The sequence below is a fragment of the Oncorhynchus tshawytscha genome, linkage group LG07, assembly GCF_018296145.1.
Source record: "Oncorhynchus tshawytscha isolate Ot180627B linkage group LG07, Otsh_v2.0, whole genome shotgun sequence".
Classification (NCBI taxonomy): Eukaryota; Metazoa; Chordata; class Actinopteri; order Salmoniformes; family Salmonidae; genus Oncorhynchus; species Oncorhynchus tshawytscha.
Genome location: NC_056435.1, coordinates 66,247,710 through 66,391,888, shown reverse-complemented (window position 1 = coordinate 66,391,888; position 144,179 = coordinate 66,247,710). Strand labels below are relative to the sequence as shown.

The 144,179-nt window shown below is 42.4% G+C and overlaps 4 protein-coding genes and 1 long non-coding RNA gene across 15 annotated transcripts in view; all 5 read right to left on the bottom strand.

Moving 5' to 3' along the window:
- LOC112246308 (acid-sensing ion channel 1) overlaps nt 1-6,186 on the bottom strand; it is a 373,686-nt gene extending 367,500 nt beyond the window's left edge. Inside the window, exon 1 of the mRNA XM_042324848.1 lies at nt 4,821-6,186. Coding sequence (XP_042180782.1) covers nt 4,821-5,188 — 368 coding nt within the window. The 5' untranslated portion in view covers nt 5,189-6,186. The remainder of the gene's footprint in view (nt 1-4,820) is intronic.
- A 63,823-nt stretch (nt 6,187-70,009) lies between these two features.
- LOC112246286 (glutaminase kidney isoform, mitochondrial-like) lies at nt 70,010-107,875 on the bottom strand. 6 transcript variants are annotated; one of them, XM_042324841.1, is made up of 18 exons: nt 107,326-107,791; nt 106,986-107,082; nt 100,221-100,342; nt 93,038-93,167; nt 90,476-90,555; nt 89,767-89,930; nt 89,437-89,495; nt 87,354-87,386; nt 87,170-87,228; nt 87,002-87,068; nt 86,740-86,790; nt 86,232-86,408; nt 73,337-73,468; nt 73,004-73,096; nt 72,512-72,573; nt 71,633-71,709; nt 70,637-70,700; nt 70,010-70,410 (listed from the first exon to the last, which is right to left on the bottom strand). In XM_042324841.1, the coding sequence occupies exons 1-18, from the start codon at nt 107,541-107,543 to the stop codon at nt 70,248-70,250; spliced, it is 1,848 nt and encodes a 615-aa protein (XP_042180775.1). In that variant the 5' UTR covers nt 107,544-107,791; the 3' UTR covers nt 70,010-70,247. The 6 variants fall into 6 exon arrangements, 5 of the variants coding, with proteins under 5 accessions (XP_042180775.1, XP_042180776.1, XP_042180777.1 ...); XM_042324842.1 differs by having other exon boundaries at nt 106,982-107,082; nt 107,326-107,784; XM_042324843.1 differs by lacking the exons at nt 106,986-107,082; nt 107,326-107,791 and adding an exon at nt 105,841-105,886.
- A 2,329-nt stretch (nt 107,876-110,204) lies between these two features.
- Nucleotides 110,205-118,476, bottom strand: LOC112246300 (retinol dehydrogenase 7-like). 5 transcript variants are annotated; one of them, XM_024414594.2, is made up of 7 exons: nt 117,795-118,476; nt 114,007-114,085; nt 113,741-113,776; nt 113,219-113,544; nt 112,682-112,940; nt 112,239-112,402; nt 110,205-110,866 (listed from the first exon to the last, which is right to left on the bottom strand). In XM_024414594.2, the coding sequence occupies exons 2-7, from the start codon at nt 114,036-114,038 to the stop codon at nt 110,646-110,648; spliced, it is 1,038 nt and encodes a 345-aa protein (XP_024270362.1). In that variant the 5' UTR covers nt 114,039-114,085; nt 117,795-118,476; the 3' UTR covers nt 110,205-110,645. The 5 variants fall into 5 exon arrangements, with proteins under 5 accessions (XP_024270362.1, XP_024270363.1, XP_024270364.1 ...); XM_024414595.2 differs by lacking the exon at nt 113,741-113,776; XM_024414596.2 differs by lacking the exon at nt 113,741-113,776 and having other exon boundaries at nt 113,219-113,541.
- Nucleotides 118,477-122,540: 4,064 nt separating this feature from the next.
- LOC112246287 (biogenesis of lysosome-related organelles complex 1 subunit 1) lies at nt 122,541-131,586 on the bottom strand. 2 transcript variants are annotated; one of them, XM_042324838.1, is made up of 4 exons: nt 131,385-131,586; nt 129,793-129,865; nt 128,740-128,872; nt 122,541-122,999 (listed from the first exon to the last, which is right to left on the bottom strand). In XM_042324838.1, exons 1-4 carry the CDS (start codon nt 131,458-131,460, stop codon nt 122,889-122,891), a joined length of 393 nt encoding a protein of 130 aa, XP_042180772.1. In that variant the 5' UTR covers nt 131,461-131,586; the 3' UTR covers nt 122,541-122,888. The 2 variants fall into 2 exon arrangements, with proteins under 2 accessions (XP_042180772.1, XP_024270351.1); XM_024414583.1 differs by having other exon boundaries at nt 131,400-131,585.
- A 1,966-nt stretch (nt 131,587-133,552) lies between these two features.
- Nucleotides 133,553-140,427, bottom strand: LOC112246302. Its single transcript, XR_002952899.1, has 4 exons — nt 140,162-140,427; nt 134,760-134,905; nt 134,488-134,600; nt 133,553-134,330 (listed from the first exon to the last, which is right to left on the bottom strand). It is a non-coding gene; the product is annotated as an uncharacterized LOC112246302 (long non-coding RNA).
- Nucleotides 140,428-144,179: the final 3,752 nt, after the last annotated feature.

Genomic DNA, 144,179 nt, shown 5'->3' with positions numbered 1-144,179 from the left:
AGAACACAGTGGCCTCCATCATTATAAATGGAAGAAGTTAGCAACCACCAAAACTCTTCCTAGAGCTGGCAACCCCGCCAAACTGAGCAATTGGGGGAGAAGGGCCTTGGTCAGGGAGGTGACCAAGAACCCGATGGTCACTCTGACAGAACCCTAGAGGTTCTGTGGAGATGTGAGAAACTTCCAGAATGACAACCATCTCTGCAGCACTCCACCAATCAGGCCTCTATGGTTGTGGCCAGACGGAAGCCACTCCTCAGTAAAAGGCGCATGACAGCCCGCTTGGAGTTTGCCAAAAGGCACCTAAAGACATTCAGACCATGAGAAACAATATTATCTCCTGATGAAACCAAGATTGAACAATTTGGCCTGAATACCAAGTGTCACGTCTGGAGGACACCTGGCACCATCCCTACGGTGATGGCAGCATCATGCTGTGGGGATGTTTTTCAGCGGCAGGTACTGGGAGACTAGTCAGAAAGATTAACGGAGCAAAGTACAGAGAGATCCTTGATGAAAACCTGTTCCAGAGAGCTCAGGACCTCAGACTGGGGTGAAGGTTCACCTTCCAACAGGACAATTACCCTAAGCACACAGCCAAGACAATGCAGGAGTGGCTTCAGGACAAGTCTCTGAATGCCCTTGAGTGACCCAGCCAGAGCCCGGACTTGAACCCGGTCTGACATCTCTGGAGAGACCTGAACATAGTTGTGCAGCACCCCATCCAACCTGACAGAGGTTGAGAGGATCTGCAGCGAACAATGAGAGAAACTCCCCAAATACAGGTGTGCCAAGCTTGTAAAGTCTTACCCAGCAAGACTCAAGGCTGTAATCACTTCCAAAGGTGCTTCAACCAAGTACTGAGTAACAGGTTTGAATACTTATGTAAATGGAATATTTTTCTTTACATAAATGCACTGTAAATTAAGCTTTAAAACTGCAAAGTCTTCTCTCTGCCAAAATGTGCAGAAATGCAGGATATTAGCTTTAAAGCTACAACAACAAGAAATATCTATAGCCCCATGATGAAATGTGAAGAATTGCAGGGAAAACTGCTAAATGTTCTCTCCGATGCCAAGATGCCTTTAAAATGTTCCTGCAGGGAATTGGTTAATGCGGCCACGTATTGCCGAAGTCATATTAAAACTCCTTGTATTCTATTTCTTTTAATCTAACTCAAGTTGTGTTCTGATTATGAGAGGATCTGTTACGGTTTTCTTCTGGTGAAAGAGAGCAGGACCAAAATGCAGCGTGGTTATCTTTATACATCTTTAATGAAAGATGAAAAATGAACAATATACAAAAACAAGAACCGTGAAAAACCAAAACAGCCCTATCTGGTGCAACAAACACAGAGACAGGAACAATCACCCACGGAATACCCAAAGAATATGGCTGCCTAAATATGGTTCCCAATCAGAGACAACGATAAACACGTGCCTCTGATTGAGAACCACTCCAGACAGCCATAGACTTTCCTAGACAACTCTACTAAACACAACCCCATAAATCTAATAAACCCCTAGACAAGACAAGACACATAAATCACCCATGTCACACCCTGGCCTGACCAAAATAATAAAGAAAACACAAAATACTAAGGCCAGGGCGTGACAGGGTCCCTTATGAATTTTGAGAAAGTTTGAGAACCACTGGCCTAGACGACACCTGAATAAATGCTATCAACCTGCTATGACAAAGAGCATAGACAAAACGTACGCAGTCATCAAAACCTTGAGTCATTTTTACAATCATATAGGCCTAATCACATTTGCATAGAATTAGGAAGCAAATTAGGTGAGAAATGATTTGTGTCAGCAAAAGAATAGTCGATGACCCTAGCAGCACATGCCAGCTTCTATTATGGAAGCAGCTCTTTCTCCCATTAAATCATCCTCTAATTAGATTCACTATCAACTGGATTGAGTCCAATTGTTCTACACTGTGAAGCCTGACTTCAGACTTCCTCTTTTTGAGGAGAACATTGAGTATGCTTTTACTGTAGGTCCAGGATTTCGATGAATCTGTGTCCAGGAAACCAGCCCAAAGGGATTCGACAGAGGGGTAGAGAGTCTTCTACTGAGACAGTACTGAAGCTCATCGCCCCATGTTGCTGCCTCAGACAGGCATCTAGCCTTCCATGGAGGAGGAGGAGGAGGAGGAAGGTCACAGCTGTTAGTTGACTATTTGATAGACAAATATAGGAGCGACACAATTAACGTTTTGACACAGCTTTCCCACCAAACTGACAGTTCATTTCTTCTCGTCTTCTAAAGAGACCCCCTCACACACACACACTGACTCCCCCTCTCTCTCTCTCTCACACGCACGCACGCACACACACACACACACACACACACACACACACACACACACACACATTCCCCTCACACGCCCCCACTCAGACCTTAACAGAAGGACTTGATGCGTCCACAGCCAAACAGTCCAGGGAGTTCAGAGGGAAACTCAGAGGAAGGGAGGTGTAGCGAGTCTGTTTTATTCAGCACAACAACACTGTGGTCCCATTCCAAATGGCACCCTGTTTCCTATATAGTTCACTACTTTGGACCAAGGCCCATAGGGCTGCATCGGGCTCTGCACTATGTAGGGAATAGGGTGGCATTTGGTGAGTAGCCCGTTGTTTCACAAACACCACTAATTAAAGGTCTGGCATTGAGGCTTATTTATCACACAGCTTACCAGACATTGGTTAATTACTTCTGCTTGTCATCCCTCCCTCTCTTTGAGGTTGATGTGACTTTCTACACTCATCCCTCTGTTCTCTGTTCTCTCTCTCTCTCTCATCCCTCTTTTCTCTGGGCTCTCTCTCTCTCTCTCTCTGTGATTGTCTCTCTCTTTCTCTCTCTCTCTCTCTGTGTGATTGTCTCTCTCTTTCTCTCTCTCTCTCTCTCTCTCTCTCTCTCTCTCTCTCTCTCTCTCTCTCCAGCTTAGAGGGGCCACTGCTGCTGTTCTCCGCTTACCTTTCTCATTTTATACACAACCACTTGGTTTTCATGTTTGTGCAACAACGCTTGTTTTTCAGCAGGTAATGAACTGACAGACGGGACTGGGAGGAGCTCTGTAAAACTGATGCAGACAAACAGGAGATGAGTTTTCTAAAGCAAAGAGGTTTCCTTCCTTGCTTAGGCCTCCCTTGAAGGATTGTATTATAGCTGAGATGTACAAACATCTGCGACCAAGCAATATAATACATTCAACATTTCTCCCAGGCTAGCAGTAATGTGAACATCGAGAGGTCACAGAGACAGAGAGAGAGAGAGAGAGATCACAGGGAGAGAAAAGAGATCACAGCGAGAGAGAGAGAGATCACAGCGAGAGAGAGAGATCACAGCGAGAGAGAGAGATCACAGGGAGAGATAGAGAGATCACAGGGAGAGAGAGAGATCACAGGGAGAGATAGAGAGATCACAGGGAGAGAGAGAGATCACAGGGAGAGATAGAGAGATCACAGCAAGAGAGATAGAGAGATCGCAGCAAGAGAGAGAGAGATCACAGCGAGAGAGAGAGAGATCACAGCGAGAGAGAGATCACAGCGAGAGAGAGAAAGAAAGAGAGAGAGACAGACAGACAGACAGACAGACAGACAGACAGACAGACAGACAGACAGACAGACAGACAGACAGACAGACAGACAGACAGACAGACAGTTCTGTATGAATATTGAGATAGCATGTGTAAAATCCTTACATGAAGTCTGCTACCACAGAGGAATGTGTTCTAACAGGGCCTTAAGCAAAACAGCTGTGTGGATCAATACGCTAAAATACACATGAAGTGATTGACATACAGATCCAGCCGTATGGGACTACATCGCTGCTATACAGATTAATGGTTAAAACAGAGCCTGGCTCACATCACGTTTAGTAGCATAGAATGAGATTATTTCAGTATTTCTCCATCTGTATGTATCATGTCTAATCTGCACTGTATTATCCACACATGATATATAGGGTGGGTATCATATAATTCACAGAGCGTATATTTGGTCTAATAAGGGCTTCATTCAATCTTTATGCTCTCAATGTTTACAAATCATGTAATACTTACGTATAACCAGTTTATTCATGGTTTATTTATGAAATTTATCATAAAGAGTATAACCCTCTCTTTCCTCAAACCCTGCGTTGCCGACGTGAGCCATATCTGGGTTAGAAGTACAACAGGCTTTAAAATGTTTTTAAAGCTGGTCTCCACCATGTTGTTTGTGCACAGTAGCACGATAGTACCAGGCAGGTAAAGTTGATCAACATGTAATTCGTGTGCTCACTTCCAGATAACTTGACATTTCTACAAAGTAGCGTACATTAGTTCCATTACATGACCCTAAATATCAGTAGGGTTTCAACAGAAATCACTATGAAAACCGAATGGACATTACTAACTTGACAACTTTATAACTTTCTTTGCCACTCTTTTGAGCTATCTTGTGGGGGAAAAGGCTGAGGCTAGTATAAAACCTGAATATGTTTTGGATAAACACGAGAAGAACATGAACGGACAGTAAAGCGGCATATAGACACAGCTAATGTTGCACAATGTCTGTGCCCAGTAAACACCGGACAGACATCCATGTCTCAAACCATGTTATGTCACATGATGAAAGCAGATGGAGTAACTGCAGCTGCACAAGCTCTGGTGGGCGGGTGGAGCTTTATGCTAATGGGAATGAAAAGTTACGGGGAATTCGTCTACTGCCTTTACTATGGTAGAAACTCCTGATGCAAATGATTGTACCTATGCAATCTCATGTAGACAAACAGTCACACACAAACAAACAAAAAACACTTATCCCCACAAACCTTCCATTGAGTAGTGAAAGGAGCTCCCCTGCGTGGTACAGATCGTTGCGCGTCACCCTGCCGAAGCGAAAAGAGTTCAGGTTGCAGAAGGTGACAGCGGGGAATATCATCAGCGGGGTCACTATCTCGTCCAGCTTGGTAACGTGAGGGTACTGGAAGTAGAACTGAACCCGGTCCACACACACCAACACCAGGAACCCCAGAGATGCCAGGAAGAACAAGATCCACAGGCACCGCTTGATGCACATCCGTTCGTAGGTGAACAGGTGCGAGATGCCGTGCAGTGTGGACCTGCTGGCGAAAACTTCGATAGGCACCGGTGGCTTGAAGGAGTCCACCATCTCTTCTGACTCCGCGTTGAGATCCATGACGAGGCTATGTGGTATCAGTGTGAAGGGGAAGAATGGGAAAGTACTAGTAGCGAAGGGAACGCTATTAACACTAGAGAAGGAAGGAGGGTACCAACTGTGAGTATGTGAGTTCACGCCCTTCTACACATGGATTTATATGTTCCTCATCCAGGCCGTATGAAATGTTGCGTCACTGAATCCCCCCAAAAATAACACCATCTATCTAGGCTACCAGTACATTCTTCGGATTATTTGACAAGAAACTCTACTATTTCGTGCACAATTTCCATTCAGACGGTTAATGTAATAACTCAAACATATGTCCAATATAGTCCCATATTTACGCGCATAGATAGATGCCAATATATTCTCTCCCCATATACTTCAGGAGCGATTCCCGCAACACAAGTTGGTGTCTATTACAGGCATGCAAAAGAAAAACTCACAGCAAAACCACAGCAAGAACTGAATGTATTGGTGTCAAGAGATGGTTCAGGAGCGGCTCAACCATATGCAAATGGGATAAAACAAACGCTGTTTCTCTGGAGACGCTGCTAGTTATATGCCCATATAACACGCTGCGTTCCTTCCCGCCGGCTTCCACTTGTACAAACCTCAAAAAACCATTGCCAATGAAGCCTGCTCTGGCCGTTTTAGTACAGATCATGCAGTTGCATCCTGTCAAATAGCGGGAACTCTACGAGAGACTGTCTTGTTACATTCCCGGTGAGAAAACAGTGAGCGAGCGCTTCCGTCAGGCATCAACCGCATACACGCTGCCTTGCATCCTCTCTCAGGAACAGCACCTACTACAACAATGCAATCATCATAAACTCCCCTTTTAAGAGGAAACACGATTTAGGATGAAAAAGATCTGAATTAAATCATGCGTAGGCTAATAATCAGCTAAATGTGTAAATCCAACTCCAAGACATTAGGGGGTGAAACGCAGAGGGAACCTCGGAAGCTGTCGACCGAAAACAGCGTTTCCCTGATCGATTAACTTGGATGTCCGAATAGGAGGAGAGCATGGATAGGATGGCACGTGTTTTACATCGGGTGACGAAGTCGGTTGGAAAATACAGACATTTAAGACCCGCACGAGTCTCGGACTGATTCTTGCCTGTCCTTAAAAACCACGGCAGCCTGTATCAAATTCACCAAAATGTGTGTGTGTTGTTTGTAAGCAACATTCATCAGCGGTAGAAAACAGGGACAGTGTCGCTGAGGCAAGAAGGTAGTGATGGTTCGAACGAACGGTTCATTTTGAACAGTTATTTTTGGTGAACCTTCGGCAGCCGAATCGCATCGGTGAAAGAGCCGTCCATTTGGCCCCCTGATTTGCAGACTGCTACTACTATTTATTTTCAGCTCAAAACAACGTTTTTCTGCAGATAAATTACACAATAATTATCTAAAGAGGGTGAATCCTCACTGCAGAAACAATACACAGTGGGGAGAGCACGTTAATCTGGTTTACGCTCATTTTTACAGTGCAAAAAAAAACGTCGGTTTGTATTCCTCATTTGTCTTGGTAAAAATGTATATGTACACCCTGTATGTACACCCTGAACGATGGTCTGAACAGTCTCAGAAACGGATTGTTAGTGCTGATGTGAGCTAAACGAGGTGTCTGTCTGCGGACAAAACTGTTACACATGTCAAAATAATAGAATAGGCTACCCACCAGCCTCTATCGACAAAAGTGGTGTAAAGTACTTATGTAAAAATATTTCAAGTACGATTTAAGTCGTTTTTTGGGGGTATCTGTATTTTACTATTTATATTTTTGACAACTTTTACTTTTATTCCACTACATTCCTAAAGAAAAGAATGTACTTTCTACTCCATACATGTCCCCTGACACCCAAAAGTACTGAATTAATTAAATGAATACAATTTTATTTTCGTGTCAAATCGCCATTTGGCAACCCATCCCTTATGGATTAATTTACACATAAACAAACATTACAATGAGTCACTATGGTAATTAAATGATCATTCTTCTTCCGGTGTTCTCTGCATTGCGCATCGCATGAAGAGTGAAAAAACATCTATACATAATAATAAATAAGGTTATCCAAAAAATAATTACATCCCTAGAGCAGTAACACACACACACACACACACACACACACACACACACACACACACACACATACACACACACACACACACACACACACACACACACACACACACACACACACACACACACACACACATACACACACACACACAACACACACACACACACACACACACACACAACACACACACACACACACACACACACACACACACACACACACACACACACACACACACACACACACACACACACACACACACACACACACACACACACACACACACACACACACACACACACACACACACACACACACACACACACACACACACACATACACACACACACACACACACACACACACACACATACACATACACATACACACACACACACACACACACACACACACACACACACACACACACACACTTTTGGGGTGGCAGGGTAGCCTAGTGGTTAGAGCGTTGGAAGTTCAAATCCCCAAGCTGACAAGGTAAAAATCTGTCGTTCTGCCCCTGAACAGGCAGTTAACGCACTGTTCCTAGGCCTTCATTGAAAATAAGAGTTTGTTCTTAACTGACTTGACTAGTTAATTAAAGGTCTAAAAAATACATACCATATAAAGAAATTATAGAAACAGAAGTAAAAATATAGAAGTCCCTTGATCCCAGTCTGGCACAAAGAGCATATTCATATGGGAGACAAGCCAATACAAATGTACCATGTATATAGATGAATATTTTTACTATTTCATTATTTTATTTTATTTTATTCCAGGCTTTATTTAAATATTCCGCAAACAGAAAAACATTTAAATTTCTCCTCATCACTCAGCCACATAATGCCAGTACTAGTTACTTTATGAATGTTCAGCAGGACAGGAAAATGGTCTAATTCTGATCTGACAGACTCACTAAATACAAATGCTTTGTTTGTAAATGATGTCTTTGTTTGTAAATGAGTGTTGGAGTGTGCCCCTGTCTATCAATACATTTAAAAAACAAGACATTTGTGCTGTCTGGTCTGCTTAATATAATGAATTTGAAATGATTTATACTTTTACTTTTAATACTTAAGTATATTTTAGCAAATACTTTTTTTTTTTTAATTCTCAAGTAGGATTTTACTGGGTAACTTTCACTTTCACTTGAGTCATTTTCTATGAAAGGTATCTGTAACGGTTTTCTAGTGGTAATGAAGGAGAGTCGGACCAAACTGCAGCGTGTCGATTGCGATCCATATTTATTAAACAAAACGTAAACACGACTAAACACTAAACACGACTAAACACTAAACACTACAAAACAATAAACGTAATGAAAACCGAAAACAGCCTATCTAGTGCAAACTAACAGAGAGTACAAGTAAGACACTAAGGACAATCACCCACGACAAACTCAAAGAATATGGCTGCCTAAATATGGTTCCCAATCAGAGACAACGATAAGCACCTGCCTCTGATTGAGAACCACTCCAGACAGCCATAGACCTTGCTAGACAACCCACTAAGCTACAATCCCAATACCACCACCAAAACCCCAAGACAAACACACCACAATTACAAAAACCCCATGCCACACCCTGGCCTGACCAAATACATAAAGATAAACACAAAATACTTTGACCAGGGCGTGACAGTATCTTTACTTTTACTCAAGTATGACAATTGGGTACTGTTTCCACCACTGTTCGGCAACACCTAAGCCTAAGGAAACGGGACCCAAATAATATATCTCATCTGAAACATTATCAATACTTTTTGATTAGATTGGAATGTAGCCTAACATCCAAATATTGAAGGGAAAGATGCGAAGAGGAGACAGGCTACCCTATAGTGTTGCAGACTGTCAAAGCATTTAGAGAAACGTACTGCCATGAGCCAAGGGTGCTCACCCATGAAATTGCTGATAATGCTCTGTGATCCCCATTTGTTTTAGTATTGGCTGTGTGTGACTAGTATGTGTTGTAGTCATCTATTATCTATATCATTTATCATGTATTGAAAGGCTACTGTATGTTGGTAACTTGAGCAGTGTTTTCAATCCAGTACCATTATGAGAATTCTGTGTAGATGCAGCTATGTTGGAAATTAGTTCTGGAATTGTAGGATCCCAGAATGATGGTGTCTCTCAGTTCCAATAGGGAAATGCATTCTAGAATGTGTCGTTTCATTCATACAATCTGTTGGGAGAAACCATTTCTGTATTTAGTATATTCAAGATTATAGTCTACTCTGTGTGCATATTGCCTTTCGATAGAAAGACACACAAGTAATTCACAGGGAGCTGAAAAGTGTCATGGTTAGTTCTGGAGTATAGCTGTTACTGTTTATCCGTCTGTTGCTGATACCTGGCATGGCGAGCAGAACACTATTTAATATTTCATTGGGATGACAGTGTTAAGCCAGAGTGGCATGGCATGGGATGGCTTTTCAAATGTTGATGGGAGTTGAGCACAGGCATAGGATTGACTCAGGGAGTCATTTCTGCCAGGATATGCGTGCCGATTGGCCTCACCATCGGTCAGAAAGAGAAGAGAGAGAGAGAGAGTGGGTGTAGGAGAAAGAAAGTAGGGAGTGACAGAGAGAAAAAGAGAGAGAGGGCAGAGTAAAGAGAAAAGAGAGAGAGAGAGCGTGCAGAGAGAGAGAAAAAGAGGGCAGAAAAAGAGAGGAAGAGAGAGAGAGAAGAGAGAGAGAGAGGGCAGAGAGAGAGAGAAGAGAGAGAGAAAAATAGGGCAGAAAGAGAGAGAGGAGAGAGAGAGAATGAAGAGAGAGAGAGAGGGCAGAGAGAGAGAGAGAAGGCTATGGTGTGCCAACTCCCTGGGACCTGGCAGCCTTCCAGAGAGATGAATAGACAGACTCTAGGCCTTCTGTTAGTGCAGTTAGTCTTCAGACTCTAGGCCTTCTACTAGTCCAGTCTCTGTGTAGTCAGTTTTCAGACTCTAGCACCTCCCGTACCTCTCTCTACAGTCAGGTCGTACCTCTCGCTACAGCCATGTCGTACCTCTCTCTACAACCAGGTCGTACCTCTCGCTACAGCCATGTCGTACCTCTCTCTACAGCCAGGTCGTACCTCTCTCTACAGCCAGGTCGTACCTCTCTCTACAGCCAGGTCGTACCTCTCTCTACAGCCAGGTCGTACTCTCTACAGCCAGGTCGTACAGCCCTCTCTCTACAGCCAGGTCGTACCTCTCTCTACAGCCAGGTCGTACCTCTCTCTACAGCCAGGTCGTACCTCTCTCTACAGCCAGGTCGTACCTCTCTCTACAGCCAGGTCGTACCTCTCTCTACAGCCAGGTCGTACCTCTCTCTACAGCCAGGTCGTACCTCTCTACAGCCAGGTACCTCTCTCTACAGCCAGGTCGTACAGCCATCTCTCTACAGCCAGGTCGTACCTCTCTCTACAGCCAGGTCGTACCTCTCTCTACAGCCAGGTCGTACCTCTCTCTACAGCCAGGTCGTACCTCTCTCTACAGCCAGGTCGTACCTCTCTCTACAGCCAGGTCGTACCTCTCTCTACAGCCAGGTCGTACCTCTCTCTCTACCTCTCTCTACAGCCAGGTCGTACCTCTCTCTACAGCCAGGTCGTACCTCTCTCTACAGCCAGGTCGTACCTCTCTCTACAGCCAGGTCGTACCTCTCTCTACAGCCAGGTCGTACCTCTCTCTACAGCCAGGTCGTACCTCTCTCTACAGCCAGGTCGTACCTCTCTACAGCCAGGTCGTACCTCTCTCTACAGCCAGGTCGTACCTCTCTCTACAGCCACAGCCAGGTCGTACCTCTCTCTACAGCCAGGTCGTACCTCTCTCTACAGCCAGGTCGTACCTCTCTCTACAGCCAGGTCGTACCTCTCTCTACAGCCAGGTCGTACCTCTCTCTACAGCCAGGTCGTACCTCTCTCTACAGCCAGGTCGTACCTCTCTCTACAGCCAGGTCGTACCTCTTTACAGCCAGGTCGTGCCTTTTTTTTCTTTTTTTTTTTTTCAACTTCCGGTGCCGACAGAGATGGCCGCCTCGCTTCGCATTCCTAGGAAACTCTGCAGTGTTTAGTTTTTTTACTTGTTATTTCTTACATTAGTACCCCAGGTCATCTTAGGTTTCATTACATACAGTCGAGAAGAACTACTGAATATAAGATCAGCGTCAACTCACCATCAGTACGACCAAGAATATGTTTTTCGCGACGCGGATCCTGTGTTTTGCCTTTCAAACAGGACAACGGAATGGTTCCCATGCAGCGACCCAAAAAAACAACTCCGAAAAAGAGGGAAACGAGGCGGTCTTCTGGTCAGACTCCGGAGACGGGCACATCGTGCACCACTCCCTAGCATTCTTCTCGCCATTGTCCAGTCTCTTGACAACAAGGTTGATGAAATCCGAGCCAGGGTAGCATTCCAGAGGGACATCAGAGACTGTAACGTTCTTTGCTTCACGGAAACATGGCTCACTGGAGAGACGCTATCGGAGGCGGTGCAGCCAGCGGGTTTCTCCACGCATCGCGCCGACAGAAACAAACATCTTTCTGGTAAGAAGAGGGGCGGGGGCGTATGCCTTATGGCTAACGAGACATGGTGTGATGAAAGAAACATACAGGAACTCAAATCCTTCTGTTCACCTGATTTAGAATTCCCCACAATCAAATGTAGACCGCATTATCTACCAAGAGAATTCTCTTCGATTATCATCACAGCCGTATATATCCCCCCAAGCAGACACATCGATGGCTCTGAACAAACTTTATTTGACTCTTTGCAAACTGGAATCCATTTATCCAGAGGCTGCATTCATTGTAGCTGGGGATTTTAACAAGGCTAATCTGAAAACAAGACTCCCTAAATTTTATCAGCATATCGATTACGCAACCAGGGGTGGAAAACCTTGGATCATTGTTACTCTAACTTCCGCGACGCATATAAGGCCCTGCCCCGCCCTCCTTTCGGAAAAGCTGACCACGACTCCATTTTGTTGATCCCTGCCTACAGACAGAAACTAAAACAAGAGGCTCCCACGCTGAGGTCTGTCCAACGCTGGTCCGACCAAGCTGACTCCACACTACAAGACTGCTTCCATCACGTGGACTGGGATATGTTTCGTATTGCGTCAGATAACAATATTGACGAATACGCTGATTCGGTGTGCGAGTTCATTAGAACGTGCATTGAAGATGTCGTTCCCATAGCAACGATTAAAACATTCCCTAACCAGAAACCGTGAATTGATGGCAGCATTCGCATGAAACTGAAAGCGCGAACCACTGCTTTTAATCAGGGCAAGGTGACTGGTAACATGACCGAATACAAACAGTGCAGCTATTCCCTCCGCAAGGCTATCAAACAAGCTAAGCGTCAGTACAGAGACAAAGTAGAATCTGAATTCAACGGCTCAGACACAAGAGGCATGTGGCAGGGTCTACAGTCAATCACGGACTACAAGAAGAAATCCAGCCCAGTCACGGACCAGGATGTCTTGCTCCCAGGCAGACTAAATAACTTTTTGCCCGCTTTGAGGACAATACAGTGCCACTGACACGGCCTGCAACGAAAACATGCGGACTCTCCTTCACTGCAGCCGAGGTGAGTAAGACATTTAAACGTGTTAACCCTCGCAAGGCTGCAGGCCCAGACGGCACCCCCAGCCGCACCCTCAGAGCATGCGCAGACCAGCTGGCCGGTGTGTTTACGGACATATTCAATCAATCCCTATACCAGTCTGCTGTTCCCACATGCTTCAAGAGGGCCACCATTGTTCCTGTTCCCAAGAAAGCTAAGGTAACTGAGCTAAACTAGCACTCACTTCCATCATCATGAAGTGCTTTGAGAGACTAGTCAAGGACCATATCACCTCCACCCTACCTGACACCCTAGACCCACTCCAATTTGCTTACCTCCCAAATAGGTCCACAGACGATGCAATCTCAACCACACTGCACACTGCCCTAACCCATCTGGACAAGAGGAATACCTATGTGAGAATGCTGTTCATCGACTACAGCTCGGCATTCAACACCATAGTACCCTCCAAGCTCGTCATCAAGCTCGAGACCCTGGGTCTCGACCCCGCCCTGTGCAACTGGGTACTGGACTTCCTGACGGGCCGCCCCCAGGTGGTGAGGGTAGGCAACAACATCTCCACCCCGCTGATCCTCAACACTGGGGCCCCACAAGGGTGCGTTCTGAGCCCTCTCCTGTACTCCCTGTTCACCCACGACTGCGTGGCCACGCACGCCTCCAACTCAATCATCAAGTTTGCGGACGACACAACAGTGGTAGGCTTGATTACCAACAACGACGAGACGGCCTACAGGGAGGAGGTGAGGGCCCTCGGAGTGTGGTGTCAGGAAAATAACCTCACACTCAACGTCAACAAAACTAAGGAGATGATTGTGGACTTCAGGAAACACAGAGGGATCACCCCCCTATCCACATCGATGGAACAGTAGTGGAGAGGGTAGCAAGTTTTAAGTTCCTCAGCATACACATCACAGACAAACTGAATTGGTCCACTCACACAGACAGCATCGTGAAGAAGGCGCAGCAGCGCCTCTTCAACCTCAGGAGGCTGAAGAAATTCGGCTTGTCACCAAAAGCACTCACAAACTTCTACAGATGCACAATCGAGAGCATCCTGGCCGGCTGTATCACCGCCTGGTACGGCAACTGCTCCGCCCACAACCGTAAGGCTCTCCAGAGGGTAGTGAGGTCTGCACAACGCATCACCGGGGCAAACTACCTGCCCTCCAGGACACCTACACCACCCGATGTTACAGGAAGGCCATAAAGATCATCAAGGACATCAACCACCCGAGCCACTGCCTGTTCACCCCGCTATCATCCAGAAGGCGAGGTCAGTACAGGTGCATCAAAGCTGGGACCGAGAGACTGAAAAACAGCTTCTATCTCAAGGCCATCAGACTGTTAAACAGCCACCACTAACATTGAGTGGCTGCTGCCAACACACTGACTCAACTCCAGCCACTTTAATAATGGGAATTGATGGGAAATGATGTAAATATATCACTAGCCACTTTAAACAATGCTACCTTATATAATGTTACTTACCCTACATTATTCATCTCATATGCATACGTTGATACTGTACTCTATATCATCGACTGCATCCTTATGTAATACATGTATCACTAGCCACTTTAACTATGCCACTTTGTTTACATACTCATCTCATATGTATATACTGTACTCGATACCATCTACTGTATCTTGCCTATGCTGCTCTGTACCATCACTCATTCATATATCCTTATGTACATATTCTTTATCCCCTTACACTGTGTATAAGACAGTAGTTTTGGAATTGTTAGTTAGATTACTTGTTGGTTATTACTGCATTGTCGGAACTAGAAGCACAAGCATTTCACTACACTCGCATTAACATCTGCTAACCATGTGTATGTGACAAATAAAATTTGATTTGATTTGATTTGATACCTCTCTATATCAGTCAGGTCGTACCTCTCTCTATCAGCCAGGTCGTACCTCTCTCTACAGCCAGGTCATACCTCTCTCTACAGCCTGGTCGTACCTCTCTCTACAGCCAGGTCATACCTCTCTCTTCAGCCAGGTCATACCTCTCTCTACAGCCAGGTCGTACATCTCTCTACAGCCAGGTCGTACATCTCTCTACAGCCAGGTCGTACCTCTCTATATCAGTCAGGTCGTACCTCTCTCTATCAGCCAGGTCGTACCTCTCTCTCAGCCTGGTCGTGCCTCTCTCTATCAGCCAGGTCGTACCTCTCTCTATCAGCCAGGTCATACCTCTTTCTATCAGCCAGGTCATACCTCTCTCTACAGCCTCTTCGTACCTCTCTCTACAGCCTGGTCGTACCTCTTTCTATCAGCCAGGTCGTACCTCTATCTACAGCCAGGTCGTACCTCTCTCTACAGCCAGGTCGTACCTCTATCTACAGCCAGGTCGTACCTCTATCTACAGCCAGGTCGTACCTCTATCTACAGCCAGGTTGTACCTCTATCTACAGCCAGGTCGTACCTCACTCTACTGCCAGGTCGTACCTCTATCTACAGCCAGGTCGTACCTCTCTCTATTGCCAGGTCATACCTCTATCTACAGCCAGGTCGTACCTTTCTCTTCAGGCTTCAGGCACTCATTGACCTCATGTTGTTGCTAAGCTGTCACCACTAACCCTCCCATTGATTTAACTGTGGAGCCTACACCTGCTTCCAAACAATTGTTGTCTTCGCACACGGACACACACACACACTCACTCACTCACACACACACACACTCACTCACTCACACACACACACACACACACAAGATTGTCAGAGGGTTGGCTTGCCCCGTATACCTGGACAGATGGACTATTAGCTCTAATGCCCACCTAGGTTCCCTGTGGATATGCTGAAAGGAAAGATTGGAGGATGGAGGTAACATTGACATTCAAGGACATCCTTAGGCCCTGTCCAGAAATGACCCCTAGACCTAGACTCCAGTCCCTGTAGAGGAGTTAGGGGAGACCTGGGTTGGTTGTCACACGTTTGACTAATTAGTGTATTTCACAGCCCCAGTATTTCTTACAAGACTATTTTTCGATATTAGGAGAAAGACCAAGGACTTCAGTTGAAATAGGAACCTTTTATCCTCATATCTTATTCTAACATGGAGTTATAGATTGTCAAATACATTCTGTCCACTTGTGACAACCAGCCCCATAACGGTGTTTGTTGTAACACAATATGTGGTTGGTTGTCACAGTGTTTACCCTTTCATTTTTTTCAGCAATAAATGAACCAATGTACAATGTTTTAGAAAAAAGTAAAGCGCTGATTTGATCGAACAGTATTTATTTTCAAATTCAACATAGTATTTGCTTTGAGATTGTAGCCCTTACTCCACCCAAATCGTCATATCAATGGTTAATAAAACGAACAGCAGTAACCATCTACCTAAATGACTACCGACCCGTAGCACTCACATCTGTAGCCATGAAATGCTTTGAAAGGCAGGTCATGGCTCACATCAACACCATCCTCCCAGACACCCTGGACCCACACCAATTCACACACCGCCCCAACAGATACACAGATGACGCAATCTCTATTGCACTCCACAATGCCCTTTCCCACCTGGATAATAGGAACACCAATGTCAGAATGCTGTTCATTGACTACAACTCAGCGTTCAACACTATATTGGCCTCAAAGCACATCACTAAGCTAAGGACCCTGGGACTAAACACCTCCCTCTGCAACTGGATCCTGGACTTCCTGACGGGCCACCCCCAGGTGGTGAGGGTTGGTAGCAACACATCTGCCACGCTGATCCTCAACACTGGAGCTCCCCAGGGGTGCGTGCTCAGTCCCCTCCTGTACTCCATGCTCACTCATGACTGCAGGCCAGGCACGACTCCGACACCATCATTAACTTTGCTGACGACAGAACAGTGTCCTCACCGACGACGATGAGACAGCCTATAGGGAGGAGGTCAGAGACCTGGAAGTGTGGTGTCAGGACAACAACCTCTCCCTCAATTTCAGCAAGACAAAGGAGCTGACCATAAACAACAGGAAACGGAAGGCCGAACAGACCCCCATTCACGTCATACATCACCAAGCTTCCTTCCATCCAGGACCTCTATTCTAGGCGGTGTCAGAGGGAAGCCTAAAAAATGGTCAACCCAAGTCATAGACTGTTTTCTTTGCTACCGGTACCGGAGCGCCAAGTCTAGGTCCAAATGGCTCCATAACAGCTTCTATTAGCTAGCCATAAGACTGCTGAACAGTTAATCAAATGCTGCTACTCGCTGTTTATCGTCACTTTACCCCTACCTACATCTACATATTACCTCAATTACCTGGACTACCCTGTACCCCTGCACATTGACTCTGTACCGGTAACCCCTGTATATAGTCTCCACATTGACTCTGTACCGGTAACCCCTGTATATAGCCTCCACATTGACTCTGTACCGGTACCCCCTGTATATAGCCTCCACCCCAGCCTCCACATTGACTCTGTACCGGTACCCCCTGTATATAGCCTCCACATTGACTCTGTAGCCTCCACATTGACTCTGTACCCCCTGTATATAGTCTGACCACATTGACTCTGTACCATTGACTCTGTAACCCCTGTATGTAGCCTCCACATTGACTCTGTGACCGGTACCCCCTGTATATAGCCTCCACATTGACTCTGTACTGGTACCCCCTGTATATAGCCTCCACATTGACTCTGTACCGGTACCCCCTGTATATAGCCTCCACATTGACTCTGTACCGGTACCCCCTGAATTATTGTTATTTTATGGTGTTACTTTTTTTGTGGGTTTTGACTAGTTTATTTCGTAAATATTTTCTTAACTCCTATTTTCTAAAAACGGCATTGTTGGTTAAGGGCTTGTAAGTCAGCATTTCACGGTGTTGTCTAGACCTGTTGTATTCGGTGCATGTGACAAATACAATTTGATTTGATCTGATATTTGGAGTAAAATTACATATTTTGTGATAAAGTAAAGCTGTCAACATTTGTGCTAACTACATTTTTGGTAAAAATAAGGAATTGTTTTTTCAAACAGGAACAGGTGTGTGTGTGTGTGTGTGTGTGTGTGTGTGTGTGTACGTGTGTGTGTGTGTGTGTGTGTGTGTGTGTGTGTGTGTGTGTGTGTGTGTGTGTGTGTGTGTGTGTGTGTGTGTGTGTGTGTGTGTGCGTGTGTGTGTGTGTGTGTGTGTGTACGTGTGTGTGTGTGTGTGTGTACGTGTGTGTGTGTACGTGTGTGTGTGTGTGTGTGTGTGTGTGTGTGTGTGTGTGTGTGCGTGACGTGTGTGTGTGTGTGTGAACGTGTGTGTGGGAGTTACTTAAACGTGTGTGTGTGTGTGTGAACTGCGTGAGTGTGTGTGAAGGGAGTTCTTAAAGGTGAACTGCACTCACAGATTCAGTATGTGTTTCTTCTGGTGCTCATTGAGAAATGCAGGGCCATTACTGAAGGACAAACAAGAGTTGTCTTTGGGGTGTGGTTTAATGTGGGTGTTCCTTGTGTGTGTCTTTGCCATTCAATCACAACAAACACGCAAGGACAGCACTGGCAAAGCAGACACCCCTGCAGTCCCAGCAGGGCGAGGGGACCCAGAAGCTTTGGGGGCCCCCCAGTGGTTGATGGCATATGGACACATAATAAGCCATGAAACAAACATTTAGAATTACAGGAAGTTAACTTTAAAATTGTAACATTTTCTCTCAATGGCAAAATGTGAAGAAGAGCAGAAAATTAGCTCAGATTCTTGAAAGTCGGGACAATCATTGTCCAGCAGGGAAACTCAATTTTTATAGTAAAAAAAAAAAGAAATCAGGATTTGTTGCATTATTTGAGCTTAAAATATACATACAGTACAGGGGAATTTTATAAGGTAATATATACATTTTTTACATTTTCAAAGTAGTTTAAATATGAGTCATTTCCATGTCCGCTCTATGCCTGGAGACGCCCTTGCCCGGAGAAAAAGATCCCAATTTCAAACTTTTCAAAAAAGGGTTTAAAATTCTAAAAATGGACAATAATGGATTGTCCATTAAAGTTCCCGCACAGTCAATATGAATGACCAAAACATCACCTATAATAATTGTACACTGTTAAAATGCTCGGAATTGAAGAAATTGTCACTTTTCTCTCATCTCTAATTATCAGGAAGCCTGAAAGAACAGGCTGAGTGGGCGGGGATCTTATATTCATGAGTTTGCCTTGACAGACAGCGCTTTGAAACACCCTTGTGGTTGTTGCCGGGTAACAAGGTAAATAATAGACCACATGTCATTCCAAGCCTAAATAGGAATACCTTGTCAGTATGCCTCAACCCATTTTTCTCTGCAAGATGCTGTCATGGTCAACAGAGCTGGTCATGGACTGTTGGATATCAGACAAACAGCTGAAATACACAATTGTATTTCTATTCTTTTGTAACTAAATACAGAATACAGATCACTGATGCACTTCTTCACAACACATTAGTAAAGCCTGAGTCGTCTTACAAGCTTAGACATAAGGAAATGTACATGAACCTCACTCGAGAGGCCCCTGATCCATTGTTAATGATGGTACAGCATCTGTCTTCAAGACTAGTGTCCTGGCAAGACCCATGGAATGTTCTCCCCAATTGATAAAGCAACTTCACTCTAAATGTGCACTACACACGCGTGACATGACAGTCATTATCGGTGCAGCCTGTCCACCCCGGAATGAAAAGCAGTCACTGCTGTTGAATGTCTTCATTCTTCTGAAAATAGTGTAACATTAAATGAACACTATGTCATCCGGTCACAACACAGTGTGCTTTCTATGGATAAAAAGGGGTTAGTTACCAGTATTGTTCTGCCACGTTCTGTTTTAGAAACTGTATTTTACGGTTTATAAACAAAGCCGTATGATGTGCACATGTGATGACGGTTTTAAGACCGTACATATTTAAATGAGTTAAGATTATAAGACGCTACCAAAGAAGAAGATGCATAATGCATTTTTATTTAACCTTTATTTATCGAGACACGTCAATTAAGAACAAATTCCTATTTACAATGACGGCCTACTAAGAGGCAAAAGGCCTCCTGCGGGGACGGGGGCTGGGATAAAAAAATGTAAATGTTGGAAAAAACACACATCACGACAAGAAAGACACCACAACACTACATGAAGAGAGACCTAGCAATACAACATGACAACAACACGGTAGCAACACAACATGACAACACAGCATGGTAGCAATACAACATGACAACAACACGGTAGCAATACAACATGACAACAACACGGTAGCAACACAACATGACAACACAGCATGGTAGCAATACAACATGACAACACAGCATGGTAGCTATACAACATGACAACAACACGGTAGCAATACAACATGACAGCACAGCATGGTAGCTATACAACATGACAACAACACAGTAGCAACACATCATGACAACAACATGGTAGCAACACAACATGACAACAACACGGTAGCAATACAACATGACAACAACACGGTAGCAACACAACATGACAACAACACGGTAGCAATACAACATGACAACACAGCATGGTAGCAATACAACATGACAACACACATGACAACATGACAACAGCATGGTAGCAATACAACATGACAACACAGCATGGTAGCAATACAACATGACAACACAGCATGGTAGCAATACAACATGACACAACAGCATGGTAGCAACACAACATGACAACACAGCATGGTAGCAATACAACATGACAACAAAGCATGGTAGCAATACAACATGACAACAACACGGTAGCAATACAACATGACAACAACACGGTAGCAATACAACATGACAACACAGCATGGTAGCAATACAACATGACAGCACAGCATGGTAGCAATACAACATGACACCACAGCATGGTAGCAATACAACATGACAACACAGCATGGTAGCAATACAACATGACAACACAGCATGGTAGCAATACAACATGACAACAACACGGAAGCAATACAACATGACAACAACACGGTAGCAACACAACATGACAACAACACGGTAGCAACACAACATGACAACATGGTAGCAATACAACATGACAACAACACGGTAGCAACACAACATGACAACAACACGGTAGCAACACAACATGACAACAACACGGTAGCAACACAACATGACAACAACACAGTAGCAATACAACATGACAACAACACGGTAGCAATACAACATGACAACAACACGGTAGAAACACAACATGACAACAACACAGTAGCAACACAACATGACAACAACACGGTAGCAATACAACATGACAACACAGCATGGTAGCAATACAACATGACAACAACACGGTAGCAATACAACATGACAACACAGCATGGTAGCAATACAACATGACAACAACACGGTAGCAATACAACATGACAACAACACAGTAGCAACACAACATGACAACAACACGGTAGCAATACAACATGGCAGCAGCACAACATGGTAACAGCACAAACATGGTACGAACATTCTTGGGCACAGACAACAGCATGAAAGACAACAATACATCACACGAAGCAGCCACAACTGTCAGTAAGAGTGTCCACGAATGAGTCTTTGAATGAAGAGATGGAGATAAAACTGTCCAGTTTGAGTGTTTGTTGCAGCCCGTTCCAGTCGCTAGGTGCAGCGAACTGAAAAGAGGAGCGAACCAGGGACGTGTGTGCTTTGGGGACCTTTAATAGAATGTGACTGGCAGAACAAGTGTTGTATGAGGATGAGGGCTGTAGTAGGTATCTCAGATAGGGGGGAGTGAGGCCTAAGAGGGATTTATAAATAAGCATCAACCAGTGGGTCTTGCACCGGGTATACAGAGGAGTATAGAGTGCCGCTTTGTTTCCTATAAGAACATCAAATCAAATCAAATTTTATTTGTCACATACACATGGTTAGCAGATGTTAATGCGAGTGTAGCGAAATGCTTGTGCTTCTAGTTCCGACAATGCAGTAATAACGAACAAGTAATCTAACTAACAATTCCAAAAAACGACTGTCTTATACACAGTGTAAGGGGATAAAGAATATGTACATAAGGATATATGAATGAGTGATGGTACAGAGCAGCATAGGCAAGATACAGTAGATGATATCGAGTACAGTATATACATATGAGATGAGTATATAAACCAAGTGGCATAGTTAAAGTGGCTAGTGATACATGTATTACATAAGGATGCAGTCGATGATATAGAGTACAGTATCTACGTATGCATATGAGATGAATAATGTAGGGTAAGTAACATTATATAAGGTAGCATTGTTTAAAGTGGCTAGTGATATATTTACATCATTTCCCATCAATTCCCATTATTAAAGTGGCTGGAGTAGAGTCAGTGTCATTGGCAGTGTGTTGGCAGTAGCCACTCAATGTTAGTGGTGGCTGTTTAACAGTCTGATGGCCTTGAGATAGAAGCTGTTTTTCAGTCTCTCGGTCCCAGCTTTGATGCACCTGTACTGACCTCGCCTTCTGGATGACAGCGGGGTGAACAGGCAGTGGCTCGGGTGGTTGATGTCCTTGATGATCTTTATGGCCTTCCTGTAGCATCGGGTGGTGTAGGTGTCCTGGAGGGCAGGTAGTTTGCCCCCGGTGATGCGTTGAGGGATGCGTTGTGCAGACCTCACTACCCTCTGGAGAGCCTTACGGTTGAGGGCGGTGCAGTTGCCATACCAGGCGGTGATACAGCCCGCCAGGATGCTCTCGATTGTGCATCTGTAGAAGTTTGTGAGTGCTTTTGGTGACAAGCCGAATTTCTTCAGCCTCCTGAGGTTGAAGAGGCGCTGCTGCGCCTTCCTCACGATGCTGTCTGTGTGAGTGGACCAATTCAGTTTGTCTGTGATGTGTATGCCGAGGAACTTAAAACTTGCTACCCTCTCCACTACTGTTCCATCGATGTGGATAGGGGGGTGTTCCCTCTGCTGTTTCCTGAAGTCCACAATCATCTCCTTAGTTTTATTGATGTTGAGTGTGAGGTTATTTTCCTGACACCACACTCCGAGGGCCCTCACCTCCTCCCTGTAGGCCGTCTCGTCGTTGTTGGTAATCAAGCCTACCACTGTTGTGTCGTCCGCAAACTTGATGATTGAGTTGGAGGCGTGCGTGGCCACGCAGTCGTGGGTGAACAGGGAGTACAGGAGAGGGCTCAGAACGCACCCTTGTGGGGCCCCAGTGTTGAGGATCAGCGGGAGGAGATGTTGTTGCCTACCCTCACCACCTGGGGCGGCCCGTCAGGAAGTCCAGTACCCAGTTGCACAGGGCGGGGTCGAGACCCAGGGTCTCGAGCTTGATGACGAGCTTGGAGGGTACTATGGTGTTGAATGCCGAGCTGTAGTCGATGAACAGCATTCTCACATAGGTATTCCTCTTGTCCAGATGGGTTAGGGCAGTGTGCAGTGTGGTTGAGATTGCATTGTCTGTGGACCTATTTGGGCGGTAAGCAAATTGGAGTGGGTCTAGGGTGTCAGGTAGGGTGGAGGTGATATGGTTCTTGACTAGTCTCTCAAAGCACTTCATGATGACGGATGTGAGTGCTACGGGGCGGTAGTCGTTTAGCTCAGTTACCTTAGCTTTCTTGGGAACAGGAACAATGGTGGCCCTCTTGAAGCATGTGGGAACAGCAGACTGGTATAGGGATTGATTGAATATGTCCGTAAACACACCGGCCAGCTGGTCTGCGCATGCTCTGAGGGCGCGGCTGGGGATGCCGTCTGGGCCTGCAGCCTTGCGAGGGTTAACACGTTTAAATGTCTTACTCACTTCGGCTGCAGTGAAGGAGAGACCGCATGTTTTCGTTGCAGGCCGTGTCAGTGGCACTGTATTGTCCTCAAAGCGGGCAAAAAGTTATTTAGTCTGCCTGGGAGCAAGACATCCTGGTCCGTGACTGGGCTGGGTTTCTTCCTGTAGTCCGTGATTGACTGTAGACCCTGCCACATGCCTCTTGTGTCTGAGCCGTTGAATTGAGATTCTACTTTGTCTCTGTACTGGCGCTTAGCTTGTTTGATAGCCTTGCGGAGGGAATAGCTGCACTGTTTGTATTCAGTCATGTTACCAGACACCTTGCCCTGATTAAAAGCAGTGGTTTGCGCCTTCAGTTTCACACGAATGCTGCCATCAATCCACGGTTTCTGGTTAGGGAATGTTTTAATCGTTGCTATGGGAACGACATCTTCAACGCACGTTCTAATGAACTCGCACACCGAATCAGCGTATTCGTCAATATTGTTGTCTGACGCAATACGAAACATCTCCCAGTCCACGTGATGGAAGCAGTCTTGGAGTGTGGAGTCAGCTTGGTCAGACCAGCCAGCGTGGGAGCTTCTTGTTTTAGTTTCTGTCTGTAGGCAGGGATCAACAAAATGGAGTCGTGGTCAGCTTTTCCGAAAGGGGAATATAAGGCAGGGCCTTATATGCGTCGCGGAAGTTAGAGTAACAATGATCCAGGGTCTTTCCACCCCTGGTTGCGCAATCGATATGCTGATAAAATTTAGGGAGTCTTGTTTTCAGATTAGCCTTGTTAAAATCCCCAGCTACAATGAATGCAGCCTCCGGATAAATCGTTTCCAGTTTGCAGAGAGTTAAATAAAGTTCGTTCAGAGCCATCGATGTGTCTGCTTGGGGGGGATATATACGGCTGTGATTATAATCGAAGAGAATTCTCTTGGTAGATAATGCGGTCTACATTTGATTGTGAGGAATTCTAAATCAGGTGAACAGAAGGATTTGAGTTCCTGTATGTTTCTTTCATCACACCATGTCACGTTAGTCATAAGGCATACGCCCCGCCCCTCTTCTTACCAGAAAGATGTTTGTTTCTGTCGGCGCGATGCGTGGAGAAACCCGCTGGCTGCACCGCTTCGGATAGCGTCTCTCCAGTTAGCCATGTTTCCGTGAAGCAGAGAACGTTACAGTCTCTGATGTCCCTCTGGAATGCTACCCTTGCTCGGATTTCATCAACCTTGTTGTCAAGAGACTGGACATTGGCAAGAAGAATGCTAGGGAGTGGTGCACGGTGTGCCCGTCTCCGGAGTCTGACCAGAAGACCGCTTTGTTTCCCTCTTTTTCTGAGTCGTTTTTTTGGGTCGCTGCATGTAATCCACTCCGTTGCACTGGTTGTAAGGCAGAACACAGGATCCGCATCGCGAAAAACATATTCTTGGTCGTACTGATGGTGAGTTGACGCTGATCTTATATTCAGTAGTTCTTCTCGGCTGTATGTAATGAAACCTAAGATGACCTGGGGTACTAGTGTAAGAAATAACACGTAAAAAAACAAAAAACTGCATAGTTTCCTAGGAACGCGAAGCGAGGCGGCCATCTCTGTCAGCGCCTATATCTGTGATGATGGTGATATCATGATGTCTATATCTGTGATGATGGTGATATCATGATGTCTATATCTGTGATGATGGTGATATCATGATGTCTATCATGACATCTAGCCGCCCGAGAGCCCCCTGCCGATCTATAAACTACTCCATAGTCTAGCATGGTCATCTGAATCAGGGTTAGTTTGGCAGCTGGGGTGAAAGAGGAGCGATTACGATAGAGGAAACCAAGTCTAGATTCAACCTTAGCCTGCAGCTTTGATATGTGCTGAGAGAAGGACAGTGCACCGTCTAGCCATACTCCCAAGTACTTGTACGACGTGACTACCTCAAGCTCTAAACCCTCACAGGTAGTAATAACACCTGTAGTAAGAGGGGCATTCTTCTTACCAAACCACCTGACCTTTGTTTTGGAGATGTTCAGAATAATGTTAAGGGCAGAGAAAGCTTGTTGGACACTAAGAAAGCTTTGTTGTAGAGTGTTTAACACAGAATTCGGGAGGGGCCAGCTGAGTCGAAGACTATATATTCTGCATATAAATAGATGAGAGAGCTTCCTACTGCCTGAGCTATGTTGTTGATTTTGGATTTTGGATGGAGGAGCATCAGGGCTAGTCCCATTAGAAGGGGTGGGAGATGAGGAAGTGTTGGATGGGCAAAGAGGCATGGCGGAGTCAAATAGGATTCCTGGCTTAATGAAGTGGTGATTAAAGAGCTCAGCCATGTGCTTCTTGTCAGTAACAACCACATCATCAACATTAAGGGACATGGGATGCTGTGAGAAGGAGGGTTTATTCTGCAGGTCTTTAACCATTTCCAGAACTTCTTGAGGTTAGACCCACAGAGAGAGAACTGCTCCTAAAAGTAACTAACTTCTGGATAGCCTGAGTGCACTTATTTCTGATTTGCCTGAACGACAGCCAGACAGCCTGAGTATTGGTGTGCAGAGCCTTTCGCCAAATTGTGTTCTTGAGGTGGAGTAACTCTGGCAGATCACGGTCGAACCAGGGTTGAACTGTTTTTATTTCTCATTTTCTTTACGGGGGCGTGTTTGTTAACAATACCACTGAAAATATATCTTCGACAGAAAATAAATAGAAAAAAAGAAGGTCTAAGCGTCTTCGACAGAGGGGATCAAGCTGATTCTATACCATTTTACAGAGGCCAGGTCATAAAGGAAGGCTTGCTCATTAAAGTTTTTCAGCAAGCGTCTATGACAAATCAGGACAGGTCGTTTCACTGAGCAGCCGTTAGAACACAGACTGTAAAACAGTGATCACTAAGGTCATTACAGAAAACACCAGCCTACGCCTCCCGGGTGGCACAGTGGTTAAGGGCGCTGTACTGCAGCGCCAGCTGTGCCACCAGAGACTCTGGGTTCGCGCATCAAGGAGAGTAGTCTTTTCTGGGCGTTTGGGTTCATAGCTTGTGGGATTGGTAATGATCTGTGTCACGTCCTGATCTTAGTTCCTTTTGTATGTTTCTATTTTAGGTTGGTCAGGGCATTCAATGTTTTTGTTCTATGTTGGGTATTTCTATGTGTTTGGCCTGGTATGGTTCCCAATCAGAGGCAGCTGTCAATCGTTGTCTCTGATTGATGATTGAGAAACATACTTAGGTAGCCTGTTTTCCCACTCTTGTTTGTGGGTGGTTGTTTTCTGTTTAGTGTTTGTCACCTTACAGAACTGTTTTGTTTCTTCCATTTCACTTTGTTATTTTGTTTTTGTGTGTTCAGTCAATAAATTATGACGGAAACTTACCACGCTGCGTATTGGTCCGATCCTTCTTACTCTTCCTCAGACGAAGAGGAGATTCGTTACAATCTGAGAGAGATTTAGGGAGTCCCATTGTTTTAAGACTTGGTCAGGTAGTTTAAGCATGTCCCAGTTTAGGTCACCCCGCAGGACAAATTCAGACTTAGTGTAAGGGGCCAGGAGAGAGCTTAGGGCAGGTAGGGTACAGGCCAGTGCTGATGGTGGACGATAGCACCCAGCACCAGTCAACAAAGATCTATTTGAAAGCTTAGTACTTAAAACCAGCAAATCAAATTGTTTGGGGACAGACTTGGTGGAGACAACTGAGCACTGCAGGTGGCAGGTAGCCTAGCAGTTAAGAGTGTTGGACCAGTAACCTAATGGTTGCTGTTTTGACTCCCCGAGCTGACTAGTTGTAATATCTATCGCTGTGCCCTTGAGCAATAAATATTTCTCTCAAAACTTAAAAGATGTCTGGAGATTTGGTCAACTCTGTTTTGTCTAAAATAGTAAATGAATCAGGAATGAGCAGAGTCAGCTATACCCAGTGCTTCATTTGAGGTGGACCCTGCTGGAACATGCACCTCTCCTTTTTGGTACTGTTTCGTTCAGGGACCTATTTCGCCAGATCCGGTACCTCTCATGGCATGAACAATAAATTGTACATTTTTGCAATGTAAAATTTGAATAAAAGTGATCAAAGTTAATTAGAGTAGCCTCTTGCCGGGGTTTATGGTTTGTGCAACATTGTATGTTTGGGACCAACACGTGGTTGTGTGAGAAGCGCGTCTGTGTCTCTCGAACGAGATTTACATTCCATGATCTCTCCGCCTCTCTCTGCTCTGATAGACATGAATGACCCTGCAACTGTCATCTCCCCAGCGCTGCACTTCATAATTTACTTCCTTATAGAACCATAGCTGCACAAAGGGTTCTGGAGGAGCTGTAGCACCCCTGATACATTGAAATACAGTTGGAAAGAAAATGGCTCCTGCTGTAGGCTACCAAAATATTTGATCAACTTCCAAATAGGCCTATTTGAGAGGAGATTTTGGCACGAGCGCAATGGCCATCACCAGCAAGTGAGTTGTGCGTAATTGGGTGAGTCAGTGAAAGCATGGAAAAGCATTTTTAGGACTATAATTTCCTCCTCATATTATAGCCTACAATGTGTTTCCACACACCTAGGCCTGGGCTATTGATGGATTCAAGACAAGGACACTTTTATTGATCTCAGATTCTCAGCCTGTCATTTCCATCATTTATTATGGTGCTTTTATGACAACTGGGAACTTGAAAAAAAAAACTAGTTCTAATCATGACGTCAGTGATCTTCAGGTCGGAGCTCTGGAAAGAGGCCTGAGTATCCGACTTCGAATTCTGAGATGGATGACCGGATTTCCATGTTTTGAACGCGGCATTAAAAAAGATTATGCCAGTCTCCAGTCATGTAAAATGAGGTAGAATTGCATGAAATGCGTTTCTAAATGGCCAAATTCTTCCCTGACCCAAGGCCACTAAAAATGTTCTCCTTGTGTGCAACGTCTGTAAGTGCCGCTACTCTACTGCTCTATGCCATTACGCAAATGCGATGATATGCATACACTGCTTTATTATAAAGGTGATTTATTTTTCATGCGTTCCGGTACCTCAGGTCGCCCCCTCTTGAGCTCACTTTTTGCTTCTGCACCTCCCGATTTAGAAATTAAGCACAGGCTATACCATAAGGGCACCTTATTCATGTCCTCATTAGATGTACAGAGCCTTCAGAAAGTATTCAAACCCTCAACTTCTTCCACATTTTGTTGTGTTATAGCTTGAATTTAAAATAGATTAAATTGAGATTGTGTGTCGATGTCCTACACACAATACCCCATGATGTCAAAGTGGAATTGTGTTTTTATTTTATTTTATTTTTTACAAATTAATAAAAAATGACAAGTTGAAATGTGTTGAGTCAATAAGTATTCAACTCCTTCATTATGGCCTAAATAAGTTCAGGAGTAGAAATGTGCTTAACGAGTCACGCAATACCTTGCATGGACTAACTCCATGTGCAATAATAGTGTGAATTTCAAACACAGATTCAACCACAAAGACCAGGTAGGTTTTCCAATGTCTTGTAAAGAAGGGTTCACCTACTGGTACATGGGTAGAAAGACAAAAAAACAGACATTGAATATCCCTTTGAGCATGGTGAAGTTATTAATTACACTGTATCAATACACCCAGTCACTACAGAGGTACTGCCTGGCCGGTTCCCCTCTCTCTACTGGGAATCTCTGCCTCTAACCTTATTACGGGGGCTGAATCACTGGCTTACTGGTGCTCTTCCATGCGTCACTTGAGGGGGTTGAATCACTGACATGATCTTCCTGTCCGGGATGGAGCCTCCCTCGGGTTCGTGCCGTGGGGGAGATCTTCGTGGGCTATACTCGGCCTTGTCTCAGGGTAGTAGATTGATGGTTGAAAATATCCCTCTAGTGGTGTGAGGGCTGTGCTTTGGCAAAGTGGGTGGGGTTATATCCTGCCTGTTTGGCAGGCATAGTGTCTCCCACACCGCTCCTGTCTCAGCCTCCAGTATTAATGCTGCAATATTTTATGTGTCCGGGGGCCAGTCTATCTGGAGTATTTCTCCTGTCTCATCCGGTGTCCTGTGTGAATTTAAGTATGCTCTCTCTAATTCAAATATTCTCTCTCTCTCTCTCTCTCGACCTGAGCCCTAGGACCATGCCTCAAGACTACCTGGCCTGATGACACCTTGCTGTCCAGTCCACCTGGTCATGCTGCTGCTCCAGTTTCAACTGTTCTGCCTGCGGCTATGGAACCCTGACCTGTTCACTGGACGTGCTACCTTGTCCCAGACCTTCTGTTTTGGACTCTCTCTACCGCACCTGCTGTCTCTAACTCTGAATGATCGGCTATGAAAAGCCAACTGACATCTACTCCTGAGGTGCTGTCCTGTTGCACCCTCTACAACCACTGTGATTATTATTATATGACCCTTCTGGTCATCTATGAACATTTGAACATCTTGACCATGTTCTGTTATAATGAGGACTGGCCACCCCTCAGAGCCTGGTTCCTCTCTAGGTTTCTTCCTAGTTTCTGGCCTTTCTAAGGAGTTTTTCCTAGCCACCGTGCTTCTACACCTGCATGGCTTGCTGTTTGGGGTTTTAAACTGGGTTTCTGTACAGCACTTTGTGACATCGGCCAATGTCAAAAGGGCTTTATAAATAGATTTGATAGATATGATTGATACAGGCGACCTTCCTATCTTAGTTGCTGGAGAGGAAGGACACCATTCAGGGATTTCACCATGAGGCCAATGGTGACTTTAAGACAGTTAAGAGTTGAATGGCTGTTATAGGAGCAAACAGAGGATGGATCAACAACATTGTCATTACTCCACAATACTAACCTAAATGAGTGAAAATAAGGAAGCTTGTACAGAATAAAAATATTCCAGAACATGCATCCTGTTTGCAATAAGAAATTCCCTTTATGTTCTGAATACAAAGTGTAATGCTTGGGGCAAATCCAACACATGGTGGCTGCATCATGTTATGGGTATGCTTGTCAATATATGAGAAAATTATTTTATCACTGTTCTGCAACATATGTTTATCACTGTTCTGCCCCCGTCCCCACAGGAGGTCTTTTGCCTTTTGGTAGGCCGTCATTGTAAATATTTTTTTTCATATTTTTTTTTTAACTGACTTGCCTAGTTAAATAAAGGTTAAATACAATAAAGACTGCACTGACCTTGTGTTAAGCCAACGTGACAGCAGCTAGCTAGCATAGCTTGGGGATAGCTACAGATGGTTAGCCTATCTAGCTAGCTGATATTAGGCTGTCAAATCACAGTTATGCCAAATTGCCAAAAAGGCAAGAAGTACCAGTGTCTGGAATGTTTTTCATAAGACACATTCTACAACATGTTATCATGGAAACGATATCAACAACTGCGAGTTGAATGCCAGGTCTTCAGTTAGCTCAGCTGTCAACACAATATTATAGTCGCACAAGACTGGAGGTTCTGCCCAAGACTGGAGGCTCTGCCCAAGACAGGAAGCTCTGCTCTGCCTAAGACTGTAGGCTCTGCCTAAGATTGGAGGCTCTGCACTGCCTAAGACTGGAGGCTCTGCCCAAGACAGGAAGCTCTGCTCTGCCTCAGACTGGAGGCTCTGCCCACGACTGGAAGCTCAAACCAAATTGCATTTGTCACATGCTTTATAAACAACAGGTGTAGACTAACAGTGAAATGCTTACTCACTGGCTCTTCCCAACAATGCAGAGAGAAAGAAAATAGAGAAATAATAGAAAAATATTAACACAAGGAATAAATACACAATGAGTAACGATAACTTGGCTACATACTCGGGGTACCAGTACCGAGTTGATGTGCAGTACGAAGTAATTGAGGTAGATATGTACATATACAGTAGGGATAAAGTGATTATGCAACAGGATAGATAACAAACCATAACAGGAACATATGTGATGAGTCAAATTAGTTCAATGCAGCTACCCAGACTGTTTAACTAACTATTTTTCAGTCTTATGGCTTGGAGGTAGAAGCTGTTCCGGGTCCTGTTGGTTCCAGACTTTGTGCATCGGCACCACTTGCCGTGCAGTAGCAGAGAGTACAGTCTATGACTTGGGTGGCTGGAGTTAAGGCCTTCATCTGACAACACTTGATATAGAGTTCCTGTATGGTAGGGATCTCGGCCCCAGTTATGTCCTGGGCCATATGTACTATCCTCTGCAGTGCCTTGAGGTCAGATGCCAAGCAGTTGTCATACCAAGTGGTGACAAAGCCAATCAAGATGCTCTCAATGGTGCAGCTGTAGAACTTTTTTAGGATCTGAGGACCCATGCCCAATCGTTTCAGCCTCCTGAGGAGAGTGTTGGTGTGTTGGTGTGTGTGGATCTGTAAACAGGTTAACATTCACAAGGCCGCAGGGCCAGACGGATTACCAGGACGTATACTGGTAATCCGTGTTCAACCTCTCCCTGATCCAGTCTGTAATAACAACATGCTTCAAGCAGACCACCATAGTCCTCGAGCCCAAGAAAGGGAAAGTAACTGAACTGAATGACTACCGACCCGTAACACTCACCTCCGTCATCATGAAGCGAGTCGAGAAGCTAGTCAAAGACCACATCCCCTCCTCCCTCCCTCCTTCCTCTCCGACACACTCTGCCCTCTCCAATTTGCCTACCGCCCTAGTCTAGTTAGTATCTGTTTATAATTCCAGATTTGTCCATGTCATATGACTTTCAATTCTTAATTCTTTCATGTTTTCAGGTTGTCGACCCAATTGCCATTCCACTGCACACTGCCTCACCGACCTGGATAAAAGGAATGTATATGTGTTCATCATCAACTACAGCCCGGCCTTCAATAACACAGTGCCCTCTTAAGTTCACCACAAAGCTCACGGGCCACCCCCAGGGGGTGAAGGTAGGAAACACTACCTCCTTGACACTGATTCTCAACACGGGGGCCAAACAACATGCACACTGTGGTGAGGAAGGCATGACAGCGACTTTTCAACCTCAGGATGTGGAAGAAATTCGGCCTGATTCCGAGGGCCTCCCGAGGGCCCTCACAACACCATCGAGAGCATAATGTCGGGCTGAATATTTGTTTTATTATATTTTTATTGTTTTATTTCACTTTGCTCAGATTTCACACTACCCTGTAATGTCATCTGCCACCCTGTACATGTGACTATTCAACTCTCTGATCTCTATTCAACTCTCTAATCAACACTTTAATCTCTATTCAACTCTCTAATCTCTGTCCAACTCTCTAATCAACTCTTTAATCACTATTCAACTCTCTAATCAACTCTTTAATCTCTGTTCAACTCTCTATTCGACTCTCTAATCAGCTCTCTAATCTCTATTCAACTCTCTAATCTCTATTCAACTATCTAATCTCTATTCAACTCTCTAATCTCTATTCAACTATCTAATCTCTAGTCAACTCTATAATTTCTAATCGATCTCACTGGAGAAAGCGTCATAGCAAGTGAAATAGTGCCCCTCTGTCTTAGTAAGTGTAGGCCATGTATCTGATGCTGGTTATGTATAGGATTTACTATGACATGTTACTCTAGTCATTTTTTCCCGAGTGGCGCAACGGTCTAAGGCACTGTACCTCAGTGCAAGAGAAGTCAATCTCTGGTTCGATTCCAGACTGTATCACATCCGGCCGTGATTGGGAGTCCCATAGGGCGACGCACAATTGGCCCAGCGTCGTCCAGGTTTGGCCGACTGTGGTCTGACTCATCAAACCTTTAAGTACATGTCTAATGCCCAACCTGGAGAGTACTGGATTGGACAGAGAAGGGGGGGAGAGAGGGGGAGACAGAGAGATAAAGAGGGGGAGAGAGAGAGAGAGAGAGGGGAGACAGAGAGAGGGGGAGAGAAAGAGACAGAGGGGAGGGGGAGAGAGAGGGGGAGACAGAGAGAGAAAGAGGGGGGGAGAGAGAGAGAGAGAGAAAGAGGGGGAGAGAGAGCGAGAGAGGGGAGACAGAAAGAGAAAGAGGGGGAGAGAGAGAGGGGGGGGAGAGAGAAAGGAAAGGAAAGAGAGAGAGACATAGAAGCAGAGACAGAGAGGAACGGAGAGGGACTGAGAGACAGACGTTTTCGTCTTTTGAGCTTCTAGTCATGAAATCTATGCAGCCTACTCAATCACTTTTTATAGCTACTGTTTACAGGCCTTCTGGGCCATATACAGCGTTCCTCATTGAGTTCCGTGAATTCCTATCGGACCTTGTAGTCATAGCAGATAATATTCACATTTTTGGTGACTTTAATATTCACATGGAAAAGTCCACAGACCCACTCCAAAAGGCTTTCGGAGCCATCATCAACTCAATGGGTTTTGTCCAACTTGTCTCTGGACCTACTCACTGTCACAGTCATATTCTGGACCTAGTTTTGTCCCATGGAATAAATGTTGTGGATCTTAATGTTTTTCCTCATACTCCTGGACTATCGGACCACATTTTATTACATTTGCAATTGCAACAAATAATCTGCTCAGACCCCAACCAAGGAGCATCAAAAGTTGTGTTTTAAATTCACAGACAACACAAAGATTCCTTGATGCCCTTCCAGACTCCCTCTGCCTACCCAAGGACACCAGAGGACAAAAATCAGTTAACATCCTACCTGAGGAACTCAATGTAACCTTGCACAATACCCTAGATGCAGTTGCACCCCTAAAAACTAAAAACATTTCTCATACGAATCTAGCTCCTTGGTATACAGAAAATGCCCGAGCCCTGAAGCAAGCTTCCAGAAAATTGGAACGGAAATGGCGCCACACCAAACTGGAAGTCTTCCACCTAGCTTGGAAAGACGGTACAGTGCAGTATCGAAGAGCCCTTACTGCTGCTGGATCATCCTATTTTTCCAACTTAATTGAGGAAAATAAGAACAATCCGAAATTTATTTTTGATACTGTCGCAAAGCTAACTAAATACCAGCATTCCCCAAGTGAGGAGGTGGGAGCCAGAAATCTTGCTTGTTTGTAGGTGACCAAATACTTATTTTCCACCATAATTTGCAAATAAATTCATTAAAAATCCTACAATGTGATTTTCTGGATTTCTTTTCTCATTTTGTCTGTCATAGTTGAAGTGTACCTATGATGAAAATTACAGGCCTCTCTCATCTTTTTAAGTGGGAGAACTTGCACAATTGGTGGCTGACTAAATACTTTTTTGCCCCACTGTACATTTCAATGAAACATGGTGAAGCCCCAAAATTGCCCTCTCTAGAAGCCTGTGTTTCAGACATAAGGAAGTGGATGGCTGCAAACTTTCTACTTTTAAACTCGGACAAAACAGAGATGCTTGTTCTAGGTCCCAAGAAACAAAGAGATCTTCTGTTGAATCTGACAATTAATCATGATGGTTGCACAGTCGTCTCAAATAAAACTGTGACGGACCTCGGCATTACTCTGGACTCTGATCTCTCTTTTGACGAACATATCAAGACTGTTTCAAGGACAGCTTTTTTCCATCTACGTAACATTGCAAAAATCCGAAACTTTCTGTCCAAAAATTATGCAGAAAAATTAATCCATGCTTTTGTTACTTCTAGGTTAGACTACTGCAATGCTACCCGGATAAAGCACTAAATAAACTTCAGTTAGTGCTAAATACAGCTGCTTGAATCCTGACTAGAACCAAAAAAAATGATTATATTACTCCAGTGCTAGCCTCCCTACACTGGCTTCCTGTCAAGGCAAGGGCTGATTTCAAGGTTTTACTGCTAACCTGGTGGTTAGGTGAATTCCAGGACAGACAAGTGATAGTATCTTGACCTATGATCAGATCAAATGTGACGGAGAAGTGGGATGGCTTGACCAATAAGCTCTCCCTGTCCTCTTTTAAAATCAATTGTTTGTGTTCTCCCATCATACAACTATGTATTAAAGAAATAACAAGGATATTAATATTGACTTTCACCCATGAAAAACATCCCTCTCACTACAAAAGAAAAACCAGCCCCATTGTGGACCACGAGGTCTTGCACCCAGACAAACTAAACAACTTCTTTGCCTGCTTTGATGACAATACAGTGCCATTGACACGGCCCGCTACCAACACCTGTGGGCTCTCATAAAACATTTAAACGTGTTAACCCTCGCAAGGCTGCTGGCCCAGACGGCATCCCCAGCCACGTCCTCAGAGCATGCGCAGACCAGCTGGCTGGTGTGTTTACGGACATATTCAATCAATCCTTATCCCAGTCTGCTGTTCCCACATGCTTCAAGAGGGCCACCATTGTTCCTGTTCCCAAGAAAGCAAAGGTAACTGAGCTAAATGACTACCGCCCCATAGCATTCACTTCAATTGCTTTGAGAGACTAGTCAAGGACCATATCACCTCCCCCCTACCTGACACCCTAGACCCACTCCAATTTGCTTACCGCCCCAATAGATCCACAGACGACGCAATCGCAATCACACTGTACACTGCCCTAACCCATCTGGACAAGAGGAATAGCTATGTAAGAATGCTGTTCATCGACTACAGCTCAGCATTTAACACCATAGTACCCTCCAAACTCGTCATTAAGCTCGAGACCCTGGGTCTCGACCCCGCCCTGTGCAACTGGGTACTGGACTTCCTGACGGGCTGCCCCCAGGTGGTGAGGGTAGGTAACAACATCTCCACCCCGCTGATCCTCAACACAGGGGCCCCACAAGGGTGAGTTCTCAGCCCTCTCCTGTACTCCCTGTTCACCCATGACTGCGTGGCCATGCACGCCTCCAACTCAATCATCAAGTTTGCAGACGACACTACAGTGGTAGGCTTGATTACCAACAACGACGAGATGGCCTACAGGGAGGAGGTGAGGGCCCTTGTAGTGCGGTGTCAGGAAAATAACCTCACACTCAATGTCAACAAAACAAAGGAGATGATCGTGGACTTCAGGAAACAGCAGAGGGAGCAGCCCCCTATCCACATCTATTGGACAGCAGTGGAGAGGGTAGAACATTTTAAGTTCCTCGGCGTACACATCACGGACAAACTGAAATGGTCCACCCACACAGACAGCGTGGTGAAGAAGATGCAGCAGCGCCTCTTCAACCTCAGGAGGCTGAAGAAATTCGGCTTGTCACCAAAAACACTCACAAACCTTTACAGGTGCACAATCGAGAGCATCCTGTCGGCCTGTATCACCGCCTGGTACGGCAACTGCTCCTCCCACAACCGTAAGGCTCTCCAGAGGGTAGTGAGGTCTGCACAACGCATCACCGGGGGCAAACTACCTGCCCTCCAGGACACCTACACCACCCGATGTCACAGGAAGGCCAAAAAGATCATCAAGGACAACAGCCACCCGAGCCACTGCCGAGCCACCACCCGAGCCACTATCATCCAGAAGGCGAGGTCAGTACAGGTGCATCAAAGCGGGGACCGAGAGACTGAAAAACAGCTTCTATCTGAAGACCATCAGACATTTAAACAGCCATCACTAACATTGTGTGGCTACTGCCAACATACTGACTCAACTCTAGCCACTTTAAACAATGGCACTTAATATAATGTTTACATACCCTACATGACACATCTCATATGTAAATACTGTATTCTATACCATCTACTGCATCTTGCCTATGCCATTCGGCCATCACTCATTCATATATACTTGTTAGATATTACTGCATGGTCGGAACTAGAAGCACAAGCATTTTGCTACACTCGCATTAACATCTTCTAACCATGTGTATGTGACCAATACAATTTGATTTGATGGTTTGTGATCCTGACCTGAATTGACCACATGGAACACCCTCTCCTATAGAGGACACATATTTCCATCTTTAAATTATTACACAGACCCACTGGATTTTGATGACTAGGAACTGTGACAACCAACCCCCTTCTCAGATCTGAAAGAATTGACATTCAAAGACATTCGTAGGTTCTGTCCAGAAACAACTCGCAGGGCCTAGTCCCTATAAGCTGGACAGACACTTCAGTAGAGCTCAAATATTTGTCTGCTAGGCCCTAAGCAATATGGTAGTACCTTCTGCTTTCTGATAGTCTTGCTTTCAACTATCCAGTCTTCTCAGATCTATATACAAGTGCCTAAGGAATATAAGATAAGATAAGTCTGTCCAACAAAGCACAATTTGGCTTCTTTTATTTCTCCTCTTGTATAAAATACAATGTACTTTATTGCCATTAACTTACAGAGAATGGAAATGTGCCTTTATGCTCAGCACCCAACCCCCCGAGACAAGCATGCACACACACACACACACACACACACACACACACACACACACACACACACACACACACACACACACACACACACACACACACAGTCTTGTATACCTAACCTTGTGGGGTCACATTTCAGTCCCATTCAAAATCCTATTTTCCCTAACCTCTAAACCTAACCCATACCCTATCCCTAACCCAAAAATAACCTAACCCTAACCCCAAATCTAACCCTAGCTCCTAACCCTATACGTAATTCTAACCCTAACACTAATTCTAACCTTAACACTAATAAACCCCATAGAAATAGCATTTGACCAAACTTCCCAGTTGGTCAAATGTTTGTTTGTTTACTATTCTTGTGGGGACTTCTGGTCCCTATAAGTATAGTTAAATATGTCCACTGACATGTTTAACTATTCTTGTAGTATAGTTTAACTTGTAGTATAGTTTAACTATACTGGAAGCAATGGCTGAGGCGCAGCCCAGTGTCCCTGGATACATTTTAGGGAGTTAAGTGCCTTGTTCAGGGACACAATGGAATCTAGGATGATGCCATCAACCCTCCGGTTGCCGGCTCACTCCGCACCAAATGTTCCTGTCCAACCCTCTGGTTGCTGGCTCATGTTCTTGTCTGACCCTCTGGTTGCTGGCTCTTGTTCCTGTCTGACCCTCTGGTTGCTGGCTCTTGTTCCTGTCTGACCCTCTGGTTGCTGGCTCATGTTCCTGTCTGACCCTCTGGTTGCTGGCTCATTTTCCTGTCTGACCCTCTGGTTGCTGGCTCATGTTTCCTGTCTGACCCTCTGGTTGCTGGCTTTCTGTTCTCTGTCTGGCCCTCTGGTTGCTGGCTCTTGTTCCTGTCTGACCCTCTGGTTGCTGGCTCATGTTCCTGTCTGACCCTCTGGTTGCTGGCTCATTTTCCTGTCTGACCCTCTGGTTGCTGGCTCATTTTCCTGTCTAACCCTCTGGTTGCTGGCTCATGTTCCTGTCTGACCCTCCGGTTTGCTGGTCACCCTCTAATTGCTGGTCACCCTCTGGTTGCTGGTCACCCTCTAGTTGCTGGTCACCCTCTGGTTGCTGGTCCGTCTCTTTAACCGATAGGCTACCTGCCGCCCCCATTATCATGCCTCAATTCCTCTAAAAAAGTTTGACTAGTTAATATCTCCCTCTTTATGACCACATGACCTTTGTCACACAAAGAGGTGATCATGCAAATCACACTGCAAATACTCAGCAGCAATGTTTACTATGTCTTACAGCTAAATTTCATACAGGGAATTACAGCAGGGACCTGGTCATAAAGGGAACTTTTTGAGGGTCTGAGGGCCCATGCCAAATCTTTTCAGACTCCTGAGAGGGAAGAGACTCTGTCGTGCTCTCTTTACAACTGTGTGGGTGTTAATGGACCATGTTAATTCCTTAGTGATGTGGACACCGAGGAAGCTCTCGACCCAATCCACTACAGCCCCATTGATGTGGATGGGGGCGTACTCGCCCCTCCATTTCTTGTGGTCCACGATCAGCTCCTTTTGCTGGGATTTTTTTAATTATGTTACTTAGATTGATGCACAGGCGAGTCAATAGGTCTTAATCACATTGGCTTTGGAGAGTGTGATCACACAGCCACCTGGACCAACTGGTACTCTCATGGATGGTTCAGTGTTGCTTGCCTCAAAGCGAGCATAGAAGGCATTTAGCTCGTCTGGTAGGTTTGTGTCGATGGGCAGCTTGTGGGTGGGTTTCCCTTTGTATTCCGTGATAGTTTGCAAGTCCTGCCACATCCGTCGAGCGTCAGAGCCGGTGTAGTAGGATTTGGTCTTAGTCCTGTATTGACACTTTGCCTGTTTGATGGCTTGTCGGAGGTTGTAGCGGGATTTTTTTATAAGCGTCCGGATCAGTGACCTGCTCCTTGAAAGCTGCAGCTCTAGCCTTTAGCTCAGTGTGGATGTTGCCTGTAATCCATGGCTTCTGGTTGGGATATGTATGTACGCTCACTGTGGGGATGACCACATCGATACACTAATTGATGAAGCTGGTGACTGACGTGGTAAACTCCTCAATGTTATCGGATGAATCCCGGGACATTTTCCAGTCTGTGCTAGCAAAACAGTCTGTAATCATACTGTAGTCGTACTGTAATCATAATGTCTGTAATCATACCGTTGTCATACTGTAATCACAACACCTGTAATTATCCCGTTTGTAATCATACGGACTGTAATCCTACTGTAATCATACTGTCTGTAATCATACTGTAAACATACTTTCTGTAATCATACTGTCTGTAATCATACTGTAATCATACTCTCTGTAATCATACTGTCTGTAATCATACTGTAAACATACTTTCTGTAATCATACTGTCTGTAATCATACTGTCTGCAATCATCGTCTGGTCTTGCTGTGATGATGGAGGCTGAACATATGTGTATGTGTGCATGCGTGTGTGGGGTGTGTTTGTGTATGTGTGTACATGTGTAGGATGTGTGTCTGTCATGCCTGTGTATCAACCCGCCACCAACTGCTGTCTTGTCTTCCTACATTAGAGTGTTTAATCCCTTTGTCTCTCCCTTTCACATACATTCGAGCCATGTGCTGAATCCTCGATGCACCACTGCATATTCATAAAGTGTCTCAGGGTAGGAGTCCTGTTTGTAATCACACCGTCTGTAATCACACCGTCTGTAATCACACCGTAGTCCTGATCCTAGACCAGCACTCCCACTCTGAGACTCTTTGTGAATACGGGCCCAGGTTTACTGATCAAAAATGGTTTGTTAAGGTAACTCTTTAGAATGCATTGGAAACATAGGAATTCATGTTAAGGACAAGCTAGATATGATAAGTCTCTCTCTCTGTCTCTGTCTCTCTCTCTCTCTCTCTCTCTCTCCTTTCTTCTGACAATCAACAATATATGGTCTACTGATAGTATCTATATCAACATCTGCTTTCCTAGAAGCCAACACTGTGGGCATTGGTGTTGTATGCTGTTTTTTTGCTATATCCTCCCATTTTCTCTATTAGAATAGCCTTCTGTTTAGTGGTTCGTAAACTAAGTTCTGGGTATAGTCTGAGTTATATCGTAGTGCTCTTTACCTAATTATTACAGTATGTGGACCTAGAATCTACCAAAATGACGCGAGATTTGACTTGATTAACCTCAGGACTACACTTGTTCTCAGTACTCTTAAATTGAATTCGTGAAGCATTACTGAAGCTTCAGTACACAGAGCCAGAGAATGACGGTGTGGTAAATGTCAGAACTGTGGACAGAGTGCACAAACCTTTCTGGCCTAACGGCTGTTGATCATAGTTAAGGATATCCCTATAGCTACATCCTTGACTAAAAAGCTATATATTTGCAGATTGCCCTTTTACTTTGGGTCCAGGAAACAGGCTCTTAGAGTCTGACATTCAAGTAATGAGTTGCATTTAAAAAAAAATAATGGTTTGTGAATAATTGTGAATATTACTGCAGTCTTCAAAATCTCTTTCTCTTTCAGTTAAACAGCCCTGTCGTTTTGATCATATTCTCCCGTTTAACTTGCTATAGATGGTTAAAATAGCACTAACTGACTAAAATACTCTTTCTCCTAAGGGAGTTATTATCTCTTGACAACTCTTGACAGATAGAAATGTGCCACAAAGGGAGAACACTGCGTTAACAACAACAATATTAATTGCCGTATTGTTTGGCAGATGTTGAGTTATTATTAATGAAATATATTATTTTGACTATCAAGTGGAACATTGGTTAAAATGTAGATTTACTGCATGTTTACAATCTACGAGCACATGTCATGTTGAACACATTAGTTAATGTAGTTGATGTAAATTGTTACCTGCAAGCAAGAAGAAAAATATCATACATAATCGCTAAAGGAATGTTTTGGAGTTTTTTTTATTTTGTGTGTTGAAAAGTATATGGTTGCTAGTCCTCTACACCAGGGGTTCCTAATCTCAGTCCTGGGGCTTCCCCAGGTTGCACATTTAGCTTTTTGCACTAGCACTACACAGCTGATTCAATCTTGATGATGTGGTTATTTGAATCAGCTGTGTAGTCCACCCAGGGAAGGCCCCAGGACCGAATTTAGGAAACCCTGCTCTACTCTCCACTTGGAGTACCGCTATATCTTCTATATAGATCCTATGGCAAGATATACAATAGAACCGACGGTAACGGGGAATATCTTGAGGATGTGAACCCAGCAGCCCGTCCAGCTCTTTTTAAAATGATTTATTTCATCAACCGATGCGGGAATCGAACCGACCACCTTTCAGCTACAGGTCCAACTCCTTAGCCTCTGGGCTACCTACCACCCCAAGTATAGATGATTGATAACATCATGTATTCTTAAGGTTCACAAATCAAGCCAACCATTGACACCACAGCCTGACACCGATAAATCAAACTGGAGGACCAGTCTTAATTACCTCTCCTGTGTGTGTGTGTGTGTGTGTCACACCATCAGAGGAGAGGATCCCTCCACTGCAGCATAAGAGGCCCAGGGCAGCGCAATCTCTCACTCACACACACACACACACACACACACAAGCTGGGAGACGAAGATGAATCAACTTTCTCTTCCATACAGCCACACCAGATCAACAATCTGTTCTGTACAGCCACACCAGATCAACAATCTCTTCTGTACAGCCACACCAGATCAACAATCTCTTCTGTACAGCCACACCAGATCAACAATCTCTTCTGTACAGCCACACCAGATCAACAATCTCTTCCGTACAGCCATACCAGATCAACAATCTGTTCTGTACAGCCACACCAGATCAACAATCTGTTCTGTACAGCCACACCAGATCAACAATCTCTTCTGTACAGCCACACCAGATCGACTTTCTCTTCCCTACACGTCTTTAATCCCTCCTGCTGCTAACTACTCCCACACCGCCCTCCCCATCCCCTCCTCCTCTGAAAATGTGTGAGAGTAGCAGAGAGAGAGGAGAGGCAGAGAGAGAGAGAGAGGAGAGGCAGAGAGAGAGAGGAGAGACAGAGAGAGACAGAGAGAGAGGAGAGGCAGAGAGAGAATGAGAGAGAGAAAGAGGAGAGGCAGAGAGAGAGAGAGGAGAGGCAGAGAGAGAGAGAATGAGAGAGAGAAAGAGAGAGAGAGGAGAGAGAGAGAGAGAGAGAGAGAGAGAGAGAAGAAAGGCAGAGAGAGAGGAGAGGCATAGAGAGAGCGGAGAGAGAAAGATTAGGAGAGAGAGAGAGAGAGACAGTGGAGAGAGAGAGAAGAGGCAGTCTTTGAGGGAGGGTGGATATTGATTGTTTCCATTGTGGTATAATTGCAATTAAAGGTTGCAAATAGGCCTGCTGTGGATCAGTTACAAAGCTGTCACACTCCAGGAAGCATCGCAGTGTTGATGCCTCCCTCCCAGCACCTTCAGACCAAAACCGCTAATGATACCATGGAGAATCCCCATAGACATCACTATCATAGCGTGCAATATGTAAGCATTTAGCGCTTTGTAATACACAAATACAGTGAGATTCCCCATAGACAGGACATATCAGTGGAATATCAGTAGAATACAATCTTAGAAGAAATGGTTCTAAAAGTGTTCGTTGGGATAGGGTTCTACCAAGAACCGTTTTGATCTGAAGAACCCTTTTTGGAAGACAAGGGTTCTTTGTAAGGCAAGGCATTCTACCTAGAAAATGTACCATCCTAAGAAGCATTTTTTGAAGAAGGGGTTCTTTGACGATTCTTTGGAAGACAAGAAGGGTTCTTTGGAAGGCAAGAAGGGTTCTTTGGAAGACAAGAAGGGTTCTTTGGAAGGCAAGAAGGGTTCTTTGGAAGACAAGAAGGGTTCTTTGGAAGGCAAGAAGGGTTCTACATAAAACCATATTTCCCAGCATGCTCTGTGATTTTCAGATTTGTTTGTTTTAATATCTGTGTTTTTGCATGTACATAGATTGGTTGATTAAATTTATGCTACACGAAGATAAATAGAATACTTTCTTTTTTTTACTAATACAATCTGTTGTTGAACCTGTTACTGAGATGGTTGTTCCAGTTAATTAAGATGATTGAGGTAGTCTCAGTATTCAATCTTTCCTACCCTGGCAGTCATTCTGAATGCAGGTTGCGGGTGATAAAAAAAATCCACTTGTTAGATATCCTAACTCTGGCTGGATTCCAATAGGAATTAAACATCACATTGCAAGCCAGCATAATGTGACTTGCAGGCCTGATATGGCCTGTAAACCAGGAGTTTTCTAACACCACTGTGTTATGGTATAACTAGGGCCTCAAAGAAAGGCCTTATGATATATGTAATGTATTGTCATTAATAACCTCATTTTAAATGATAATAAGACTGGTGCAACTGGTCATAGTGGGTTCCAGAAAGAACCTTGAGATTATACAAATGTTCTTAGTAGAAGTTTACCGATCACTGTACCTGTACACAGCCAATCTGTAAATAGTACACCCAACTACCTCATCCCCATATTGTTACTTATCCTCTTGCTCCTTTGCACCCCAGTATCTCTACTTGCACATCATCATCTGCACGCACATCTATCACCCCAGTGTTTATGCTAAATTGTAATTATTTCACCTCAATGGCCTATTTATTGCCTTACCCTCCCTACTCTTCTACATTTACGCACACTGTACATAGATTGTTCTATTGTGTTATTGACTGTACTTTTGTTTATGTGTAACTCTGTGTTGTTGTTTTTGTCGTACTGCTTTGCTTCATCTTGGCCAGGTCGCAGTTGTAAATGAGAACTTCTTCTCAATTGGTCTACCTGGTGAAATAAAGGTACATTTAAACCAAAAATTCACATAGACATATTTAGCAGATGTTATAGCGGGTGTATTGAAATGCTTGTGTTCCTAGCTCCAACAGTGCAGTAGTATCTAACAATTCACAACAATACACACAAATCTAAAGTTAAAGAATGAAATTAAGAAATATATAAATATTAGATAGATATTTGATTGGCTAAATATGTGCATGTGAAGGGTTCTAGAACAAGTTTATAATCTAAAAGTTATTCTTAGAACCCTTTACGAAGGGTACTACCCTCTACGAAGGGTACTACCCTCTATGAAGGGTACTACCCTCTACGAAGGGTACTACCCTCTACGAAGGGTACTACCCTCTACGAAGGGTACTACCCTCTACGAAGGGTACTACCCTCTACGAAGGTTACTACCCTCTACGAAGGTTACTACCCTCTACGAAGGTTACTACCCTCTACGAAGGTTACTACCCTCTACGAAGGGTACTACCCTCTATGAAGGGTACTACCCTCTATGAAGGGTACTACCCTCTATGAAGAGTTCTACCCTCTATGAAGAGTACTACCCTCTATGAAGGGTACTACCCTCTATGAAGAGTACTAGCCTCTATGAAGGGTACTAGCCTCTATGAAGGGTACTAGCCTCTATGAAGAGTACTAGCCTCTATGAAGGGTACTAGCCTCTATGAAGGGTACTACCCTCTATGAAGAGTACTACCCTCTATGAAGGGTTCTACCCTCTATGAAGGGTTCTACCCTCTATGAAGAGTACTACCCCTATGAAGGGTACTAGCCTGAAGAAGTACTACCCTCTATGAAGGGTTCTACCCTCTATGAAGGGTACTAGCCTCTATGAAGGGTTCTACCCTCTATGAAGAGTACTAGCCTCTATGAAGGGTACTAGCCTCTATGAAGGGTACTAGCCTCTATGAAGGGTACTAGCCTCTATGAAGGGTACTAGCCTCTATGAAGGGTACTAGCCTCTATGAAGGGTACTAGCCTCTATGAAGGGTACCTAGCCTCAATGAACCCTTCACATACACATATTTAGCAGATGTTATTGCAGGTGTAGTGGAATATATAAATATTAGGATGAGCAATGTCAGAGTGGCATTTACTAAAATACAGTAGAATAGAATACAGTATATACATATAAGATGAGTAAAGGAAAAATATGTAAACATTATTAAAGTGACCAGTGATTCCATGTCTATGTATATGGGTCAGCAGCCTCTAAGGTGAGGGTTGCGTAACCGGGTGGAAGCAGGCTAGTGATGACTATTTAACAGTCTGATGGCCTTGAGATAGAAGCTGTTTTCCAGTCTCTCGGTCACAGCTTTGATGCACCTGTACAGACCTCGCCTTCTGGATGATAGCGGGGTGAAGTCAGTAGGTCACATGACCAAGGAGCTATTGAAATTTGAAAATGTGAAAAATGTATGTAAAAATGTGTGAGATGAAAAGTGACAAACTAAAGGATGTGCTATGTAGAAGAGTAGTCAGTGGACATTCTGAACCTTGTTTGAGGTCAGTAGGTCACATGACCAAGGAGCTATTGAAATTTGAAACATTGAAAAACATTGAAAATTCATATAAATTGAAAGCTGTTGAAATTCCAAAATGTAAATAAATAATTTAAAATAGTTGGATGTAAATTGACACAAAAAAGTGTGTTTAATGTGTGTCTATGCCATCGGGTTAGCTACAATCAGTTTTGAAAGTTTTAGGAGTAATGGTTAAAGAGCTATTGAAATTTGAAAAATGTGATTCGTCATGTTGACGGTCCTTAACTGCTGTTGGTGGACGTAAGGAAAACTGTCGAATATCCAACCTGAAACATTAAGGCTAATCTGGAGATGGTGCTGGCTAAGGCTAAAACTGGCAAGTGTAGAGAGCATAGGGATATTGTTATCCAAGTCGGCATCAATGAAGTTAGGATGAAACAGTCAGAGGTCACCAAGCGCAACATGGCTTCTGTGTGTAAATCAGTTAGAAAGATGTGTTGGCATCGAGAAAATTGTCTCTGGCCCCCTCCCAGTTAGGGAGAGTGATGAGCTCTACAGCAGAGTCTCACAAGTCAATCGCTGGTTGAAAACTGTTTTCTGCACCTCCCAAAAAATAGAATTTGTAGATTATTGGCCCTCTTTCTGTCTCACCCACAAACAGGACCAAGCCTGGCCTGTTGAGGAGTGACGGACTCCATCCTAGCTGGAGGGGTGCTCTCATTTTATCTACGAACATAGACAGGGCTGTAACTCCCCAAGTCTGCCACTTGCACAGTCAGTGTAGTCAGCTCAGCTATCCCCATTGAGACCGTGTCTGTGCCTCAATCTAGGTTGGACAAAACGAAACATGGCGGTGTTCGCCTTAGCAATCTCACTGGAATAAAGACCTCTTCCATTCCTGTCATTATTGAAAGAGATTGTGATACCTCACATCTCAAAATAGGGCTACTTAATGTTAGATCCCTCACTTCCAAGGTAGTTGTAGTCAATTCAAATCAAATCAAACTAATCACAGATGATGATAATCTTGAGTTGACAATGATTGCAAGTAATCTAACTAACAATTCCCAAAAAACCTGACAGTGTAAGGGGATAAAGAATATGAAGAATGAAGAGTGATACATAGGAAGATGTGGCAGTATATACATATGAGATAAGTATGTAAACCAAGTGGCATAGTTAAAGTGGCCTGTATTTAATGCCTGATATAGTACAGTATCAACGTATGCATATGAGATGAACAATGTAGGGGTAACATTTATGTAGCAATTAGCAATTAGGCAATTAACTAATCACTGATGATAATCTTGATGTGATTGGCCTGACTGAAGAATGTTGGTTGTGGATGTTTGTTTGTTACTCTGTTGGTTGTGGATGTGTTTGCGTGTTTGTTTTCTGCGGACTGTTTGGCGTGACCGTTTTGTGCCGGAGAATAAATATTACGCTTTACCGAACCCTCTGCGCCTGACTCCAACCCACAACTCCTAGTAAACTATGACACATGGCTTAAGCCTGATTTTTTAATTTTATTTGACCTTTATTTAACCAGGCAAGTCAGTTAAGAACAAATTCTTATTTACAATGACGGCCTAGGAACAGTGGGTTAACTGCCTTGTTCAGGGGCAGAACGACAGATTTGTACCTTGTCAGCTCGGGGGTTTGAACTTGCAACCTTCCAGTTACTAGTCCAACGCTCTAACCACTAGGCTACCCCGCCGCCCCTGATGAATTTACTGTGTTAAATGAGGCCTCACCTCCTGGTTACACTAGTGACCATATCCCCCGTGCATCCCGCAAAAGGCGGAGGTGTTGCTAACATTTACGATAGAAAATTTCAATTTACAAAAAAAAAAAAACGACTGGGTTTTCACCTTTTGAGTTTCTAGTCATGAAATCTATGCAGCCTACTCAATCACTTTTTATAGCTACTGTTTACAGGCCTCCTGTGCCATATACAACGTTCATTACTGAGTTCCCTGAATTCCTATTGGACCTTGTAGTCATGGCAGATAATATTCAAATTTTTGGGGACTTTAATATTCACATGGAAAAGTCCACAGACCCATTCCAAAAGGCTTTCGGAGCCATCATCGACTCAGTGGGTTTTGTCCAACATGTCTCTGGACCCACTCACTGTCACAGTCATATGCTGGACCTAGTTTTGTCCAGCGGAATAAATGTTGTGGATCTTTTTCCCTCAAAATCCTGGACTATCGGACCACCATTTGATTACATTTGCAATCGCAACAAATAATCTGCTCAGACCCCAACCAAGGATCATCAAAAGCCATGCTATAAATTCTCGGACAACCCAAAGATTCCTAGATGCCCTTCCAGACTCCCTCCACCTACCCAAGGACGTCAGAGTACAAAAATCAGTTAACCACCTAACTGAGGAACTCAATTTAACTTTGCGTAATACCCTAGATGCAGTCGCACCCTTAAAAACTAAAAACACTTGTCATAAGAAACTAGCTCCCTGGTATACAGAAAATACCCGAGCTCTGAAGCATTCTTCCAGGAAATTGTAACGGAAATGGCGCTACACCAAACTGGAAGTCTTCCGACTAGTTTGAGTTTGAGGTTATTTTATTTTTACAGGGACAGTGCACATTAATCAACGTTTCAGTAAAAGTGCTGGTTTTAGCCAATCGGCTAATTTTCAACCGCAGTCCCTGGGCAGGTTATTAAAAACAAATACAATATTGACAATCATTGAGCAGTGAGCACACGCAGAGCAACATAGGACAAGCAACACATAGCATGCAGACAGAGCAACATAGAACAAAAAGCAGCAAGACAAAATTCATAAAAGCAACAAAGTGTTTCCACATCTCACAAGCTACAGACAACAGACAACATGGAAAGTGGCAACACACAGCTAGGGATTATGATCACAAATCTGATTGACCTTTAGCCATGTCTTCATGCATTTTGTGAAAGTGTGATAGGTGGTGCAGTTATGTGTGTCTGATGGCAGTGTATTCCAGACATGGGAAGCTCTCACAGAGAAAGCAGATTGACTGAAGGTGCTTTTCCTTAAGGGAACTATACAGTCACCTCTCGTGACAGACCTTGTGGATCTGCTGCCATATGTTTGGGTTTTCTGTTTAACAAAAATACTGAGTGGAGGGGGAGCCAGGCCATTTAGGATCTCGAATACAAGACATGCGTCGGTGTATTGCACAAGATTTTCCCAACTCAGGAGCTCATGCTTTCTGAGAAATGTAACAGTGATGATGGCTATTGGGCTTCCTATCAAGCACTTTGAGAGCCTGTTTGTAGACAGACTGAATAGGTTTAAATGGAAAGACAGTACCGTGCAGTATTGAAAAGCCCTCACTGCTGCTCGATTATCCTATTTTTCCAACTTAATTGAGGAAAATAAGAACAATCCTAAATGTATGTTTGATACTGTTGCAAAGCTAACTAAAAAGCAGCATTCCCCAAGAGAGGATGGCTTTCACTTCAGCAGTGATAAATTCATGAACTTATTTGACAAAAAGATCATGATCATCAGAAAGCTAATGAAGGACTCCTCTTTAAATCTGCGTTTTCCTCCAAATCTCAATTGTCCTGAGTCTGCACAACCCTGCCAGGACCTAGGATCAACGGAGACACTCTTAGTACTATATCTCTTGACACATTGATGAAAATAATCATGGCCTCTAAACCACTAAATTCAGACACAAGGAAGTGGATGGCGGCAAATGTTTTACTTTTAAACTCGGCCAAAACAGAGATGGTTGTTCTAGGTCCCAAAAAACAAAGAGATCTTCTGTTGAATCTGACAATTAATCTTAATGGTTGTACAGTCGTCTCAAATAAAACTGTGAAGGACCTCAACGTTACTCTGGACCCTGATCTCTCTTTTGACGAACATATCAAGACCATTTCAAGGACAGTTTTTTACCATCCAAGTAACACTGCAAAAATCAGAAACTTTCTGTCCAAAAACGATGCAGAAAAATGTGTCCTTGCTTTTATCTCTTCTAGGTTAGACTATTGCCATGCTCTACTTTCCGGCTACCCGGATAAAGCACTAAATAATCTTCAGTTAGTGCTAAACACGGCTGCTAGAATCTTGACTAGAACCCAAATATTTGATCACCTTACTCCAGTGCTAGCCTCCCTACACTGGCTTCCTGTTAAAGCTAGGGATGATTTTAAGGTTTTACTGCTAACCTACAAAAGCATTACACAGGCTTGCTCCCACCTATCTTTCCGATTTGGTCTGTGAGGATGACAGACAGACATACTTCTGCTGGGCCTGTGAGGATGACAGACAGACAGACTCCTGCTGGGCCTGTGAGGATGACAGACAGACAGACTCCTGCTGGGCCTGTGAGGATGACAGACAGACAGACTCCTGCTGCCCCTGTGAGGATGACAGACAGACGGACTCCTGCTGGGCCTGTGAGGGTGACAGACAGACGGACTCCTGCTGGGCCTGTGAGGATGACAGACAGACGGACTCCTGCTGGGCCTGTGAGGATGACAGACAGACGGACTCCTGCTGGGCCTGTGAGGATGACAGACAGACGGACTCCTGCTGGGCCTGTGAGGATGACAGACAGACGGACTCCTGCTGGGCCTGTGAGGATGACAGACAGACGGACTCCTGCTGGGCCTGTGAGGATGACAGACAGACGGACTCCTGCTGGGCCTGTGAGGATGACAGACAGACAGACTCCTGCTGGGCCTGTGAGGATGACAGACAGACAGACTCCTGCTGGGCCTGTGAGGATGACAGACAGACAGACTCCTGCTGGGCCTGTGAGGATGACAGACAGACAGACTCCTGCTGGGCCTGTGAGGATGACAGACAGACAGACTCCTGCTGGGCCTGTGAGGATGACAGACAGACAGACTCCTGCTGGGCCTGTGAGGATGACAGACAGACAGACTCCTGCTGGGCCTGTGAGGATGACAGACAGACAGACTCCTGCTGGGCCTGTGAGGATGACAGACAGACAGACTCCTGCTGGGCCTGTGAGGATGACAGACAGACAGACTCCTGCTGGGCCTGTGAGGATGACAGACAGACAGACTCCTGCTGGGCCTGTGAGGATGACAGACAGACTCCTGCTGGGCCTGTGAGGGATGACAGACAGACTCCTACTGGGCCTGTGAGGATGACAGACAGACTCCTGCTGGGCCTGTGAGGATGACAGACAGACTCCTACTGGGCCTGTGAGGAGGATGACAGACAGACTCCTACTGGGCCTGTGAGGATGACAGACAGACTCCTACTGGGCCTGTGAGGATGACAGACAGACTCCTGCTGGGCCTGTGAGGATGACAGACAGACAGACTCCTGCTGGGCCTGTGAGGATGACAGACAGACTCCTACTGGGCCTGTGAGGATGACAGACAGACAGACTCCTGCTGGGCCTGTGAGGATGACATAGTGGGAGAGGAAGACGTAGTCAGACAGAGAAACATTCAACTGGGAAATTAAGCAGAACTACAATAATCCAGATGTGATGAGAATACAGCAATATGTTAAACACACTTTCTTCAACACGTATAACTGGGAGGCGATGGGGAAATATCCTCAAATCTATATCTACGGAAGCTAAAAATACACCTATTATCCAGAGGTGATGAAAAACATCACTCAAGAACACATTTAATACATTGAATTCCATTTCCACATGCGTACCTACTGGATAGTCTCCCCTCTGTCGTGAAAGACAGATGATTGTCAAATCTCATAGCTAGCTAGAGTAGCAGAGATTACACAGGACAGATGCATTTTAACGAGTATATTAAAGTCAAATAAACATTTTTTCCACAAGATGATACTATGCTTTGCTCATACACACACACACACACACACACACACACACACACACAACTACATGGACATCATAAGCAATGCACTAATGAATCCAAAAACCTACCCAGACTCACAACTTCTATCTACGAATCCCATTAGTTTTAGGATCTTTAATTTCCTGCCTCTGTGTCTGACATCTTTATGGGAACCGTCCTAATGAACGCTTCGCTAATCAGGACGGAGACGCTGGTTGTGTCTGAAACAGCACCCTACCTCCTACGTAGTACACTACTTTTGATTAGAGCTCTATGGTAATAGGGTGCCATTTTAGACACAGATCACTGTATCAAGAACAAACATCTTTAATTATAACAGCTCCTCTCTTTGATCTCTCTCTCTCTCTCCCCGTATTCAATGTATTCCCCTGGATGGGAGGACGGAGGGTAGAAAGGAATTGAGGAGAAGAGCGAGAGAAAGACGGTGGCGCAGGGGCACTGATTGCGTCCATGAGAAAATCAGAGTCCCATTATTGTCCTCCTTGAACATTACTTTACATTAAGGTTACGTCCCAGATGGCACCCTGTTTAGTGCACTACTTATGACCGGGGCCCATAGGGCTCTGTTCAAAAGAAAGGCACTTTTGTAAGGACTAGGGTAACAGTTGGGATGCATCCTTTAAACCCGTTTCCTGTTGTGACAGAGTGGGCTCGATTACTGTTTGGAATGGGTATCTTTAAAAAAAAAAAGAAACTGCAGATAAATTTATAATCCAAAATACATGCAGTCATTTTTAATGACTTCTAGTCCTAATTAACGATATGTATAAATGGACTGCTGTGTTGAGGACGTGCCTATTATCCCTGTGTTCCAACAGTGTATTATTGTAGCTATCGGGATTGAGGCTTGGCCTGAGAAGACCTGGTGAATGGATGTTGAAAAGAGTTTGAATGTTCTTTCAATAAATAAACTTTGGGTTGAGACTAAGCTAATCCCCTCAATGAGAGCCAATGTCGAAGAGTTCACTGTGGAACTCGGAACACAGAACAAAGAACATGGAATGCTTGATGAAGAGATCAACTTGAACTCAACGTTCCCACAGTGAGTTTGACTTTGTCGCTCATGACTCATGTGGACTTAACAGCTACTTATAGATACACTGTGGAAGTTCAATTGTTAATTATTTACCTCAGTGTTGACTGTTGGTCTATAGTTCACATATACATATTACATTCATTTACTTCTTATTTCATGAAACCATTATTCTACTGTTCTATCATATACAGTAACTGTTTAAGAGACACATTGACTGAAGAGACCAGCAGCAAGCAAAGAAAATCTCAGCATGAGCTGGGAATTAAATGCATTCATTTGCTCTTAAAGGGATATTTTGTGATTTTGACAATGATGCCCTTCATCTACTTCACCAGTTTCAAATGAACTTGTGAATACCATGTTTATGTGTCTTTGTCCAGTATGAAGGAAAACTAGAGAGAATACATCACCAGCCAATGCTAACTAGTGTTAACACAATGACTAGCCTCAATGCCAAAATCCTGAAGTATCTCTTCATGTCACGTTCTGACCTTAGTTTCTTTATTTTGTCTTTGTGTTAGTATGGTCAGGGCGTGAGTTGGGGTGGGCAGTCTATGTTCGTTTTTCTAGGTTGTGTTTATGTGTTTTGGCCTGGTATGGTTCTCAATCAGAGGCAGGTGGGGTGAATGTTTTCTGTTTAGTGTATTGTCACCTTTCAGAACTGTTTCGTTTCATTCTTCGCTGTTATTTTTGTTTAGTGTTCTGTTGAATAAATGAACATGGACACGTACCACGCTGCATGTTGGTCCGATCTCTCCTACTCCTCCTCAGACGAGGACGATGGATGTTACACTTCAAGCAAATCATTATGTCCCGCTAGGTCTGCCAAGAGACATGGTTGCAATACAAACAGTCAGAGCTAATATCACTTATTTGTTGTCTTTTATCCCAGTGAGGGGTTACAATATCTGTCTTTTACTTGGAGAGCACACAAATACATGTATGTACTACCACGCAGGTTTGGGGTCAATTCCATTTAAATTCCGATCAATTCAAGAAGTACAATGAACTTATAATTACAATTGCAATTCTCTTCCATGTTTTTCAATTAAGACAATGTGGAATTGGTTTACTTTCTAAATGGATTGGAATTGAAATAGAATTGACCCCAACCCTGCTGCCAATGGAAATCGACTCCAAACTGCACTTAAACATGAAACTTAATGGATGACCCCTTCTTTCTGATTGGCAAAATAGGGTGTAATGGAACTGCTGCAGATATTAATGACATAACATAAGCAAAATATATGTTTTCCATTAAGAGACCGCACACTGCTACCTATGCTCTCATGTAGTTTAACGACACTGTTTCAACCCATAGGAGACCAAGTGAAGCCCTAAAGGTTCGAAACATTGGCAAACTATAGAGAAGCATCGAATAGCAGTGTTTTTTTATTTAAACACTTTTTTTTGGAAAATGTTCTATGATCTCCATCACCTGCTTTAAACAGTCATATTTTCCAATAATGACAAAAGATAAGGAAATGCTCCTGGATGTAATACAGGTGGGTCAGCTAACTTCACACAGGTACGTGAGGTGAGGTGAGTTTAAGGCCTAGACCTTGGACAGAACACAGATGGCTACCTGTTCCCTGGTGTTGTACAAACACCTACATCACAGTCGGTCCAGACCAGACAGGAATCCCTGATGAATGACTCCCTGGTGGATAATTCCATCCTTGCTAATTCTTTCAAGATTCCAGGAATCTTCCAACTGGGATTTCTGGGAAACTATGGTATTTTGGAAAAAGTTACCAGAAATTTGCATTCCTAGATAGGTGGGGGGGGTCCTTCCAAGTCCTGAAGGTATAACACAGAGACAGGAATATTCCATCAGTATGGACTGACACTAACAGACTGAAAACATGCTGAGTCTCTCGCTCACTCACTCACTCACTCACTCACTCACTCACTCACTCACTCACTCACGTGATTTTCGGTGAGACGCCATGTCCCCAGTCTTTAAAGTAACTGTCCAGTGAAAATCACACTTTTAAAAGTTAATATTCTGATAACTCATACCCAAATAATGTTGTTGACTAGTCCTATACTTGTATCGTATAGGACTGTAACCTCACCTCAAACTTGCATCTCAAACAGTCGGTTTCAAAAATGTTAGTTATTTCCACACAGACCATGATGTCAGGTTGGCTTATTGGCTGAGCTGGCCAATCAGCGGTCTACTCGCATGAATAGCTTTAATGAGCGGTAAACATTAGCCTTCTCCTAGTGTCTCGTAGCCTAGTGGAAACAGCCTGATTGCTGCATTCACCATTCTGTGTACAGAATGGTGAATGTAGCGATAAGGCTGGTTCCACCGGGCTAAGTATCAGGAATCAAGGAAAGACCCAGAAGCAGACACGTCGAATTGACAATGGTTTAATATTCCAACAGGGGCAGGCAATAGACAGGTCAAGGCAGGCAGAGGTGGGGGAAAGGTACAGGACGGCAGGCAGGCTCAGGATCAAGGCAGGCAGAGGTCAACAATTCAGAGGTGGGGCAAAGGTACAGGTCGGCAGGCAGGCAGAGTGGTCAGGCAGGCAGAGTGGTCAGGCAGGCAGGCTCAGGGGCAGGACAGGCAAGGGTCAAAACCAGGAGGGCGAGAAAAAGGAGAGACTGGAAAAAGCAGGAGCTGAGAACAAAAACGCTGGTTAACTTGACAAACAAGACGAACTGACAACGGACAAACAGAGAACACAGGTATAAATACACAGGGGATAATGGGGAAGATGGGCGACACCTGGAGGGGGGTGGAGACAATTACAAGGACAGGTGAAACAGATCAGGGTGTGACGCTAAGTCTCCTGTGACAGCCTAGCGATCAGTCTGGTTCCACCAGGCTGTTACTTGAAGAGGGTGACATGCACCCCAATAAATCTGAGGCGGTACAGTATGTGAGGATGGCTGGGGGATGGTCCAGAGGGGGGCTATCCCCCCCATCCTGAAGTTGGAGAATTTAACATTTTTCTAACACCTGGAGCAGTTTTTCCTGCAATCTAAAGCCACAATCATTATGCTTAATTCTATGTAAATAAAATATAGATGTTTCTTTTTCTGCATATCTAAGCATAGGCTACCTTTTGAGCTGTCTGTACCCTCCTGAATGGCGGTTATTATTTTAAATAAACTAAATACGCTTCTCAAAACAAATCAAATTGTATTTGTCACATGCGCCGAATACAACAGGTGCAGGTAGACCTTACAGTGAAATGCTTACTGACACACCCCTTAACCAACAATGCAGTTTTAAGAAAGTACCTAAAACAGTAAGAAATAAAGTTAACACCTGCTAAAATCTGGGTAAAAGATTGACAGGAATGTGAGTCTTATTCAGTACATTTAGTAATTGCTTGCTTTTCTAAAGTCTACCAACCTTGCCAGCAGGCATGCCAGCTAAGATAGTTAGACAAGCTAGCTAGTCTAACTTCATTGATAGACTAAAATGGCTTCTTGGTAGCAAGTCACGAGTTTTGGAGATCGGGAACCTATCTGGAATAGCTAAAGCCAAATTCATAAAATTGATAGGTGTCTATTACTGATAATAAAATAATAATAGATCCACTTCCGTTCAAATGTTTGGTGTCACTTAAAAATGTCCTTGTTTTTGAAAGAAACACATTTTTTGTCCATTAAAATAACATCAAATTGATCAGAAATATGGTGTAGACATTGTTAATGTTGTAAATGACTGTTGTAGTTGGAAATGGCTATTTTTTTTATGGAATATCTACATAGGTGTACAGAGGCCCATTATCAGCAACCATCACTCCTGTATTCCAATGGCACATTGTGTTAGCTAATCCAAGTTTATCATTTTAAAACGCTAATTGATCATTAGAAAACCCTTTTGCAATTATGTTAGCAAAGCTGAAAACAGTTGTACTGATTAAAGAAGCAATAAAACTGGCCTTTAGACTAGTTGAGTATATGGAGCAGCATTTGTGGGTTTGATTACAAAATGGCCAGAAACAAAGACCTTTCTTCTGAAACCCATCAGTCTATTCTTGTTCTGAGAAATGAAGGCTATTCCATGCGAGAAATTGCCAAGAAACTGAAGATCTCGTACAACACTGTACTACTCCCTTCACAGAACAGAACAAACTGTATCTAACCAGAATAGAAAGAGGAGTGGGAGTCCCCCGGTGCACAACTGAGCAAGAGGACAAGTACATTAGAGTGTCTAGTTTGAGAAACAGATGCCTCACAAGTCCTCAACTGGCATCTTCATTAAATAGTACCCGCAAAACACCAGTCTCAACGTCAACAGTGAAGAGGCGACTCCGGGATGCTGGCCTTCTAGGCAGAGTTCCTCTGTCCAGTCTCAACGTCAACAGTGAAGAGGTGACTCCGGGATGCTGGCCTTCTAGGCAGAGTTCCTCTGTCCAGTCTCAACGTCAACAGTGAAGAGGTGACTCTGGGATGCTGACCTTCTAGGCAGAGTTCCTCTGTCCAGTCTCAACGTCAACAGTGAAGAGGTGACTCTGGGATGCTGGCCTTCTAGGCAGAGTTCCTCTGTCCAGTCTCAACGTCAACAGTGAAGAGGCGACTCCGGGATGCTGGCCTTCTAGGCAGAGTTCCTCTGTCCAGTCTCAACGTCAACAGTGAAGAGGCGACTCCGGGATGCTGGCCTTCTAGGCAGAGTTCCTCTGTCCAGTCTCAACGTCAACAGTGAAGAGGTGACTCCGGGATGCTGGCCTTCTAGGCAGAGTTCCTCTGTCCAGTGTCTGTCTTCTTTTGCCCATCTTAATCTTTTCTTTTTATTGGCCAGTCTGAGTGTTAGGTATGCGTAACTGGCTGTAAGGGAGTCAGGCGCAGGAGAGCAGAAGTTGGGTAGCCAAAGGAGCCTTTTATTTCGGGGGAAACAAAACACACGACACAAAGAACACTAAACACAATATGCGTTGACAAAACCCAGCGCAAACCAGTCTAGCGTGCACATACACGAAACAACAAACAATGCCACACACAGACATGGGGGGGGGGACAGAGGGTTACAAACACGTCTATTACTGAGGGAATTGAAACCAGGTGTGTCGGAAAACAAGACAAGACAAATGAAAAGTGGATCGGCGATGGCTAGAAAGCCGGTGACGTCGACCGCCGAACGCCGCCCCAACAAGGAGAGGAACCGGCTTCGGGGGAAGTCGTGACACTGAGATTTGGCAAGAGGCGTCACTACAGTCCCTGGGTCGAATCCAGACTGCATCACATCTGGCTGTGATTGGGAGTCTCAATAAATAAATAAATGTAATTGCTTAGAGATATAGAATAGAAAAACAAGTCATGTGTTGTAAGTAGCTTGCCCTGGTCAATGTCCTAATAGTCACAGTCCTAATGAAGGTCTCTCCTATCATTCTAGGCAGACTCTGGAGGCCCCCTGAACTGCCCAGGTCAACGGTCAGTGCCAAGTCCATGAAGTGACCAGCTTTGTGTCTGTTTCGGGTGCAACACCAACCGCAAGCCGACAATCTTCGCCCGCGTGTCTGCCTACATCAGCTGGATGAATGGAGTAAGTTTGTCTAGGGACAGGAATTCCTTTTTTGACATAGAGATGAATATGGGCAATTCCTACCACTTGAGCTATTGAATGATGTTGATGTAGATTTGTAATAGTGTGGGGCCTAGATTGGAACACTCCCTTTAGTGATAAGCAAAGACAGAGACTGTATGTAATCACTGAGCTTTGGGTTCTTGATGTTCAATTGAATGTCCCATTTTTATAAATTTTTAGAGGCAAAATATCTGATTCCCAGTTCTAATTGATAACCTTTCCTCTGCAGATCATGGGTGGAAAAGGAGCATGACCTTCGAGCAGACAGACAGTACCCAAGGGACTGTTCCGGAACCACCACCAACCCTGCTCAACCTCATCCACATGCTGCTGTAAAAGTTCAATGAACTTAAACTTTAGAGTTAAACCTTTCTCATGTCTATTTTGTTTTACTGTACTGTACACCCATATCATTGAGTAAATGAAATACAGTCCAGACTGATAACATGCACCTCATGGCCAAAAGTATGTGGACACCTTCTCATCGAACATCTCATTCCAAAATCATGGGCATTAATAAGGAGTTGGTTCCCCTTTACTGCTATAACAGCCTCCACTCTTCTTGGAAGGCTTTCCACTAGGTGTTGGAACATTGCTGTGTGGACTTGCTTCCATTCTGCCACAAGAGCATTAGTGAGGTCGGGCACTAATGTCAGGCGATAAGGCCTGGCTCGCAGTTGGCGTTCAAATTCATCCCAAAGTTGTTCGATGAGTTAGAGCTCAGGGCTCTCTAAAGGCCAGTAAAGTTCTTCCACACCGATGGACCTCACTTTGTGCACAGGGGCATTGTCATGCTGAAACAAGAAAGAGCTGCAGGGTGATTCACATCATTGAGAGAGCTGCAGGAGTGTGATTCACATCATTGAGAGACCTCACTACCCTCTGGAGAGCCTTACGGTTATGGGCGGAGCAGTTGCCGTACCAGGCGTTAAAACAGCCAGACAGGATGCTCTCGATTGTTAATCTGTAAAGTTTCTGAGTGTTTTAGGTAACAAGCCAAATTTCTTCAGCCTCCTGAGGTTGAAGAGGTGCTGTTGCACCTTCTTCACCACACTGTTTGTGTGGGTGGACCATTTCAGTTTGTCTGTGATGGGTACGCCGAGGAACTTATGTTGATATCCAGTTTATAAAAGCAATAAGGCACCTCTGGGGTTTGTGATATATCAAATCAAATGTATTCATATCAAATCAAATGTATTTATATAGCCCTTCTTACATCAACTGATATCTCAAATTGCTGTACAGAAACCCAGCCTAAAAGCCCAAACAGCAAGCAATGCAGGTGTAGAAGCACGGTGGCTATGAAAAACTCCCTAGAAAGGCCAAAACCTAGGAAGAAACCTAGAGAGGAACCAGGCTATGAGGGGTGGCCAGTCCTCTTCTGGCTGTGCCGGGTGGAGATTATAACAGAACATGGCCAACATGTTCAAATGTTCATAAATGACCAGCATGGTCGTATAATAATAATCACAGTAGTTGTAGAGGGTGCAACAAGTCAGCACCTCAGGAGTAAATGTCAGTTGGCTTTTCATAGCTGATCATTGAGAGTTTCTCTACCGCTCCTGCTGTCTCTAGAGAGGTGAAAACAGCAGGTCATGGTTCCATAGCCGCAGGCAGAACCGTTGAAACTGGAGCAGCAGCACGACCAGGTGGACTGGGGACAGCAAGGAGTCATCATGCCAGGTAGTCCTGGGGCATGGTCCTAGGGCTCAGGTCCTCAGAGAGAGAGAAAGAAAGAAAGAATTAGAGAGAGCATACTTAAATTCACACAGGACACCGGATAAGACAGGAGAAATACTCCAGATATAACAGACTGACCCTAGCCCCCCGACACATAAACTACTGCAGCATAAATACTGGAGGCTGAGACAGGAGGGGTCAGGAGACACTGTGGCCCCATCCGATGATACCCCCAGATTGGGCCAAACAGGCAGGATATAACCCCACCCACTTTGCCAAAGCACAGCCCCCACACCACTAGAGGGATATCTTCAACCACCAACTAACCATCCTGAGACAAGGCCGAGTATAGCCCACAAAGATCTCCGCCACGGCACAACCCAAGGGGGGCGCCAACCCAGACAGGAAGACCACGTCAGCGACTCAACCCACTCAAGTGACGCATATATGGCCAATATACCACGGCTAAGGCTGTATACAGGCAAAGAACAGCCCTTAGCCATGGTATATTGGCCAAATACCACACCCCCTCGGACAATAATTAAACATACTACGAGATATAAAATCTGGCTCAATGCAGATTCTGCTTTGAAAGTGCATTTTAGTCCAGGAATAGGCTTGATGTTTATAAAATAATTAAGCATTACGGTGTGAGGGCATTTTCTGTTAAACTTTACTAATTATTTTGTACTAAAATATCTGTCTTAAAGCCTAGGCATTGGGCTTGAGTTTGTCAAAGAAACTAACTCTTAAGTTAGAAAAGTATCCGTGCACATTAATAGAGGCCTGTTCTAACTGTTCTCTGTGTGTAGAAAGACCCCATGATGTCTGTGAGCTCAGCCAAGACCTGACAGAAACTGACTGGTTCATCTTAAGTTAACTGGAGACAGTAAAGGTTATATCCTTTACACACCAATAATAAAGCTATTGTTCTGTTTGGAGCCTGTTTCTGGGCCAAATATTCATGTTTTGTGTGTGTGTGTGTGACCAGTACGACCATACATCATCTGGGCTGACAGTCAAAGGCGCTTGCTTGCCCAACTTGGGGGAACCGTTGAGCTACTGTTAGAGGAAGTAGGTCTGGAGTGACTTCCTCTCATTCTGGCCCCTATTGTCCTCACTCAGTTTGCGACAGACTGTTAGACGGAGTGAAACCTGGGGAACCCAAGAGCAGACTCAGACGAGGAGACTGGGATGAAGTAACCAAGGTATTTATTGAAACAGAGGGGGGAGATGGAGTACAGGCCAGGGGAAGCTTGGGCAGGTTGCTGGAAACCAGGTGTGGAGGCTGAGGCTGAAGCGAGAGGGGTTGAGACGGGGTAAGCAGGTCCGGGCAGAACTGTAGCGGAGAGGAAAACGGCGTTAAGCAAGGAAAACCGGCATAACAGGATCTGAATAGTAACAAGCAGCTAGAAACGTAGACTGACTGAGCAAAGATTATAATCTGGCAGCGTGGAAGTGGCAGGGCTGAGTATTTGTAGAGGTCTTGATTATGGAACAGGTTGCAGCTGGTGGGGATCTGCTCTGACTCCAGCACACTTGTCTCCACCCACACAATCACACACAGAGAGAGTGAGGGAGAAAGTACCGGGGGAGTGGCGGCAGGTCAAAGAGACACAGGATGAGCAGTAGAGGGCGTTGCAGGAGCAGATGTGACACAGACTGAGGCAACCTTTTCACCCAGTTGTCTACCCTCACACACACACACACACATAGAGATAGGGTCACGTGTTTTGCAGATGCTTGCATGGGGTAGCATGACTATATAAGGCTTTGGGTTCTCTTTGTACAGGAGGCTCTCACTCTATTTCACCTCCGTCCCTAGGAGGGGTGCATCACTTGAGTGGGTTGAGTCACTGGCGTGATCTTCCTGTCTGGGTTGGCATCCCCCCCTTGGCTTGTGCCGTGGCGGAGATCTTTGTGGGCTATACTCGGCCTTGTCTCAGGATTGGTGGTTGAAGATATCCCTCTAGTGGTGTGGGGGCTGTGCCTTGGTAAAGTGGGTGGGGTTATATCCTGCCTGTTTGGCCCTGTCCGGGGGTATCGTTGGATGGGGTCACAGTGTCTCCCGACCCCTCCTGTCTCAGCCTCCAGTATTTATGCTGCAGTAGTTTATGCGTCTGGGGGCTAGGGTCAGTCTGTTATATGTGGAGTATTTCTCCTGTCTCATCCGGTGTCCTGTGTGAATTTCAGTATGCTCTCTCTAATTCTCTCTCTTTCTTTCTTTCTCTCAGAGGACCTGAGTCCTAGGACCATGCCTCAGGACTACCTGGCATGATGACTCCTTGCTGTCCCCAGTCCACCTGGTCGTGCTGCTGCTCCAGTTTCAACTGTTCTGCCTGCGGCTATGGAACCCTGACCGGTTCACCGGACGTGCTACCTTGTCCCGGAACTGCTGTTTTCAACTCTCTAGAGACAACAGGAGCGGTAGAGATACTCTGAATGATCGGCTATGAAAAGCCAACTGAAATGTACTCCTGAGGTGCTGACCTGTTGCACCCTCGACAACCACTGTGATTATTATTATTTGACTCTGCTGGTCATCTATGAACATTTTAACATCTTTGCCATGTTCTGCTATAATCTCCACCCGGCACAGCCAGAAGAGGACTGGCCACCCCTCATAGCCTGGCTCCTCTCTCGGTTTCTTCCTAGGTTCTGTCCTTTCTAGGGAGTTTTTCCTAGACACTGTGCTTCTACACCTGCATGGCTTGCTGTTTGGGCTTATAGGCTGGGTTTCTGTACAGCACTTTGAGATATCAGCTGATTTAAGAAGGGCTTTATAAATTAATTTGATTTACAAATATATTTTTAAACCACACCAGAAGGCCAGCATCCCAGAGTCACCTCTTCACTGTTGACGTTGATACTGGTGTTTGCAGATACTATTTAATGTAGTTGCCAGTTAAGGATTTGTGAGGGGTCACCTTCTCAAACTAGACACTAATGTACTTGTCCTCTTGCTCAGTTGTGCACTGGGGCCTCCCACTCCTCTTTCTATTCTAGCGCCAGTTTGCGCTGTTCTGTGAAGGGAGCAGTACACAGCGTTGTACAAGATCTTCAGTTTCTTTGCAATTTCTCGCATGGAATAGCCTTCATTTCTCAGAACAATTGACTGACAAGTTTCAGAAGAAAGGTCTTTGTTTCTACCCATTTTGAGCCTGTAATCAAACCCACAAATGCTGATGCTCCAGATACTCAATTAGTCTAAAGAAAGCCAGTTTTAAACTTTCTCCAGGTCAGAAACAGTCAAATTGTAAATAATGTCATGTGATCAAATTCTCAAGAGGGTAGGACATTTAAAGGGTACTGTATAGTGTATCACTCACTCACCACATTAGCGATGTCCTAGAGGCCTTACCTTTTGTCTGTTGTGTCTGTCTTGTGCTTGCAGAGGAGGAGCCCCAGCCCAGACACCTGGAAGATGGAGCTGAGGTGAGAGTCGTGGGTGGTGAAGTTGCCAGACCCATCTCCTGGCAGGTAATAACATGGGGATTGGAATGCTATTCATATTTTATTTTACATGAAGATAGTGGTAAATACCTACAAGACCCATTTCCCAAAAGGAATAAAATAAATAATAAATTAAATAAAAATGTGAGTCAGCATAGATATGCATATCTGGAGGAGATTTTTGGAATCTAATACTGTTATTCCTTGTGGAGCTGCTGGGAATATCAGCCTTGTCATTTAGTTACTCATAGAACTACTGCAAATAATATGTCAACCATTTACAGTAAACAGTGAGGTAATTGTGTGTGAGGGAATGATGTCATAGATGGCAGCTAAGTAAAGAAGGTCATGCTAAGAAGGTACAGTTAGCTCTCTCTTGTTTTGTAATTAAGTAGCCCTGGCTTGTGTGAGCCAATGACAGCTCATAGGTGCAGGAACCTATCTCATGTTTCTGTAGAGTGAGGCAGCTTGATGTGCAAGTACAGCCCTTGGACAGGACGCTACCCACTGGGCACACCGCGTCATTTCAACTTGGATAATATTTGGTTGAGCCGTTGATCAATGAGATTTCAACCTATATCCACCCACTCAAAAATACAGCCAAAAGTTAGTTGTATTGACAATGTGTTGTCACTTTGCTTTCAACCATCTAAAAGCACAACCAAATTCCAATGGAAAAACAACGTCATATTTTTTTGTTAGTTGTCACCCAAATGTCTGTCACTGGGCTTTCAACCATTTAAAAGCACAGCAAGGTTCAAATGGGAATACAATGTCAGATATTTTGTTTATTACTACAACAAATGAGTCACTGTGCTTCATCTAATAGCAGAACCAAATGACCTGGTTTGACATTGAGATTACTTAAAAAGTACATGGTGCAATTGATCAATGTAGTTTGAGATTCCGCACAGATTTTTTACACTATTTGTGAAAATATGAACAGATCTAATAGTTATTTATTGTATATATTTTTTTATATTGAATTGTGTTTGGTTGTCAACGCAACCAGATATCAACAATTGAAGGAGATGTATCTTCTGATTGGATAGTTCCATTTGAGCCACTGGCTTCATCTGTCTTTAATTCCAGTTTGTTTACAAATAAATCATTGATATGTTGGATTCACGTCTTCATCTCAACCAAAAAATAAAAGTTAAAGAATAAGACTAAATCAACTCAATCAATCGTATTTAGAAAGCCCTTTTTACATCAGCAGATGTCACAAAAAGTGCTTATAAAGAAACCCAGCCTAAAACCACAAACAGCAAGCAACGCAGATGTAGAAGCAACATTTTAAATGCACTTTAAATTAAGTTTGATTGGATTTAGTCCTATTCTTTCCCTTTGTTTAATGCTAACGTCCAGCTGGGTTCGCTTTCTCAAACCGGGGCCAGATCCTGCCCCAGGACGACCCCTGCAACATCACTGGACGGGGACGCACAGCTTGTGATCAAAGCAAATGTAACAGTAAGTGAACTGGTAAATAATGGACTTTTTGGCAGAGGTTCATTGAAACGGAGGGAGCATATGCCGCCCAGTGGTAACTGAGCAGTAGTTCATCTTCTGAATACCTACTGTATCTTACTGAATGCTTTCATTTTGACATCAGTAACTGCTCTTGTAATCGTAGTCAAATGCATGAGATCCTCTCGCTCTTCAATGTTTTGGGTGTGTGGCTCTTAGAATCGATGTTAATCATGTCCTTCCTGGCTGGAGGTAGCCTGTCCTCATGAAAGGGTAGACTGTACCTGGCCATGCTGGACTGGAGCACAAGACCTGCTCCCGTGGTAGCTGGTGGGGAGGTAAGGTCAAGACCACCATGGTCTGTGATGGTGGGTCTCTCTCTGGGTGCCTGGTGAACAGTCTTCCCAACACAGCATTGCTGTAACACCTCTGTTGTGGAAAGGTTTCCCGGACACAGACATAGCCTAGTCCTGAATTTTAAAGCCATTTCAATGGAAATTCTCCATCGAGCAAGTTCAGGACCAGGCTTAATTTGTGTCTGAGAATCTGCCCTCTAGAGTTTAAAGAGGGAGAGCGACAAGATATCTATGTAATGTAATCTTGCATTACTCATCTCGTCTGTATATACTGTATTTTATATAATATATTGCATCTTGCCTATGTCGCTCTGTCATTGCTCATCCATATATTTATATATACACTCCCGGTTAAAAGTTTTAGAACACCTACTCATTCAAGGGTTTGTCTTAATTTTTTACTATTTTCTACATTGTAGAATAATAGTGAAGACATCAAAACTATGAAATAACACATATGGAATCATGTAGTAATAATGGTTTGGGATGAGTCGGACTGCAGAAGGAAAAGCAGCCAAACAAGTGCTCAGCATATGTGGGAACTCCTTCAAGACTGTTGGAAAAGCATTCCAGGTGAAGCTGGTTGAGAGAATGTCAAGAGTGTGCAAAAAAAATATATATATTTGGATTTGTTTACCACTTTTTTGGTTACTACATGTTACATACTACATGATAGTACTGCTTGCATCAGTTACTTGAAGTGGAATCTGAGTTCGATTTAGTCATGGCTCTACGTAGTACTGTGTGCCTCCCTTCCCTTGTGAAGAGACCTCTGGTGGCATGTCTTGTGGGGTATGCATGGGTGTCCGAGCTGCGTGCAAGTATTTTAAGCCTTAGCCCCACCCATCTCTTTAAGATTCCCATGTGAGGTCATGTGCTAAACAACCAAAGATTTCAAGACTAAAGCTGGTTTATACGATGTCTATCGACAGTTGTCACGGTGACATCATGAACATTCTATTGTCATTCTATTGTCATCCGACATAAGTTAGCCCTAAATATTTACAAAACTTAAAGCATTGTATTTGAGACACCATTCACTAAACCTCAACTACATCTCATAATGAATAATAAAGCACTGATCTGCCTTAACAAGGAAAATTCGGCTCTTACGGCTGGCCCTTAAATGTACATGGAGAACTAACATTAATGATATGCATGTCAATCTCTCATGGCTCAAAGTCGAAGAGAGATTGACTTCAGCACTACTTGTTTTTGTAAGATGTGTTGACAAGCTGAATGTATCGAGCTGTCTGTTTTTAAGAGGGTGTGAACAATGCTGAATGGATGTTGACAAAGAAGAGCTCTCCTAGTAGGTGTACCAAAAACATTCAAGGGCCATTTTCTCAAAAGTGAGATTACAAGTTTATCAACTTTTAAAGCAGAATAACTTTCCCATAGTTCTTCAACTGTTGTGTATGATATACAAGTCCCTCCTTTTATCCAATGTAAAAACACAATTTCAAACTTTTCTACATAAGACTGAATCGAGCCGGTAGGTCACATGTATATAATTCCTGTAAGAATGTAGCACATGCCCTTTGAGTGTCTGTGTTCCAATGGGAATTTCCATGTTTAAAGTGCCACCATTAGGTAAAAGTTTTTTTTCTTTAATTTTGTAACAGTTATTAGTGACATATTCTGTATCATACCTTTCAAATCTCTTTATCCCAACATGGGGACAATTGGGGGGACCCCCAAATCAAGAATGTGTTTTGGTAAATTTCAGCGTTTTTGGGGTCTGCTGCATCTCGGGCTCTGTAGTAGTCACATTGTTTCTGACTCCTTTCTTAACTTTCTAACAGTACTAAGTATGAGTTTGTAGGACTTGTAGTTTTGAAAGCTAAATTTACTTTATGAGGGTAGTATACAATATTATGCATTGTTTAGAAAATGCCACTAGAGGGGGTCAGAGTTTAAATAGATCATCTCTTTCATAACTCAGACATGTAAATAATCATGACATAAAAATCCCACCAGTGAATTCAAGTGACGAAGAATATCTTCAACGAAAGAATCGGGCATTAGGAAATACACTTTCTTATTTACATGTAAGCAATACAGTATTTACACAAAGTCCAATTCAATGTTTGCACATGTGTTCGATTTCACATCAGAGGAATGCTGTACGTCACAGTTTTCCTCATATCTCAACGTTCCACATTGGTTAACTACATTTATTGGTACGTGTTACATCCACGGACGTAGATCTCCAATAACGTACATAAAAGGATAAAGTTATATAAAGTAAGGCACAGACTTGTAGACATGTTCTCTTTAGAAATATGTAACTAAATATGAACAAACTCCAGCTACGTCCCAATGTCCATTCTAGCACACTGTAAATGAACCCCTAAAAACGAGTGCCAGATCACAATGTCTGCTCAATATTTGGACTCTTCTTTTTTTTTAATGATCTTTCAAACCTCACTGTACATTTAACAGTTTAGTGTGACTTATTTTGCCAGCAGATTTCTTTTTGACTTCTCTGATATAAGGTCAAAGGGTATATGGGAAACGGGAGAAAAAGGAAAATGACTTTTTGTGAAGGAGGTTGTTCCAAGTATACAACGTCAAACTTAGCACCTAACTGGAAAGAGAGCAAGGTATTTACTGTTTTTCAATATCGGTCTTATTTCAAATCTTTCTAATTATTTTGAACGGATACTGAACGGATATTTGTGTTGTAACTGATGTTCTAAAGTCTGCTAGCAATATGACGTTGTAGCCTAGCTCCACTGTTTGTGCTGGCTAATATATTAGTTAATTTTGCGCCACATTAGCAAGCAATTAGCACGTAATCAACTATTTGGGGTAGACATTCTCATGCACATTGATGCATTTGATGTATGAAGCACGTTAATGTAAAGTTGTGTAAAAGTGTATTGTTTGTGGACTGTATTGTAAGAGCATTTTTGGTTTGTTTCTCCATCAGCTCTTACGGTGTGTTTATGGAAATGGTAGTGCATTAAACATTCATGAACCATCAGTTTGAGAGTTGACCATTCGTTCTGCTGCGGATGCTACACACACACACCACTGAGAATGCATGCCCAATACATTGCTTCACTCCGAGTGATGGATATTGCAACAGAGCCCCAGGTACTCAAATGAGGCCAAACACATGACTGAAACAACAGTCACCATGACATCTGAACTCCTTTATCATTACTGGGTCTTAGAAGTATCCGTCTGCTGTGCCCTTGTAGCACAACCTCAGCTAATGTAGCAACAACGTGCTAATGTTCACCAATACACAGCAAAGACAAAGATATCGGTAAGCTGTAATAGGGCATTTCATGAAAGGTATAGAATAGGTCAGTTGTGTATTGTGAAAGTGACCTATATAAATTAGTAAAAGGTCCCAGAACTGTCTGTGCTATCGTGTGAAATCTCAGTCATACCAAACTTGTTATTCCTTGATGCCACAAACAGACTGGTACCCAGCAGTGTTCATTTTGGCATCTATTTTAGATTTAGTTTGTCTTTTGACTAAAATGGCTTTTAATTTTAGTCACATGAGTCATTTTATCCTTCTTAGTTTAAGATTATCAGTCTAAACACTGGACAATTTATGTCTGGTTTTAGTCACCATCATTTTAGTCAAGGCATTTTCCATTAAATAATTTATATTTAGGCTACCCTTAACTTCCACCATGTGCATACTCTGTGAATCAATTGAAAAAGGGGAGAATCTGAGCTTTGCCAGAATTAGAATTATGGCTGTACTCCTGATATTCAGTAAATAGCAGTAGTATTTCCAATCGGGTAAAAAGTAACTGCAACTCGCATTTGCGGAACGCGAGAGTAACAACACAGATGAATATCAGCGCAAATGGCAAAATATAGCTTTGGATGTGATCAAAGCAAAAATGGACAGTTTGAACATTGGTTCTTAACAGAATAGAGGTTAGCTACAATTTAGAAGTTCCCTGCCTGCGCATCAGTTCAAAAGAGAGACGATTGAAGTGACCGCCGGGAGCTGTGTATGCTGGAAAGGCGGGCAGGGCTATAATAAACTCAAGTAGCCTGCGCACATGAAAGACGTTCATTCTGTCAGAGAGACGAGTGCTTCAAAGGCATGCATGCTTCTGATTGGACAAAACAGATCAGAAGGAGCGTCATGTCAAATTGAATGACCATTAGTCCCAGGTGAACTTCTCATCTTATATTTAGCGTCAACTAAAATGACGAACTATTTGTAAGTTGTTTATTTTCTCGTCTTCTTATAGTCTTAGTTTTAGTCAGGAAAAATCAGTTGTTGCCGAATATTTTTCGTTATTGTTGACAAAATGAACTCTGCTAAGTTCATAATAGTTAGAATCAGTATATGTATCGGAATGCTGCCCAACAATTATTGTTACAAGTCTTATCTCTGACTGAATGAGAGGAGTAAATACTGCATACAAGATAGGGGACTCTGTCCCAATTATCTCTCCTTCCTCTCAAAGTGTGCACTTGTTAACTTCCCTTCACCAATATTAAAGGTAATGACTGGTATAATTAATTAAACCATTTTAGATTTGTGGGAAGTAGTGAACACTTCAGGAGAAAGCAGACATTATTGGGATGTACCCAGAGAAAGCCCTGATGGGAGGAATAACACTAGGGCAGCATCCCAAATAGCACCCTATTCACTACACACACACTACTAACCAAAAGTAGTGCACTAAAGGTCTATAGGAAATAGAATGCCACTTGGGACACAAACTTACTTGCAACAGAAATGAAAATTCATGTTTTTTTTTAATTGGACAACTTGAGAAAGTCTCTCCATGTTTCAATCTGTTTTCTTCTGTTTGGGGCCTAATTAATAGATCCTGATGGTCCTGGGCCCATTTATCAAGGTGGGGTGTTGATCTAGAATCACTGTTCTCCCTGTCTATAATAATCTGTTTCATTATGCAAAAATTGATCTTAGATCAGCACTCCTAATGGGAGACGCTTGACACATACGGCCCATGATCACACCATGCCTTCTACAGTCTCTAGTTTGGGGGCTATGGGTATGGTATCAGCCACTGGGAGTCTCTCCTGTTCCTGGCAGGCCACCTGGTAATCCTGTAGGACCTTCACCACGGCACTGTGGCCAAACTGCATGGCATCATCCAGAGGAATGTTTCCCCACCTGGAGGGAGGTGGTAGAGATAAGACAGAAGCTAGATGAAGCATGTCAGAAGTTACAAAAAAAAAAAAAAAATACCTTTCAATAAAGACAACGGCCACAAAGGACCGAATGAGATGGAGAAATAAGACATGAGAGGCTGGGAATATAGTAGCTAAGAGATGTTGTTAGGTTGGAGGAAATGTCAATAGATTGCTATAGGTGGATGAATGAATAAATACTACCGTACCGGTCTTTCACAAAGGGGTTCACTTTGCAGGCGTCTGTTAAGAACCGTACCACATCCACATGGCCTGAGGACAAAGCACAAAAGAGGTATCTTAGCCCGGTAACACTTGCTAAGAGGCACACATACATAATTCCTGATGATACACTTCTACTGCATTATAACACTTGCTAGAAGCTGTAATAACAACTCATAAGTATCTACAACATCACTATGAAGCATTATAAGGCATTTGATTGAACCTTTATTTGATCAGGGAATCATACAGAGGAGCCCTGAATTACATAAATGACAGAAAACACAAACTTCAATATAAATACAATAATAAGGTCCTCAATCAGCTGTCTGAATGACCAAATAGGCACCAGAACATCACATTCATCATTAATAAGGTCCTCAACCAGCTGTCTGAATGACCCTAGAGGCACCAGAACATCACATTCATCAGTAATAAGGTCGTCAACCAGCTGTCTGAATGACCCTAGAGGCACCAGAACATCACATTCATCAGTAATAAGGTCCTCAATCAGCTGTCTGAATGACCCAAGAGGCACCAGAACATCACATTCATCAGTAATACTACGGTCCTCAATCAGCTGTCTGAATGACCCCAGAGGCACCAGAACATCACATTCATCAGTAATAAGTTCCTCAATCAGCTGTCTGAATGACCCCAAGAGGCACCAGAACATCACATTCATCAGTAATACTACGGTCCTCAATCAGCTGTCTGAATTACCCCAGAGGCACCAGAACATCACATTCATCAGTAATAAGGTCGTCAACCAGCTGTCTGAATGACCCCAGAGGCACCAGAACATCACATTCATCAGTAATAAGGTCCTCAATCAGCTGTCTGAATTACCCAAGAGGCACCAGAACATCACATTCATCAGTAATAAGGTCCTCAATCAGCTGTCTGAATTACCCTAGAGGCATCAGAACATCACATTGAAGAACATTTTGAAGAGCCAATGCCGCCAGTGGAAAGAAACTCACCCTCACCAGCAGCCACGTGTAGCGCGGTCCTAGAGTCATAGTCCTTCAGCTCCATGTCCATCAATGACAGAGCAAACCTCAGAGGATAGGAGACAAGCTATATTCTACATAGTATTCCTCATTTCAAAGAGTTATTGTGAAGGATTAGTAGCGAGGAGAGAGAGTGACATCAAGAGTTACTGTGAAAGATTAGTAGCTAGGAGAGAGTGACATCAATAGTTACTGTGAAGGATTAGTAGCGAGGAGAGAGTGACATCAAGAGTTACTGTGAAGGATTAGTAGCTAGGAGAAAGTGACATCAATAGTTACTGTGAAGGATTAGTAGCGAGGAGAGAGTGACATCAAGAGTTACTGTGAAGGATTAGTAGCTAGGAGAGAGTGACATCAATAGTTACTGTGAAGGATTAGTAGCGAGGAGAGAGTGACATCAAGAGTTACTGTGAAGGATTAGTAGCGAGGATAGAGTGACATCAAGAGTTACTGTGAAGGATCCGTAATTAGGAGCGCGAGTGACATCAAGAGTTACTGTGAAGATTTAGTAGTTAGGAGAGCGAGTGACATCAAGAGTTACTGTGAAGGATCCGTAGTTACTTGAAGATTTAGTAGCGAGGAGAGAGTGACATCAAGAGTTACTGTGAAGGATTAGTAGCGAGGATAGAGTGACATCAAGAGTTACTGTGAAGGATCCGTAATTAGGAGCGCGAGTGACATCAAGAGTTACTGTGAAGATTTAGTAGTTAGGAGAGCGAGTGACATCAATAGTTACTGTGAAGGATTAGTAGTGAGACGAGAGAGTGACATCTACAGCATGTGACTTTGTGGTGAAACTAAGTAAAGCATAAACCCTCCTTCTGTAGACTCCTTGATTTGGTATTTTACCTTCTGAGGGCTGACACATCTCCACTGTAGGCTGCAAACATCAGGCTCACCACAGACTTGTTCTACAGATATAGCAGAGATAAATACACCTTAGACTGGGCGGGATACCGGTAGACAACACCGCCCCCATGTCAGTCATAGTGCTCATCATAACAAGAGCAAACTTCAACCTCAATTTATGTTCTAGCAAATATGTTCAATTGTTGGTATGTTTACCTTAACAATTCCACAAAAACTACCTAATACACACACATCTAAGTAAAGGGATGGAATAAGAATATGTATGTTTATATATTCGATTTCTATTCCTTTACTTAGATTTGTGTGTATTAGGTAGTTGTTGTGGAATTGTTAGATTACTTGTTAGATATTGCTGCACCTTCGGAACTAGAAGCACAAGCATTTCGCTACACTCGTAATAACATCTGCTAACCATCTGCTAAAATTGGATTTGATTTTCATAAAACGCTCATAACTCTCAAAAGCCCTTACCCTATCATCCCCGTCCTGCCTTCGAGGGTCCTGCTTCTTGACCAAGTGTCTCAGGTTGTCATAGTTGTGGAAGTTAAACGAAGACACCAGCTCCTGCAAGACCAAGACAGAAAAAAAGCAGATAGTTTATGGGGAAGCGAAAACACGATATGTGTTACATGTGGTTAAACGCTATTTAAAGGAGTACCGATACGAGGACTTGGTAACACAAAAACCTCGGCAAAACACATGAATACGGAGTGCACAAGCATTTCTCCCTCCTGTACATGCATGTGTTTACTCTGTACAAGTCATTCAGTCTTTGTGTCATACATCATGTGTAAAACGGGTTACCTGGCAGAAGTGTATTCCTCGGACACTGTTTCCAACTCTGTCTAATGGAGGAGACCAACACATCACTCCCATGACGTTAGGAACCACCAACAGAACTGCTCCTGACACCCCAGACTTAGCAGGCAAGCCCACCTGGGAGAGAAGCATACAGGGGCCATACAGGGTATGGTAAAAGTGTCCGTTATATCATCCAACTAAAGAAAAAGGTGGCCTTCATTTGGCAAATAGATGTTTGAAAAGGTTTACTCGACTATTAATACAGGGTATTTAAAACAGTTTACTAAATGACTAATACAGATACAGTGTATTCAGGAAGTATTCAGATCCCTTCACTTTACGTTACAGCCTTATTCTAAAATGGATTTAAAAAAAAATGTCCTCAATACCCCATAATGACAACGCAAAATAAGGTTTTTAGACATTTTTGCAAATGTATTAAAAATAAAAAACAGATACCTTATTTACATAGGTATTCAGAACGTTTTCTATGAGAATTTGAGATCAGGTGCATCCTGTTTCCATTGATCATCCTTGAGATTCCATTGATCATCCTTGAGATTCCATTGATCATCCTTGAGATTCCATTGATCATCCTTGAGATTCCATTGATCATCCTTGAGATTCCATTGATCATCCTTGAGATTCCATTGATCATCCTTGAGATTCCATTGATCATCATTAATTGGAGCCCAACTGTGGTAAATTCAATTGATTGGACATGATTTGGAAAGGCACACACCTGTCTATGTAAGTTCCCACAGTTGACAGTGCATGTCAGAGCAAAAACCAAGCCATGAGGTTGAAGGAATTGTCCGTAGAGCTCTGAGTCAGGATTGTGTCGAGGCACAGATCAGGAGAATGGTACCAAAAAATGTCTGCAGTATTGAAGGTCCCCAAGAACACTGTGGACTCAATCATTGTTAAATGGAAGAAGTTTGGAACCACCAAGACTCTTCCTAGGGTTGGCCACCTGGCCAAACTGAGCAAGAAAGTGACCAAGAACCCGATGGTCACTCTGACAGAACTCCAGAGTTCCTCTGTGGAGATGGGAGAACCTTCCAGAAGGAGTCTCTCCAAGAAATGGCCATATCACAGTCTGCCGATATATGGACTGCCCGATCAAGAGGATCCTCCTGGATGATGTATTTTGAGAGAGTGGTAAGCAGCCTGAAACTGCCGTAGCCATTGCACGGATTGAGGGAGACAATGCCATCCTGTCTGATGTTCAGACTCTGCTTGCAGATGTAAGCGAAGAAATCCGTACTGCCCTGCTCACTGTTGCTCCAAGCCGTGGAAACTGCAGTTCTGAAATACATCAAGAAGCCTGAAGGACTATGGTGTCATCACTACCATGTCTCGCCACCTTGGCCTGGATGAGGGCAAGGTTCTTGGCAGTCTGGTGAAGTACACTTCCAAGCAAGGGCTTTGGGATAGAGATGCAATATGGCAGTCGTGCCAACATATCTCATCATCCACCTGGTGGAAGGGACTTTGTGGATCTGAGGCTGTTTCCCCTGTTGCCTCCAACATCCTCCAAATCCCACCAACATCAGCCGCCTCAGAGCGCAACTGGTCCTTGTTTGGAAAATGACAGTGAAGATGAGGCCTCAGAGTCTGATGTTCAAGAGGTGGACATTGAGGAGGTCCAGGGAGAAGACACAAAAGCCTGAGAAAAAGACAACCAAAGATTTTGTTTCTAGACTATCATTTTACAGATATATGTTGAAAATGTTTTTGGGAGATGCAATGGATCATTGGGGATCATTCAATATTCCCTTTCTTTAATTTAATTAAAGTTCAATTTGTACTAAATTGTTTTTTAAATGTTTTTAAAATTTCTATTGGAAGGATTTAATATGTCTACTTATGATAAGGTACAATGATTATGTTTCTGTCTCCATATGATATGGTAAATATATTCAATGCAAAAAACATCTACATTTAAATGGTATTAATATTTATTTATATTTCCGTTAATTCCCACAGAAAGTTTCCACCTCTAAATATACCCCAAATTGTGCAACCCTACTGAATACTTACAGTGGGGCAAAAAAGTATTTAGTCAGCCACCAATTGTGCAAGTTCTCCCAATTAAAAAGATCTTTGGAGGGAGTTGAAAGTCCGTGTTGCCCAGCAACAGCCCCAAAACATCACTGCTCTAGAGGAGATCTGCATGGAGGAATGGGCCAAAATACCAGCAACCGTGTGTGAAGACTTACAGAAAACGTTTGACCTCTGTCATTGCCAACAAAGGGTATATAACAAAGTATTGAGATAAACTTTTATTATTGACCAAATACTTATTTTCCACCATAATTTGCAAATAAATTCATTAAAAATCCTACAATGTGATTTTCTGGATTTTTTTTCTTCTCATTTTGTCTGTCATAGTTGAAGTGTACCTATGATGAAAATTACAGGCCTCTCTCATCTTTTTAAGTCGCAGAACTTGCACAATTGGTGGCTGACTAAATACTTTTTTGCCCCACTGTATGTAAACGTGATATTTTCATTTTTTTCTTTGTCATTATGGATATGGTGCGTAGATTGATGAGGGAAAACAAATCTAAAATTTTAGAGTAATGCTGGAACGTAACAAAAAGTAGAACAAGTGAATGGGTCTGAATATTTTCAAATGCACCGTACATAGGTAGTTGTATACCTTTCCCTACTATATCACTACTATAAGACTACTGTTTAACTACTATATGGCTACTGTACAACTACTCTGACTACTATATTACTACTTCATCTGTAAGTCTTGTCCAGGTAAAGCCCCGCCTTATCTCAGCTCACTGGTCACCATAGCAGCACCCACCCATAGCACGTGCTCCAGCAGGTATATTTCACTGGTCATCCCCAAAGCCAATTACTCCTTTGGCCGCCTCTCCTTCCAGTTCTCTGCTGAAAATGACTGGAACGGACTGCAAAAATCACTGAAGCTGGAGAGTCATATCTCCCTCACTAGGCTTTAAGCATCAGCTGTCAGAATAGCTTACAGATCTGTTATAATCTCCACCCGGCACAGCCAGAAGAGGACTGGCCACCCCTCATAGCCTGGTTCCTCTCTAGGTTCCTTCCTAGGTTTTGGCCTTTCTAGGGAGTTTTTCCTAGCCACCGTGCTTCTACACCTGCATTGCTTGCTGTTTAGGGTTTTAGGCTGGGTTTCTGTACACCACTTTGAGATATCAGCTGATGTACGAAGGGCTATATAAATACATTTGATCATTGCACCTGTACATAGCCTATGTGTAAATATCCCATCCAACTACCTCATCCCCATGTAATTTTGTTGTTGTTGCTCCTTTGCACCTCAGTATCTCTACTTGCACATTCATCTTCTGCACATCTATCACTCCAGTGTTTAATTGCTAAATTGTAATTATTTCAAAACTATGGCCTATTTATTGCCTTGCGTCCCTAAACTTACCTCATTTGCACAAACTGTATATAGACTTTTCTATTGTCTTATTGAATGTACATTTGTTTATTCCATGTGTAACTCTGTGTTGTTGTTTGTGTCGCACTGCTTTGCTTTATCTTGGCCAGGTCACAGTTGTTAATGAGAACAACTTCTCAACAGGCCAACCTGGTTAAATAAAAACCTATATGATGACTGTATAACTACTATAAAACTACTTTATGACTACTATATAACTACTTTGACTACTATATAACTACTTTATGACTACTATATAACTACTATATGACTACTGTATAACTACTTTATGACTACTGTATAACTACTTTATGACTACTGTATAACTACTTTATGACTACTGTATAACTACTTTATGACTACTTTATGACTACTTTATGACTACTGTATAACTACTTTATAACTACTTTATAACTACTATATAACTACTTTGACTACTATATAACTACTTTATGACTACTATATAACTACTATATAACTACTTTGACTACTTTATGACTACTGTATAACTACATCATGACTACTATATAACTACTTTATGACTACTATATAACTACTTTGACAACTATATAACTACTTTGACAACTATATAACTACTTTATGACTACTATATGACTACTATATGACTACTGTATAACTACTTTATAACTACTGTATAACTACTATATGACTGCTATACAACTACTTTGACTACTGTATAACTACTTTAAAGCTACTTTGACTACTATATGACTACTTTATAACTACTTTGACTACTGTATAACTACTTCATGACGACTATATAACTACTTTATGACTACTATATAACTACTTTGACTACTTTATGACTACTATATAACTACTTTATGACTACTGTATAACTACGTTATGACTACTATATAACTACTTTGACTACTTTATAACTACTTTGACTACTGTATAACTACTTCATGACGACTATATAACTACTTTATGACTACTGTATAACTACTTTATGACTACTTTGACTACTTTATGACTGTATAACTACTTTATGACTACTATATAACTACTTTGACTACTTTATGACTACTGTATAACTACATCATGACTACTATATAACTACTTTATGACTACTGTATAACTACTTTATGACTACTATATAACTACTTTATGACTACTGTATAACTAGTTTATGACTACTATATAAACTTTATGACTACTTTATGACTACTTTATGACTACTGTATAACTACTTTATGACTACTATATAACTACTTTATGACTACTATATAACTACTTTGACTACTTTATGACTACTATATAACTACTTTATGACTACTATATAACTACTTTGACTACTGTATAACTACTTCATGACTACTATATAACTACTTCATGACTACTATATAACTACTTTATGACTACTGTATAACTACTTTGACTACTTTATGACTACTATATAACTACTTTATGACTACTGTATAACTACTTTATGACTACTATATAACTACTTTGACTACTTTATGACTGTATAACTACTTTATGACTACTATATAACTCCTTTGACTACTTTATGACTACTATATAACTACTTCATGACTACTATATAATTACTTTATGACTACTATATAACTACTTTGACTACTATATAACTACTTTATGACTACTATATAACTACTTTATGACTACTATATAACTACTTTATGATTACTATATAACTACTTTATGATTACTATATAACTACTTTATGATTACTATATAACTACTTTGACTACTATATAACTACTTTGACTACTATATAACTACTTTGACTACTATATAACTACTTTGACTACTATATAACTACTTTATGACTACTATATAACTACTATACAACTACTTTGAATACTGTATAACTACTTTAAAGCTACTTTGACTACTATATGACTACTTTATGACTACTATATAACTACTTTGACTACTTTATGACTACTATATAACTACTTTGACTACTGTATAACTACGTTATGACTACTATATAACTACTTTGACTACTTTATGACTACAATATAACTACTTCATGACTACTATATAACTACTTTGACTACTTTATGACTACTGTATAACTACTTTATGACTACTATATAACTACTTTATGACTACTATATAATTACTTTATGACTACTATATAACTACTTTGACTACTATATAACTAGTTTATGACTACTATATAACTACTTTGACTACTATATAACTACTTTATGACTACTATATAACTACTTTATGACTACTATATGACTGCTATACAACTACTTTGACTACTGTATAACTACTTTAAAGCTACTTTGACTACTTTATAACTACTATATGACTACTGTATGACTACAGTATGACTACTATATAACTACTTTATGACTACTATATAACTACTTTGACTACTGTATAACTACTTCATGACTACTATATAAACTTTTGACTACTATATAACTACTTTTACTTTATGACTGTATAACTACTTTATAATAACTCCTTTGACTCTTTATGACTACTATATAACTACTTCATGACTACTATATAATTACTTTATGACTACTATATAACTACTTTGACTACTATATAACTACTTTATGACTACTATATAACTACTTTATGACTACTATATAACTACTATAAACCACTTTATGACTACTATATAACTACTTTATGATTACTATATAACTACTATACAACTACTTTATGACTACTATATAACTACTTTATGACTACTATATAACTACTTTATTTATATGACTACTATATAACTACTTTATGACTACTATATAACTACTTTATGACTACTATATAACTACTTTATGACTACTGTATAACTACTTTATGACTACTGTATAACTACATCATGACTACTATATGACTACAGTATGACTACTATATAACTACTTTATGACTACTATATAACTACTTTGACTACTGTATAACTACTTCATGACTACTATATAACTACTTCATGACTACTATATAACTACTTTATGACTACTATATAACTACTTTATGACTACTGTATAACTACTTTGACTACTTTATGACTACTATATAACTACTTTTGACTACTATATAACTACTTTGACTACTTTATGACTGTATAACTACTTTTGACTACTATATAACTACTTTTGACTACTATATAACTACTTTGACAACTATATAACTACTTTGACTACTATATTACTTTGACTACTATATAACTACTTTGACTACTATATAACTACTTTTGACTACTATATAACTACTATACAACTACTTTGAATACTGTATAACTACTATATAACTACTTTGACTACTATATAACTACTTTGACTACTATATAACTACTTTGACTACTATATAACTACTTTGACTACTGTATAACTACTTCATGACGACTATATAACTACTTTATGACTACTATATAACTACTTTGACTACTTTATGACTACTATATAACTACTTTATGACTACTGTATAACTACTTTATGACTACTATATAACTACTTTGACTACTGTATAACTACGTTATGACTACTATATAACTACTTTGACTACTTTATGACTACAATATAACTACTTCATGACTACTATATAACTACTTTGACTACTTTATGACTACTGTATAACTACTTTATGACTACTATATAACTACTTTATGACTACTATATAATTACTTTATGACTACTATATAACTACTTTGACTACTATATAACTAGTTTATGACTACTATATAACTACTTTATGACTACTGTATAACTAGTTTATGACTACTATATAACTACTTTATGACTACTATATGACTGCTATACAACTACTTTGACTACTGTATAACTACTTTAAAGCTACTTTGACTACTTTATAACTACTATATGACTACTGTATGACTACAGTATGACTACAGTATGACTACTATATAACTACTTTATGACTACTATATAACTACTTTGACTACTGTATAACTACTTCATGACTACTATATAACTACTTCATGACTACTGTATAACTACTTTATGACTACTATATAACTACTTTATGACTACTGTATAACTACTTTGACTACTTTATGACTACTATATAACTACTTTATGACTACTGTATAACTACTTTATGACTACTATATAACTACTTTGACTACTTTATGACTGTATAACTACTTTATGACTACTATATAACTCCTTTGACTACTTTATGACTACTATATAACTACTTTGACAACTATATAACTACTTTGACTACTATATAACTACTTTGACAACTATATAACTACTTTGACTACTATATAACTACTTTGACTACTATATAACTACTTTGACTACTATATAACTACTTTATGACTACTATATAACTACTTTATGATTACTATATAACTACTTTATGATTACTATATAACTACTATACAACTACTATACAACTACTTTATGACTACTATATAACTACTTTATGACTACTATATAACTACTTTATGACTACTATATAACTACTTTATGACTACTATATAACTACTTTATGACTACTATATAACTAGTTTATGACTACTGTATAACTAGTTTATGACTACTATATAACTACTTTATGACTACTGTATAACTACATCATGACTACTATATAATTACTTTATGACTACTATATAACTACTTTATGACTACTATATAACTAGTTTTGACAACTATATAACTAGTTTGACAACTATATAACTACTTTGACTACTATATAACTACTTTGACTACTATATAACTACTTTGACTACTATATAACTACTTTGACTACTATATAACTACTTTATGACTACTATATAACTACTTTAAAGCTACTTTTACTACTATATGACTACTATATGACTACTATATAACTACTTCATGACTACTATATAACTACTATATAACTACTTTATGACTACTGTATAACTACTTTATGATTACTATATAACTACTATACAACTACTATACAACTACTTTATGACTACTATATGACTACTATATGACTACTGTATAACTACTTTATGACTACTGTATAACTACTTTATGACTACTGTATAACTAGTTTATGACTACTGTATAACTACTTTATGACTACTATATAACTACTATATAACTACTTTATGACTACTGTATAACTACTTTATGATTACTATATAACTACTATACAACTACTATACAACTACTTTATGACTACTATATAACTACTTTGACAACTATATAACTACTTTGACTACTATATAACTACTTTGACTACTATATAACTACTTTGACAACTATATAACTACTTTGACTACTATATAACTACTTTGACTACTATATAACTACTTTGACTACTATATAACTACTTTGACTACTATATAACTACTTTGACTACTATATAACTACTTTGACTACTATATAACTACTTTGACTACTATATAACTACTTTATGACTACTATATAACTACTATACAACTACTTTGAATACTGTATAACTACTTTAAAGCTACTTTGACTACTATATGATTACTTTATGACTACTATATAACTACTTTGACTACTATATAACTACTTTATGACTACTATATAACTACTTTATGACTACTATATAACTACTTTATGATTACTATATAACTACTTTATGATTACTATATAACTACTTTATGATTACTATATAACTACTATACAACTACTATACAACTACTTTATGACTACTATATAACTACTTTATGACTACTATATAACTACTTTATGACTACTATATAACTACTTCATGACTACTATATAACTACTTTATGACTACTATATAACTACTTTATGACTACTGTATAACTAGTTTATGACTACTGTATAACTACTATATAACTGACTTTATGACTACTATATAACTACTTTGACTACTATATAACTACTTTATGACTACTATATAACTACTTTATGACTACTGTATAACTACTTTATGATTACTATATAACTACTATACAACTACTTTATGACTACTATATGACTACTATATAACTACTTTATGACTACTGTATAACTACTATATGACTGCTATACAACTACTTTGACTACTGTATAACTACTTTAAAGCTACTTTGACTACTATATGACTACTTTATAACTACTTTGACTACTGTATAACTACTTCATGACGACTATATAACTACTTTATGACTACTATATAACTACTTTGACTACTTTATGACTACTATATAACTACTTTGACTACTGTATAACTACGTTATGACTACTATATAACTACTTTGACTACTTTATGACTACAATATAACTACTTCATGACTACTATATAACTACTTTGACTACTTTATGACTACTGTATAACTACTTTATGACTACTATATAACTACTATATAACTACTTTATGACTACTGTATAACTACTTTATGATTACTATATAACTACTATACAACTACTATACAACTACTTTATGACTACTATATGATTACTATATGACTACTGTATAACTACTTTATGACTACTGTATAACTACTATATGACTGCTATACAACTACTTTGACTACTGTATAACTACTTTAAAGCTACTTTGACTACTATATGACTACTTTATAACTACTTTGACTACTGTATAAATACTTCATGACTACTATATAACTACTTCATGACTACTATATAATTACTTTATGACTACTATATAACTACTATGACTACTTTGACTACTATATAACTACTTTATGACTACTATATAACTACTTTATGACTACTGTATAACTAGTTTATGACTACTGTATAACTAGTTTATGACTACTTTATGACTACTATATAACTACTTTGACTACTTTATGACTACTTCATGACTACTATATAACTACTTTGACTACTTTATGACTACTGTATAACTACTTTATGACTACTATATAACTACTTTATGACTACTATATAATTACTTTATGACTACTATATAACTGCTTTGACTACTTTATGACTACTATATAACTAGTTTATGACTACTATATAACTACTTTGACTACTATATAACTACTTTATGACTACTATATAACTACTTTATGACTACTATATGACTGCTATACAACTACTTTGACTACTGTATAACTACTTTAAAGCTACTTTGACTACTTTATAACTACTATATGACTACTGTATGACTACAGTATGACTACTATATAACTACTTTATGACTACTATATAACTACTTTGACTACTGTATAACTACTTCATGACTACTATATAACTACTTCATGACTACTATATAACTACTTTATGACTACTGTATAACTACTTTGACTACTTTATGACTACTATATAACTACTTTATGACTACTGTATAACTACTGTATAACTACTTTATGACTACTATATAACTACTTTATGACTACTATATAACTACTTTATGACTACTGTATAACTACTTTGACTACTTTATGACTACTATATAACTACTTTGACTACTGTATAATTACTTTATGACTACTATATAACTACTTTGACTACTTTGACTACTATATAACTACTTTATGACTACTATATAACTACTTTATGACTACTGTATAACTAGTTTATGACTACTGTATAACTAGTTTATGACTACTTTATGACTACTATATAACTACTTTGACTACTTTATGACTACAATATAACTACTTCATGACTACTATATAACTACTTTATGACTACTATATAATTACTTTATGACTACTATATAACTGCTTTGACTACTTTATGACTACTATATAACTAGTTTATGACTACTATATAACTACTTTATGACTACTGTATAACTAGTTTATGACTACTATATAACTACTTTATGACTACTATATGACTGCTATACAACTACTTTGACTACTGTATAACTACTTTAAAGCTACTTTGACTACTATATGACTACTTTATAACTACTGTATAACTACTTCATGACTACTATATAACTACTTCATGACTACTATATAACTACTTTATGACTACTGTATAACTACTTTGACTCCTTTATGACTACTATATAACTACTTTGACTGTATAACTACTTTATGACTACTATATAACTCCTTTGACTACTTTATGACTACTATATAACTACTTTATGACTACTGTATAACTACTTTATGACTACTATATAACTACTTCATGACTACTATATAATTACTTTTGACTACTATATAACTACTTTGACTACTTTGACTACTATATAACTACTTTATGACTACTATATAAGTACTTTATGACTACTGTATAACTAGTTTATGACTACTGTATAACTAGTTCATGACTACTGTATAACTAGTTCATGACTACTATATAACTACTTTATGACTACTGTATAACTACTTTATGACTGCTATACAACTACTTTGACTACTATACAACTACTATATAACTACTTTATGACTACTATATAACTACTATATGACTACTGTATAAGTACTTTATGACTACTATATAACTACTTCATGACTACTATATAATTACTTTATGACTACTATATAACTACTTTGACTACTTTATGACTACTATATAACTACTTCATGACTACTATATAATTACTTTATGACTACTATATAACTACTTTGACTACTTTATGACTACTATATAACTACTTTATGACTACTATATAACTACTATATGACTACTATATAACTACTTTGACTACTATATAACTACTTTGACTACTTTATGACTACTATATAGCTACTTTATGACTACTATATAACTACTTTATGACTACTGTATAACTACTATATAACTACTTTATGACTACTGTATAACTACTATATAACTACTTTATGACTACTGTATAACTACTTTATGACTACTATATAACTACTTTATGACTACTATATAACTACTTTATGACTACTATATAACTACTTTATGACTACTATATAACTACTTTATGACTACTATATAACTACTTTATGACTACTATATAACTACTTTATGACTGCTATACAACTACTTTTTTGACTACTATATAACTACTTTGACTACTATATAACTACTTTATGACTACTATATGACTACTGTATAAGTACTTTATGACTACTATATAACTACTTTATGACTACTGTATAACTACTTTATGACTGCTATACAACTACTTTATGACTACTATACAACTACTATACAACTACTTTATGACTACTATATAACTACTATGACTGCTATACAACTACTTTGACTACTTTATAACTACTATATGACTACTGTATGACTACAGTATGCCTACTATATAACTACTTTATGACTACTATACAACTACAGTATGACTACTATATAACTACTTTATGACTACTTTATGACTACTATATAACTACTTTATGACTACTATATAACTACTTTATTACTACTATATAACTACTATATAACCACTTTATGACTACTATATAACTACTTTATGACTACTTTATGACTACTTTATGACTACTGTATAACTACTACATAAATACTATAGGACTACTTTATAACTACTATATGACTACAGCATGAGTACTATATGACTGCTGTATAACTACTATATGACTACAGTATGACTTACATGGAAGGCCATCTGTCCAGAGAAGTCGTACATGCCGCAAGAGTGCATTAGACTCAGGGTGTTCCTTACAGCCTCGGCACTCAGGACGCGCTCACCGGTGATTGGGCAGATCCCCCCGTGGGCCAGCGTTGCCGCCATGACACTTCCAGACTCACAAGTCACCTCTATGGAACACAGCTGAAAGGAAATAATGTATTTACTAAAACAATGATAGAGAGAGAAACATGTAGGCTCCGTGTTTCCCAGACACATATTAAGCCGAGAACTGAACTAAGAAGTCTATGGAGAATCTTCATTGAAATAACCTTTTTTTAGGTCGAGGACTAAGCCTACTTTATGTCTGGGAAACCGCTCCAGTGTCTGTGACTCATATGCACTGCAAGTAAATAGGGTAATGCTTTATGTTAAGGTCCAGTCAAAAATCAGCATAATGACGCATTACCAGAAATGGCAAAACCACATTCACAGTCACAGTGTGATAAAGTTTATCCGAGGAATTGTAGTTTACCTGGAAATAGAAGTCCAGCGCGTCAATCATTTCTGCCCCAGTGGGAAAACACTGCAGATGGAAATCAGTTCCTATGATCAATATTTCATACAGGTACAGAATATCTCAAACATGAATATCACATAACCATCACACAGTGAGGGATCAATATCTTTCTGGTGCACAAACCTCCTGACCTGAGTAGGAGCTGGAAAGTTATCAGGAGGTGTGTCCCAGAACTACTGTAATTATAATGTTCCCATCGCCACTGTCCCCCACTGACCTTCTTCTCTTTGAGGTAGTACCCAATTGCAAAATTTCTGTCGCCTGTTTCTTTTTCCGACTGGAACCTGAGACACAGAGAAACAAAGAGAGTCAACAACATCAATAATATAACAAACAGAGAGAATAACTCTGCTCTCGGAAAATGAAGACATGAACTAAAACTCACGTGGCATTGCTGAACCCCACGTACTCTCGACCGGCCATCTTCTTAATGAACTCCATCATCTGAGGAGAGAGGATGAGAGATATCGTGTAGTAATGCATTGTAATGTAACGTATCATGTGTGCATTGTATAGAACTACGTTTGAATGATACTGAATGATGACACACATTAAGTCTATCTACTTACATAGTCAAACTTCTCTGCCTTATTTGAACCGGGCTGGTGACACACAGAAAGACAGACAGAACAGCCGTGTAAACGACAGGTCACCACATCAAAACCGTTTCAGTAGTCAGCCACAGGGTGGCGATGTTCTACAGGGCTTCAGGACTCAGTAGGCTCAACACACTTTAACAGTATGAATGATCACACATCTTGAAGTCCTAATGTCTACTCCTGAACAAGGTGACAAAAACAAGCAGTTATCACAGTAGACAGTGTCCTAATAAAGACACTGGTTATATGAAGTCTCAGGATAGTACAGGTACTCTCTGTAGTAAATCTGCAATATCACCTGTTCCAAAGCAACAGCACCTGGTCTGAAACAGGTGTATCACTGACCCAGCATTGAGAGGTTAAAGGTGGATTTTGTTCGGAATACATTTTTTAAGGGGCTACTTTATATAAATTATAGAGCATAGCCGTGATGGCCCAAGTGACCCCAAATGTCCAGTATTGGGGTATAAATAAGATTGTTTGCGTCACAAAGATGCATTACACAGTAATAGTTTTATTGAAGTATATCTATTAAATTAAAGATTCATTCTGAATAGATAGGCCGAAATCCAAACTTAAACCCTGCTGTTATTCCTTCAGGCTAACTTCCACCTGGAGCCCCCTTTGCCTGGGGCCCCCGCTGTCTTTATGGCCGAAATATCTAACTATATATCAGTTAGACTCGCCTGCTCTGTCTATGTACCTTTCTCTCTCTCTCTGAGATAACACACACGGACCACCTCTCCAAAGTGCTCTGTTAATTGGTTAAACTGATGGTCCCACCGGTCCCAGGGTCCCTCCCCCAGCAGTGTGAGGGTGACAGGAGAGCAGTAAAGCTGGCATAACCAGGGTCAACACTACTGACTACACTACTGACTACCCTACTCACTACACTACCGACTACCCTACTCACTACACTACCGACTACCCTACTCACTACACTACCGACTACCCTACTCACTACACTACCGACTACACTACCGACTACCCTACTCACTACACTACCGACTACCCTACTGACTACACTACCGACTACCCTACTCACTACACTACCGACTACCCTACTCACTACACTACCGACTACCCTACTCACTACACTACCGACTACCCTACTCACTACACTACCGACTACCCTACTCACTACACTACTGTACATGTAACTACTTTCTACCTTACGTGCCAGATAGGCCGTGTGTGTGTGTTTAGAGCTGCATGTTTCAACGGGACAAAGCCAAACCTACGTCAGCTTCGGGTCAAAGATTGACAGATGCCCTGGATCTTGGTTTGTTGTGTTGATTTGCTTGTCAAACACTGAGTGGATTTAGCAAATAATGACAGTGACAAATATCACTGATGCATCATTGAGAGTGGATGTTTTAAGGGAATATTTAAAGTCAGACAGGATATACTCACACCATGTATAGGGTGGTCTGTAGACTGTCTAGTTACAGGATACACTCACACCATGTATAGGGTGGTCTGTAGACTGTCTGTCTAGTTACAGGATACACTCACACCATGTATAGGGTGGTCTGTAGACTGTCTAGTTACAGGATATACTCACACCATGTATAGGGTGGTCTGTAGACTGTCTAGTTACAGGATACACTCACACCATGTATAGGGTGGTCTGTAGACTGTCTGTCTAGTTACAGGATATACTCACACCATGTATAGGGTGGTCTGTAGACTGTCTAGTTACAGGATACACTCACACCATGTATAGGGTGGTCTGTAGACTGTCTAGTTACAGGATATACTCACACCATGTATAGGGTGGTCTGTAGACTGTCTAGTTACAGGATATACTCACACCATGTATAGGGTGGTCTGTAGACTGTCTGTCTAGTTACAGGATACACTCACACCATGTATAGGGTGGTCTGTAGACTGTCTAGTTACAGGATATACTCACACCATGTATAGGGTGGTCTGTAGACTGTCTAGTTACAGGATATACTCACACCATGTATAGGGTGGTCTGTAGACTGTCTAGTTACAGGATACACTCACACCATGTATAGGGTGGTCTGTAGACTGTCTGTCTAGTTACCTTGATAAGAGAGCTAATCACAATGGCTCCAGCATTCACCATGGGGTTGTGGGGTTTGTCTAGGCACACAAAACACAAGTTGGTTATTATCAGAGTTAAGACAGAATACAGTAAGGTCACAGAAGTAGAATGATGTTTTACTATTTGGAGACTAAGTCTTTCTTCGAGAGCTGACATCACATCCACTTGGTAGAAAGTAGAAGATCCTATCAACCTGAACTCACGTGGTCTTAACTTGTACTGAAATCAAATCATATTTGTCCAGCAAACTAACAAAACACCCGCAAGACAGTAATGTACAGCAACAGGAGCAAGGGTTCCCTTACCCACCTTCCTCATCCAGGTAGAGCTTGTTGAATTTGAGTCCGCTGGGCTCCATCCCCACATAGCGGTGTACCTTCTCTGTCCCAGCCTCGTGGATGGCCACAGCATACTCCAGTGGCTTCACACACGACTGGAGACAGAAGGGCTGCTTAGTGTCCCCTACTGAGTGTCTGGGGGGAGAGGAGGGAGAGACAGAGGGAAAAGGCCTTTAGTGAAGAGGACCAGATGAAGAAAGAGAGAGGACCAGATGAAAAGGTGTCAGTAGTATGAGTCACTATTTCACATTCAGTTATCAATCATCCAGATATATAGACACACAAGGAGGTTGTACCTACCTCTGTCCATCCACTGTACACAGGGAGGTTGTACCTACCTCTGTCCATCCACTGTACACAGGGAGGTTGTACCTACCTCTGTCCATCCACTGTACACAGGGAGGTTGTACCTACCTCTGTCCATCCACTGTACACAGGGAGGTTGTACCTACCTCTGTCCATCCACTGTACACAGGGAGGTTGTACCTACCTCTGTCCATCCACTGTACACAGGGAGGTTGTACCTACCTCTGTCCATCCACTGTACACAGGGAGGTTGTACCTACCTCTGTCCATCCACTGTACACAGGGAGGTTGTACCTACCTCTGTCCATCCACTGTACACAGGGAGGTTGTACCTACCTCTGTCCATCCACTGTACACAGGGAGGTTGTACCTACCTCTGTCCATCCACTGTACACAGGGACACACCCCAGAGATCAGGACTGAACTTGGCCAGGTGAGGAATGTAGACTGCTACCTGTAACCAGGAAGTACAGACCATCAGAACTACCAGAACCATATCACATGTAGATAATACTCCACACTTCAAATGTTTTGTTTGAGTACATGCCATAGAACAGACTAGAGGTTGACCAATTAATCAGGATTGACCGATAACTTGAAATCAGCCCTAATTTTTCATAACAAATCGGTAATCGGCATTTTGGACACCGATCGTGGCCAATTACATTGCACTCCACAAGAAGACTGCGTGGCAGGCTGACAACCTGTTATGTGAGTGCAGCAAGGAGCCAAGGTAAGGTGCTAGCTAGCATTTAACGTATCTTATAAAAAACAATCAATCTTAACGTAATCACTAGTTAACTACACATGGTTGATGATATTACTAGTTTATGTAGCTTGTCCTGTGTTGCATATACAGTAATCGATGCGATGCCTGTTAATTTATCATTGAATCATAGCCTACTTCGCCAAACAGTTATTGAACAAGGTTATTTAACAAGCGTATTCGCGTAAAAAGCAATGTCGTTGCACCAATGTGTACCTAACCATAAAATCAATACACAAGTATATATTTTTAGACCTGCATATTTAGTTAATATTGCCTTCTAACATTAATTTATTTTAACTAGGGTAATTGTGTCACTTCTCTTGCGTTCTGTGCAACAGAGTCAGGGTATATGCAGCAGTTTGGGCTGCCTGGCTCGTTGCCAACTGTGTGAAGACCAACTTCACCAAACGGGGGATGATTTAACAAAAGCACATTAGCGAAAAAAGCACAATTGTTGCAGGAATGTACCTAACCATAAACATCAATGCCTTTCTTAAAATCAAAACACAGAAGTATATTTGTTTAAACTTGCATATTGAGTTAAAGAAATCCAGGTTAGCAGGCAATATTTAAAAAAAAGTACCTTTATTTTACTAGGCAAGTCAGTTAAGAACAAATTCTTATTTTCAATGACGGCCTAGGAACAGTGGGTTTAACTGCCTGTTCAGGGGCAGAATGACAGATTTGTACCTTGTCAGCTCAGGGATTTGAACTTGCAACCTTCCGGTTACTAGTCCAACGCTCTAACCACTAGGCTACCCTTAACCAGGTGAAATTGTGTCACTTCTTTTGTGTTCATTGCACGCAGAGTCAGGTGCTTCTACACCTGCATTTGCTTGCTGTTTGGGGTTTTAGGCTGGGTTTCTGTACAGCACTTTGAGATATCAGCTGATGTACGAAGGGCTATATAAATACATTTGATTTGATATATGCAACAGTTTGGGCCGCCTGGCTCGTTGCAAACTAATTTGCCAGAATTTTACGTAATTATGACATAACATTGAAGGTTGTGCAATGTAACAGTAATATTTAGACTGATGGATGCCACCCGTTAGATAAAATATGTAACGGTTCCGTATTTCACTGAAAGAATAAACGTTTTATTTTCGAAATGATAGTTTCCGGATTCTACCATACTAATGACCTAAGGCTCGTATTTCTGTGTGTTATTATGTTATAATTAAGTCTAGGATGTGATATTTGATAGAGCAGTCTGACTGAGCGATGGTAGGCAGCAGCAGGCTCGTAAGCATTCATTCAAACAGCACTTTTTTGCGTTTGCCAGCAGCTGTTTATGACTTCAAGCCTATCAACTCCCGAGATTAGGCTCGTGTAACCTAGCTAGTTAGCGGGGTGCGCACTAATAGCGTTTCAATCGGTGACGTTACTCGCTCTGAGACCTTGAAGTAGTTGTTCCCCTTGCTCTGCAAGGGCCGCGGCTGTTGTGGAGCGATGGGTAACGATGCTTCGAGGGTAGCTGTTGTCGATGTGTTCCTGGTTCGAGCCCAGGTAGGGGCGAGGAGTGGGACGGAAGCTATACTGTTACACTGGCAATACTAAAGTGCCTATAAGAACATCCAATAGTCAAAGTATATGAAATAAAATTGGTATCGAGATAAATAGTCCTATAATTCCTATAATAACTACAACCTAAAACTTCTTACTTGGGAATATTGAAGACTCATGTTAAAAGGAACACCAGCTTTCATATGTTCTCATGTTCTGAGCAAGGAACTTAAACGTTAGCTTTCTTACATAGCACATATTACACTTTTACTTTCTTCTCCAACACTTTGTTTTTGCATTATTTAAACCAAATTGAACATGTTTCATTATTTATTTGAGGCAAAATTGATTTTAATGATGTATTATATTAAGTTAAAATACGTGTTCATTCAGTATTGTTGTAATTGTCATTAATACAAATAAATACATTTTTAAAAATACAAAAATCGTCCGATTAATCGGTATCGGCTTTTTTTGGTCCTCCAATAATCGGAGGTATTGGTATAGGCGTTGAAAAAAATCATAATTAGTCAACCTCTACAACAGACACATGTTAACGGAAAGCATATCAGAGTAAAAGACAGAGTAAGTAACAGATGACAAAAAAGAGAGCTAGTGAGACAGATGGAGAAGAGTGACACATAAAAGTGGAAACACTTACATGTCCATTGTGGTTTTTCTGAACGGTGTCGTAGATTTGATCTATTTTTGAAACGAAGGATTCAAACTCAGGGATGATGAACTTCTTTCTGAAGGCCTGGATCAGAAGCACTATGTTCCCACCTACACACCTGAGGGTTGGTACAACAAACAATACAGTATTAGATCATCAATACAGAAACCCGGTCATTGAACAAGTTCTAGAGCATTCTAGAAAATTAGTTCTGTGAATGAGATGAACTTTGAACTTTTCCCAGATGTTTGCTTTGAAGTGGTGACACAGTGGATGGACTGCTGCTCATGACTGTATTATGACGTCTGACCTTCTCTGTTGTTGTTTGCCTACTAGACTTGGTGCTGATAAGTGGTTTGAATTGTTGTGGAAATTAGGGTTCAGCGGAGCTATGTGAGAATGTAAACTCCATTCTTTGTGACACACATGGCTAATGATACTCCTTATGTATCCTATTAACAGCCTGACACATGTTTTAAATATGTTTTACCGTCACATACACCGGATAGGTGCAGTGAAATGTGTTGTTTTACAGGGTCAGCCATAGCACTGCGCCCCAAGAGCAAATAAGGCTTAGGTGCTTTGCGCAAGGGCACATTGACAGCTTGGGTATTTGAACCAGCAACCTTTTCGTTTCTAGCCCAACGCTCTAACTGCTAGGCTACCTGCCACTCGATGCTCCCTATATTATTTCCTACCCCAACCTATGTTGCACTTGAAAACAAACACACATGATTAGCCTATAACTTTATTTAACCTCCATATACAGGGGCAAGAAAAAGTATGTGAACCCTTTGGAATTACCTGGATTTCTGCATAAATTAGTCATAAAATTTGATCTGATCTTCATCTAAGTCACAACAATAGACAAACACAGTCTGCTTAAAACTAATAACACACAGAAATGATATGTTTTTCATGTCTTTATTGAACACACCATGTAATCATTCACAGTGCAGGGTGGGAAAAGTATGTGAACCCTTGGATTTAACAACTGGTTGACCCTCCTTTGGCAGCAATAGCTTCAAACAAACATTTTCTGTAGATGCGGATCAGACCTGTAACAACAGTCAGGAGGAATTTGGGGGCTTTCCTCTTTACAAAACTGTTTCAGATCAGCAATATTCTTGGGATGTCTGGTGTGAACTGCTCTCGAGGTCATGCCACAGCATCTCAATCGGGTTGTCAAGACTATGACTAGGCCACTCCAGAAGGCGTATTTTCTTCTGTTGAAGCCATTCTGTTGTTGATTTACTTCTGTGTTTTGGGTCGTTGTCCTGTTGCGTCACCCAACTTCTGTTGAGCTTCAATTGGCGGACAGAAAGCCTAACATTCTCCTGCAAAATGTCTTGATACACTTGGGAATTCATTTTTCTGTTGATGATAGCAAGCTGTCCAGGCCCTGAGGCAGCAAAGCAGCCCCAAACCATGATGCTCCCTCCACCCTACTTCACAGTTGGGATGAGGTATTGATGTTGGTGTACTGTGCCTTTTTGTCTCCACACATAGTGTTGTGTGTTCCTTCCAAACAACTCAACTTTAGTTTAACCTGTCCACATAATATTTTGCCTGTAGCGCTATGAAAGGGACAACAGTGGCTTCTTCCGTGGTGTCCTCCCATGAACCCCATTCTTGTTTTGTGTTTTACACAAGTAGACCCGTCAACAGAGATGCTAGCATGTTCAAGAGATTTCTGTAAGTCTTTAGCTGACACTCTAGGATTCTTCTTAACCTCATTGAGCATTCTGCGCTGTGCTCTTGCAGTCATCTTTGCAGGACGGCCACTCCTAGGGAGAGTAGAAACAGTGCTGAGCTTTCTCCATTTATAGACAATTTGTCTTACCGTGGACTGATGAACATCAAGGCTTTTAGAGATACTTTTGTAACCCTTTCCAGCTTTATGCAAGTCAACAATTCTTAATCTTAGGTCTTCTGAGATCTCTTTTGTTCGAGGCATGGTTCACATCAGGCAATGCTTCTTGTGAATAGCAAACTCTGTAGCAAATAGCACATTTTGTGAGTGTTTTTTATAGGGCAGGGCAGCTCTAACCAACATCTCCAATCTCATCTCATTGATTGGACTCCAGGTTAGTTGACTCCTGACTCCAATTGGCTAATGACTTCTCCAAAAGCTTAGGGGTTCACATACTTTTCCCAACCTACACTGTAAATGTTTAAATTCTGTATTCAACACGGACAAGAAAAATACAATAATTTGTGTGTTATTAGTTTAAGCACGCGGTTTTTGTCTATTGTTGTGACTTAGATGAAGATTTGATGATCAATTTATGCAGAAATCCAGGTAATTCCAAAGGGTTCACATACTTCTTCTTGCCCCTGTATGTGTACACTCTCAGAAAAAAGGTGCTATCTAGAAATAAAAGGGTTATTTGGTTGTCCCCATAGCATAACCCTTTGAAGAATGCTTTTTGGTTCTAGGTTGAACCCTTTTGAGTTCCATGTATAACCCTTTCCACTGAGGGTTCTACGTGGAACCAAAAATGGTTCTACCTGGAACCAAAAAGGGTTCTACATGGAACCAAAAAGCTTTCTCCTACGGGGACAGAGAAAATAACCTTTTTGGAACCCTTTTTTCTAAGAGTGTCGACTACCTGAGACTACCGTCTAGTCACTCCCAAAACCAATTCCTCCTTTGGCCGCCTCTCCTTCCAGTTCTCTGCTGCCAATGACTGGAACGAACTACAAAAATCTCTGAAACTGGAAACACTTATCTCCCTCACTAGCTTTAAGCAACAACTGTCAGAGCAGCTCACAGATTACTGCACCTGTACATAGCCCACCTATAATTTAGCCCAAACAACTACCTCTTTCCCAACTGTATTTAATTAATTAACTTATTTTGCTCCTTTGCGCCCCATTATTGTTATTTCTACTTTGCACATTCTTCCATTGCAAAACTACCATTCCAGTGTTTTACTTGCTATATTGTATTTACTTTGCCACCATGGCCTTTTTTGCCTTTACCTCCTTTCTCACCTCATTTGCTCACATTGTATATAGACTTGTTTATACTGTATTATTGACTGTATGTTTGTTTTACTCCATGTGTAACTCTGTGTCGTTGTATCTGTCGAACTGCTTTGCTTTATCTTGGCCAGGTCGCAATTGTAAATGAGAACTTGTTCTCAACATGCCTACCTGGTTAAATAAAGGTGAAATAAATAAATAAATAAAAACCTGGCAGATATAAGGAACACTGGTTTTCCCCACTAGATCAAGATGCCTGGACTGTCAAAGTCCACTCTAGATGTCAATCATTCACTCTTTAACTGAATTGTAATGAAAGGACATGCATTGCCATAGCTGAAACACAAAGCTGTCACAGGTCAACTGATTAAGGGTTACATTTAATTCCAATCAAAATGTACTTTGTGTGTGTGTGTGTGTGTGTGTGTGTGTGTGTGTGTAGTCCCAAGGACCAAGGCAGCTGGCACCTATGAATCTGAGTCGTACTCTGCTCTTTAGCCCACGGCCCCTCAGCCCACGGCCCCTCAGCCCACGGCCCCTCAGCCCACGGCCCCTCAGCCCACGGCCCCTCAGCCCACGGCCCCTCAGCCCACGGCCCCTCAGCCCACGGCCCCTCAGCCCACGGCCCCTCAGCCCACGGCCCCTCAGCCCACGGCCCCTCAGCCCACGGCCCCTCAGCCCACGGCCCCTCAGCCCACGGCCCCTCAGCCCACGGCCCCTCAGCCCACGGCCCCTCAGCCCACGGCCCCTCAGCCCACGGCCCCTCAGCCCACGGCCCCTCAGCCCACGGCCCCTCAGCCCACGGCCCCTCAGCCCACGGCCCCTCAGCCCACGGCCCCTCAGCCCACGGCCCCTCAGCCCACGGCCCCTCAGCCCACGGCCCCTCAGCCCACGGCCCCTCAGCCCACGGCCCCTCAGCCCACGGCCCCTCAGCCCACGGCCCCTCAGCCCACGGCCCCTCAGCCCACGGCCCCTCAGCCCACGGCCCCTCAGCCCAGCCCCTCAGCCCACGGCCCCTCAGCCCACGGCCCCTCAGCCCACGGCCCCTCAGCCCACGGCCCCTCAGCCCACGGCCCCTCAGCCCACGGCCCCTCAGCCCACGGCCCCTCAGCCCTCAGTGGACTGAGAGCACATATACTTTTGCCTCTAGCTAACTCTTAAATTGACTTGAAGAGTAAATGCCAGAGAGAGGAGCCATGTGTGTTTGAGTGAGTGAGCGAGTGAGTGAGTGAGCGAGCGATTGTTGTGAGGTCTGGGGTCCGCTCGCCAACCAAGAATTCACAAAATGGGAAAACACCAAATTGAGACTCTGAATGCAGAATTCTGCAAAAAAATTACCTCAATGTACAACGTAAAACACTAAATAATACATGCGAAGAGCCATTCAAGTCTACAACCACCTAAAAGGAAGCAATTTGCAAACCTTCCATAACAAAGCCATCACCTACAGAGAGATGAACCTGGAGAAGAGTCCCCTAAGCAAGCTGGTCCTGGGGCTCTGTTCACAAACAGACCCCACAGAGCCCCAGGACAGCAACACAATTAGACCCAATCAAATCATGAGAAAACAAAAAGATAATTATTTCCAATGTGTCAAGTAATTAACAAAAAAACAGAGGAAACTAGAATGCTATTTGGCCCTAAACAGAGAGTACACAGTGGCATAATACCTGACCACTGTGACTGACCCAAACATAAGGAAAACTTAGACTATGTACAGACTCAGTGATCATAGCCTTGCTATTGAGAAATGCCGCCGTAGGCAGACCTGGCTCTCAAGAGAAGACAGGCTATGTGCTCACTGCCCACAAAATGAGGTGGAAACTGAGCTGCACTTCCTAACCTCATGTCCAATTTATGACCATATTAGAGACACATATTTCCCTCAGATTACACAGACCCACAAAGAATTCGAAAACAAACTCAATTTTGATAAACTCCCATATCTACTGGGTGAAATACCACAGTGTGACATCACAGCAGCAAGATTTGTGACCTGTTGCCACAAGAAAAGGGAAACCAGTGAAGAACAAACACCACTGTAAATACAACCCATATGTATGCTTATTTTCACTTTCCGTTTTCCCTTCCCAACTATTTGCACATCGTTACAACACTGTATATAGACATAATGACATTTCAAATGTCTTTATTCTTCTGTGATGTTTACTGTTAATTTTTTAAAAACTTTTGTTTATTATCTACTTCACTTGCTTTGGCAATGTTAACATATGTTTCCCATTCCAATAAAGCACTTAATTCAATTCAGAGTGAGTGAGTGAGTAAGCCTACAACAAACTTTGGGTTAATAATGTGGAATGCTGAAGGGGTCAGGGTATTAATAGACTCACTCTACCATGGCACCTGGCAGTAAGAGGAGATGGAAATGTGATGAGTGTGTGACAGAGGCAAAGAGGGCTAGAGAGGTGGAGAGGGGTAGAGAGGTGGAGAGGGGTAGAGAGGTGGAGAGGGTAGAGAGGTGGAGAGGGGTAGAGGGGTAGAGAGGGGTAGAGAGAGGTGGAGGGGTAGAGAGGGTAGAGAGGTGGAGAGGGGTAGAGAGGGGTAGAGAGGTGTAGAGGGGGAGAGGGGTAGAGAGGTGGAGAGGGGTAGAGAGGGGTAGAGAGGGGTAGAGAGGTGGAGAGGGGTAGAGAGGTGGAGAGGGGTAGAGAGGTGGAGAGGGGTAGAGAGGTGGAGAGGGGTAGAGAGGTGGAGAGGGGTAGAGAGGTGGAGAGGGGTAGAGAGGTGGAGAGGGGTAGAGAGGTGGAGAGGGGTAGAGAGGTGGAGAGGGGTAGAGAGGGGTAGAGAGGGGTAGAGAGGGGTAGAGAGAGGTGGAGAGAGGTGGAGAGGGGTAGAGAGGGGTGGAGAGGGGTAGAGAGGGGTAGAGAGGTGGAGAGAGGTGGAGAGGGGTAGAGAGGGGTAGAGAGGGGTAGAGAGGGGTAGAGAGAGGTGGGAGGGGTAGAGAGGGTAGAGAGGGGTAGAGAGGGGTAGAGAGGGGTAGAGAGGGGAGAGAGGTGGAGAGGGGTAGAGAGGGGTAGAGAGGTAGAGAGGGGTAGAGAGGGGTAGAGAGGGGGAGAGAGGTGGAGAGGGGTGGAGAGGGGTAGAGAGGGGGTAGAGAGGTGGAGAGGTGGAGAGGGGTAGAGAGGTGGAGAGGGGTAGAGAGGTGGAGAGGGGTAGAGAGAGGTGGAGGGGTAGAGAGGGTAGAGAGGTGGAGAGGGGTAGAGAGGTGGAGAGGGGTAGAGAGGTGGAGAGGGGTAGAGAGAGGTGGAGGGGTAGAGAGGGTAGAGAGGTGGAGAGGGGTAGAGAGGGGTAGAGAGGGGTAGAGAGGGGTAGAGGTGGAGAGGGGTAGAGAGGTGGAGAGGGGTAGAGAGGTGGAGAGGGGTAGAGAGGTGGAGAGGGGTAGAGAGGTGGAGAGGGGTAGAGAGAGGTGGAGGGGTAGAGAGGTGGAGAGGGGTAGAGAGGTGGAGAGGGGTAGAGAGGTGGAGAGGGGTAGAGAGGTGGAGAGGGGTAGAGAGGTGGAGGGGTAGAGAGGGGTAGAGAGGTGGAGAGGTGGAGAGGGGTAGAGAGGTGGAGAGGGGTAGAGAGGTGGAGAGGGGTAGAGAGGTGGAGGGGTAGAGAGGGTAGAGAGAGGTGGAGGGGTAGAGAGGGTAGAGAGGTGGAGAGGGGTAGAGAGGTGGAGGGGTAGAGAGGGGTAGAGAGGTGGAGGGGGAGAGGGGTAGAGAGGTGGAGAGGGGTAGAGAGGTGGAGGGGTAGAGAGGGTAGAGAGAGGTGGAGGGGTAGAGAGGGTAGAGAGGTGGAGAGGGGTAGAGAGGTGGAGGGGTAGAGAGGGGTAGAGAGGTGGAGGGGTAGAGAGGGGTAGAGAGAGGTATATAGAGGGGTAGAGGGGGTAGAAGGGGATGGAGAGGGGTAGAAGGGGGTGGATAGAGGTAGAATGGGGTGGAGAGAGGTGGAGACAGGTAGAGGTGGCTCTAGAAGCAGGTCCCAAATCCCGCCCCCACCCTTGGACCTACCCTCGGTTTATGCAGACCAGCTGTAAGCAATATGGTGGAAGCTCCAACAATGCACTGCTTGTACCTATCCAGACCCTTCAGATCTGCAAACATCGAGGGGTTAGGGATAAGAGGGAGGGGTATGGAGCAATGTGGGAACGACTAAATCCAACAAGGAGACAAGCTGGGCGACTCACTTGTGGAAGAGTTCCCGGTCCATCATGACGTCATGACAGGTTTCCGTTACGGAGCGGTGCAGCTTGTCCATACAGTCCTTCAGTCGCGGGTCGGATACAATAAGACCAGTCCTCTTGAGGGCCTGATCAAATAAAATCTAACTTTATTTAAAGTGCATATAAAGTCACAAGACATGTTACAGTAAAAAACCAATACAATGAAGCGGTTCAAGGAAACAAAAGACGATAAAATAGATGAATAAATTAACAACACAAAGACTTGGTTGGGGAGAAAGGAATGATGTTGTCAGCGAAGCCATACTGCAAAGCTATACTGCAGTGTAATTTACAGTGTTCTGTATATCATTCTGCCTGGTCATGTCGAGTCCACATCTCACACAGTTATTAATACTGTTATGTGAGGAACTTGGATGTGAACTAAATTTATATGAACTAACTTTAACTCATCTTGAGGCCCACTGACATACACGAATCTTGTTGCAAGTTGAGTAACTGATATCCTTCTTTGTCCAAGCTGGACTGAAGCTGGTTTGGGTACGCTTTGAGTCACTTGTCGCAAGTTGAGTAACTGATATCCTTCTTTGTCCAAGCTGGACTGAAAGCTGGTCACTTTTGCAAGTTGAGTAACTGATATCCTTCTTTGTCCAAGCTGGACTGAAGCTGGTTTTGAGTCAGTCACTTGTTGCAAGTTGAGTAACTGATATCCTTCTTTGTCCAAGCTGGACTGAAGCTGGTTTGGGTACGCTTTGAGTCACTTGTCGCAAGGGTTTTGATTGAAACAGTGCAGTAGTGCTGGTGCAATATAAAACACAGATCAGATCAGAGCTTTGACTATCATTGACATCTTCTACAATTGATTCTTTCATTTAACAAGTTCGTTTTTAGGGGGATAATTTCATCACATGTTGAAATACAAAACCCCTATGTTATAGTTGAATGATGATACAACCTAATCTAGTCTGTCTAGTCTCTGCAGGGTAATCTTTACATCCTAATCTAGTCTGTCTAGTCTCTGCAGGGTAATCTTTACAACCTAATCTAGTCTGTCTAGTCTCTGCAGAGTAATCTTTACAACCTAATCTAGTCTGTCTAGTCTCTGCAGGGTAATCTTTACAACCTAATCTTGTCTGTCTAGTCTCTGCAGGGTAATCTTTACAACCTAATCTAGTCTGTCTAGTCTCTGCAGAGTAATCTTTACAACCTAATCTAGTCTGTCTAGTCTCTGCAGAGTAATCTTTACAACCTAATCTTGTCTGTCTAGTCTCTGCAGGGTAATCTTTACAACCTAATCTAGTCTCTCCCGGGTAACTTTACAACCTAATCTAGTCTCTCCCGGGTAACTTTACAACCTAATCTAGTCTCTCCCGGGTAACTTTACAACCTAATCTAGTTTCTGACGGGTAATTTTACAACCTAATCTAGTTTCTGACGGGTAACTTTACAACCTAATTGAGTCTCTGCCGGGTAATCTTTACAACCTAATCTAGTCTCTGCAGGGTAATCTTTACAAAATAATCTAATCTCTGCAGGGTAATCTTTACAAATTAATCTAGTCTCTGCCGGGTAACTTTACAACCTAATCTAGTCTCTGCCGGGTAACTTTACAACCTAATCTAATCTCTGCAGGGTAATCTTTACAAAATAATCTAATCTCTGCAGGGTAATCTTTACAAATTAATCTAGTCTCTGCAGGGTAATCTTTACAAATTAATCTAGTCTCTGCAGGGTAATCTTTACAAAATAATCTAATCTCTGCAGGGTAATCTTTACAAATTAATCTAGTCTCTGCCGGGTAACTTTACAACCTAATCTAGTCTCTGCAGGGTAATCTTTACAACCTAATCTAGTCTCTGCCGGGTAACTTTACAACCTAATCTAGTCTCTGCCGGGTAATCTTTACAAATTAAACTAGTCTCTGCCGTGTAGCTTTACAACCTAATCTAGTTTCTGACGGGTAACTTTACAACCTAATTTAGTCTCTGCCGGGTAACTTTACAACCTAATCTAGTCTCTGCAGGGTAATCTTTACAACCTAATCTAGTCTCTGCCGGGTAACTTTACAACCTAATCTAGTCTCTGCCGGGTAACTTTACAACCTAATCTAGTCTCTGCCGGGTAACTTTACAACCTAATCTAGTCTCTGCAGGGTAATCTTTACAACTTAATCTAGTCTCTGCAGGGTAATCTTTACAACCTAATCTAGTCTGTCTGGTCTCTGCAGGGTAATCTTTACAACTTAATCTAGTCTGTCTAGTCTCAGCAGGGTAATCTTTACAACCTAATCTAGTCTCTCTGGTCTCTGCAGGGTAAACTTTACAACCTATTTCTAGTCTCTCTGGTCTCTGCAGGGTCATCTTTACAACCTAATTCTATTCTCTCTGGTCTCTGCAGGGTAATCTTTAGACTGATGTGTTGTGATCTTCACCAGACACATTCCTTCCTTCATCAGGCTTGGAGACATGGACACTATTTAATTGAAATAACATACTGAAATAGCCATGTTCCACGATACACCTTATTGTTTCAAGAGTCGATTCACTCAATTGTTTTTATTTATTTATTTTTACCTTTATTTAACTAGGTTAAATCACATATCAGCGGAATGTATAATTTTTTAACAGCTGTTGGTTATCTATTCAGAAAATTCATATGGATATGAATATCTATAACCTACTATAGGGGACTACAGTACATTGGCCTGTCTTGACAGCTACATTGGGAAAGTATGCTATGCAGAATATTATGTTTCTCCTGATAGTTGCACTGTCTATGTCAAACACTGCAATTCAATTTGCAATGAACACCATGTCAGCCTGCACAAGGGATGTACTCGATGTACGCCTCACTTGTTGCACGTCTTTCCTTCCTCATAATTACCATATTCCTCATAATTACCCTACATCCTCCCGTCCTCATAATTACCCTACATCCTCCCTTCCTCATAATTACCATATTCCTCATAATTACCCTACCTCCTCCCGTCCTCCCAATTACCCTACCTCCTCCCGTCCTCCCAATTACCCTACCTCCTCCCGTCCTCCCAATTACCCTACCTCCTCCCGTCCTCATAATTACCCTACCTCCTCCCGTCCTCCATAATTACCCTACCTCCTCCCGTCCTCCCAATTACCCTACCTCCTCCCGTACCCTCCCAATTACCCTACCTCCTCCCGTCCTCCCAATTACCCTACCTCCTCCCGTCCTCCCAATTACCCTACCTCCTCCCGTCCTCCCAATTACCCTACCTCCTCCCGTCCTCCCAATTACCCTACCTCCTCCCGTCCTCCCAATTACCCTACCTCCTCCTCCCATAATTACCCTACCTCCCTCCCAATTACCCTACCTCCTCCCGTCCCAATTACCCTACCTCCTCCCTCCTCCCAATTACCCTACCTCCTCCCGTCCTCATAATTACCCTACCTCCTCCCGTCCTCATAATTACCCTACCTCCTCCCGTCCTCCCAATTACCCTACCTCCTCCCGTCCTCCCAATTACCCTACCTCCTCCCGTCCTCCCAATTACCCTACCTCCTCCCGTCCTCCCAATTACCCTACCTCCTCCCGTCCTCCCAATTACCCTACCTCCTCCCGTCCTCCCAATTACCCTACCTCCTCCCGTCCTCCCAATTACCCTACCTCCTCCCGTCCTCCCAATTACCCTACCTCCTCCCGTCCTCCCAATTACCCTACCTCCTCCCGTCCTCATAATTACCCTACCTCCTCCCGTCCTCATAATTACCCTACCTCCTCCCGTCCTCATAATTACCCTACCTCCTCCCGTCCTCATAATTACCCTACCTCCTCCCGTCCTCATAATTACCCTACCTCCTCCCGTCCTCATAATTACCCTACCTCCTCCCGTCCTCATAATTACCCTACCTCCTCCCGTCCTCATAATTACCCTACCTCCTCCCGTCCTCATAATTACCCTACCTCCTCCCGTCCTCATAATTACCCTACCTCCTCCCGTCCTCATAATTACCCTACCTCCTCCCGTCCTCATAATTACCCTACCTCCTCCCGTCCTCATAATTACCCTACCTCCTCCCGTCCTCATAATTACCCTACCTCCTCCCGTCCTCATAATTACCCTACCTCCTCCCGTCCTCATAATTACCCTACCTCCTCCCGTCCTCATAATTACCCTACCTCCTCCCGTCCTCATAATTACCCTACCTCCTCCCGTCCTCATAATTACCCTACCTCCTCCCGTCCTCATAATTACCCTACCTCCTCCCGTCCTCATAATTACCCTACCTCCTCCCGTCCTCATAATTACCCTACCTCCTCCCGTCCTCATAATTACCCTACCTCCTCCCGTCCTCATAATTACCCTACCTCCTCCCGTCCTCATAATTACCCTACCTCCTCCCGTCCTCATAATTACCCTACCTCCTCCCGTCCTCATAATTACCCTACCTCCTCCCGTCCTCATAATTACCCTACCTCCTCCCGTCCTCATAATTACCCTACCTCCTCCCGTCCTCATAATTACCCTACCTCCTCCCGTCCTCATAATTACCCTACCTCCTCCCGTCCTCATAATTACCCTACCTCCTCCCGTCCTCATAATTACCCTACCTCCTCCCGTCCTCATAATTACCCTACCTCCTCCCATCCTCATAATTACCCTACCTCCTCCCGTCCTCATAATTACCCTACCTCCTCCCGTCCTCATAATTACCATATTCCTCGTAATTACCCTACCTCCTCCCGTCCTCATAATTACCATATTCCTCGTAATTACCCTACCTCCTCCTGTCCTCATAATTACCATATTCCTCGTAATTACCCTACCTCCTCCCTTCCTCATAATTACCCTACCTCCTCCAGTCCTCATAATTACCATATTCCTCATAACTACCCCACTCCCCCCCTCCTCATAATTACCATATTCCTCATAATTACCCTACTTCCGCCCTTCCTCATAATTACCCTACTTCCTCCCGTCCTCATAATTACCATATTCCTTATAACTACCCTATTCCCTCCCTTCCTCATAATTACCCTACTTCCTCTCTTCCTCCTAATTACCCTACGTCCTCCCTTCCTAATAATTACCCTATTTCCTCCATTCCACATAAGGACCCTACTTCCTCTCTAGCACATAATTACCCTACTTCCTCCCTTCCTCCTAATTACCCTACTTCCTCTTAATTACCCTACTTCCTCCATTCCTCATAAGGACCCTACGTCCTCTCTAGCACATAATTACCCTACTTCCTCAAAGTAAAGAGAGTTGGCACTGCCATGGTGGCAGTTTGGTGGCCCCAAGTCTCCAATAACCCTTGCACTCAGCATACCTGGAGTAAGTATAGCTCAAATGGTGGAAAGACGAAGTTTGAGTGAGAGCAGAATTAGATCAAGTCTCATAGATCATCTCTTATGACAGATTTTGTATCTTTATTTGCAAATAAATGTCTGTCCTTCAGTGTTTTTGTGTGTGTGTGTGGGAGGGAGCGAGACAGAGGGAGCGAGAGAACAAGAATGTGCTTTTGTGTCTGTATGTCTATATCAAGAGAGAGTTTGTTGTCAAGGAGGATTGTGACAGAGTAAGGTATTTAATTTACAACCTACTCTTCTTTTCTGTATAGGTTAACAGATGTGTGTACTTACTCACAGAGATAAAGTGTGAGACGGGGACTTGTTTCTGTTAACTGATGTGTGTACTTACTCACAGAGATAAAGTGTGAGACGGGGACTTGTTTCTGTTAACTGATGTGTGTACTTACTCACAGAGATAAAGTGTGAGACGGGGACTTGTTTCTGTTAACTGATTGTGTACTTACTCACAGAGATAAAGTGTGAGACGGGGACTTGTTTCTGTTAACTGATGTGTGTACTTACTCACAGAGATAAAGTGTGAGACGGGGACTTGTTTCTGTTAACTGATGTGTGTACTTACTCACAGAGATAAAGTGTGAGACGGGGACTTGTTTCTGTTAACTGATGTGTGTACTTACTCACAGAGATAAAGTGTGAGACGGGGACTTGTTTCTGTTAACTGATGACAGAGATAAAGTGTGAGACGGGGACTTTTTGTTAACTTTATTTGCAGAGATAAAGTGTAAATGTCTGTTACTCACAGTGTTAACTGTGTGTGTACTTACTCACAGAGATAAAGTGTGTGAGACGGGGAGTTAACTGATGTGTGTACTTACTCACAGAGATAAAGTGTGAGATGGGACTTGTTTCTGTTTGATGGCTGTATGTACTCACAGAGATAAAGTGTGAGACGGGGACTTGTTTCTGTTAACTGATGTGTTACTCACAGAGATAAAGTGTGAGACGGGGACTTGTTTCTGTTAACTGATGTGTGTACTTACTCACAGAGATAAAGTGTGAGACGGGGACTTGTTTCTGTTAACTGATGTGTGTACTTACTCACAGAGATAAAGTGTGAGACGGGGACTTGTTTCTGTTAACTGTTACTTTCTGTATGAGACGGGGACTTGGTTAACTGATGTGTGTACTTACTCACAGAGATAAAGTGTGAGACGGGGACTTGTTTCTGTTAACTGATGTGTGTACTTACTCACAGAGATAAAGTGTGAGACGGGGACTTGTTTCTGTTAACTGTTACTTACTCACAGAGATAAAGTGTGAGACGGGGACTTGTTTCTGTTAACTGATGTGTGTACTTACTCACAGAGATAAAGTGTGAGACGGGGACTTGTTTCTGTTAACTGATGTGTGTACTTACTCACAGAGATAAAGTGTGAGACGGGGACTTGTTTCTGTTAACTGATGTGTGTACTTACTCACAGAGATAAAGTGTGAGACGGGGACTTGTTTCTGACCCTCTGTGATGATGTAGAAGAGCATATCTTCTACCTCCGAGAAGAGACCCTTCCCACTGCTCCTACATATACATACAGTGAAGAGGGAAATTGTCAGCTTTAAACAACACAGACATACACAACTTGATTGGCTATTTATAAAGAGTAATGGATGATTGAGGAGAATGGAGACAAGCCATGTTTTGAATATAGAATAACATAGGCCTATATGTGATTCACGCACACGCACAGTAAATTAATATCTGCCAATCAATACATAACACAAATTAACTGTCTGAACTGGAACAATAAAAACACAAACTCACAGTTTGGAAAGCACGTGGTCCATGTCAGAGGTTGTTCCGATGCGGTGCTGATCTGTTGAGCTTGTGTTGAAATATTGTGCCGGTTGAACTTTAACATTACGACGACAACACGGTAATAAGCCGTTATAACAAACCTTTTTTAAAACTATTTTAGTCGTGTCTTTCAAAGTTTCAACAGCTGCTGCGTTGGTCACCCGTAATATTTTCAAACAGTGCATGGTTACACTAACGTTACAAAAATAAAAGCATTTAAGGATAAATAACTGCCTTCGGATACCTTTTCGATAGTATTTCCGTTACTTTCTCCACTATTTACCCTTAGTCTGATAAGTCCGTTCTGGTCAACCGACTACAGGTATCTAGGCAGCACTCGTTTTCACGTTCGAAACTTGTCATGAGCGCACAAGAGGAAAACTGCGCCGATGACGTCGGAGTGTGTATTTATAGCAGGTCAACTTGGCTGCTGGGGAGCAAGGAAACCCCCAGCTCCGCTAAAACCATTGACAACAACTACAGTGCCCTTTTCAAAGGATTGTTAAATAAATGTTTAGAACTATTTGGTTTTAATATTATCACATTGAAGAACATAGTCAGAACTAGATATTTCTGCTTATTCCACATTTAGCTCTATCATCTGAGTTACACAGCAAATAACTGCATGCTTTTCATGATCTGTAAAATTCAACTGATCATTTTTTCCATTTGGCATGTAACGCTAAGCAAACAATATGTGTAATTCATCTTGCTTCATCGGATATTAGGCTTTCAGAAAGAGCTTGACATTGGTAAATCCTCCTGGTAAAGTTGTCAGTCGGACTACTGTCATCACCACTACAGTATATGGAAAGCAAATCAAACAATATCTGGATATAGCCATCTAGTTTATACCCTGAAAGTCATCTTGTTAACTAGCAATATTAACGTGATCTATTATTAGCTAGCTAACTATCAAGCAAATTAGACGTGGTCCATCAGTCAATGTAGCCTATCATGTATGTCTGCAGCAATTCTTAAATGCTACTAAAGTCAATGTTGAAAGGGGGAAAACGTTAGCTAACTTCGCTAGGTAGGCCTACGTTGATTGTAGAAAAAGTGCATTAGGTCTACTTACCACTGTTAAACCAACTGTACAACGTTTCTACCGGTAGCTTGCAAAGTGAACACATTATCCGCCAACAGTAACGTTACATCGGCAAATGCTGATCATTTGTTTTATTTTTTATTTATTCATTATTTTACCAGGTAAATTGAGTGAGAACACGTTGTCATTTACAGCAACGACCTGGGGAATAGTTATAGTGTAGAGGAGGGGGATGAATGAGCCAATTGTAAACTGGGGATTATTAGATCATGTAGATAATGTAACTGATAGAGCTAAATGTGTTATTTGTTTTGCATGGAATACTCAGGCATTTGTAGTTTTGACTACGCTCTTAAACAGGTAGTCAAAACGGGCAAATCAAGCGCTCTGCACCTGTGGACCAAACCGCGTTGCGTGCCGGAGCGTTGCAAACAGTATTTTTGAACGAGTCCTTTTACTAAATCGAGTCATGAATCATTTTTTCCCTGAGTGACTCGTTCATTTTGTCGTTCGTTTGACCTGCTGACCGCAGTGACTATACAGCAGGATTTAATACGCTCTCTGGCTCATGGTTCCAGAGACTTGCTCCGACAAAACATCCGTACAATAGATCAAGTTGCACTGCAGACAGCAATAATATCATAGAGAAGAAAAAGACATGTTTAGAACTGGTAATTGATCGCATGGTGCAATAATAAATTATGGACACAGCTTTGTAGAACCAAAAACATACAGCCTGCATGCTTTTGACATTACTGACTCAAATGAACGAAATGAGTCAGTCAGAATATTCGTTATTTTTACTGAAGGAGTCGAACAGATCTGAGTTATTAAAAAGAGCCGAACTTCCCATTAATAATTTACACGTACATGTTATTCACTCATTTCATCCAAACTGCTAGCGAGCTTCAACGTGGTCCGTATTGACAGACTCTAAAGTACAACTTGTTCTATCACTGAGGAAGAGAGGCGCAATTCGGCGGAAAATATGTCTCCATCCAGCAGGTGGCGTTATTTCGTTGTTTCGCCCACTAAGCAAGGACTTTTTGTATGGAGGTCAATGAGTGTCAAATTTGGTCATTCAAAAAATATATATTTGCTACTTGAGGTTGTTTTAAGCCAATAGAAGTTTCGTAATGCTTAAGTCGTTACAACTTCTCGTGTCTCTCCATTGAAGACAGGCGGTTGTCGTCACCAACCCTCATCGAATATTCAAAAGATGATTACAATAAGGAGATGTATGCACCAATCCAGAGAAAGGATATGCAGCTAGACAGCCCGCCATGACAACGACTCCCATTGTTAGGGCGGAGCGACGTGTATCTTGTAAGTATAGCCATTAACTTTGGTTCTATTTCAGATGCTTGTTGAGCTGCAAGTCCTGCCTCTCCCACCTACTAATTGGTTTGTAGGACATACTGTTCCCATGTGGGTGATTGAAAAATGTACGAGGTACACACTCCAGTTCAGTCAGCACAGCGACCAATGGGAAAGTACTATACAATCAAGCTTGAAGACATGGCATATTCTGGCAGATGACAAACACAAGGTTTGATGCCAAATATATAATGTATTCAAAATACTCAAGTATCTGCATCATGTAACCATTAACCAACATGTCACTGTTTATAATGAACCGATTTAAGGCAGAGGCTACAGAGCAGAGCAGACATACTGTACGATGAACTGTTTGGTTAAATCAACAGACCGATATAGTTCCTATCGGCTATGTTTTGAAATACTTTGGCCATCTCACAGTGGGGAGAAATCCTAACAGGCTGACAATGAGACGACGAGCTTTGAAAATCATGAATTGGGTCTCATTTTATTATTTGTGTTCATATAATGGGACATCAGTTCTTTCAGCCTTATTGGACGATGTTCAAACTGCTTGTTGTAGGTAAATAAAGCTTTTGCCTGTAAAACTTTAAATCTTGCTTGAAATTAAGCAACATAAATAATGGTGACAAAAAAGGCACAGTAGGTTCCCAAACATAACTATTCATAACTATTCCATGTTATTTTTTCATAACTCTAGGATATAATCTAGCTTCAAAACACCGACAGTAGGCCTGGAAAGAAATGCATTGAATTAAGTTTCAGGTAAAATTGTGTAGACTACTCTACATTCTGTACGTTTAAACTCAAAACAATATACTGTTTTTTTTTTTTAAAATGGTTTAGTATAGGATTGTATTGCATATAGTATTGTATCCTATTAACTATTTTAAATGCATCTCTACACACTCTTAGCAGGACGTGGCATCACCAGTTTCAGCCCAATATCGATGACACAGGATGGCATGTAAGAGAGAGGGATCCATCCAAACTTGGCGTCCCAGCCGGCACTGTAGCGGGTACGGGGGTAGGAAGACATCAAGGCATGCTCCATGCAGTTAGTCACTTTACTCAGGTCAGAGTCACAAGATGCATTCATGATCAACCGTTGTATCTGGATGTCTGGATCGGTTGGGGGTGGGGAAAGAGGATATTGTTAAAACTGTTCGGAATTTGTACGGCCAATGGGAGGACTAGAGGAGAGAAGAGGAGAAAAGAAAAGTGAAGAGGAGAGGGGTTGAAGCCAGAAACCAACTGGATGATAAGCTGGATGTAGCATGAGAGCCAGGATGGTAATACTACGTATAGTCTTGAAACAAATGTCAATGGGATTTTCTACTAATGAGATTTCGCAGCAAATTCCATTGACACTTAAACAAGACTAGAGGTTTTAACCAGGGGTTGGAACAAATTATTTTCCAATCGTTTCATTCTGAACAGAACTATCATTTTTGTTCATGCCATTCCTCTGTCCCGACCAGAAAAATAAAGTTCTGGACTGGTTTCTATTGTTATTTTCTGTTATTTTTTTAAACCTCCTGAAATCTTTAAACTTTAAAAAAAAAACATTTAGCTTGACATTACTTTCAAATATAACCCCCCAAATTATTATTATCAAAGAACATTAACTGGTTCCCACGCTTTTAAATAATTGTTCTGTTCCATAACAGTATAGAGATAACTTTCGTCCCCAGTTCTGATTTGATTCCTCCCCCCAAAAATGGGGTTCTGTTCCCTGAACCGGTTCCAGCCCCTGGTTTTAACCCTGTGTGTGAAGGGCAGGACCGTGGTTTATTCCAACGTCTCATCTGACAGATGACCTTCTTCTTCTGCTACTACTGCTGCTGCTACTACCACCACTACTACTACTACTGCTACTACTACTACTACCACTTCTACTGCTACTACTACTACCACCACCACTACTACTACTACTACCACTTCTACTACTACCACCACTACTACTACTACTACTACTACTACTACTACCACCACTACTACTACTACTACTACCACTTCTACTACTACTACCACTTCTACTGCTACTACCACTTCTACTGCTACTACTACTACCACCACTGCTACTACTACTACCACTACTACTACCACCACCACCACTGCTACCACTTCTACTGCTACTACTACTACCACAACCACTTCTACCACCACTTCTACTACCACCACTACCACTTCTACTGCTACTACCACTTCTACTGCTACTGCCACCACTACCACTTCTACTGCAGCCACTACCACTTCTACTGCTGCTACTACCACTTCTACTGCTGCCACTACCACCACTACCACTTCTACTACTACTACTACCACCACTACCACTTCTACTACTACTACCACCACTTCTACTGCTGCTACTACCACCACTACTGCTACTACCACTACTGCCACTGCTACTACCACCACTACCACCACTACCACCACTACTACTACTACTACTGCTGCTGCTACTACTACTACCACTTCTACTGCTGCTTACACTTATCCAGGTATTTGTCTCCGTAGCTGGCCTTTACTTCAGGTGTGAGCTGGTTCCACAGGCGATGCAGCTCTCTCTCAATGGGATCCAGACTGGTAACCGCTGTCTTAAAGAAACCTGGTTCAATGATGCACACCTTGATCCCAAAGTAGTGGATATCCCTCCTTTGGAAAATGTAGACATCAATGCTTGGTTGGCATACATTCTCTAAAAACACTATGTTGCTCTTTAACATTGTATAATTTTGTATTATTGAATATTGTAGCTCAGTGAAATACAGTAGATTAAAGCAGACTATAAGAATCTAAGAAAGGTAAATACCACAATACGGGTTTGGTTGAATTGAGCTTCGTGATGACTACTATATGTTGTTGTGATACTACCTGGAATAATTAGCCTGCATTGTGGGCTTACAAAGATCCAAACAAACTATAGTAGCCTACCTGAGGCAGTCTGAGAAGGACTCCACAGCGAACTTAGAGATGCAGTATCCCCCTCCGTTAGCCGCCACCCTACCCAGCACTGAGGCCACGTTGACAATCCTCCCCTGGGCCTGTTTGATGAGGGGCAGGAAGGTGAGGGTCATCTCTATCACCCCCGTCATGTTGACCTTCAGGGTACTGGTATAGTCCTCCATCCTCATCCACTCTGTGGGACCCATGGGCAGGGAGCGCCCCGCGTTGTTCACGATACCCCACAGTCCTGGGAGAGGGGAGGACGAGAGAGAGAAATATGAAGATATTGTTATTATTTAGTCAGAAATGTTTTCAGCTTTGGATTCACTGTGTATTTCAAGTCACATGCATCTGTTTTATTTGACACAACTGCTGTTTGAGTCATGGTTACAGCCTTAGGGCCTCTCTGACCAGACCAGGATAGGTTACAGGTAGGAAACAGAGATACTAGTCAGGAATATAGGTAGAAAAAACTCCTGGCCCTAGCAGTGAGTAACATAAACCCCACTCCAGATGGTTTCTCACCGTTATCTCCAACCTCCTGCTTGGTGTACTCCATAGCTTTCTGTATACTGGCGGTGCTCGTCACGTCTAGGAGAACAGTCTTCAGGTACGGCCCAGTCGCCATGTTCAGATCATCAGCCCCTTTCTCTGTGAGACACCCAGCTATCACCCTGAACCCTCGCTGGTCTAGCCTCTTACAGAGCAAGTTCCCAAAGCCAGAGTCACAGCCCGTCACAAACACATACTTCTCCTTGACGTTCTCTACTTCCAGACTGTCTCTGTACAGCCAGCCTAGCGTCCACAGAACCACGAAGGTAGAAATGCCATACAGCCATAGATTATCCCTACTGGGGAAGAGGAGAGCACAGTGAGAGGTTGTAGGGTGAAATATGATGTTGATCATTTTTTTTTGCCCGATGTCTTGTTTTTCTTTAGCATCACACCAGGCAAAGACCTTACATTAACATCAAGTCAACATCTACGTTTGGTTGGTATTTGATTGAGTTGTCAACAAAGATGAAATCCACTTGAAGCCAACCAAACCTTGAAGTCCCTGAATCGTTGGTTTGTGCTTGAAATCTAGGTTGAAATGAGACAGAGAACTGTACATATATGGCTTTTTTTTCTCCAAATAGAATAAATGGATGTTCACCATCAGTTATGTTGAAATATGACATTGATAGAATTTCATGCAGATACGACATTCTTATGACATTGATTGAAAAGTGAGTGGGTGTTTTCATGCGGGTTTACATAGGCTTATTTCCAAAAGAACATCCTAGGAGTTAAATGGAATGATTAAATCTTACCCTAAATACTGGTACACGGAATCAATATCCATGATGAGGTCTGGGAGAGGATTTTATGGAGGTGTAGAAAAATTAATCCCTGCAGGAAGTGTTAGGAAATAACACACATTACAAAATGTTGTCAACACTACCTGAGCAAGTCGTTCAGTCAAACCTGTCACTGTAGTCTACATGTCCTCTTGTAACATTGTATGCCGATCAGCTCCTATATCTCTGTGCTTATTTATGTAAATATTCACTAAAGTGGTTATTGCCAGATACATGTTTGTTTGCCTTTTTTGGATTCTCCATGACGTTGCGGTACCCTCCCCCGGACCTTGTTTGTGTCCCAAATGGCACCCTATATAGTGCGCTACTGTTGACCAGGGGCCATATGACTCTGGTTAAAACTAGTGCACTGTATAGGGAATAGGGTGCAATTTGGGACCACAAACGGGGGGGCTCAACATCATGGAGAATACAAAAAAAGGCAAACAAACCTGGGGAACTCTGACATTATCAGTGAACTGACACTTGGCTAAAGTTTATATTTTTCATCGTGACAACAGAAGACTTTACAAATCATCGTAAAATCTTTGATGAAAAAGGGGAACATTTTCATAAATTTTATCCTTCAAAGAAAATGGACTAAAACCCAAACATCCAGTGAAAGCCCCCAAAATAACAACTCAGTGGAATCTGGAATACACTTTACCAGATGGCCTATTTTGACAAGGATCAGTTGAATCTGACATCTTATAACACGTGTTTTTGGGCTTTCCAGTGGAGGTATTTAAAGAATGATATGCATAATATGGGCAGTTTTCTTCAGAGCACACAAGGAGTCTTGGGATAAGGCTCTTATAGATCTTATGAAACAAAGAGGCACTGGAACGAGGATAGGGGTTTAAGGCAGGGCTTTGATTGTTTTGTAGCAAAAACCCATTGCCTCTCTTCAAGCTATTTAAGCCTCTCAAAATGTATTAGCCTCCCGGCAGACTTATTAAGCCTTGGGTGGAATAGATTGGGACATCCTGGGATCACACGGAAGAAAGGGACATACTGTATGTAAGCAAGGTGCACGGCGGACCAAGGAGGATTTCAGGGGTACAGACAGTCACACAAACACACCAATAAGAACACCTGTAGGAGGGGATATTGCCTGGTACACCTGTAACTACAGTATGTTAGCCATAAAATCACTCATTAAATGTACATCACATAGGCCGAACGATTTCAATCATCACATCTCTGATATGTGATGGCAACTAGTGTGGACAGTAACTAGTGTGATGGCGAGGGGACAGTAACTAGTGTGATGGCGAAGGGACAGTAACTAGTGTGATGGCGAGGGGACAGTAACTAGTGTGATGGCCAGGGGACAGTAACTAGTGTGATGGCGAGGGGACAGTAACTAGTGTGATGGCGAGGGGACAGTAACTAGTGTGATGGCGAGGGGACAGTAACTAGTGTGATGGCGAGGGGACAGTAACTAGTGTGATGGCGAGGGGACAGTAACTAGTGTGATGGCGAGGGGACAGTGAGATACTCTTATCCAGAGCAACTTACAATTAGTGAATTAATCGTAACATAGGTGAGACAACATTTACCTTTATTTAACTAGGCAAGTCAGTTAAGAACAAATTCTTATTTTCAATGACGGCCTACTGTGCGTTAACTGCCTGTTCAGTGGCTGAACGACAGATTTGTACCTTGTCAGCTCGGGGATTTGAACTTGCAACCTTTCGGTTAATAGTCCAATGCTCTAACCACTAGGCTACCCTGCCGCCCCATATCACAATAGTAGCAAGTACATTTCTTCCCTCAAAGTATTTATCAGTAATGTAATTGCATGGTCTTTTTGGTCTCATCTCCTGTGCTGTGAGCACCTTCCCTTTTACACACACACACCAAGCCCCTCCCATTTACACACACACACCAAGCCCCTCCCCCTGCCACACACCAAGCCCCTACCCCTGCTACTCACACCAAGCCCCTACCCTTGCTACTCACCCCAAGCCCCTACCCTTGCTACTCACCCCAAGCCCCTACCCTTGCACCCCAAGCCCCTACCCTTGCTACTCACCCCAAGCCCCTACCCTTGCTACTCACCCCAAGCCCCTACCCTTGCTACTCACCCCAAGCCCCTACCCTTGCTACTCACCCCAAGCCCCTACCCTTGCTACTCACCCCAAGCCCCTACCCTTGCTACTCACCCCAAGCCCCTACCCTTGCTACTCACCCCAAGCCCCTACCCTTGCTACTCACCCCAAGCCCCTACCCTGCTACTCACACCAAGCCCCTACCCCTGCTACTCACACCAAGCCCCTACCCTTGCTACTCACACCAAGCCCCTACCCCTGCTACTCACACCAAGCCCCTACCCCTGCTACTCACACCAAGCCCCTACCCCTGCTACTCACACCAAGCCCCTACCCCTGCTACTCACACCAAGCCACTACCCCTGCTACTCACACCAAGCCACACACACCAGGCCCCGCCCCATGCCACACACACCAAGCCCCCCCCAATGCCATACACAACAAGCCCCTCCCCCTTCTCTGACAAATGGTTTCAACTCGCTATTTGCATTTGAGGTTTGGTCCAACAGAATCGGTCATATGGACAACAAGACACAGTGAGACATTATTGTACTGTCAATCTTTCTACCGATCCCCTTTTTATATCTCAACTCCTCAGATTGAGAGCAGACACTACTAAAACAGGAGTATCAATGAACATTGATTCTGGAAAAGTAATGCTAAGTTTGTTGCACGCGGCATTGAGGTACCACGTACCGCTAGCAGCATTTTAGCCAAAGACTGTTATACGAGTGGTCTAATCTGTGTTTTTATAAATGAGCAATAAGCATAAAATACAATTATACAAGGAATTGGCATGTTCTCATTCTGAGAAATAAGATTTCAACAATTGACAAAGTGGACAGGCTACCATGCAGTTGAAACAGTTGGAGACAGACAGAAGGGTGTGTTCATAACAATTCAACTGTTCTCCCTTGTTAGCTAGCAGATAGATCCAAGTCGGAAAATAAAGATTAGCTGGCTACTCAATAGCATGTGGGCTTGTGCTTGAGATTATTGTTTAGGAGACCTTTTCTATATAAACGCCTGCTTTAAGAAGTTAGTCATTATTAGCGTATGTGCATTATGCATGGTTCTGGCTGTGTTTGTAACAAAAAGGTTATTTTCATAAACAGTCTTGAAAGTCAGATCTGTGATTATTGCAAAAAAACAACAAAAAAAAGTTTAACTATTTGTAATTGTTAGTAGGTCTTAAAGGTTGTGGAAGGCTTATATTTAGCCTATGTATACATTTTACACACCCTGAATTCATTAGATTATTGCTGATTGTTTAAAAAGCAGTGTATTTGACCTTTAATTGTACAAACAAAGCTTATTTAGAGATAACAACAACAACAAATGGAGATGAGAGATAAGAACTTTTAGGCCATATCGCCGAGCCACATGACAAAGCTGAGCATATGAAACTGTCCTTATTTACTCACTTCCCCTCTGGATAATAACATTTGTAAATCAGTGCAAACGCTTAGAAAGCCTGGGTCCATTTAGAGCTTAACATTTATGTAAATAACTCAATAATAAATAATAATATATTACAATGGACACGTCATGCACCAGAACCAGCTATGTCACCTTGTACATATCTTACAATTACTTTAAAGTGTGAAAGATTGGTTAGAACTTCACATGAATCACTTCAAAAATGCATTCAATGTCATTCAGTTTTAATTATCTGATGATTATGTTAGAAGTAAACTGCCAACCTACCTGTTATCAGTGGTTTACTGTCGGCTCAGGTCTATCTCCTCTTCTCTCTCTCCGTCTCTGACAGTAACAGTTTGGTCCCTGGAGCCTGTGTTGTGTCACTCTGTGTGACTGGCAGAGAAAGAGCTTTATCCCTGTAGTTTATCCTATAAGACAATCTGCAAACTGTGTGTAAACATGGACTGTGTGTATGTGTGTGTACATGGACTGTGTGTGTGTGTGTATGTATGTGTGTGTACATGGACTGTGTGTGTGTTGGGAATAAAGGTAGGTGGGGAGAAGGAATTATGGGCCCAGTAACTGTAATACATTCAGGGACCACTAAATTCTGGACATACATTTATGTGATTTAAAAACAAAAAAAAATGATTAGTTGATGTCAAGACCAATCCATGGAAAATGTACATCTACCACTAGACTTTCATTATGTAGCTGTCAGTATGTAACATAGCACAATTGAGAGCATCCTGTCAGGCTGTATCACCGCCTGGTACGGCAACAGAACCGTCCGCAACCGCATTGCTCTCCAGAGGGGGGTGCGGTCAGCCCAACGCATCACCGAGGGCCCGGTCAGCCCAACGCATCCCTGAGGGCACACTGCCTGTTCTCCAGGACATCTACAACACCCGGTGTCACAGGAAGGCCAAGAAGATCATCAAGGACCTCAGCCACCCGAGCCACGGCCTATTCACCCCGCTACCATCTAGAAGATCATCAAGGACCTCAGCCACCCGAGCCACGGCCTATTCACCCCGCTACCATCTAGAAGATCATCAAGGACCTCAGCCATCCGAGCCACGGCCTGTTCACCCCGCTACCATCTAGAAAGCGGAGACAGTACAAGTGCATCAAGGCTGTGAATGAGAGACTGCTTCTAACTTCAGGCCATCAGACTGTTAAATAGACACTACTAGCCTTAAGTCACTGTTCTAAATCGGCTACAACCCAGTACTCTACCCTGCACCAGACTGCTGCCCCATGTACATAGTCATTGAACACGGGTCACTTTCATAATGTTTACATAATGTTTTACCAACTTCATATGCATTTACTGTATTCTAGTCATGGCTCATCCTATATAACTAGTGCTGTACACGCCTTTTCTATTCATATACTGTCTTTACACACCATTATATATCCTGAACTAAAATATAAAACGCACATCCAGCAATTTCAAAGATTTTACTTAGAGTTCATACAAGGAAATCAGTCAATTGAAATAAATAAATTAGGCCCTAACCTATGGATTTCACATGACTAGGAATACAGATATGCATCTGCAGATACCTAAAAAAAAAAGGAGCGTGGATCAGAAAACCAGTCAGTTTCTGGTGTGACTTACATTTGGCTGTTGATTGTGGCTTGTGGAATGTCATCCCACTCCTCTTCAATGGCTGTGCGAAGTTGCTGGATATTGGTGGAAACTAGAACACGCTGTCGTACACGTCGATCCAGAGCATCCCACACATGCTCAATGGCTGACATGTCTGGTGAGTATGCAGGCCATGGAAGAACTGGGATATGTTCAGCTTCCAGGAATTGTGTACAGATCCTTGTGACATGGGGCTGTGCATTATCATGCTGAAACATGAGCTGATGGCGGCAGATGAATGGCACGACAATGGGCCTCAGGATCTAGTCACGGTATCTCTGCATTCAAATTGTCATCGATAAAATGCAATTGTGTTCGTTGTCCGTAGCTTACGCCTGCCCATACCATAACCCCACCACTCTGTTCACAACATTGACATCAGCAAACCGCTTGCACACGCGACGCCATACACGTGGTCTGCGGTTGTGAGGCCGGTTGAACGTACAGCATTTGAGGCGGTTTAGGGTTTAGAAATTAACATTAGATTATCTGGAAACCGCTCTGGTGGACATTCCTGCAGTCAACATGCCAATTGCACGCTCCCTGAAACTTGAGACATCTGTGGCATTGTGTTGTGTGACAAAATTCTGGTAAAAGTTAGTTGGTCTCATCACCTAAAGTTGAGATTCTTGTTGTATTTTAGATCAATTTGTCCATTGCAACAATACAAACGTCATGTCAGAATTTATGAAAGAGAGTGGTTACCAAACAAGAAGGTGATTGAGCTCCAATGCCTTGTGACGCAACATTACGTTGTTCTGTAGCTGGATTAACTGGTATCTTTCTATCGTTGCTTTACGTTGTTCTGTAGCTGGATTAGCTGGTATCTTTCTATCGTTGCTTTACGTTGTTCTGTAGCTGGATTAGCTGGTATCTTTCTATCGTTGCTTTACGTTGTTCTGTAGCTGGATTAACTGGTATCTTTCTATCGTTGCTTTACGTTGTTCTGTAGCTGGATTAACTGGTATCTTTCTATCGTTGCTTTACGTTGTTCTGTAGCTGGATTAACTGGTATCTTTCTATCGTTGCTTTACGTTGTTCTGTAGCTGGATTAGCTGGTATCTTTCTATCGTTGCTTTACGTTGTTCTGTAGCTGGATTAACTGGTATCTTTCTATCGTTGCTTTACGTTGTTCTGTAGCTGGATTAACTGGTATCTTTCTATCGTTGCTTTACGTTGTTCTGTAGCTGGATTAACTGGTATCTTTCTATCGTTGCTTTACGTTGTTCTGTAGCTGGATTAGCTGGTATCTTTCTATCGTTGTTTTACGTTGTTCTGTAGCTGGATTAACTGGATTCCACAACCCAACAATAATACAAATGTCAGAGTTTGTCCACCACTTGATGTCTTCATTCAAGAAAAGAGAAGCATCACAATAAAACATAAAAGTTAACAGACAAGTATTTTTCCTCTTGTGGACAAGACATATGGCCTAGTCCCCCAGATCTGTTTGTGGGTTAACCAACTCCATTGCCGTCAATGTGTTAAGACATAACAATGAGTTGGCACGATAGCGTAAACAGACAACATCAGGCTACAAGACATACAGTAGATGAGAATTATTAACTGAAGAGGAACATACATGATCCAAAAGGTTTTCAAGGAGCAAGAGACTGTTGAGATGTTACCGTCACATTTATTACACAGGGTAGAGGTAGCTAGCCTTGCTAACACAGACTGACATGAATGAATACGGTTCTGTGCACATAGTCCAATTAATATAATCATTTGATTTCAAAATGTTTACATGCTTTTGCAAGAAGACGATTCCCCCTCCCAAAAAAATCCTGTTAACATGGACACATCTGAAATCAGGCTACCTGATGGGACTTTGATGAATGCAGAAAAATCGGCAATCAAAATAAAACGCTCTCGCACAACAACCCTGTTATTTTTTGAGGAGCCTATTAGAGACGGAGTTCAGACCTATAAAGTTTGTATGTGAAAACTATATTTCTAAGATGGATACTTGTGTATTCAAAGGAAATGTGTGCTGCTGGTTCTGGCACATGTGCAGGTCAAACACACCGCTGGAAATCTGATTAAGTTTCTTTACATGTCGTAATCATTTGAAAGATGGCGTAGAAAACCAGATGTTTAAATCGGCATATGCTTACTTCGATTATGATCGCATGCCGATTAAGATAAGCAGAGTAAGGAGTACATGACTATTGCATGATCTGCCTGCTGCCAAAATCCATTTAATATTGGGTTAATAGTGTGCAGGGCTCCTCAAGTCCTGCCTCTTCCATCTTACTCAGTGATGAATATTCATTCAGGAATTCTGAAACAACCAGGGTAGGTAGTTTTAGTCAGACAGGGAGAAGGCAGTAACTAGTCAGTCTCTTTCTAAAACAGGAGACTTGCCAATAAATCCAATTTACCCACACTACTTTTACACAAACAGGCCTCTTTTGTTCCAGTGTCGCAAAATACATTTTGATATCTATATTATTCAATTATTTCACCCACACGTCTGTTGCCAAGGGCTAAAATAGAAGTCAGTTATATTTCTGATGCAGATCGCACTGCAAGGCCTGCCTCTTCCATCTCCTCATTGGTTTATAGAAGCAGGTACCCACGTGCCATCTCCTCATTGGTTTATAGAAGCAGGTACCCACGTGCCATCTCATTGGTTATACCCACGTGGGTGACTGAAAGACGAACGAGGCCAGTGGCGGTAATGCACCTAATTTATGAAAGTTTCCAATCGCAATATAAAGTCAAGAGAAGAAAAAGCCCGGAAGAAGGAGAGATGACTAGAAACGATTCAGTTGACCATTTAATGTGTAGCTTAATTAGTGGAGTAGAGGACCTTGTGCATTTCAGGTCAAATAACAACTCAATGATTAGAAACCCAGGATAAATTAGCTAGCAACAGCAAGCTAGCTAAATAGGACAAATTAGCTAGCAAGTGCAAGCTAGCTAGCTAAATTGCCATAAATGTTTAATGCTTTTTGACCTGTCCCCAAATTAATATAATTGGTTCAGAGTTTGTTTTGATATTTTAACCCTGCGTGTCATGATCACGTTTGGCGTGGGGGGACAAAATACATTTATGCACAATGGCGCATGCGCACAGCCGGTTTGAGTTCCGTGTCAGCTAGCTGTCCTGTTCATCCTCCATGGGAATAGGGAAATTTAATAAATTTAGAGAGACTAGCACCCCAATCTGAACTATTCATCTTCGCAGGAGAAGATCGTAAAAAAAAATGTATGTTAGATATGCTTTGCCTCGTTCTCCCACACTGATCAACTCACTGGCGAAATAATGTTTGTGTGCACGGCTAAATCCTTATTATTTGGAGTGTTGCTACATTCACATGGACCAGATGTGAGGTTATGGCCCATTATTACACATAGTAGGAGGACAGGTAGATATTTCCACCACAAGTTTATTATATGTGGTATAGACCTATAACAATACAAGAGCTGTTAACAAAACAACATTGCCGATGGGACTTAACATGCTCTGATCAATAAGGTTTATTTGTCCATAGACATACCTACTGTAACACAATGTGTCACTCATGAACACTGGAAAGAGCCTTAAAGCCGTAGTCATGTCTGAACCCACGTATCGTCCTTTGAGATAGATGGCTTATCGGGATTTTGGGTCCAGAATTGTGGTATCCGCTGTGAATCCACCCCCTCTTTCACAGTGAGAGTGTTCATCTACCAACGCTAGCAGCAATCCATCAGTTCTGGGTTTAGGTTCAGAGTGTCTATGAAGAGGCTGATGTGAGCTGCCCCTTGTGTACGTACTCCAGAGCTGTGGCGATGGTTCTCATATCCATCTCAATGCTGCGAGCCCAGTTCTCCACATCACCGATTTCCTGGTCAAGAGAAAGATAAAAGGTTAGGAGCCAATGCTAAAAGATACAATGGGAAGGGTTAGAACTAAACATGAATAAGTAGCCTACACAGATAGATTACAAATGCATAACTGTTTTAGTTATTCTGGTAACGACCAGGGTCCGGTTTCTCAAAAGTATCTTAAGGCTAAGTTAATCTTAGAACCATAGGATCAAATAGAATCTAATTTTATTCATCACTTGCTTCGTAAACAACAGCTGTTGTGATTTAAGGCTCTAGATAGCAGGAAACTGCAGTTACAAAAACACTCAAATCCCAGAGTCCCCCACATAGACTGAACAATATTTGTACATTATTATTTCTAAAATTCTTGAAGTTCTGTCAAGTTGGTTGTTGATCATAGCTAGACAGCCATTTTCAAGTCTTACCATAGATTTTCAAGCCAATTTAAGTCAAAACTGTAACTAGGCCACTCGGGAACATTCAATGTCTTCTTGTTAAGCAACTCTAGTGTAGATTTGGCCTTGTGTTTTAGGTAATTTGTCCTGCTGAAAGGTGAATGTGTCTCCCAGTGTCTATTGGAAAGCAGACAACCAATTTTCTCTGGGAATTTTCTAGTGCTCAGCTCTATTCCATTTATTTTTATCCCCCCAAGTATCTTTACATTTTGAGTTTTCCACCACTGGTATAGAGGTCCTGGATGGCAGGAAGCTTGGCTCCAGTGATGTACTGGGCTGGGCTGTACGCACTACCCTGTGTAGCATCTTACGGTCGGATGCCGAGCAGTTGCCATACCAGGCGGTGATGCAACCGGTCAGGATGCTCTCGATGGTCCAGCTGTAGAACTTTTGAGGAGCTGGGGACCCATGCCAAATCTTTTCAGTCTCCTGGGGGGGAAAAGGTGTTGCCATGCCCTCCTCATGACTGTCTTGGTGATGTGGACACTTGAAACGCACAACTGGCTCCACTACAGCCGTGTTGATGTGAAGGGGGCGCGTTCGGCCCTCCTTTTCCTGTAGTCCACGATCAGCTCCTTTGTCTTTAATTATGTTGGATGGAGTGGTTGTTGTCCTGGCACCACACTGCCAGGTCTCTGACCTCCCTATAGGCCATCTTATCGTTGTTGGTGATCAGGCCTACCACTGTTGTGGTGTTAATGGTGTTGGAGTGGTGCTTGGCTACGCAGTCGTGGGTGAACAGGGAGTACAGGAAGGGACTAAGCAGAGTCAGGAAGTCCAGGATCCAGTTGCAGAGGGAGGTGTTTAGTCCCTGGGTCCTTAGATTACTGATGAGGTTTGTGGGCACTATGGTGTTGAACACTGAGCTGTAGTCAATGAACAGCATTCTCACATAGGTGTTCCTTTTGTCCAGGTGGGAAAGGGCATTGTGGAGTGCAATAGAGATTGCATCATCTGTGGATCTGTTGGGGCAGTATGCGAATTGGAATGGTCTAGGGTTTCCAGGATGATGGTGTTGATGTGAGCCATGACCAGCCTTTCAAAGCACTTCATGGCTACCGACTATGGGGCAGTAGTCATTTAGGCAGGTTACCTTCGCTTTCTTGGGCACAGGGACTATGTTGGTCTGCTTAAAACATGTAGATATTTCAGACTCGGTCTGGGAGAGGTTGAAAATGTCAGTGAAGACAATTGCTAGTTGTTCCACGCATGCTCCAACTACACGTCCTGATAATCCTTGTGAATGTTGACCTGTTTAAAAGGTCTTGCTCATATCGGCTGCGGAGAGAGTGATCATAGTCGTTCAGAACAGCTAGTGCTCTCGTGCATGCTTCAGTGTTGCTTGCCTTGAAGCAAGCATGAAAGGCATATAGCCCGTCTGAGGGCATAGCGTGATTTCTTATAAGCGTCCGGATTACTGTCCAGTTCCCTGAAAGCAGCAGGTCTAGCCTTTAGCGCTGTGCAGATGTTGCCTGTAATCCATGGCTTCTGGTTGGGACATGTACGTGGGGATGACTGATCAATCCACTTATTGATGAAGCCGGTGACTGAGGTGGTATACTCCTGAATCCCGGAACATTTTCCAGTCTGTGTTAGTAAAACAGTACTGTAGCGCAGCATCTGCATCCGCAGCATCTGCGAGTCACTGGTACTTCCTTATTTAGTTTTTGCTTGTAAGCAGGAATCAGGAGGATAGAATTATGGTCAGATTTGCCAAATGGAGGGCGAGGGAGAGCTTTGTATGCGTCTCTGTGTGTAGAGTAAAGGTGGTCTAAAGTTTTTTTCCTCTGGTTGCACATGTGACATGCTGGTAGTAATGAGGTAACACGGATTTAAGTTTCCATGCATGAAAGTCCCCGGCCACTAGGAGCGGCGCTTCTGGAAAAGCATTTTCTTGTTTACTTATGGCCTTATACTGCTCGTTGAGTGTGGCTTTAGTGCCAGCATTAGTTTGTTGTGGGAAATAGACAGCTACGAAAAATATAGATGAAAACTTTCTTGGTAGATAGTGTGGTCTACAGCTTATCATGAGGTACTCTACCTCAGGCAAGCAATACCTTGAGACTTCCTCAATATTAGACATTGCACACCAGCTGCTATTGACAAATAGACATACCAGTTTGAGGTGAGTAATCGCTGTTCTGATAACCAAAAGCTATTTTCAGTCATAAGAGACAAAATAAGTTACAAACAATGCAAAAAATAAAAAAACACTAAATAGCGCAATTGGTCAAGAGCTCATAAAACGGCAGCCATCCCCTCCAGCGCCATTTTCCATGTAGAGATGTGGTTGAATCTGTGTTTGAAATTCACTGAGGGACCTTACAGTATGTGTGGGGTACAGAGATTATGTAGTCATTCAAAAATTATGTTAAACACTATTATTGCACACAGAATCCATGCAACTTATTATGTGACTGGTTAAACTTTTTTTTTTAGACGACTTGCCAGAACAACGGGTGTTGAATAATTATTGACTAAAGACATTTCAGCATTTTTCATTAATTTGTAAAAATGTTGAAAAATAAAGTTCCATTTTGACATTCTGGGGTATTGTGTAGGGCAGTGATGATAAAAAAAATAATAATAATACTTTTCAATTATTATTATTTTTTCCTTTGACATTTTATCCATTTTAAATTCAGGCTGTAACACAACAAAACGTGGAAAAAGTCAACGGGCGAAAGCAATACTTTCTGAAGGCACTGTATCTAGTATAATAAATAAATACAGTATACAGTGCATTCAGAAAGTATTGCTTTTGTTATGTTACAGCCTTATTCTAAAATGCATTAAATTAATTTATTTAGCCTCAATCTACACACAATAACACAATAATAACAAATTAAAAACAGGTTCAAATGTATTAACATAAACTGAAACATCACATTTACGTAAGTACTCAGGCCCTTTACTCAGTGCTTTGTTGAAGCCACTTTGGAAGCGATTATATATTCAAGTCTTCTTGGGTATGACGCTACAAGCTTGGCACACCTGTATTTGGGGGGGGATTTCTCCCATTGTTCTTTGCAGGTCCTCTCAAGCTCTGTCATGTTGGATGGGAAGCGTCGCTGCACAGCTATTTTCAGGTCTCTCCAGAGATGTTCGATCGGGTTGAATTCCGGGCTCTGTTTGGGCCACTCAAGGACATTCAGAGACTTGTCTTGGCTGTGTGCTTAGGGTCATTGTCCTCTTGGAAGGTGAACCGTCACCCCAGTCTGAGGTCCTGAGTGCTCTGGAGCAGGTTTTTAATCAAGGATCTCGCTGTACTTTGCTCCTTTGATCTTTCCCTCGATCCAGAGTAGTTTCCCAGTCCCTGCAGATGAAAAACATCCACACAGCATGATGCTGCCACCACCATGCTTCACCGTAGGGATGGTGCCAGGGTTCCTCCAGACGTGACAAGAGTTCAGTCTTGTTTCTCATGGTCTGACAGTCCTTTGGAAAACTCCAAGGGGGCAGTCATGTGCCTTTTACTGAGGAGAGGCTTCCGTCTGGCAATTCTACCATAAAGGCCTGATTGGTGGAGTGCTGCAGAGATGGTTGTCCTTCTGGAAGGTTCTCCCATCTCCACAGAGGAACTCTGGAGCTGAGTGACCATCTGATTCTTGGTAACCTCCCTGACCAAGGCCCTTCTCCCCTGATTGCTCAGCTTGGCTGGGCGGCCAGCTCTAGGAAGATTCTTGGTGGTTCAAACTTCTTCCATTTAAGAATGATAGAGACCACTGTGTTCTTGGGGACCTTCATTGCTGCAGAAATGTTTTGGAACCCTTCCCCAGATCTGTGCCTCGCCACAATCCTGTCTCTGTGCTCTACGGACAATTCCTTCAACGTCATGGCTTGGTGATTGCTCTGACGTGCACTGACAACTGTGGGTCCATATATAGACAGGTGTATGCCTTTCCAAATCATATCCAATCAATTGAATTTACCACAGGTGGACTCCAATCAAGTTGTAGAAACATCTCAAGGATGATTAATGGAAAGAGGATGCACCTGAGCTCAAGTTCCAGTTTCATAGCAAAGGGTCTGAACACTTATGTGAATAAGGTTTCTGTTTTTTATTTTGAACATTTCTAAAAACCTGTTTTCGCTTTGTCATTATAGGGTATTGTGTGTAGATTGAGGACATTTGTTCATTTAATACATTTTAGAATAAGGCTGTAATGTAACAAAATGTGGAAAAGGGGAAGGGGTCTGAATACTTTCCAAATGCACTGCGGCTATGGTAATGACAATTTCCTGCCACAAGGGGGTGGTACTGTCAACTTTATGAATGAGAACCAGACATGATGGAGGTTCATCTCATTGTCAGAATGTCCTGAAAGTCATCCTCTTGACAAAGCAAAAAATAAGCCATGACTGAGATGACTCAGAGATATTTTGACGGGAATAAAGCACCCCCCCCCCACCCCCCTGACCAAGCCAAGGTCCCTCAGGCTAGTGACACCTTGTTTTCTCAGTTTGCAGTATATGACAAGGATAATGCACCAGCTTCTCAGGACATTGTAGAAGGCCAGAGAGAGGGAATGTGTTTGATGTTCAACAAGGGTTTGGATTTCCTTCATACCTCAGTTACCTCCACTATGCTAACAAAGACACAGCACAGAGATTGTCTTACAGCTGAGAAAGAGTGGTCTTGGTAGAACAGTAGCTTTCTGTGAGTCACAGATATACATTGATGTGCTTGAGGCCTACTGTAATTGTATATATTTTTTAGAAAACGTTTGCCAACAAAGGGTATATAACCTTGTATTGAGATAAACTTTTGTTATTGAGCAAATACTTATTATTGACCAAATACTTATTTTCCACCATAATTTGCAAATAAATTCATGAAAAATCCTACAATGTGATTTTCTGGATTTTTTTCCCTCATTTTGTCTGTCATAGTTGAAGTGTACCTATGATGAAAGTTACAGGCCTCATGTTTTTAAGGGCGAGAACTTGCACAATTGGTGGCTGACTAAATACTTTTTTGCCCCACTGTATGTAAACACACACACACACACCCTTAGCTAAAATGCTTTTGAATGTTAGAATGTTTCACTGGATAAGTGACAGAGTTCATGATACATCAAAAAAGGAGTGGAACTGTTTAAACTAACTTCTGTCTCTAGGGATAGTAAAGATACCTTTGATTTGGGTGCAGAAGGAAAATACCCCATACCACTTCTCCTGGCATCTTTTAAAACACTCAAACATGTTGTCTGCTACCACTCACCAAAGATTTAGAGATGTTGGTTCCTAATCTAAGACCATATAGGGTTGAGTGTGTGTGTGTGTGTGTGTGTGTGTGTACCTTCAGGGCCTGGTTGAAGCCTTCCACCATACTAATCCACTGGCCAGTCTGCTTGGAGAACTGGCCGGCCTGCACCTGTAGCGTCTTCACCTCATGGTCCAGCTTCCTCTGGTTCACATACGCCTTGGCCACCCTGGAGTTAAACACACAGTAACTGGAAGATGACTAGGGCTATAGCGCATGTTAAAACAAAGTTAGGTACAATAAGACCTTATAAACACAATATAGATGTGTATAACAACAGTATCAGCCACAAGAGTTCGGAGATGACCAGAAAACGAATGCAACGTTTGGCACAAGAATGGAAGCTAACCAAGTTCCATTATTCAATAGAAGGTTGATCTTATTACATCTTATGGGCAAAGGCATTCTATTTGATATTGGAAACTGAAGGGAAAGTCGACTGACAGTTCCTGAAAAAGAGTAAAAATGATGTCCTTACGAACTCCTTAATGTTAACTCTCAAAGAGGGGAGAAATGTTGCTACACTTGACTTTATCCTCTTTTTGTTAACGGCAATATAATGTAGTGGCACAACAATGGTGGTCACGTCTAACTGTTGCTCACTAAGATGCTTTTCTTGGGTTTGGCCTTTATGTTGCTGTCATAACGATTCTGTATTACCAGTGTACATTGTGCTGTGGAGTCACATGCCATCATTGGTTAACACAGTGATTGAAGGCTAAGCACACAAACGGGGTAGTTTCTCCAGCACAGATTATGCCTAGGCCTGGAAAACACAACTCACTTGAGAATCTCCATTAAAAATGCTTTTTAGTCCCGGATGAAGTTTAATCTGTGTCTGGGACAGTGCCCCACAGGGTTCAATTTGCAGGCATTATTCAATTGTAACATGCTATAATAAGCCAAGGCTATTCAAACAGAAGACGGTAGCTAAAACATTTTCAATGCAGGTTACAACAAATGTCTAATATGTCACATGTCAAGCCATTTGAACTGAATTGGCGGAGTTGAACAGCTGAATGACTTGAACCCAATGGGACATAGAATGGGTTACATAAAAGAGGTAAGTTACAAACAGGGCATACATACCCCACATTAAGGTGGTCCACCAAGGCTTCTGTTAGACAGGTGGCAGCAGTAATTGCCTCTCGTCTACGTCCCTCTGTGCAGGGAAAAAGAAAACAGCTGTCATGTCATGGGTGAATGGAATTTGCCTCCACTGGAGATGGCAGCATGGGCAGCTAACTGGTTAGCCATCAGGTCCAGACAAAGCGAGAAGCTAGCTAGCTGATTTCTGAGGCTACTTAGTTATGCGCTAGCTAGCTTTGGGCATCAGTGTGAGTTCCTCTACGAACACAGAACTAGATACAATTTGTTGTCGTCGTTGCATGATGGGACCATAGTTAAGGGCCGTCCACATCAAGGATGAGAACTGTTTTATTGTTATAATCTAATTCAAGTTAACAGGTGCATTCATACTACAACGATGACTACAAAAATAGTGGAAAACGAGAGCCATCGTTTTGGATCACTTTCAGAGTGATTTTTCCCCCCTGTCCCTCCAATGAAAACAAAAACGTATTTGATTGAAGTGTTCTTAGTTCTAGGTGTGCGAGGCTGCTTGGAGAGGAGAGAGGAGCGCACAGTAAACTTGCCTGGGCAACTAGACATGTGAGCATATTGTTGGCAACATTAATTCTAGGACATTTTGGGAGAATTATAATCCACAACAAACAGTACATATTTACCAATGTTATCAGCGTTAACAGAAACTATCCTGACAAAATACACACTGACTGGTCGCTAATGTGCCTTTCTGGACCTTGTAAACTGTCTAGAAATTACAAATTACTGACCCAAATAGTTGCCGATCAGATTTTTATTATTTGGGAATGAAACATGCATTCAGAACACAGGGTTATTGAAATTACATTCACTGCAAAACAAATATGCATTATTACATTGTGTTGTTATAGCCTAGGTATGAACATTTGGTCGCAGTTGTAAATGAGAACTTGTTCTCAACTAGCCTACTTGGTTAAATAAAGGTGAAATAAAAAAATGAATGCAGCATATCGGAAACCCAACTGCCGATTTTTTTGTATTGTTGTGAATTGTTAGATACTACTGCACTGTTGGAGCTAGGAACACAATCATTTCACTACACCTGCAATACCATCTAAATATGCATATGTGACCAATAAAATTTGATTTGGAAGGAGGAAGAAGTCACTATGACAACTAACACACCCGGAAGGACAGAATGGTCTGTTACCTTATTCATAGGCCTACAGCGAGCAGTAGGAGGTTTTGTTAAGTTCATTGGCAGGTGTAGGCTACTGTATAACAATACACTCTCCTCTAGTGTGGATGCTCGCCAACGTTTTATAGTTATGTATTATATGTCGTTATAGTTAGTCATTGACCTTAGTGTGAATGGCCATTTATTAGTTAAAATAAGCTAGCATGCAGTTAGTCACGAAATTCACAATACTTGTCCCATCTCATGCATTTTCAACAGTTGTCTGCCTTTGTGTCAGTCTAGGTTCAGGATCACAAGTAACTTAACTAGAACAAGCTTAACGTTGCTGCTCGCAAATTAGCTAGCTAGCTATATTTAGTAGTATTGTTTTAGCATAACTATCGCTAGCTAATCAGACAACTTCAGTTTCACACGATACCTTCTTTCCTCTCACCTTGAAGTTCTTTTCGTTCGTTCTGCTTCGATTGGTGCTCCTTTAATAAACGGGAAAGCATTTTCACGTTGTTGTTCGTTCAGTTGAACGTTTTAATCAAGAGATATTTTAATTTAGCAAAGCTATCAGAACTCAGAGCTGTTGTCACGAGACCGCCCAATGCGGAAGAGACTTGTACCACGTGATCTTCTTCGTCTTCTTCTTCTTCTTTTTTAAAATGTCACTTTTATATAACTAGGCAAGTCAATTAAGAAGAAATTCTTATTTACAATGACGGCCAAACCCGGACGATGCTGGGCCAATTGTGTACTGCCCTATGGCACAGCCAGATGTGATACAACCTGGATTCGGACCAGGGACTGTGGGCACCTCTTGCACTGAGATGCAGTGCCTTAGACCACTACACCACTCGGGAGCCTAAATGAGGTTTGACGGTGGTTGGCATCCAATAAATGTTGCATTACCGCCACATACTAGTATATAATAAAATAATAATTTTAAATAAATAATATAATAAAAAATACAACAAATACCCAACCATCTAACACTACACTCACAAAAATTAGTAATGAATACCAATCCCTGCAGTACAGTTGATAATCATTACTGTACATGCAAAGAATCCAATCTTACTGAAACATATATCGCTCGTTGGTTTATCCCTGGACAATTTTATATCAATCTCTTCATTCAAAGACTCAATCATGAACACACTTACTGACAGTTGTGGCTGCTTTGTGTGATGTATTGTTGTCTCTACCTTCTTGACCTTTGTGCTGTTGACTGTGCCCAATAATGTTTTTAGTACACTCGACTGAAAGAATACAGTTTGTTCACCGTATACTCATTATGTAGTATACAGTTTGTTAGTATGGGTATTTGAACACAGCTATAGTGAATTTTACAAACACTTATTATATGTGTTTAAGTATGTGTTTGGTTTAGGCTTACCTTGGTGTGACATTTTGATAACCATGTAATTATCTCTCAGACAAGGTCAGTTTTATCAATATATTTGCCTCAATTTACTCAAAAATGCTAAATAATTAACAGAAAAGGCCGCAGCAAGACTACAAATTTAGCAGGAAGCTCCAGCACCTCATTTCTAACTGACAATGTCGTCTACCATTCACCAGCGTGATCAGAGACCTGTCCCCAATCCATGATGAATCCATGTGCTGTATTGACATGAATGGAATAAAGTGTTGAACCTCTTCAGTCCCCTTTCTCAGTTTTAGCTACAGTTGCCACTGACTACACTTTAGCTAGCTAGTTAGCAGAGTAGTAAATAAAAATAATAATTTTGTATTACTTAGCATTCAATTGTTTGTACAACATGTCGACTTTGGTGTCTATTTCAGACCTTATGGCATTTTTCAAGGATCAGCATAGGAGCATTAAAAGGGGGGGGGACCACTCTCAGTCTGGCCATGTGGAGAAGACCACTCTCAGTCTGGCCATGTGGAGAAGACCACTCTCAGTCTGGCCATGTGGAGAAGACCACTCTCAGTCTGGCCATGTGGAGAAGACCACTCTCAGTCTGGCCATGTGGGGAAGACCACTCTCAGTCTGGCCATGTGGAGAAGACCACTCTCAGTCTGGCCTGGCCAGTCTGGCCATGTGGAGAAGACCACTCTCAGTCTGGCCATGTGGGAAGACCACTCTCAGTCTGGCCATGTGGAGAAGACCACTCTCAGTCTGGCCATGTGGAGAAGACCACTCTCAGTCTGGCCATGTGGAGAAGACCACTCTCAGTCTGGCCATGATGAGAAGTGCAGCTATAGTGAGGGGAAACCTACCGGTTTGGTCAGGGCCAGCATGAGGGATAACGTTTATCCTGTCTCAGTGAGTGTAGCTATTAAGTTAAGTTTGAGCATCTTAGCAATACAATGTGTTCTATACAGATGTCAACATTCTACAAGGAAAGAGCTACTTAATTAATCAATTATATAACCATTAACCAGATTACCCCAGATACCAGACTTAGATGGGTGATAACTCAGTTCTAGAATGTTGTCATTGATGAGAATGAATCAAAAAATCTATTGACATTCAGAATTGACTTTGTTTATACATCCAGTCTGTATTGTAGATGCATGGCCAAAGACAAATCTTCAAAGGCACAGTATTTATTTGGAGTGGTACATTCAGTCTTGATTTATAGGATCCTTTTATGAAATGGGTATGGGTATTTGAACACAGCTATATGTCAAGTGATAAACTTTTAATTGATAACTTGGGACTTTATGGAAAAACTGCACTTGTCCTCATGAAAATGACAGTTTATTAATATTCTACAGCTGTAGTGTCATCAATCAAATCAAACTTTATTTATATAGCACATTTCTTTCAACAAATGCATTTCAAGGTCTTCAAAGTCAAGCTTTGAAAGACATGTGTCACGTAACATCCTTCATCTCGGCAGGTCTCTATAGGTGACCAGGGGATTCTCTCTGCCACATACAAATGCCTCCATGGAGCTTATCAGTGTAGCCATGCAACCTATTATGGCAGTTCACAATATCGTCCATACGGATGTGGAATGTGATTGGAGGAAGCCAGCCGTGGCCCAACCAGGTGCAGTCAATGGAGGACCTATATTTGGCTGAAGACTACAACCCTCTATCTCCGTTCAGTGGAATGGCATGTCTCCTTGAATCTGTGCCAGAACAACCACTACCCTCCCTGTCATCCCTGTCTGTACCGGCATGGTTAAAAACAAGCGCACCTGGGGCATGCAGACATCCTGCCTGGCTTGTTTGCTGTCGGTGGAGCAGCAGGAGGCTATACGGCAGGCAAGTTGGACAGCGCATCAAACCCAACTGGCACAATATGAGAGGGAGGTTGATGGCCAGCAATTATGGAGCAGTGGTTAGGGCCAAGCGCGTTACTCTGTCGCTGCTAAAAAGGGGTCCTCCGATCAGTTGTTGTCTGTAAAGTGGGGGACAGATAACGAAGAGGGCATCAAGGCATTTCAAATGGCTACAAGGATGGATGTGCAGGAGTCAAGGCCTTGGGTCACGGGATCTGGAGTGGTGGAGGTCATTGTGTCCCTATGTTGAATATTCAAAGTATTTCTATTTCTTACCGTCTCCATGAAGACCATCCTTACTGCCACCAGGTCCAAGGTCAACTCCGCATCACTGGAAGGGACAGGTGCTACTTCATTGTGTGGACTCATATTGCTCCTCGTGTGAGTACCTGTTTTCAGGGAAGACAAAAGGTCCAGGAATATTCCACATAGTTCGTACACGCGCACACACACACACACACACACACACACACACACACACCTCCCAGAATAGGTTATATTACATACAAGTTATGCTCCAAGAAGCCAACTAAAGTAATGTAGTTAACTTCATCATGGGCACGGTGGGAAATCATTTCTGCGATGTTCAAAATATCGATGTGCTTTAGTCTCCACAACTGGACGTTTGCTCTCGGATCACACGGGCACAGGATGTTCATGCCCCAGATGGCTTGAGGGATACACTGCTGTTGGACTGGAAAACAAAGACACATTATGTTGGAAGTCCCACCCAGTTTTCTACATTAAAATGATGGCAGCCAGAGAGAAAGAGGCGAAGCGAGAGGGGTAACTCAGCCCAAAAGCTGTCTACTCCAGCAGGTGGTGTTTTCTATTTTTTTGCTTACCAAACGAGGAGTTTTTGTACAGAGGTCAAATTTGGTCAACAAACTAAATTTAATGGCTTATTTGTTCAAATCAAATTTTAAAAAATTGTCAAATCAAATGTATTTATAAAGCGCTTCGTACATCAGCTGAAATCTCAAAGTGCTGTACAGAAACCCAGCCTAAAACCTCAAACAGCAAGCAATGCAGGTGTAGAAGCACGTGAGGTTTACTTGATTGAATAGAAGTTGTGTAGGCCTACTGATATAAGGAGAAAAAATACTTTATATCAGTGTTGTGCCTGTTAGTGCTCTCCAGCATCCTTGGGACATCCCGTCCCTACCCTGCCTATTTTACATTTTAGGGATGTCCCTAGCCCGTTGTGGTTGTTCACATTTGTATCTGCACTCATTGGCAGAATGGCCCCACCTGATCTTTCCTTCTCCCAACTGCCTTCAATTTATTTATTGATTTTTTTACCACTTTTTCTCCCCAATTGGTAGTTATAGTCTTATCCCATAGCTGAAACTCCCGTACAGACTCGGGAGACGCAAAGGTCGAGAGCTATGCGTCCTCCGAAACATGACCCTGCCAAGCCGCACTGCTCTCTTAACCTGGAATCCAGCCGCACCAATGTGACCGAGGAAGCACCGTACAACTGAGGTTAGCATGCATGCGCCCGGCCTAGGAGTCGCTAGAGCGCAATGGGACAGGGACATCCCGGCCAGCCAAGCCCTCATTGGTCTCCCAGTCACAGCCGGCTGTGGCACAGCATGGGATCGAACCCTGGTCTGTGACGCAGAGCCTTGGGCCTCTGCGCCACTCGGGAGGCCCTGCCTTCCATTTTTTGAGGACATTTATTTTCATTGTTAGAGCGGCCAATGGAGTGTCTGGGCAATATAATGGAACATCTGTGTGGAAGCCCTCAATGGCGCTGCCCATGCTAATGCAGCCTTTTGGCCGCTTGAGGTCTCTATCATTCTCTATGATTTAGCCCAAAACCTTTTGAATGAATTGTTTGTGTGCTCTGACTGGTAGCAGGTATGATGGAGAATGCACCTCCACCTATACAATTAGGGTTTCCACTAGTTACTACAGACACAAGTCAAAAGTGGCTATGTGGTAAACATTTCTGAAAACTAAAATGAGCTTTTTGGTCTTAATTTAAGGTTAGGCATGAGGTTAGGGTTAGGCATAAGGTTAGCAGTGTGGTTAAGGTTGACGTTAGGTTTCAAATCAGATTTTAAGAAGATAAATTGTAGAAATAGTTAGGGTTTATGACTTTGTGGCTGTGGTAACTAAACTAGTGATGACCATGAAAAGGCAGTGTATTCCCTGTTCTGTAAATCTGTAGAGAGAAAGGAAAGAAACATGACAGGGACAAAACTACTGTTGTCTCCAAGTTCATCCAGACCCACTGTAGCCTTCCAAAAAGTAAAGAAATCACATTTGTTTCATTCAAGGGACACCATGACTTGGACACCATGACTGGGACACCACCCAGTCATAATACCACGATGTGCTTATCTGTAATCCTATTCCCATACAGCCCCCATACTCAACTTGTCACGCCATGATCTGCTTCACCTGTCCTTGTGCTTGTCTCCACCCCCATCCAGGTGTCACTCATCTTCCCCACTTATCCCCTGGGTATTTATACCTGTGTTTTCTATCTGTGTGTGCCAGTTTGTCTTGTTTGTTCAAGTCTATCAGCGGTGTTTTGTGTCTCAGCGCCTACCTTTGAGTTTCTCTTTTCCCGCCCTCCTGATTCTGAGCCCACCTGCCTGACCACTCTGCTTGACCCTGAGCCTGTCTGCCATCCTGTACCTTTGCTCCGACCCCTGCCTGCCATCCAGTACCTTTGCTCCTACCCCTGCCTGCCATCCAGTACCTTTGCTCCTACCCCTGCCTGCCATCCAGTACCTTTGCTCCGACCCCTGCCTGCCATCCAGTACCTTTGCTCTGACACCTGCCTGCCATCCAGTACCTTTGCTCCTACCCCTGCCTGCCATCCAGTACCTTTGCTCCTACCCCTGCCTGCCATCCAGTACCTTTGCTCCTACCCCTGCCTGCCATCCAGTACCTTTGCTCCTACCCCTGCCTGCCCCTTTGCTCCTACCCCTGCCTGCCATCCAGTACCTTTGCTCCTACCCCTGCCTGCCATCCAGTACCTTTGCTCCGACCCCTGCCTGCCATCCAGTACCTTTGCTCCGACCCCTGCCTGCCATCCAGTACCTTTGCTCCGACCCCTGCCTGCCATCCAGTACCTTTGCTCCTACCCCTGCCTGCCATCCAGTACCTTTGCTCCTACCCCTGCCTGCCATCCAGTACCCCCTGCCTGCCATCCAGTACCTTTGCTCCTACCCCTGCCTGCCATCCAGTACCTTTGCTCCTACCCCTGCCTGCCATCCAGTACCTTTGCTCCAGTACCTTTGCTCCGACCCCTGCCTGCCATCCAGTACCTTTGCTGACCCCCCTGCCATCCAGTACCTTTACGACCCCTGCCTGCCATCCAGTACCTTTGCTCCTACCCCTGCCTGCCATCCAGTACCTTTGCTCCTACCCCTGCCTGCCATCCACCTTTGCTCCTACCCCTGCCTTTACCTCCGACCCCTGCCTGCCATCCAGTACCTTTGCTCCGACCCCTGCCTGCCATCCAGTACCTTTGCTCCGACCCCTGCCTGCCATCCAGTACCTTTGCTCCGACCCCCCTGCCATCCAGCCTTTGCCACCCCTGCCTGCCATCCAGTACCTTTGCTCCTACCCTGCCTGCCATCCAGTACCTTTGCTCCGACCCCTGCCTGCCATCCTGTACCTTTGCTCCTACCCCTGCCTGCCTTGACCGGTCACTTGCCTGCCCGTGTTGTTACAATAAACATTGTTAGTTCACACAGTCTGTACTTGGGTCTTACCTTCATTCTTGATGCAACTGGCTGGCAGAACGGCATAAGAACGCACATAATATGTGCCAAAATGTGTAGAATTACAGGAAATGTGCTTTAAAAACGCACAATGTTCTCTCTGCCAACAAGAGGGATTTGAACAGTTCGAGATCACATGGGATTGCAAGTATCTCTGATATACAGGATCCACCTCCTCCCCCTTCTATTTCCTGCCTCAACCATTAGTATTAATCAATACAGTGATATTGCTGACTGCAGCAGCAGTGGTGGTGATGTGGGGATAAAGAGGGGAACAGGGATAAAGAGGGGAACAGGAAGAAATGACCCTGGCTTTAAGTACTGGCTACCATCTAAAATAAGCTTTCTCCTTGAAGCGAGTGTGGCCTAGACTGCTAATGAGTTCTTGTGTTGGGTTGTTGGGTGACGGTGTCGCACGCACACACACACGGTGTCCCTGCAGATCTGACTGATAGCTCTATAGTCTCTAGTCTGTGTACACCTCGGCCAGCTATCAACTATTGTTCATCCTCTACCACCCCTACTGTGCTTTGTTCACACATTCTGGGCTCTGAGCCCAAGCTGCCAAGATATTTTCAAAATGTTCTCAAGCCCACTGACTTGCAATTCCTTCCATCTCTTTATTGTTTTCCTTCTTAGAATCTTTTGGAGATTAAGAAAGGTTACCATTCTTTTTTTAAAGTCACGAATAGACAAAATCATGTTTTTCATGAAATTGAAAGATACTGTTGCTTCTACATTGATAAAGTTTAATCATAAAGTTACTGGTCCCCTCCCCCATGTCAAACACTTGGATTCAGGAGGCGGGATTATTAAAGGGATACACCAATGGTAACATGATATTCTCTTACCTAATTTAAATAAGTACCGTCTTGTAACCAACATCGGACAAGGTATGTTTGCAGAGGGGCAGGGTTTATTTAGCTAGATAGCTACTCTACTGGTGCCAAACTTTGACTGTAGGGTGTCAGCATATATGACTCAACGTTTACACTATTCATCTATGGCAAAGATATTTACATGTTTCCCCCTTTCATCTGTGTGGTGTTAGCTAGTTAATGACTAGCTAGATTTTCAGCCAGCATTGAACAAAAGGAGGGAAAGTGTTGTTCAAAACTCCTTGTTCAAACCGCACCTTTTGATTATTTTACTGCAACACTGCATCCAAGTTGCTTGACGTAGGCATTTCAAAGAGCTGTCAGTCAAGACGAGCTCATGAATGTAAGTTGTCTTTTCAAACTTCCTGGTAGTTAGCCTTCAGAGATTTTATAGCATTTCTATCCCCAATATATTCTGTCAGATAATTTAGTCACTCAAAAGGCTATTTTACTTGGGAAACACAATGACTTTTTCAGGACCTTTTAAAAGGATGGAGTTTTTGTCCATTACTGATTTTATACACAGTATGAGCTATGTAAATCGATATGCCCAGAACAGGGATAATGGAATACTGTATATTTTATTTAAAAGGCATTGACACTACATGTGGTTTATTTACACACATTGGACAGCTGAAAGGAAACACTAGGCCAATGTCTTGATGCCAGGACTCCCAGATTGGTTTCTTCATGTTTTCTGTAATAACAGATAAATAATAACTAGAAAAGGACATTTATTGAAGGAAATATGGTGTGCTTGTTAGTCTTGAAGTACAGTATTTATGGTTGTGAAATAGTTCTAGTAGTAGTAATGGCAGTAGAGTAATGGTAGTAATAGGGTTTCCATAGGCTTTGTTTGTTGAAGTTACTTATTTTGGGGTGGTTTATACTGTAGGTGTGGAGTTATTATAGTGGGTTTGTATTGTAGGCTAGAGTGAGTTCTATATCATCATAGAATAATCCATAGAATGTGTGTTTAAGCTCTCAATATATTTTAGTTTTGAACATTCAGGAACGTCTTGTGGCAGTGATTTTGGTTTTTTGAATGTGAAGCCTGTATTGTCATTGAAATGAATGGGGATACAACAAGCTGTCTAGTTTATGAAGTAGGAATGGCAGCAAAAAACTATTGTTGAAGCCATCTAAGTTGAGTCAGTTGGCACATGTCAACATTGGGTAGATGTTTGTAGCTGAAACAGATCAAGAGCAGTGGTAGATCCACATTTTGCCGTTGAAGTCTGTATAGCTTTAATGCAAATTTAAAACTGTTATCATTCAAAAAAGTACTAACAGCATCAACAATCAACAAAAGAGAGCAAAACAACTTACTTGTTTGTTATTTAACCTCCAGAGTCCTGTTTCATCATCCAGCCCTTCTTGAAAAGAGGAATCATTAGAAACTGCCATGGCTAATTATTTAGCAGTCTCGGATAGACAGCACACGGTAACATAGCTCCTGTGAACCTGTAAACTTGTCACGTTCGTTGATGAAAGAATTAGACCAAGGTGCAGCGTGGTAAGCGTACATCATTTTATTAGATGAACTACAACCGACCGTGACGCTATATGCAATGCAGAACGCAACTACACACAAACAAGATCCCACAACTAAAGGTGGGGAAAAAAGGCTGCCTAAGTATGATCCCCAATCAGAGACAGCTGCCTCTGATTGGGAACCATACCCGGCCAACAAAGAAATAGAAAAACTAGAATGCCCACCCAAATCACACCCTGACCTAATCAAATAGAGAAATAAAAAGGCTCTCTAAGGTCAGGGCGTAACAAAACTAGCACCGCCCCCATTTTGAAAAGTGGGAAGAAGGATTTAGGGCTCCTGTTGGGCTGTAGTCTTTTCAACGCCAGGGAAACTTAGATATCCTGCAATGCCCTGGCAGATAGGTGAATGATTGTGGATGACGGTGAAACACAAAGGCCACAATAATTGCTACAGAAATACAATTCCATTAATTTTTAGATCAGACAACAGGCTTAATCAACCAATGACGTCATTGGTTGAACTCTCCCGTTGCGAAAATAAATAAATAAATACAGCCACAGTATAGTACGTAATTATGTCTGAAACACCCTCTCATCACTCATAGTGAATTGCGTTTATAATTCCTAAGGTGTGTCACTGCTGCATTGTGGAGCTCAGGCCTATAACTTGGCAACATAAATAGATGGAGGTATTATGGCTACAACTGTCTCAGTGGTCCAGAGAAGCACTATGTGGGTGCAGGAATGTGATTGTAGATGGGGCCTCTGTTTTGGGTTGGAACCCTCTTTTCCTCAGAGACAATACACTCCCTACATGAACTACAGCACAGTTATTTCCATGATATGTAGGAGTGATAGGGGTGTGGAGCCTTAGCCAAATACATTAAAACTCAGTTTTCACAATTCCTGACATTTTAATCCCTTTTTTTAGGTTAGTTAGCATCACCACTTTGTTTTAAGAATGTGAAATGTCAGAATAATAGTAGAAATAATTATTTATTTAAGATTTGATTTCTTTCATCACATTCCCAGGGGCTCAGAAGTTTACATACACTCAATTAGTATTTGGAAGCATTGCCTTTAAATTGTTAAACTTGGGTCAAACGTTTCAGGTAGCCTTCCACAAGCTTCCCACAATAAGTCGGGTGAATTTTTGCCCATTTCTCCAGACAGAGCTGGTGTAACTGAGTCAGGTTTGTAGACCTCCTTGCTCCCACACGCTTTTTCAGTTCTGCCCTCAAATTTTAGCTCAGGGCTTTTTGATGGCCACTCCAATACCTTGACTTTGTTGTCCTGAAGCCAATTGCCACAACTGAAAGTATGCTTGGGTATCAATAATATGCATTGTATGCATTGTCCATTTGGAAGACCCATTTCCGACCAAGCTTTAACTTCCTGACTGTTGTCTTGAGATGTTGCTTCAATATATCCACATAATGTTCCTTTCTCATGATGCCATCTATTTTGTGAAGTGCACCAGTCCCTTCTGCAGCAAAGCACCCCCACAACATGATGCTGCCACCCCCGCGCTTCACGGTTGGGATGGTGTTCTTCGGCTTGCAAGCCTCTCCCTTTTTCCTCCGAACATAACGATGGTCATTATGGCCAAACAGTTCTATTTTTGTTTCATCAGACCAGGGGACATTTCTCCAAAAAATACGATCTTTGTCCCCATGTGCAGTTGCAAACCATAGTCTGGCTTGTTTATGGCGGTTTTGGAGCAGTGGCTTCTTCCTTGCTGAGGGGCCTTTCAGGTTATGTTGATATAGGACTCGTTTTACTGTGAATATAGGCACTTTTGTACCTGTTTCCTCCAGCATCTTCACAAGGTCCTTTGCTGTTGTTCTGGGATTGATTTGCACTTTTCGCACCAAAGTACGTTCATCTCTAGGAGACAGAACGCGTCTCCTTCCTGAGCAGTATGATGGCTGTGTGGTCCCATGGTGTTTATTCTTGTGTGCTATTGTTTGTACAGATGAACGTGGTACCTTCAGACGTTTGGAAATTGCTTCCAAGGATGACCCAGACTTGACCCAGACTTGTGGAGGTCTACAATTTTTTTCTGAGGTCTTGGCTGATTTCTTTTGATTTTCCCATGATGGCACTGAGTTTGAAGGTAGGCCTTGAAATACATCCACAGGTACACCTCCAATTGACTCAAATTATGTAAATTAGCCTATCAGAAGCTTCTAAAGCCATGACATAATTTTCTGGAATTTTCCAAGCTGTTTAAAGGCACAGTCAACATAGTGTATGTAAACTTCTGACCCACTGGAATTGTGATACAGTGAATTATAAGTGAAATAATCTGTCTGTAAACAATTGTTGGAAAAATTACTTGTGTCATGCACAAAGTAGATGTCCTAACTGACTTGCCAAAACTATAGTTTGTTAACAAGAAATTTGTGGAGTGGTTGAAAAATGAGTTTTAATGACTCCAACCTAAGTGTATTTAAACTTCCGACTTCAACTGTACATAAAATGCTTGATCTAAGTGCACATAAGATCATGGTGTGATATACTGTATGGATTGAAGAGACATACAGCCCCGGTAAGTCTATAGCTACTGTTTAAACTATGTAAGTGTATAAAGAAATATATTTTTACCTTCTACCTGCATAACAGGGAGACCTACTTTATCTGTAGACATAGCCTTGATATGCTCTCATACAGGTCTGTTTACCTCCCTCCTACACCACCTCAGGGCAGAAGAGGGCAACAAGAGCAGCAGCCAAGCCATGTAGCTACCATAGCCAGCCAGCTGCTCGTTTTGTGCAGGCTAGGACCCCCATGCTTGGCTTGCTTTATTCTGCTATGTGGGAGTTCCACTGTGATGCCAAGCAGTTCACATGAGAACGATGATCTCAGGGCTGAAAGCTGAGTGAGGGTAAACATCTATGACTGATCCAGAACACCCAGTGAATCATCAGTGAGTATTACATTTACCACTGTAGTCTATGACACATAAATGCAGTTCATATTCAGCTGAGGAAATTATAGATCTTGATTTAAAAAAAATAATACTTATGAAGATTTCCCCCTTTTTTTTTTACATGGGTTCGTTTTGACATGGGCACGCTTTCGCACTTAGACGATTGTTGTCGATATCCAATACAGTTTTTACGATACATATGAACAATTCTTAAACCCAGTATTTCACGTGGGTGTTTGTGTAAAGCCAAAGGTGTGAGAAGGTATCAGAAGAAGGTGACTAACTAGCCTCAGAGGGAGTATACGTAACCTCAAGACAGCTGTAGGCTCCGTCCCAAATTGCACCCTATTCCCTACATAGTGCACAAAATTTGACCAAATGTACTGCCCCATGTTGACAATAGGGTGTAATATGGGACTCAGATGTATAGAAACACAGTGACAGGAGGACAGGAATCAGCTGGTCCAGAACAGCTGTGACCAGGCTGGTACAAAGTTTCCACAATGTGGACAATGCTGTGAGGGCATGACTGACGAGACATGGGACTTTGGTGTGGCAGAGCATGGGTGGGCACAGTGTAATCTAAGACGGTAGCTTTTAGCCAGGCTATAGGAAGTCACATTGCGTCACAGTCTAGTGTTGTCGTCTGTTAAAATATGACAAATACGTTTTATGTCAAGGGAGTTTATTAGTCTGGTGTTCAACAGTAATTTAGATTTAAAGAAAAAAACAAGCCTATGGTAATTTACTCTACTCTACTCAGATTAGATATTTTTGCTTTGATGTACTCTACTCAATGTCTTCAATTTTCTCAATTATGTTACTCCGAACTCTGGTCACATTTTCCTGCCACAGCACATATACTTCTGTCACTCTCCGTTTGATCCCCTCACAGGTTTGTCCTTAGGTTTCCTGGGT

Bases quoted from the DNA above. Each gene is read 5' to 3' on its own strand.
- LOC112246286 (XM_042324841.1), bottom strand. From the start codon at position 107,543: ATGCACTGTTTGAAAATATTACGGGTGACCAACGCAGCAGCTGTTGAA. The intron at 73,469-86,231 runs GTAAGTCATACT...CTTCTCTCCCAG, and splicing joins CTGGACAGATGGCCTTCCAT to GTGGGCTTGCCTGCTAAGTC. The intron at 71,710-72,511 runs GTAAAATACCAA...CTATCCTCTGAG, and splicing joins GATGTGTCAGCCCTCAGAAG to GTTTGCTCTGTCATTGATGG.
- LOC112246300 (XM_042324839.1), bottom strand. From the start codon at position 113,940: ATGAAAACACCCACTCACTTTTCAATCAATGTCATAAGAATGTCGTAT. The intron at 113,545-113,740 runs GTTTGGTTGGCT...CCTCTTCCCCAG, and splicing joins AACGATTCAGGGACTTCAAG to TAGGGATAATCTATGGCTGT. The intron at 112,403-112,681 runs GTAGGCTACTAT...CATTTTCCAAAG, and splicing joins TCCTTCTCAGACTGCCTCAG to GAGGGATATCCACTACTTTG.
- LOC112246287 (XM_042324838.1), bottom strand. From the start codon at position 131,460: ATGCTTTCCCGTTTATTAAAGGAGCACCAATCGAAGCAGAACGAACGA. The intron at 129,866-131,384 runs GTATCGTGTGAA...TTCCCTGCACAG, and splicing joins TCAAGGTGAGAGGAAAGAAG to AGGGACGTAGACGAGAGGCA. The intron at 123,000-128,739 runs GTACACACACAC...TCTCTTGACCAG, and splicing joins GCTTCAACCAGGCCCTGAAG to GAAATCGGTGATGTGGAGAA.